At 44.4% G+C, this 144,179-nt stretch overlaps 1 protein-coding gene across 1 annotated transcript; it reads right to left on the bottom strand.

The window, feature by feature from the left end:
* Positions 1-45,013: 45,013 nt before the first annotated feature.
* On the bottom strand, positions 45,014-116,040 carry SLC7A8 (solute carrier family 7 member 8). Its single transcript, XM_077469408.1, has 12 exons — positions 115,784-116,040; positions 110,691-110,891; positions 92,907-93,111; positions 92,657-92,808; positions 67,276-67,401; positions 66,036-66,189; positions 60,009-60,132; positions 59,705-59,808; positions 57,813-57,909; positions 57,504-57,653; positions 56,463-56,640; positions 45,014-46,260 (listed from the first exon to the last, which is right to left on the bottom strand). Exons 2-12 carry the CDS (start codon positions 110,830-110,832, stop codon positions 46,112-46,114), a joined length of 1,581 nt encoding a protein of 526 aa, XP_077325534.1. The 5' UTR covers positions 110,833-110,891; positions 115,784-116,040; the 3' UTR covers positions 45,014-46,111.
* Positions 116,041-144,179: the final 28,139 nt, after the last annotated feature.

Below are 144,179 nucleotides of genomic sequence, written 5' to 3'. Positions count from 1 at the left end.
GGCTGGGCCGGGGGGCAGGGATGCAATTTCCCCCCAGGTTGCTCTCTAAATCCCAGTAAAAAGGCTTATGTGCTGCCAGCTGAGAACTGAGCATGTGCAGTTGGCCGGGTGTTACTGCTCGGGTGACTCTGGAGGGAGGCTGGCAGGGCTGGATAACAGCCCAGAAGTGTGCAGGAACATTAGCGCTGTGAGAGGACATCTGTCATGTCACAGTGCTGTTCCCTGCTTCTGAGCTGACAGTCTGTGTCCATTCCATTCAGACTGAGCACAGCCGAAGAGGGTGAATCTGCTCTGCCTCCTCCAGCCCCCTCTCTCACTGTGCCCGTCCACACTCCGGGCAGCCTGTGTGCTGCGTCTTTGAATAGGACGTGTGGGCGGGAACATTCAAACTGAGATCCGTCGGTGATCTGCATGGGAAGCTCTGCTGGGTCCTTCCTTCCAAGTGAGTGAGCAGTGACCACTGACCAGCCTCTCCCTTCTCTCTCCCAAATTCCTCTCCCCCTCTCTCTGCAGTTAAGAAGCTTTCTTTCAGCAGCATGTGCAGTACCTGCTCCTATGTACTATGTGCTGGGCTCAAACCTGTCTACTGCAGTGTTGGAGATCTCATGGTCTTCCTGCATGTCCCATAGACTTCTATTAGTTTGCACATTTTTGCTGCATTTTCTGAAAGTGCACAAAAACGGCTGCATCTTTGGTTTGCTATAAAAAAAAACTACAGCAAAAACGCACAACCTAAAATAAGCCTATGGGACTGCAGCTAAGGAAAACTGTGTACATAAGCACTGCGGCCAAACTGCAGCACACCAGTGTGCACCCAAAGGCTTGTACACTCTGCTGAAAAGTGATCAATGCTCAGGTCACCTTTGCTCATGCTCAGCAGCTCCAACCAGAGCTGTCAGTTTTTTTTTTTGTTCAACTCACTGGATTGAGGAAAAAAAATAGTGGTGTGTACAAGGCTTTACTGTGTTGATAAAGGAATCAAGCAATTTTCTTGAGGAGTGGTCTCTCTGTGCGGACAATTTGGAGCGATGTCTCTCTCTGTCTGGTGGTTGGTACTCAAAATATTTTTTTTGGGGGGGTGCAAACTAAAAAATACTGAAAAATAACCTCACTCTGCTATTAAATGCAGCCTCGCTGCGCCCCATCAAATGCAGCCTCACTGCGCCCCATCAAATGTAGCCTCACTGCACCCCATCAAATGTAGCCTCACTGTGCCCCATCAAATGCAGCCAATGTTACCCCCCCCCCCTGTTGGCATTTAACCAGCACCCCACCTCTCCCGCTGTCTGACCGGCACTTACCCCATCTGGGTGGCAGGTCAGGCAGCGAGTGATGGCGGGGAGTTGTGGGACAGGCAGCGGCTCCTGTGTTCTCTATGCTTACTCCATGCTTTTCCTCCTGCTAGACATCCAATAGGAGCGCCTGTCCTTTCAGCCAATCAGGTGACGGATATCAGACCCGCTATTCCTGATTGGCAGAGAGGCAGTTCAGTGTTAGAAAAGCAAATATTAATTTGCTTTTCTTACACGCTTGGGTGGGCTCTGAGCACAATGCTCTGCACTCCGAGTCCACCCTATTTTGAAGCCTATTAGACCCTATGGTCATGGGCGTCCGCAGAACTTTTTCCAAGGGGGGGCATCATTTCAAGGCCACTCATGCTCCGCCCCTTTTCAAAAATCTCATGAAAATCTTTCCACTGGTAATACATATGTGTTATATAACAGATAATTCATCTTCACTTTGTATTGGAAGTTGCATTGTATTGTGTTCCATGCCCATATAGCCTAGATAATGTACATCTTTTTACATTGCAATAGATCTGTTGTGGCCATATTTTGATCTCATACTGTCACTGTATAGGCTGTTTTCATCAAAATAAAAATATGGCAACAACAGATGTATTGCAATGTAAAAAGATGTACATTCTCTAGGCTATATGGGCATGGTACACAGCCATCTGAGTAACCCTGTGGACACCCGTGCTTTCAAAAACCAGCCCTGGAAAAAATTTCATACCAGCTTCACAGCATTATTATACCAGCCTAGATATAAAATCACATAGGGCTATATATATTCAAATTCCAGTTAATAGTGGTAAGTGATCAATCATCAAGGGGGACCCCAGAAACTCAGAACGTGGGGGGGGAGGGAACCACCTTCTGCAGAAAGAATACTCTAAGGTAAGGGGGGTGGGTTACTAATGTAAGGAGGAAACCCTTTATATCAGTGCCCCTTACATTATCGTATTCACTCCCCCCTTACATCACTGACCCCCACCAATGCAGCCTCACTGTGCCCACCAAATGCAGCCTCACTGTGCCCATCAAATGCAGCCTGACTGTGCCCATCAAATGCAGCTTTACTGTGCCGTAAATGCAGTCTCACTGTGCCCATCATTGCAGCCCCTCATGTGCCCCATGTCCCAGTCTGCAGTCCCTGTCTGTGGGAAGGTTGTTGATGCTCGGTACAGTACCTTGTATGCCAGCAGGATATCCATGATGGCCAGCAGCAGGCAGGGTCTGTTCTCGTTTTGGATGGGGATGGTGCTCCTTCCAGAGGATCTGTCTGCTGTGAGATGGAGTGGTCCCTGGCCACCTGCACCTTCAGCCGTCCTCATTTTCCGGGCCCCGGTCAGCCTGCCCTCTGGTCCTGGGGAAGTGGAGAGCACTGGGTGGGAGTTGGAGAGAAGGGGGAGCAAAGAGTACTGGCGGGGTTGGAGAACACATGGGTGGGGGCAAAGAGTGAGGGGGAGTGGAGATCACAGGGGTGGGGAGCGGAGAGCGCTGGGGGGGAACTTGAGAGCACTGGGGGGGCCAATAAGAACAGGGGTAGAGCCACGGTAGGCTGAGAGCACTGGGGGGGCTAAGAGTGTGGGATGGTGAAGAGCACTGGGGGGGCAGAAAAACAGGGGTGGAGAGCACGGGGGCTGGAGAGTACTGGGGGGGTATAAAGAGCAGGGGGAGTGGAGAGCAATGGGGGGGAACTTGAGAGCACCAGTGGGGACCAGAAAGAACAGGGGTGGAAAGCACGGGGGACTGGAGAGCACTATGGGTGGGGGAAAAATGCAGGGGGAGAGGAGAGTACAGGAGTGGAGAGTGCTGGGGGGAGCCAAAAAGAACAGGGGTGGAGAGCACACAGGGTAGAGAGCACTGGGGGGGCTGGAGAGCACCAGGGGGGGCAGAAAGAACAGGGGTGGGGAGAATGGGGGGCTGGAGAGCACTGGGGTGGGGGCTGGAGAGTGATGGGGAGAGCTGAAGAGCACTTGGGGGAGAAAGAACAGGGGGAGAGAGGAGAGCACTGGGGGGGGGGGGGGAGGAGAGCATGGTGGGGAGAGCATGGGGGGGAGAGCAGTGGAGGGAGTGGAGAGCACTGGGGGGGAAAGAACAGGGGGGAGAGCACTGGGGGGAGAGCACTGGAGGGAGAGCACTGGGGAGGAGAATGGGGGGAGAGCACAGAGGGGAGAGGACTGGGGGGAATGGAGAGCACTGTGGGAGGGGGGAACAGGGGGGAGCACTGAATGGAGTGGAGAGCACTGGGGGGAACGGGGGGAGAGCACTGGGGGGGAACAGGGGGGAGAGCACTGGGGGGGGAGACCACTGGGATGGTGGCTAGAGAAGGATGGGGAGAGCTGGAGAGCAGAACAGGGGAGGAGAAAACTGGGGGGGGGGGCAGGAGAGTGTGGTGGAGGAGAGCACTGGGGGGGGACAAGGGGGAGAGAACTGGGGGGAGTGGAGAGCACTGTGGGGGGAGAGCACTGGGGGGACAGGGGGGAGAGCACTGGGGGGTAAACGGGGGGAGTGGAAAGCACTGGGATGGTGGCTAGAGAAGGATGGGGAGAGCTGGAGAGCAGGGAGGTCAGCAAGAACAGGGGAGGAGAGAGCTGTGGGAGGGGGCAGGAGAGTGTGGTGGTGGAGGAGAGCACGGGGGAGGGGGGCAGGAGAGTGTTCTGGTGGAGGAGAGCACTGGGGGGGCAGGAGAGTGTGGTGGTGGAGGAGAGCACTATGGGGGGGGCAGGAGAGTGTGGTGGTGGAGGAGAGCACTGGGGGGGGGGGGCAGGAGAGTGTGGTGGTGGAGGAGAGCACTGGGGGGGGCAGGAGAGTGTGGTGGTGGAGGAGAGCACTGTGGGGGGGCAGGAGAGTGTGGTGGTGGAGGAGATTACTGGGGGGACAGGAGAGTGTGGTGGTGGAGGAGAGCACGGGGGGGAGTAGGAGAGTGAGGTGGTGGAGGAGAGTGTGGTGGTGGAGGAGAGCACTGCAGCCCCCCCTCGATCCTCCTATCCAGGCACTGTGGCACACAGGGCAGGCTGCACGGATGGGCATATACTCCTCTGGATCACAGCGATGGATGGCTCTCTGTTCGGCGGCCGCTCTGTAACACAGTCCCGCCCCCCAGACCGGCTCATGTGATAGGCGGAACGTTGATTCTCTCTACTATCACACGAGCAGGTCTGGGGGGGCGGGACTGTGTTACAGAGCGGCCGCCGAACACAGAGCCAGCCAGCGCTGTGATCCAGAGGAGAGAGCGGAGGATGCAGCCACCAGCGGACTCAGAAAAAAAAATGCAGCATGGCGGCGGCTGCAACACCTTGGGGATTCCAGGGGGGGGGGCACTTGACCCCCTTTGCCCCCTACTGCGGACGCCCATGCCTATGGTCAAGCTGCCTGAGGTGAGGTTGGGAGAAGTGAATTAATTAGAACATGAATGTGTCATGGGAGCATGAGCCAGCAGAAGAGGAGGTGATCACATCCTTAAATCTCAGCCAGGGTTCATGCTGGGACTTGTAGTACTTTACTTTTTGGGATGTAACACCCCAAAAGTGAAGGACTAAAGGTCCCAGCATAAACCCCTCAGAGCTCAGGATGTGTCACACACCCCTGCCCCCCCCCAACTAGTGAAGGACTACAGGGCACAGCATGAACCCGTGGGATCTAAGGAGACACATCCTTAGATCTCAGGGGTTAATGCTGGGACTTGTAGTTTGTCTAGTTGCGGGGGGGTCAGGTCCTCAGCTCTGAGGGATTCATACAGGGACTTGCTTGCGGTTTAGTTCTTGGAAGCCATGGTAGTACAAGTCCCCCACATCCTCCCTGCACCCCCCACCTTTGTGATCATGAAAAACCTTAGAGACTGTTTTCCCAATCCACCATTTTGCCACCACTGGTTCTATGGGCCACTTGACTGGACTTGCCCCCAAGGCCTAAGGCTGCCAGCCCTCCCCTGGCAGCGTGACATACAGCAATGACACCTGCACCGTGATAGAGTGATCTGACACCAGCACCGTGATAGAGAGCACTGACATCAGCAGCGTGACATACAGCAATGACACCTGCACCGTGATAGAGTGATCTGACACCAGCACCGTGATAGAGAGCACTGACATTAGCAGCGTGACATACAGCAATGACACCTGCACCGTGATAGAGTGATCTGACACCAGCACCATGATAGAGAGCACTGACATTAGCAGCGTGATATACAGCAATGACACCTGCACCGTGATAGAGTGATCTGACACCAGCACCATGATAGAGAGCACTGACATCAGCAGCGTGACATACAGCAATGACACCTGCACCGTGATAGAGTGATCTGACACCAGCACCGTGATAGAGAGCACTGACATCAGCAGCGTGACATAAAGCACTGACACCAGCACCGTGATATACAGCACTGACACCAGCACCGTGATATACAGCACTGACACCTGCACCGTAAGCAGTAGTGATGGACGAACGTTTCGCCCGGCGGTCGTTTCGCGGCGAATTTCCGACATTCGCGGTCCGCACGTTCGAACGCCTTTTTCCGTCGTTCGCCGCGGCGGACTTACGTGTTTAATGTATACAAGAACTTTAACCTTTGGTGACACGTTTATCATGTGATACAGGACAGCCACTTGAGACATGACAGCACATGGACACTTGTACATTCCCCCTAACCTATAAATACACCCGATCCGGTGGCCATTTTACATTCTTTCTTCTGTTACGATAGGGACAGGTTCCTGTGTGGAGTAGGGAGAGATAAACCACTAGCTATTTGGTACACAAAAGTTCTTTTCAGGACTGGTATAGGTGTTAGGTGTTGATAGGTTTGCTGTGCTGCTGATTCTTGCAGCAGCCTGAGTGTTTTTTGTTAGTTTAGAGAAAGGGAAAGGACGGTGTATGCTACAGGGACAGCCAGATTAGTCTTTCATCATCATCATCATCATCATCATCATTAGCTGTTACTATCAAGGTCCACAAAAGAGCTGTTCCAGTAACCACTAATCGTTCTCTTTTTTTGCCAATTTGTATAGGGACAGGAAGGAAGCAGTGTTGTCAGGCAGTGAGGGTAATTTTAAAGACTTGCTGTTATTATTAGTTCCACAAAGGTTCTTTTCAGGACTGGTATCAGTGGTACAGTAATAGGCTTGTACATGTATAATATTCTTTCTTCCAAATATAGAAAGGATATTATACTTGACTGCTGCCCTTCTGCTGCAGTCTGCTAAACATTCACAACTCACTTGTTCCACAAAAGTTCTTATAAGGACTGGTAACTTGGTATAGGGTGCTACGGTACATAGGCTTGAGTGCGGTACAGTCTGCTGTTCTGTAAGGACCGCTATCGGTCCACAATAGATAGGGTTGACGTGCACCACTGCTGACCGCTGCCCTATACTGCAGCAGTCCTTCAGCGGTATAGGGACTGACGTACAGTCTGCTAAACACTAATACACAACCTGCTTGGTCCACAAAAGTTCTTATAAGGACTGGTAACTTGGTATAGGGTGCTACGGTACATAGGCTTGAGTGCGGTACAGTCTGCTGTTCTGTAAGGACCGCTATCGGTCCACAATAGATAGGGTTGACGTGCACCACTGCTGACCGCTGCCCTATACTGCAGCAGTCCTTCAGCGGTATAGGGACTGACGTACAGTCTGCTAAACACTAATACACAACCTGCTTGGTCCACAAAAGTTCTTATAAGGACTGGTAACTTGGTATAGGGTGCTACGGTACATAGGCTTGAGTGCGGTACAGTCTGCTGTTCTGTAAGGACCGCTATCGGTCCACAATAGATAGGGTTGACGTGCACCACTGCTGACCGCTCACCTATACTGCAGCAGTCCTTCAGCGGTATAGGGACTGACGTACAGTCTGCTAATCACTAACACACAACCTGCTTGTTCCACAAAAGTTCTTATAAGGACTGGTAACTTGGTATAGGGTGCTACGGTACATAGGCTTGAGTGCGGTACAGTCTGCTGTTCTGTAAGGACCGCTATCGGTCCACAATAGATAGGGTTGACGTGCACCACTGCTGACCGCTCACCTATACTGCAGCAGTCCTTCAGCGGTATAGGGACTGACGTACAGTCTGCTAATCACTAACACACAACCTGCTTGTTCCACAAAAGTTCTTATAAGGACTGGTAACTTGGTATAGGGTGCTACGGTACATAGGCTTGAGTGCGGTACAGTCTGCTGTTCTGTAAGGACCGCTATCGGTCCACAATAGATAGGGTTGACGTGCACCACTGCTGACCGCTGCCCTATACTGCAGCAGTCCTTCAGCGGTATAGGGACTGACGTACAGTCTGCTAAACACTAATACACAACCTGCTTGGTCCACAAAAGTTCTTATAAGGACTGGTAACTTGGTATAGGGTGCTACGGTACATAGGCTAGAGTGCGGTACAGTCTGCTGTTCTGTAAGGACCGCTATCGGTCCACAATAGATAGGGTTGACGTGCACCACTGCTGACCGCTCACCTATACTGCAGCAGTCCTTCAGCGGTATAGGGACTGACGTACAGTCTGCTAATCACTAACACACAACCTGCTTGTTCCACAAAAGTTCTTATAAGGACTGGTAACTTGGTATAGGGTGCTACGGTACATAGGCTTGAGTGCGGTACAGTCTGCTGTTCTGTAAGGACCGCTATCGGTCCACAATAGATAGGGTTGACGTGCACCACTGCTGACCGCTGCCCTATACTGCAGCAGTCCTTCATCGGTATAGGGACTAAGAGTTTTGTCACAGGGTCATTTAAAAAATGACAGGCAGAGGAAGAGGCAGGCCCTTCCGCAGGGGTGGTAGGGGTAGGGCAGGAGCAACAGGCTTGAGCCAAAGTGGGAAGTTGCAGAAGGTGCGTTCAATTACTTTAAAGGATGCACCAGACTTGGTTGAGTGGCTCGCTCAGCCTTACTCTTCTGCACCCTCCTCATCCTCTCGATCTGCACCCTCTTCTTCACTCTCTGCTATGTGCACCCCCAAAGACACTACCACCAACAACACGACCACCACCACCACCACCACATACCTTCCGCTTGAGTCACTGGAATTATTTTCCGATCCATATCAAGAGGACATTTCTGATGCGCAGCCACTCTTGGTATTGGATCAGGAAGAGGAGGTAGCAACAAGCGCTACTCAGCAGTCTGACGCCAGTACCCAGATCAGCCCAAGGAGGAGGTTGGTCCCCGGTGTTGCTGCCTACTCCGAGATCTCTACTTATAGCGGTGGGGAAGGTGACGTTGATGATGACGTGTCTAGTGATGTCACGTGGGTGCCCACAAGAGAGGAAGAGGAGGGGAGTTCAGAGGGAGATATGGACCAGCAGATAGGGAGGAGAAGCAGCAATGACTTACATTGCACAGCAGGGACAAAGCAGACTGCAAATGTATCAGGAGCGAGTCATCGACCATGTACGGTCACATCTGGCGCTCCCAGGACACCGGCACATGGCTCCGCAGTGTGGGCTTTTTTTAACGTGTCCGCTGCTGACAATAGCGTTGCCATCTGCAATCTTTGCAGTCAACGCGTTAGTCGCGGTAAGCCCAATACTCACCTAGGGACGACCGCCTTAAGAAGGCACATGAGCAGCCATCACCGAGCCCAGTGGGAGCAACGGAACACACAAAGCCACACTGCAGGCTCTCACCGTCCAGCCTCGTCTTCTACTTCTCCTTCTCCTCTCTCCTCACAATTGTCCTCCACTCCACCTTCCATCACGCCAAGCTCACATTTTTCTGCAAAAAGGCAGGCTTCCGTGGGCCTAATGTTTGAGCGTAAAAAAATGATGACGCCGGATAACCCTCTTGCCCAACGGTTGGCGGCTGGCTTGTCAGAACTCATAGCCCGCCAACTACTGCCATATAAACTGGTGGACTCGGAGGCCTTTCGCAAATTTGTGGCCATTGGAACACCACAATGGAAGGTCCCAGGAAGGAAGTATTTCTCAGAGAAGGGCATCCCAGAGCTATATGGCCATGTTCAGCGGCAAGTGAATGTATCTCTGGCACACAGTGTCGGTGCCAAGATACATCTGACCACAGACACGTGGTCTAGCAAACACGGGCAGGGAAGGTATATCAGTTTTACTGCCCACTGGGTGAACCTTCTGACGGCCGTCAAGCATGTAACCCGTGGCACCCGTGTAGATTTGGTTTTACCGCCACGGATTGCATGCAGGCCTGACTCTTCTTCTCCTCCTCCTACTCCATCCTCCTCCCTCTCCTCCTCAGCTGCCTCCTCCTTTTCCGCTGCTAGCGTCTCTTCCACTGCACCGCCCAAGCTCCCCAGAACCTATTCCACATGCCAGGTGAGACGTTGCCATGCCGTGCTGCGTCTGTTGTGCCTGGAAGCAAAGAGCCACACTGGCCCGGCACTCCTTTCAGCTTTGCGTTCACAGGCAGATGAGTGGCTAACACCGCTCAATTTGACAGTTGGTAAAGTGGTGTGTGACAACGGTGCCAATCTGCTTAGCGCATTGAAACAGGGCAAAATCACGCACGTGCCGTGCATGGCACACGTCTTAAACTTGGTCGTGCAGCGATTCCTTGTCAAATACCCTGGGTTCCAGGACATCTTGCGGCAGGCAAGGAAAATCTCGGCCCATTTCAGAAGATCTTACACGGCCATGGCTCGCCTTGCTGACATTCAGCGGCGACACCATCTGCCGGTCAGACGTCTTATTTGCGATTGCCCGACGCGATGGAACTCAACCTTCTATATGCTTGATAGGCTGCTCCAGCAGAAACGTGCAGTTAACGTCTACCTGTATGAACTCTGCGAAAGAAACGGTTCTGGGGAGCTGGGTTTTTTTTCACCGCGCCAGTGGCTGCTCATGCGCGACACATGCAGACTTCTGCGGCCATTTGAGGAGATCACCAAACTGGTCAGTCGCAGCCATGGCGCCATCAGTGACATGGTACCTTATGCCTTCTTTCTGGAGCGTGCATTGCGTCGTGTCATTGATCAGGCTGTGGAGGAGCAGGAGCGGGAAGATGAGGAAGTCGCAATGCTGGATGAATTCCCAGGGGGGGCTACTCTATCTGAGACAAGTCAACAACAGGAGTCTGATGAGGAGTCAGAGGAGGATGGTGCCGGGGCGGATGAGCAGGAGCAAGAAGAGCATGCTTTAAACCTTTCTGGGATCCCTGTTGTGCGAGGATGGGGAGAGGAGAATGAAGAGGACGACATTATCCTGGATGATGAGCAGGAGCCAGGCCACCACACCGCTTCCACTTTAGTGCAAATGGGGGCCTTCATGCTCCAGTGTTTTAATAGGGACCCCCGTATAAAAAGCATGAGGGTCAAGGACCAGTACTGGGTGGCAACGTACTTAGACCCCCGGTACAAACACAAAATGGCGGAAATGTTACCGCCGTCGCAGAGGGCTGTCAGAATGCAGCACTTCCAGGCCTTGCTTCGAGAAATGCTGCATTCTGCTTTTGCGTGCGCTGGCAGAGGAGCAATTCCCACTCCCAGAGAAGGATTTGCGGGTACCAATCCAACAGCGCCTGCAAGAAGAGGCCGGTTTGAAGATGTGTTGGTGACTTCGGATATGAGGTCATTCTTTCAGCCGACCCATCGACAGGTGTCATCCGGATCCAGCATCAGGGAACGCCTAGACCGTCAGGTGTCCGACTACATTGGGTTAACGGCCGATGTGGACGCTCTGAGGAGTGATGAACCCCTAGACTACTGGGTGGGCAGGCTTGACCTCTGGCCAGAGCTTGCCCAATTTGCAATCGAACTGTTGGCTTGCCCCTCATCCAGTGTCCTGTCCGAAAGGACGTTCAGCGCAGCAGGGGGGATTGTGACCGATAAGCGTACTCGCCTAGCTCACCACAGTGTTAACTACCTCACATTTCTAAAAATGAATGAGGCATGGATCTCGGAGGAATTCAACACATGTGACCAGTAGACCATGTATATGTCTATAAACTATTTTTTTAATCAAGCACACAGACCTTCTTAATTCATTTGGCTCACTTCCTTGACCCAAAAAAGCACACCGTACTATATGCCCCTACCCTCCTCTTTGAAGAGGTTGAGCGGTGTCATATTTCTACTGGGGCTGCTTATGATATCCCTGTGCTGTGCTGACTTCCTCCTGGGGGTTCTTATTATGAAGGGATCACACTATCCCTGTGCTGTGCTGACTTCCTCCTGGGGGTTCTTATTATGAGGGGATCACACCATCCCTGTGCTGTGCTGACTTCCTCCTGGGGGTTCTTATTATGAGGGGATCACACCATCCCTGTGCTGTGCTGACTTCCTCCTGGGGCTGCTTACGGTGCTGCTGTCAGTGCTGTATGTCACGGTGCTGCTGTCAGCGCTGTATGTCACGGTGCTGCTGTCAGCGCTGTATGTCACGGTGCTGCTGTCAGCGCTGTATGTCACGGTGCTGCTGTCAGCGCTGTATGTCACGGTGCTGCTGTCAGCGCTGTATGTCACGGTGCTGCTGTCAGCGCTGTATGTCACGGTGCTGCTGTCAGCGCTGTATGTCACGGTGCTGCTGTCAGCGCTGTATGTCACGGTGCTGCTGTCAGCGCTGTATGTCACGGTGCTGCTGTCAGCGCTGTATGTCACGGTGCTGCTGTCAGCGCTGTATGTCACGGTGCTGCTGTCAGCGCTGTATGTCACGGTGCTGCTGTCAGTGCTCTGTATTACGGTGCTGCTGTCAGATGCCTCTATCACGGTGCATGTGTCATTCCGGTATGTCACGCTGCTGGTGATCATCTCCTGCACCCTCTTCTTTGCCTACCCTGGTCCCTGACCTTCCCTCTCCTCCATTGCCTTCATTAGCTCCATAGTCCTGAATTGTTAGAACAATTTCCCAAATAAAATAAAAATGCTTGTAGTTATCGATCCCAAATTCACCTCATACATGTATTATGTCATTGTCCAGATGGTGGGACTACGTTTTACCCCCTAATAATTACCACGTGGCCGCAAATTCGACATGAAGGTTTGCAAAGTTCGCCTCCCATTGAAGTCAATGGGGCCCGCGGCGAACGTTCGGTTTCGCGAACGTTTGGGTCCGTTCGCATTTCGCGTTCGCGAAACGTCCCGTCGGAAGTTCGTCCATCACTAGTAAGCAGCCCCAGGCTGAAGTCAGCATAGCACAGGGATGGTGGGAGCCCCTCATAATGAGCATAGCACAGGGATGGTGGGAGCCCCTCATAATATGCACAGCAGAGGTACAGCCCCAGGAGTAAGTCAGCATAGCACAGGGATGGTGGGAGCCCCTCATAATAAGCAGCCCCAGGAGGAAGTCAGCACAGCACAGGGATGGTGGGAGACCCTCATAATATGCACAGCAGAGGTACAGCCCCAGGAGTAAGTCAGCATAGCACAGGGATGGTGGGAGCCCCTCATAATAAGCAGCCCCAGGAGGAAGTCAGCACAGCATAGGCATGGTGGTAGCCCCTCATAATGAGCATAGCACAGGGATGGTGGGAGCCTCTCATAATGAGCATAGCACAGGGATGGTGGGAGCCCCTCATAATATGCACAGCAGAGGTACAGCCCCAGGAGGAAGTCAGCACAGCACAGGGATGGTGGGAGCCCCTCATAATAAGCAGCCCCAGGAGGAAGTCAGCACAGGGATGATGGGAGCCCCTCATAATGAGCATAGCACAGGGATGGTGGGAGCCCCTCATAATGAGCATAGCACAGGGATGGTGGGAGCCCCTCATAATGTGCACAGCAGAGGTACAGCCCTAGGAGGAAGTCAGCACAGCACAGAGATGGTGGGAGCCCCTCATAATGAGCATAGCACAGGGATGGTGGGAGCCCCTCATAATATGCACAGCAGAGGTACAGCCCCAGGAGGAAGTCAGCACAGCACAGGGATGGTGGGAGCCCCTCATAATAAGCAGCCCCAGGAGGAAGTCAGCACAGCACAGGGATGGTGCGAGCCCCTCATAATAAGCAGCCCCAGGAGAAATATGACACCGCTCAACCTCTTCAAACAGGAGGGTACGGGCATATAGTACGGTGTGCTTTTTTTGTACAAGGAAGTGAGCCAAATGAAGAAAGAGGGTCTGTGTGCTTGATTAAAAAAATCGTTTCTAGACATATACATGGTCTACTGGTCACATGTGTTGAATTCCTCCGAGATCCATGCCTCATTCATTTTTAGAAATTTGAGGTAGTTAACACTGTCGTGAGCTAGGCGAGTACGCTTATTGGTCACGATCCCCCCAGCTGCGCTGAACGTCCTTTCGGACAGGACACTGGACGAGGGGCAAGCCAACAGTTCGATTGCAAATTGGGCAAGCTTTGGCCAGAGGTCAAGCCTGCCCACCCAGTAGTCCAGGGGTTCATCACTCCTCAGAGCGTCCACATCGGCCGTTAACCCGATGTAGTCGGACACCTCACGGTCTAGGCGTTCCCTGATGCTGGATCCGGATGACACCTGTCGATGGGTCGGCTAAAAGAATGACCTCATATCAAAAGTCACCAACACATTTTAAAACCGGCCTCTTCTTGCAGGCGCTGTTGGATTGGTACCCGCAACTCCTTCTCTGGGAGTGGGAATTGCTCCTCTACAAGCGCACGCAAAAGCAGAATGCAGCATTTCTCGAAGCAAGGCCTGGAAGTGCTCCATTCTGACAGCCCTCTGTGACGGCGGGAACATTTCTGCCATTTTGTGTTTGTACCGGGGGTCTAAGTACGTTGCCACCCAGTACTGGTCCTTGACCCTTAGGCTTTTTATACGGGGGTCCCTATTAAAACACTGGAGCATGAAGGCCCCCATTTGCACTAAACTGGAAGCGGTGTGGTGGCCTGGCTCCTGCTCATCATCCAGGATAATGTCGTCCTCTTCATTCTCCTCTCCCCATCCACGCACAACAACAGGGATCCCAGAAAGGTTTAAAGCATGCTCTTCTTGCTCCTCCTCATCTGCCCCGGCACCATCCTCCTCTGACTCCTCTTCAGACTCCTGTTGTTCACTTGTCTCAGATAGAGTAGCCCCCCTGGGAATTCATCCAGCATTGCGACTTCCTCATCTTCCCGCTCCTGCTCCTCCACAGCTTGATCAATGACACGACGCAATGCACGCTCCATAAAGAAGGCATAAGGTACCATGTCACTGATGGCGCCATGGCTGCGACTGACCAGTTTGGTGATCTCCTCAAATGGCCACAGAAGTCTGCATGCGTCGCGCATGAGCAGCCACTGGCGCGGTGAAAAAAAAACAGCTGCCCAGAACCTGTTCTGCCGCAGAGTTCATACAGGTAGACGTTAACTCCACGTTTCTGCTGGAGCAGCCTATCAAGCATATAGAAGGTTATGTTCCATCGCGTCGGGCAATCGCAAATAAGACGTCTGACCGCAGATTGTGTCGCCGCTGAATGTCAGCAAGGCGAGCCATGGCTATGTAAGGTCTTCTGAAATGGGCCGAGATTTTCCTTGCCTGCCGCAAGATGTCCTGGACCCCAGGGTATTTGACAACGAATCGCTGCACGACCAAGTTTAAGACGTGTGCCATGCATGACACGAGCGTAATTTTGCCCTGTTTCAATGCGCTAAGCAGATTGGCACCGTTGTCACACACCACTTTACCAACTGTCAAATTGAGCGGTGTTAGCCACTGATCTGCTTGTGAACGCAAAGCTGAAAGGAGTGCCGGGCCAGTGTGGCTCTTGGCTTCCAGGCACAACAGACGCAGCACTGCATGGCAACGTCTCACCTGGCATGTCGAATAGGTTCTGGGGAGCTTGGGCGGCGCAGCGGAAGAGACGCTACCAGCGGAAAAGGAGGAGTCAGCCGAGGAGGAGAGGGAGGAGCATTGAGTAGGAGGAGGAGGAGAAGAAGAGCCAGGCCTACATGAAATCCGTGGCGGTAAAACTAAATCTACACGGGTGCCACGGGTTACATGCTTGACTGCCGTCAGAAGGTTCACCCAGTGGGCAGTAAAAGTGATATACCTTCCCTGCCCGTGTTTGCTAGACCACGTGTCTGTGGTCAGATGTATCTTGGCACCGACACTGTGTGCCAGAGATACAGTCACTTGCCGCTGAACATGGCCATATAGCTCTGGGATGCCCTTCTGTGAGAAATACTTCCTTCCTGGGACCTTCCATTGTGGTGTTCCAATGGCCACAAATTTTCGAAATGCCTCCGAGTCCACCAGTTTATATGGCAGTAGTTGGCGGGCTATCAGTTCTGACAAGCCAGCCGTCAACTATTGGGCAAGAGGGTTATCCGGCGTCATCATTTTTTTACGCTCGAACATTAAGCCCACGGAAGACTGCCTTTTTGCAGAAAAACGTGAGCTTGGCGTGATGGAAGGTGGAGTGGAGGACAATTGTGAGGAGAGAGGAGAAGGAGAAGTAGAAGACGAGGCTGGACGGTGAGAGCCTGGAGTGTGGCTTTGTGTGTTCCGTTGCTCCCACTGGGCTCGGTGATGGCTGCTCATGTGCCTTCTTAAGGCGGTTGTCCCTAGGTGAGAGTTGGGCTTACCGAGACTAATGCGTTGACTGCAAAGATTGCAGATGGCAACACTATTGTCAGCAGCGGACACGTTAAAAAAAGCCCACACTGCGGAGCCATCTGCCGGCGTCCTGAGAGCGCCAGATGTGACCGTATATGGTCGATGACTCGCTCCTGATACATTAGCAGTCTGCTTTGTCCCTCGTGTGCAATGTAAGTTATTCCTGCTTCTCCTCCCTATCTGATGGTCCATATCTCCCTCTGAACTCCCCTCCTCTTCCTCTCTTGTGGGCACCCACGTGACATCACTAGACACGTCATCATCGACGTCACCTTCCCCACCGCTATAAGTAGAGATCTCAGAGTAGGCAGCAACACCGGGGACCAACCTCCTCCTTGGGCTGATCTGGGTACTGTCGTCAGACTGCTGAGTGGCGGTTGTTGCTACCTCTTCTTCCTGATCCAATGCCAGGAGTGGCTGCGCATCAGAACTGTCTTTATAATGGAGTCGGAAAATAATTCCTGTGACTCAAGCGGAAGGTATGTGTTGGTGGTGGTGGTGGTGTTGTTGGTGGTAGTGTCTTTGGGGGTGCACATAGCAGAGAGTGAAGAAGAGGGTGCAGATCGAGAGGATGAGGAGGGTGCAGAAGAGTAAGGCTGAGTGAGCCAGTCAACCAATTCTGGTGCTTCCTTTGACGTAATCGCATGCACCTTCTGCAATTTCCCACTTTGGCTCAAGCCTGTTGCTCCTGCCCTACCCCTACCACCCCTGCGGAAGGGCCTGCCTCTTCCTCTACCTGTCATTTTTGAAATGACCCTGTGACAAAACTCTCAGTCCCTATACTGATAAACGACTGCTGCAGAATAGGGCAGCAGTCAGCAGTAGTGCACCTCAACCCTATATATTGTGGACCTATACCAGTCCTTAAGGATTAGCAGACTGTACCTCACTCGACCCTACATACTCTAGTACGCTATACCTTACCAGTCCTTAGGCCGCGTACACACGGGCGGACTGTCCGTCCAACTAAGTCCGTCAGACAATCCGACAGACAGTCCGTCCTTCTTTTGAATGAACGGACTTGACCACACACGATGAACAGACAGTCCACTGAAAGCTTGCGCGATGACGTGTACAGCACGTACGACGGGACTAGAAATACGACGTCCAATACACTGCAATGCAACCTTCGGCCGTGTAAATCCTTTCTGAGCATGCGCCATACTTCGTCCGTCCAACTTGCCTACTCACGAGCGGACTGTCCGCTGAAACCAAAGTTGGACGGACAATATTACGGAAATTCCGAAAGACTTAGTCCGCCAGACTGTCCGCTGAAAAAGTCAGCTAAAGCCCACACACGAGCGGATTGTCCGCTGAAACACGTTTCAGCGGACCAAGTCCGTCAGACAGTCCGCCCGTGTGTACGCGGCCTTAGAAGGACCTTTGTGCAACTAGTAGGTTGTGATTAGCAGACTGTACCTCACTCAACCCTATATACTGTAGTACACTATACCTTACCAGTCCTTAGAAGGACCTTTGTGGAACTAGTAGGTTGTGATTAGCAGACTGTACCTCACTCAACCCTATATACTGTAGTACACTATACCTTACCAGTCCTTAGAAGAACCTTTGTGGAACTAGTAGGTTGTGATTAGCAGACTTTACCTCAGTCCCTATACTGATAAAGGACTGCTGCAGAATAGGGCAGCAGTCAGCAGTAGTGCACCTCAACCCTATATATTGTGGACCTATACCAGTCCTTAAGGATTAGCAGACTGTACCTCACTCAACCCTATATACTCTAGTACACTATACATTACCAGTCCTTAGAAGGACCTTTGTGGAACTAGTAGGTTGTGATTGGCAGACTGTACCTCACTCAACCCTATATACTGTAGTACACTATACCTTACCAGTCCTTATAAGGACCTTTGTGGAACTAGTAGGTTGTGATTAGCAGACTGTACCTCAGTCCCTATACTGATAAAGGACTGCTGCAGAATAGGGCAGCAGTCAGCAGTAGTGCACCTCAATGCTATATATTGTGGACCTATACCAGTCCTTAAGGATTAGCAGACTGTACCTCACTCAACCCTATATACTGTACTACACTATACCTTACCAGTCCTTATAAGGACCTTTGTGGAGCTAGTAGGTTGTGATTAGCAGACTGTACCTCAGTCCCTATATTGATAAAGGACTGCTGCAGAATAGGGCAGCAGTCAGCAGTAGTGCACCTCAACCCTATATATTGTGGACCTATACCAGTCCTTAAGGATTAGCAGACTGTACCTCACTCAAACCTATATACTCTAGTACGCTATACCTTACCAGTCCTTAGAAGGACCTTTGTGGAACTAGTAGGTTGTGATTAGCAAACTGTACCTCAGTCCCTATACTGAGAAAGGACTGCTGCAGAATAGGGCAGCAGTCAGCAGTAGTGCACCTCAACCCTATATATTGTGGACCTATACCAGTCCTTAAAGCGGGAGTCCACCGGGACTCCGCGTTTTTTTTTTTTTTTAAAAGTCAGCAGCTACAAATACTGCAGCTGCTGACTTTTAAAATAGTGACACTTACCTGTCCAGCGCGCCCGCGATGTCGGCACCCGAAGCCGATCTCTAGATCGACACTCGAGTGCTGCCGCCGCCATCTTGGGTATGGGAATCAGGAAATGGAGCCTTTCGGCTTCATTTCCCGGTTCCCTACTGCACATGCGCGAGCCGCGCTGCGCAATGAGGACGGTCCCCGCTGCCTCTGGGATCTGTGTGTTTCCCAGCAGGCAGCGGGGCACTTGCGGAAGGGGGCGGGCACTTGCGGAAAGGGGCGTAATGTACGCCCCTTTCTGCAGAGAGCTAGCCCGGAAGTGGGTGCAGTTACCTGGATTATCCAGGTAACTGCACCCCCCTCCCCCCTGAAAGGTGCCAATTGTGGCGCCGGAGGGGGGGAGGAATCCGATGAGCGGAAGGTCCATTTTAGGGTGGACCTCCGCTTTAAGGATTAGCAGACTGTACCTCACTCAACCCTATATACTGTAGTACACTATACCTTACCAGTCCTTAGAAGGACCTTTATGGAACTAGTAGGTTGTGATTAGCAGACTGTACCTCAGTCCCTATACTGATAAAGGACTGCTGCAGAATAGGGTAGCAGTCAGCAGTAGTGCACCTCAACCCTATATATTGTGGACCTATACCAGTCCTTAAGGATTAGCAGACTGTACCTCACTCATCCCTATGTACTCTAGTACACTATACCTTACCAATCCTTAGAAGGACCTTTGTGCAACTGGTAGGTTGTGATTAGCAGACTGTACCTCACGCAACCCTATATACTGTAGTACACTATACCTTACCAGTCCTTATAAGGACCTTTGTGGGACTAGTAGATTGTGATTAGCAGACTGTACCTCAGTCCCTATACTGATAAAGGACTGCTGCAGAATAGGGCAGCAGTCAGCAGTAGTGCACCTCAACCCTATATATTGTGGACCTATACCAGTCCTTAAGGATTAGCAGACTGTACCTCACTCAACCCTATGTACTCTAGTACGCTATACCTTACCAGTCCTTAGAAGGACCTTTGTGCAACTAGTAGGTTGTGATTAGCAGACTGTACCTCAGTCCCTATACTCATAAAGGACTACTGCAGCAGAAGGGCAGCAGTCAAGTATAATATTCTTTCTATATTTGGAAGAAAGAATATTATATGTGTACAACCCTATTACCATACCAGTCCTGAAAAGGACCTTTGTGGACCTAATAGTAACAGCTACTGATTAAACTGATTGTCCCTCACTGCCACACACAGCTTCCTGTCTGTCCCTATTTAAACTGACAAAACACAGGCTGCTGCAACAATAACTTGAATAGCACTTAAAACTATATCCTGTACTACTACACCATACCAGTCCTGAAAAGGACTTTTGTAGACCTAATAGTAACAGCTAATGATTAAACTGACTGTCCCTCTCTGCAACACACAGTGTCCTATCTGTACCTCTCTCAGCACTGACAAAAGACAACCTGCTGCAACAATGACTTGAATAGCAGTGCCTCAAACCTATATCCTGAACTACACCTATACCATACCAGTCCTTAAAAGAACTTTTGTGGACCTAATAGCTAGCGATTTGGGTCACTGCAGTCTCTCCCTGCTCCACACAGCAACCTCTCCCTATAGTGACATACGAAAGAATGTAAAATGGCCACCGGATCGGGTCTATTTATAAGTTAGGGGGAATGTCCAAGTGTCCATGTGCTGTAATGTCTCAATTGGTTGACCTGTACCACATGATGGATGTGTCATCATAGGTCAAAGTTCTTTTACACAGTAAAAACGTAAGTCCGCCGGGCGAACAGCGGCAATAGTCCGCCGATCGGGCGGACCGCAAACAGCCGAAATTCGCCGCGAACCGACCGCCGGGGAACCGTTCGGCCATCCCTAGTGATCACATATCTTCTGTTCTCAGCTGTATAAGAGCTGGAGGAGGAGAAGCTGCAGCACACTGATCCTCCCAATGAAAGGCTTTATAGGGATGTGTGTCTAATCATTGGGATCAATGGGATCATTGGAGGAGAGCACACAAAGCTGGGCTGGAACAAGGGGAGGGGGGCAAAAGAAAGCCTTGGCAACCACCAAAGCAGACAAGTCTCCACCAGCGCCCAAACCCACCAGCTTACCAGGATCAGGATCGTACAGAGAGGCCAACCCATGTGACATGCCTTTACACATTTTATTTCTTGTGAGTTACCAATCTTTAATTGCATTAAATGATGAACTTTACTAATCATTCTACACTCAAATGAGCGCTGCTTTGTCTCCCTGCTTTCTTGTTCACAGAGCTACTTTCTCGCTGTCAGCTGGCTGAACACACTGAGGGTATAATCAGCAAAGACATATTACATTTGTATTATTGAACTGTATACTGACTTTTTCTCCATATACTTTCTAATCCCTATTGTTTTATGGTTTACATTTTTATGTCCATTTTTTCTTATGCATGAATCATTCATTCTTATGGTCATTGTATTAACCACTTAAGCCCTGGACCATTTGGCTGGCCAAAGACCAGAGCGTTTCTTTTTTGAGATTCGGCACTGTTTCGCTTTAACTAACAATCATGCGACATGGCTCCCAAACAAAATTGATGTCCTTTTTTGCCCACAAATAGAGCTTTCTTTTGGTGGTATTTGATCACCTTTACAGTTTTATATATCTGGGGTTCCATCTTTGTCCATTGCCATTGGCCACATATTTTGATCTATCAAAATTTTTATTTTTTTATCTGCCCACCGCATTTCCTGTCGCTTCCCAAACACCACTGCACACCCCTTTATCAGGGGGGATTTGGAGGGTTGTGCTATAAGGAGGATTTGAGTGGGGGGATGATTTGTGCTAAGAGGTAGGATTTGGGGAGGATGGGAAAGTTAAGGGATGAGGATGTGTTCTAAGAGTCTGTTATTTTTGGTTTTGTTTTTTGGTGGGGGGGGGGGGGGGGGAGTTTGAGCTAGCAGGGGAGATTTGGAGACAGGAAGGACTTGAACTGAGAGGGGGAAGGCTGGGAAAGATTTGTGCTGGGGGATTTGTACTGGGAGGTGGGGGAATTTTAGTTTGGGGAGAATTTTGAGTTGCAAAGGGAATTTATGTCTAGGGATAAGGAAGTCATTTAGGCCGCGTACACACGCGGGGACTGTTCGCCCAACTTTGTCCGCTGAACAGTGTTTCGGCAAACAGTCCGCTCGTGTGTGGGCTTTCAGCGGACAGTTTCAGCGAACAGTCCGCTGAACAAGGTTTTTCGGAAATTCCGAAAAACTGTCCGCTGAAACTTTGTTTCAGCGAACAGTCCCCTCGTGTGTAGGCTTGTTCGACAAACTAAGTTCCGCGCATGCTCAGAAAGGATTTACACGCCGAAAGTTATAATGCAGTGTATAGGACGTCGTATTTTTCGTCCCGTCGTACGTGCCGTTCACGTCATCGCGCACGGTTTCAGCAAACTGTTCGTCCGTCGTGTGTGGCCATGTTCGTCCATGCTAATTTTGAGCGGACTGTTTGCCGAAACTGTTTGACGGACAAAGTTGGGCAAACAGTCCCCGCGTGTGTACGCGGCCTTAGTGCTCTATGTTTTTTTTTTTTGCGGGGTGGAAGGGATTTTTGCAGACACGTGATGCATACATCTTGAAGGGGGGAGGGACACAGTTTAGTATTTTTGCCCTGGGAGCTAGATGATCTTGTCCTGGTAATGAGTTCCTGCTTAGTGTGGTGGGTATTTGATAGGAAAGCAGAGGGACTGAAAGGAACATCATGGATTTTACAAAAAGGCAGCAATACAAAGAGAACAGGATATTTTTTCATACAAGTACATGCAGGCACCTTTCAGGAATATGAAATGTTGTACAAACGCTTTAAGCATTCAAAAATAGTTTTCCAGATGTAGCACCTGATGTTTGGGCAGGGTTGCTATCAGATGTATTTGCCAGGAAATATTGGCCTCAATTGGATCAATTGATTCCTCTCTAAATCTGGACTTGTTGCAGCCGTCTCTTCTGTCGCTAGGTGGCACTATGCTAGTGGCATTAGATAAGACTGGGGCTTTGCAAGCTCAGCCATGAATGGATGGCGTGTCTCAGCTAATGGACAGAGATTTTTTTTTGGTCCCTTGGCCTGCTGGGAGAGCCTATTTATTTGGGTGGAGTCAGGTGATCTGGGTTCTGTGGCACCTGGACGGCTGTCTAGGTAGACATGTGTTATGGTGCCCCAGGCTGCTAGGCCGGAAGCCTAAGGCCTATCCCAGGGACACCTGGCTGCTAGGCTGCCTGAGGCCTATCCAGGAACAGGAGAAGCAGCGTAGGGTTGGGACTAACGCTGCCAAGTTGGTGCATGCATGTATGTCCACAAACTAATATTCCCGAACCAATATACAATAACGAATTGATTCGCAGGAAAGAGCCGATCTGCCGCAATACAATGACGACAGCTGGTCGGCAAGTAGTAAAAATATACAAGGGATCGACGTTAAGGGAAACATAATAGCATGCACTAATAATATATGGGGCATTATGCATTTTGCAGCCTTCAAATAAAATATTTTAATAATAAAATTGTTAATCCCTGCATTTGATTGTGCCCAATCTAGGTCCACAAAAACAGGAGGGATGCAAATATTGTAGGCTGGGAATTGTTCTACTTTTCAGTTAAGTGAAATGCATTTATATAGTACAAGTAGTTCTAAAGAGACAGGAGAAATGCAAGTCAGAGACAAATCAAATGCCAGCGGGTCATGCTCTAAACATTTGTAAACTGTACTAGTTGAATAGTGAATTCCATCTATTCGGTGCATGGTAAATATGCAGTGAGTATTTTTATATTTATATTCTCCTTCCCACACATTTCATCTACAGACTTTAGTTTCACTAAATGGGTGCTCTGACTGTATAGTGGCCTGCCAAGAGGCTTGGCATAGGTAAGTCCTATGCAGTGTGTCTGATGGGTAATAAGATTCAATGTTACTGTTACAGGAAATACTGGGAAGGAGGAGCCACTCAGGGAACACACCCCTGCTTTACAGGTATAAGCGCAAATGCCATCTCACAACAGATCAATGTATATATAAGAACAACCTTGTGCTAAAATAATTTATAACAGACTGCTGCACTTAAAAAATTCCCTGAATACTGGAAAGTAGACAAAAATAAAAAAAAATGTATTAAAGTGCGCTGTCCGTTAAAAGATATCAGACTCTATCAATAGTGACTACAGCGATAGTCAGATCAAAGTAGTGAAATATCTTTCTCAAACTAGCAAATTAGCAAAAGTGAATAAAAAACAAAAAATGAAACAAACGTATCATCCACATAAAATGTGTCACTTAGGCCTGATTTATACCTGTGCATTTTTTGTGCTTTTTGTATTTTGCAGATTTGCACCACAGAACGTGTTCCATAGGAAACCATGTAGAATGAACTGCTGTGCAAATCTGCAAAATGCAAAAAGCACTAAAAATGCATAGGCGTGAATTAGGCCTTAGTCTCCATATTGTTCATTGCTCAAAATCTACTGTGCAATATATCTCAAAAATACCAATGTGATATATCAATAGAAATGTCCAAAAACAAATAAAAAAAAATAAAAAAATGCATGTCCAAAAGCTTTTCAAAAAAGACAAACAGATGAGTAAAGGTGCACTGTTCCCAGTTTTCTTAATTAACCACTTCCCGACCGCCCGCACGACGATGTACGTCGACAGAATGGCACGGGCAGGCATATGGGCGTACCTGTACGTCCCTGCCTTCCCGCGGGTCGGGGGCCCGATCGGGCCCCCGCCTGGTGCCTGCGGCGGTCGGTATTCGTTCGCGAGCGATCCGGGATGAGGGGGCGGCCATTCATTCATGGCCACCCCCTCGCGATCGCTCCCGACGAATAGAAATCCTTCGTGACATCACTTCCTCTCCTGTAATGTAAACACAGGAGAGGAAGTGATGTAATCTCTCCTCCGTGTCGGTATTTTTCGTTCCGACACCGAGGAGAGAGGATCGGTGAGTTGCACCAACATGACACTTCACAGTAGAACATGCCAGGCACACTCACACCCCCCCGATCACCCCCCCAATTACCCCTGCCCCCCAGTCACAGTGACACCAATGTCATTTTTTATTTTTTTTGCATTGGTGTCATTTGTGACTGTAATAACTGTTAGGGCAGTTAGGGTTAGCCCCCTTTAGTTCTAATGTACCCCCCTAACCCCCCCAATAAAGGTTTAACCCCGTGATCACCCCCCGTCGCCAGTGTCACTAAGGCTGGGTTCACATTGCAGCGGTTTATGAGAACGAATGTGATTCGCACCGCACTGCAGTGCAAATCACATCCGATCTCTGTGCGATTCGAGTTCAGCCATACAGATAGTATACAGATAGTATGGCTGAATTCGTGTCGCACCCGCCGCAAACTCGCACGGGACCCTTTTTTTGGTCCGCAGCAGAATCGGATCGCATGGGTGTTCACACCATGCGATCCGAGTTTGCAGATCGCACTGCGATATGCGAACTGATCTGGGGGTGTCATTAACATTTCACTGACACTCCCAGCAGTTCGCATAGGGCAGTGTGAACTGCCGCCGGGAGGCATGTGATGCGGGAACCCGCCGCGGATTCGTGGCGTTCCCTCATCGCTCCAGTGTGAACCCAGCCTAATAAGCGATCGTTTTTCTGATCGCTATATTAGTGTCACAGGTGACGCTAGTTAGGCAGGTAGGTATTTAGGTTCGCCGCAGCTTTTTATAGTGCCAGGGACCCCCATATACTACCGCATAAAGCCCCCTGATTGCCCCCTAGTTAACCCTTTCACCAGTGATCACCATATAACTGTTACAGGTGACGCTGGTTGGTTAGTTATTTTTTTATAGTTTCAGGGCACCCGCCATTTATTACCTAGTCTCACTAGTGTACCCCTAAATTTAGGGGTGTCTACTTTCCAAAATGGGGTCATTTGGGGGGGGGGGTTTGTGCCATCTTGGCATTTTATGGCCTTCAAAACTGTAACGCCCTTAGAAAGCCTGAAGGCGGTGCTTGGTTTTCGGGGGCCCCGTACGCAGCTAGGCTCCCAAAAAGTCCCACATATGTGGTATCCCCGTACTCAGGAGAAGCAGCAGAATTTATTTTGGGGTGTCATTTCACATATGCCCATGGCATGCGTGAGCAATATATCATTTAGTGACAACTTTGTGAAAAAAAAAAAAAATTTGTAATTTTCCCGCAACTTGTGGCAAAATATAAAATATTCCATGGACTCAACATGCCTCTCAGCAAATAGCTTGGGGTGTCTACTTTCTAAAATGGGGTCATTTGTGGGGGTTTTGTGCCATCTTGGCATTTTATGGCCTTCAAAACTGTAATAGGTAGTGAGGAGTGAAGTCAAATATTTACGCCCTTAGAAAACCTGAAGGCGGTTCTTGGTTTTCGGGGCCCCGTACGCAGCTAGGCTCCCAAAAAATCCCACACATGTGGTATCCCCGTACTCAGGAGAAGCAGCATAATTTATTTTGGGGTGTCATTTCACATATGCCCATGGCATGCGTGAGCAATATATCATTTAGTGACAACTTTGTGAAAAAAAAAAAAAAAAAGTTTGTAATTTTCCCGCAACTTGTGGCAAAATATAAAATATTCCATGGACTCAACATGCCTCTCAGCAAATAGCTTGGGGTGTCTACTTTCTAAAATGGGGTCATTTGTGGGGGTTTTGTGCCATCTTGGCATTTTATGGCCTTCAAAACTGTAATAGGTAGTGAGAAGTGAAATCAAAAATTTACGCCCTTAAAAAGCCTGAAGGCGGTGCTTTTTTTCGGGGCCCCGTACGCGGGTAGGCTCCCAAAAAGTCCCACATATGTGGTATCCCCGTACTCAGGAGAAGCAGCAAAATTTATTTTGGGGTGTCATTTCACATATGCCCATAGCATGTGTGAGCAATATATCATTTAGTGACAACTTTGTGTAAAAAAAAAAAAAAATTTTTTTTTTTGTCATTATTCAATCGCTTGAGGCAAAAAAATAAAATATTCAATGGGCTCAACATGCCACTTATCAATTTCCTTAGGGGGTCTACTTTCCAAAATGGGGTCATTTGGGGGGGTTTTGTACTGCCCTGCCATTTTAGCACCTCAAGAAATGAGATAGGCAGTCGTAAACTAAAAGCTGCGTAAATTCCAGAAAACGTACCTTAGTTTGTAGATGTGACAACTTTTGCGCAAACCAATAAATATACAATTATTGACTTTTTTTTTACCAAAGACATGTGGCTGAATACATTTTGGCCTAAATGTATGACTAAAATTGAGTTTATTGGATTTTTCTAATAACAAAAAGTAGAAAATATCATTTTTTTTCAAAATTTGCGGTCTTTTTACGTTTATATCGCAAAAAATAAAAATCGCAGAGGCAATCAAATACCATCAAAAGAAAGCTCTATTTGTGGGAAGAAAAGGACGCAAATTTTGTTTGGGTACAACATTGCATGACCGCGCAATTACCAGTTAAAGCAGCGCAGTGCCAAATTGTAAAAAGACCTCTGGTCATTTACCAGCAAAATGGTCCGGTCTGAAAGTGGTTAATGACATCCATTAAAGTGCTTCTGTGTTTCGCCAGTGCTCAGAAGTAGAAATAATTGCCTCTTAACAAATCTCCATGATCTTCAGATTATAATGCCGCGTACACACGAGCGGACTTTTCAACATCCAAAGTCCGACGGACTGAGTCCGTCGGACTATTCGATCGTGTGTGGGCTGCAACGGACTTTTGACTCGCCAAAGTCCGAAGGACTTTAGAATATGGAACATGCTTCAAATTTTTCCGAAGGAACTCCGCCGGACCCGGTCCCTTCGAAAAATTCGCTCGTGTGTATGCTACTCCGACGGACTAAAACCGACGCTAGGGCAGCTATTGGCTACTGGCTATGAACTTCCTTATTCGAATCCAGTCGTACGTCATCACGTTCGAATCCGTCAGAGTTTAGTGTGATCGTGTGTGGCCAAGTCCGCTCAGCCAAAAAGTCTGTCAGAACTCCGTCGGAATTCCAGCAGAACTCAGACGGAACTCTTTCGGAAGTCTGTCGGACATAAGTCCTCTCGTGTGTACGGGGCTTAAGAGATCACGAACAGTGTGAATTGCAGCGCTTCCTTCCACCTCCCAGGTTCAGGTCTGTATATCGGCACTGTGTGGAAGTGGATCATATGTTCAACCATAGATGCCTCAATCTCCACGCCAGATCTTGTTGTGAGCCTTGAGCCAGCTATTCTTAGTATTGGGCCATGTTGTGTGTATATATAAAAAGAAGGAAGAGTCATTGTGCAGTACGTCCAAAAAAGAAATGAGTTTAATAATATGAATGCATTTACAGCAATTAGATAAAAAATGAGCGGTAGAGAGAGGGGTCCGACTGCGGCTTACACCACCAAGTATGGAGCATGGTAACGTCTCAGCTCCTATATCCTTCCGATGTGTTTCCCCGTATAAGGCTACAATCCCAGATGATCTCTTATAATCTGGAGATCATGGAGATTGGATAAGAGGCCATTATTTCTACTTTTGAGCACTGGGGAAACACAGAAGCACTTTATTGGATGTCATTATTAAGGAAAACTGGGAACAATGCACCTTTACTCAGCTGTTTGTCTTTTTTGAAAATCGTTTGGACACATTTTTGATTTGTTTTTGGACATTTATGTTGATATGTCACATTGGTATTTTTGAGATATATTTCACAGTAGATTTTGAGTAATGAACAATATGGACACGAACTGACACATTTTATGTGGATGACACATGTTTGTTTCATTTTTTGTTTTTATTCACTGTTGATAATTTGCTAGTTTGAGCAAGATATTTTACTATATTGATTTGACTATCACTGTGGTTACATTGATATCTGATATCTTTTAACTGGCAGAGTACTTTTATTTTGTTTTTTTTATGTTCACAACAGTTCAATCAAAACAAGCCTAGTGATTGCTGGAATCATCTTTGGTGTTTTCTTTTTCTAGCAGTGGCATCCCCCAAATCTTAGGTAATGAATTTCTCACTACACATATCACGCGATTATTTTATATATAAGAAAAGCTGTTGTGGTCAGTGAGTAACACACATGTAACCACTTTTCTTGATCATACATCACGGGACACAGGAGCTCATTACATAATGGGTTATATAGGCACCTCTGGTGATTGGACACTGGTTAACCCCAATTAAGGAGAATTCTTCCCCTATATAACCCCTCCCATATGGGAGGCACCTCAGTTTTTTCGCCAGTGTCTATGGTGGTTGGTCACGTAAAACATGTGCTATGAAGAAAGCTCTGTGCAGGTCCCTGTGGGGGCCTAAGGGCTACAACAAACCGGATCCATATCTTGGGCCGATATTTGACTCCCAAGATGGTATGGTACCCGGGCCTCGTCATCCGAAGAAAGGAGGTTTGGCCTGTAAGTCCTCTCCTATTGGAAGACTGGGCTCTGGGAAAACCAGACTTGGTGTATTGTTTACATAGTGGCACGAAAGTTTCTGGCAGAGTCTTTTACAAGGTCCAGGTAGGAGGTTCTTCTGAGAAAGAACCCCAGAAAAACCTGAAGGTTGGCACAACTCTGCCCGCCGTGATGGGTGAAGGCTGGAATCTGTCTGTTTTCAGCAATTCCTGCGGCGAGGACAGGTAAGGGAAGTTAATCCTATATATAATTATATTATGGATTTCTTCATTTGAGTAGTTGTATGTCTTACCTGGTTTCCACCACTAGAGGGAGTAAGAGCAGCCTGATGCATACTTACATGCCTTTCAGTACACACGCTCAGTGAAGCCTGGTTCTCCAGAGGTCTCACGTCTACACTGCAGTCCCTGCCAAAATAAGGTAATACAGGGGTCCCACGTAGTCTGGGGGTCCCACGCAGCTCTGATGAGATTCCTTTTCCCCCTCTGGATTCCAAAGGTCCTCGTGCACGCACGCGAGTGGGCTCCTGGGCTAATGGAGGAGGGGGAGTGTGGTTGTGAGCCGTACACGTTGGTGTGCACTGCGCTGTACTGCGCAGGCGCCAGGCGGCAGTTTTAAAAGCCCAGAGCGTCAGGGGGCTGTAAGTGAGAGACACAGGAGCTGTGGGCAGTAAGCATCCCAGGGGATTGGATCCAGGCAAACCTTAGACACCTACTCAGCATCAGGTTGTGCAGTATTAAGCATATATATTTTATTGTGAGACTTTTAGCACAACAATGATTGCACTTTGTATTAGTACCTCTGCTTTGTAGCTTAGGACTATGTCTCCTCATAAGAGGGTCTCAGGGAGAGGTAACAAGGGCACTGGTAAATCACCGCCTAGGTCCAGGGGTTCTAAAAATGCCTGTAAGTTACCATCCCCCCCTGCAAGACTGGAGCCAGCCTCACAGGATGAGTCAGTGCCCCTGTCAGGTTTTGCAGCCTCTCCTAATGTCTCAGCCCCAGTATACGTCACTGAGGATTCCCTTAGGGCTACATTGGAGGGTTTTGAAGGGAGAATCCAGAATTTTATTTCTGCTTCCCTGAAAGATAGCAGGAAAAGCGGTAGATCCCCTCCCTCTGCTGAGATTCCTCTTTCAGATGATTCTTCTGACTAAGAGGAGAGATCCCTATCTTGGGACAGGGATCTTGAGCAGTCGGAGGAATCAGAGGAAGAAGAGAGAGTCCCCTCCTCCCAGGCGCTCAGAAAACAGGTGCAGTATTATACTGAATTGGTGCGTACCACATTCAGAATGCCTGCTGCTGAAGTCGCTACGTCCTCTGTTTCTTCCCTGGGAGTCAGGAAAATCCCACAGACTGCTTTTTCCTTTCCAATTCATCCCTTAATGGATAAATTGATGTATGAGGATTGGGGACATCCCGATAAACTGTTTGCTCCTCCTAAAAGGTTTTCTATGCATTATCCTCTGGAGGAAAGTTTCACCAAGAAATGGGGGGTCCCATCTGTCGATGCGGCTGTCTCTTGCGTGAATAAAAACCTGACCTGTCCATTGGATAATGCGCAGGTATTTAAAGATCCAACTGATAAGAGGTTGGAAACATTATTAAAAGCCTCCTTTTCCATGAATGGCGCTGTAGTGCAACCTACAGTCGCAGCCGTGGGGTTGTGTCAGTTCCTCAAGGAACAGGTTAAGCAGATGCTTGGCCTCCTTCCCAGTGAGGAATTGGAGAATTATCTCTCCTGTTGGTACACATGCGAAGGGCCCTATGGCTAAAGAATTGGGCAGCTGAGCTATCATGCAAGAAGCATTTGATTGGGTTCCCGTTTAAAGGGGAATGTTTGTTTGGAGAAGAATTAGACAAATTCGTCCAAAAAATTTCAGGGGGTAAATCTACTCTCCTTCCAGTCAAAAGGAACAAACGTCCATCTTTTAGGCATTCTCTCTCTCCCGGAGCATCAAGCTCTAAGCAGTGGCGACGGCCTTCTCAACCCTCCTCTACAGGAAAGGTTCAGGGCCGAGCCCAGGGGCAGAAAAAGACTTGGGGGCGAAAGCCTGCCAAGAAGAGCCCAAAAGCTTCCTTGTGAAGGGGCGCCCCCGCTCGGCCGAGTGGGGGTAAGGCTTCGGCAGTTTGCGGAAGCCTGGCGGGAAGAGATCCGGGACAAGTGGGTTAAATCTTCGGTATCTCTGGGCTACAAGCTAGAGTTTCAGGAGATTCCACCTTCTCGCTTTCTAAGGTCAAGGTTCCCCAGGGACCCAGTAAAGCAAAAAACGCTATTTCTGGCCTTAGATCATTTACTATCCCAGGGGGTGATAGTAGAAGTGGACCCAAAAAAACAGGGTTCAGGGTTTTACTCAAATCTCTTCACCGTTCCAAAGCCAAATGGAAGTGTCAGACCTATCCTGGATCTGAAGGATCTGAACCGGTTTTTACGCATCAGGTCCTTCCGAATGCAGTCAATTCGCACTGTGGTCTCCTCCCTGCAAGGGGGAGAGTTTATGGCATCAATAGACATCAAGGATGCATATCTCCATGTGCCAACTTTTCCCGCACACCAAAAGTATCTAATGCCGCGTACACACGAGCGGATTGTATGGCGTACTTAGTCCGTCATACAATCCGACGGACAATCCGTCGTAGTTTCCACTGAACGGACTTGACCACACACGGATACACAAACAGTCCGTCGAAAGCTTGCGCGATGACGTGTACAGCACGTACGACGGGACTAGAAATAGGAAGTCCAAGACACAGCAAAGCACCCTTCCGCCGTGTAAATCCTTTCTGGGCATGCGTCATTCTTAGTCCGTCGAACTAGCATACTGACGACCGTATTGTCCGCTGAAACCAAAGTACGACGGACAGATTTTTGGAAAATCCGAAATTCTTAGTACTCCGGACTGCACGCTGAAAAAGTCAGCTGAAGCCCACACACGAGCAGATTGTCCGCTGAAATGTGTTTCAACAGACTAAGTACGTCAAACAGTTTGACCGTGTGTAAGCGGCATAAGGTTCGCGGTAGAACGGTGCCATTTTCAATTTGTGGCCTTGCCGTTCGGGCTCGCTACAGCCCCTTGAATCTTCACAAAGATTCTGGACCCTCTCTTGGCAAACCTAAGAGCTCAGGGTATAGCCGTCATGGCTTATCTAGACGACTTGCTTCTCATGGAGAAAACAGTAGCGTTCCTGAACCACAGTGTTTCCAGAACGCTAGAACACCTGCAGCGCCTAGGTTGGATTATAAACCTAGAAAAGTCGTCCCTACAGCCTGCTACCAGGTTGGAATAACTGGGTATGTTTATCGACACCACTCACGGCAAGGTGTTTCTTCCAAGGCCAAAAGCCTTGGCCATCAGGGATCTGGTGCGCCTAATTCTGGGCAGGAGATCTTCCCCCATTCGCTTGTGCATGAGACTGTTAGGGAAAATGGTCGCCTCCTTCGAGGCCGTTCCATTTGCCCAGTTCCACTCAAGGCCTCTGCAAAGAGGCATCCTTGCGGCTTGGAACAGGAAGCCCCAATCCTTGGATCTTCCTATGCATCTATCCCCAGGGACACGCAAGAGTCTCGTCTGGTGGTTACAAACCGAGAATTTGCTGAAAGGCAAAACTTTTCTTCCTCTTCCATGGAAGGTTATTACGACAGATGCCAGCCTGACAGGCTGGGAAGCAGTGTTAGAGGAGACGTGCTCGCAGGGGAGATGGTCTGCGATCGAGAAGCTATTGCCCATAAATGTCTTGGAGATCCGGGCAGTTTACATGGCTCTCATAAAGTGGTCTTCCAGACTACGGGGTCTCCCTGTTCGGGTTCAGTCCGACAATGCCACAGCAGTGGCCTATATCAATCACCAGGGCGGTACCAGGAGTCTGGTTGCGCAAAAAGAGGTGAATCGCATACTTGTCTGGGCAGAAAAGCATGTTCCATGTCTTTCTGCAGTCTTCATTCCAGGACGTGTTTTTGGACATATGTCGCAGGTGGGGTACTCCAGACGTAGATCTGTTTGCGTCCAGGTTCAACAGAAAACTGGACAAATTCGTGTCAAAAACAAGAGATACACTTGCTCAGGGGTCAGATGCTCTGACAGTTCCCTGGGAGCAGTACAATCTGATTTATGCCTTCCCCCCCGTGCCCGCTTCTGTCGCGGTTCCTGGGAAGAGTCAAGAGGGAGACAAAATCGATTCTTTTGGTAGCCCTGGCTTGGCCCAGGCGACTGTGGTATGCAGAGATCATGAAGTTGGCAGTAGGCAGGCCATGGATCCTCCCTCTCTGGCCAGATCTGCTCTCACAGGGTCCGATTTACCATCCTGCTTTAAGCCCCATACACACTATCAGATTATCTGCTGAGTTTTTCCTTCAGATTTACCAAAACCATATAATATGAGGACAAACATTAGGAGTTTCAATGTGTATGCAATCAGGCAGGCCCTTCTACTACATGGTTTTGGTAAATCTGAAGGAAAAACTCAGCAGATAATCTGATAGTGTGTATGGGGCTTTACACAGTCTGAATTTGACGGTTTGGCTGCTGAGACCCACATTCTGAGAGACCGTGAGCTTTCAGGGCCAGTCCTTTCTACTCTGGTTAATGCCAGAAAGCCGGCCTCCAGGCTTATTTACTACAAAATCTGGAGGGCATATTTTTCCTGGTGTGAACTCAGGAAATGGCATCCTAGAAAGTATGTCATTAGCAGTATCTTGGCCTTCCTTCACTTAGGCCTAGAAATGAATTTGGCCATAAGCACTATCAAGGTGCAGATTTCGGCCTTGTCATTGTTTTTTCAGAAGCCACTTGCATCGCATTCCCTGGTGCGGGCTTTCATCCAGGGAGCTATGCAGATAAGGCCGCCAGTCAAACCTCCGATATGCCCATGGGATCTGAATTTGGTTCTCTCGGCTTTGCAGGGGCAACCTTTTGAACCTTTGCATCTGGCTTCATTGGTTCTTTTGACCAAAAAATTTGTTTTCTTGGTAGCCAAATCCACGGCTAGAAGAGTGTCAGAACTAGCAGCTCTCTCCAGCAAAGAGCCATATCTAATTGTTCATAAGGACCGGGTGGTCATGCGCCCCAACAGGTCCTTTCTACCTAAGGTGGTTTCGGGATTCCATTTGAATCAAGATGTAATCCTACCATCCTTTTTTCCGGACCCACAGTCCGCAGAAGAAGAATCTTTGCACACTTTGGATGTGGTTAGGGCAATCAGTATCTATCTTCAAGCAACTGCTCAGATAAGGAAAACTGATTTCTTATTTATTTTGCCGGAAGGCCCTAGGAAGGGCCAGGCGGCATCAAAATCCACTCTCTCAAGGTGGATTAGACAGACTATTTCTCAGGCCTATAGTGTTAAAGGGAAAATCCCTCCTTTTCAAGTGAAGGCGCACTCTACTAGGGCTGTAAGTGCTTCTTGGGCAGTGCATCACCAGGCCTCCCTGGCTCAGATCTGTAAGGCTGCAACTTGGTCATCAGTCCACACATTCACCAGATTCTATCAGGTGGATGTCAGAGGGCAAGAGGATATCGCCTTTGGGCGCAGTGTACTGCAGGCTGCAGTTTAGGTCCTCCGGCCCATGTCGGTCTATAATTATAATCTGTGTCTCCCTCCCCTCAATCTGAGCATTGCTTTGGGACATCCCACTATGTAATGATCTCCTGTGTCCCGTGATGTATGATCAAGAAAATAGGATTTTTATATACAGCTTACCTGTAAAATCCTTTTGTTGAGAGTACATCATGGGACACAGGGCTCCCGCCCCTCTTGGGTTTTACGTGGTTTCCTATTGCTTTGCTACAAAACTGAGGTGCCTCACATATGGGAGGGGTTATATAGGGGAGGTATTCTCCTTAATTGGGGTTAACCAGTGTCCAATCACCAGAGGTGCCATTATAACCCACTATGTAATGAGCTCCTGTGTCCCATGATGTACTCTCAAGAAAAGGATTTTAAAGGTAAGCTGTATATAAAAATCCTATTTTTTAGCCCTTATGCCGCGTACACACGATCAAACAAGCGGGTGAAAAGGTCCGGCAAACTCAAGTCCGCCAAACAATCCCCCCGTGTGTAGCCTCTGGCATACTTTTTTGACCCGAAAGTACGGCGGACTTAGAATGTAGTTTTGCACTCCAATCTTCCCGCCGGACTCGCATTTCGGCGGACAATCCGGCCGTGTGTATGCCAGTCCGCCGTACTTTTGAAATGAACGGACTTTTCCCGCCCGGAGAAAAGTCCGCTCATTTCGAGCGGGTCTCCAGGTAGGCGGGGCCCGCGAAGGAGACATTGCTGGCCCCGCCACCTGGTATGGACTTAAAGGGGAACCCCAACGCCGAAAAAAATCGGCGTGGGGGTCCCCCCAAAGTCCACAACAGACCCTTGTCCAAGCACGCTACCCGGCCGGCCAGGAAAGGAGGGGCGAGCGAGCGCCCCCCCCCCCTCCTGAGCCGTACCAGGCCGTGTGCCCTCAACATGGGGGGTGCCTTGGGGAAGAGGGGGGCCGCGCGCCCCCCCCACCCCAAAGCACCTTGTCCCCATGTTGATGAGGACAAGGGCCTCTTTCCGACAACCCTGGCCGTTGGTTGTCGGGGTCTGCAGGCGAGGGGCTTATCGGAATCCGGGAGCCCCCTTCAATAAGGGGGCCCCCGGATACCGGCCCCCCACCCTATGTGAATGAGTATGGGGTACAATGTACCCCTTCCCATTCACCTGTAAAATAAAGTACAAAAAAACACAACACACAAGATAAAATAATTTATTGCACAGCTCCGGGGGTCTTCCGTCTTCGGGGGTCTTCTCGCCGGACTCCTCCGCTATCTTCTTGTAGCTCTTTTACTAGCGGAGGAGTGCGGCTTTCTTCCTCGCCGCCACCCTCTTCTTCCGACTTCGGGGGTCTTGCCCCCCCTCTTCGGTTCTTCTGTCCTCCGCGTGCGTGGGCGAGTCCGTTCAGTAGGGCGGATAGTACGGCGGACTTAGTACGCCGTATTAGTCCGCTGAAAAAGTGCCGTGTGTGGGCAAGTAGCCCGTTCGGAAAGTCTGATGGACAGTCTGGTGGGAAGTCCGCCAGACTAAGTACGTCGGATAGATGGCTCTAAGTATGTCGGACAGACGGCTACGTGTGTACGCGGCTTTAGAGTCCATTCACACAAGGGCAACTTTGGATCCGACTTGAAGTCGTCCCAAGTTGCCTCAAGTCGGCAACATGATAAAATCAATGTAAGTGAATGAGAGCCATCTTAATGCACACTCTGACTTCAGAAAAGGTTCCTGTACTACTTCAATCCAACTTCTAGGCAACTTGTACCCATTGATTTCAATGGAAGTTGCCTCCAAGTCGGATCTCCTGTCTTAACTGAAGCAACTTTCCAGGAAGTAAAAATAGTTTTCTAGGCAAACCCCTCCCTCCCACAGAGCTGGTTATTATGTGATTGGCCACTGGCAAAGTGCCCTGTCCTGCAGGCAACTTCAAGTTGCCTCAAGTCGTGCTGTGATTCATACTCAAGTCGTGTCCAAGTTGCTTCCCAAAGTCTCCCTGGAAGTTGTGTTGCCACTTTGTGAATGGACTCTTACAAACTTGCATTCAAATACTGGATTACATACACTATATTGTAAAAAGTATTAGGACACGTGCCTTTACACACATGTGAACTTTAATAGCATCCCAGTTTTAGTCCGTAGGGTTCAATATTGAGGTGGCCCACCCTTTTGCAGCTATAACAGCTTCAACTCTTCTGGGATGACTGTCCACAAGGTTTAGGAGTGTGTCTATGGGAATGTTTGACCATTCTTCCAGAAGTGCATTTGTGAGGTCAGGCAGTGATGTGGATGAGAAGACCTGGCTCGCAGTCTCCGCTCTAATTCGCACCAAACGTGTTCTATCAGGTTGAGGTCAGGACTCTGTGCAGACCAGTCAAGTTCCCCCACTCCAAACTCGCTCATCCATGTATTTATGGACCTATTGTACTGGTGTGCAGTCATGTTGGAACAGGAAGGGGCCATCCCCAAACTGTTCTCACAAAGTTGGGAGCATGAAATTGTCCAAAATGTCTTGGTATGCCGGTGCCTTAAGAGTTTGCTTCACTGGAATTAAAGGGCCAAGCCTAACCCATGAAAGCAACCCCACACCCTAATCCCCCCTCCACCAAATGATTTGGACCAGTGCACAAAGCAAGGTTCATAAAGATATGGATGAGTGAGTTTGGGGTGGAGGAACTTGACTAGCCTGCATTGAATTAGAGAGGAGACTGCAAGCCAGGCCTTCTTGGCCAACATCAGTGCCTGACCTCACAAACGCACTTCTGGAAGAATGGTCAAACGTTCCCATAGACACACTCCTAAACCTTCCCAGAAGAGTTGAAGCTGTTATAGCTGCAAAGGGTGTCCCAACTCAAAATTGAATCCTACGGATTAAGACTGGGATGCCATTAAAGTTCACGTGTGTGTAAAGGCATTTACATACTGTACATTATATTGCCAATACTTTTGACAATATAATGTACAGTATGTAATCATTTCAATTTGCAGTTTAGTACTTATTGGTTTCCATGGCCAACAGCCTTCTGAAAACAATAGATGCCTGGCTGTCTCTGGCTTTAATACTTTGTGACAATGTCCTGGAGCAAGCATGCAGATCAGGAAAGTCAGAGCTCCTTACCTTACCTTACCTGTATGCTTTCCCCAAGTCAGTAACTTAAAGCAGAACTTCAGTCCCATCTGGGCAGTGGCTCCACCCCCCCAGGCACCACAATAGTGCATGTGCAGATGTGCCCACAGGCTTTGCATCTGCGCATGCAGAGGTGATTTTTCACACATGCATAAAGACAGGGCAGGTTTAGGACTTCAGTAATAGCATTCTTTGAGCATGGCCAGGGAAACCGGGGAATGCACAGATGTGCCACAGGATTCTATAAGGACCCAATGTTTGTATGACTTCTAGTCAGGGTAGCTGAACTTCAGGTAAATGTTCTTAGGACACCAATATCTTGGATAACCATATCCCATTATTTATTTTCTGGTGCCAAACAGCTTCTAAATTCAGCTTGTTCAATTAAAGGGGTTGTAAAGGTAAAACATTTTTAACCTTAATGCATTCTATGCATTAAGGTGAAAAACCATCTGACAATACTGGACTCCCCAGCCCCCCCGTTATACTTACCTGACCCTTCGAAAGTCCCGCCCTCTCCCCCGACATCCTCTTCGCCGATCAGCCTGGCCGCTGATTGGTTACAGTGGAGGTATTGAAAGCAGCGCAGCCATTGGCTTGCGCTGCTGTCAATCACAGCCAATGATGGGGCGGGCCGAGTGATACAGCGAGCGGCTATAGCCACCGGGAGCACGCCCGCAAGTACTCCACACCATGAGAGGGAGCTTGCATGAAGGTGAGAAGTACTTGCTGGGGGGAGCCGAGACAGCCGCCGAGGGACCCCAGAAGACCAGGTTCGGGGCCACTCTGTGCAAAACAAGCTGCACAGTGGAGGTAAGTATAACATGTTTGTTATTTTAAAAAAATAATTCCTTTACAACCCCTTTAAGCTTTGACAAAAAAACTGGAAGCTGATTGGTTTCTATGCAGAGCTCTATAAAGGTTTTCACTCTCCAGTTTTAGTAAATCAACCTCTCAGTGTTATTAGTACAGGAAATAAGGTTTTAACAGAAACACATCTCAGATGAAATCACATACAGATAAGGTATAACTGGTTTATACCAAATTTTATGCTCCAGACTTCTAATGAAACACAAAGTTGTAAGTCTGCAAATGACAGTTAAAGATATGCTATGGAGATTATTATCTGAAACAGTTCAATCAAGATTAGAAGGCTATGTATACCACAGCATTTAGTGTATAACTCAAGACAGAAGCTTACTTCCACTAACATATGTGCTGCACAATGTGAAATATGTTTCCTGATATCCTAATGTAGACAGGTGCTGGCTAACTTGCTGTGTCATCATGGGACATTCTGTAACATCAGCTGCAGTGAGCAAGTTCCCTCTAGTGTTCAGCCTGGACATTGAGTCATCATTTTACTGAATGCAGAGAGAGAGAGAGAGAGAGAGAGAGAGAGAGAGGGGGGGGGGGGGGGGGAGAGAGGACAGCTGAAAGCAGGGGTTCATGGGATATGTGGTCCGGAGAGCCAGGATTTGCATGGGAGCAGGTTTTGCTGCAGACTACAAGTTTCAGTCAGCTGGGAGAGAGAGGAATGCTGAGTGAGGCCATAAATAAATAGCCCAGCCTGGGGAGGAGCTCTTCCTCTTGGGACCATAGCCTTCAGCTGAAAGCAGGGATCCAGCCGCTTTGGGAAACAAGCACAGACACCACAGCCTGAACAGCGTGGGCAGACTGTCTAAGGTTACACTTGTTGTCACCAGTACAGACCCAGCTGAATCCCAGCGTCACCAGGTGACTTATTGTGATCTTCCCTTGCATTGCATATTCTTTGTATGCTTACTAAGACCAAAGTTTAATACTGAAAGATAACCAACCATCTTAGCAATTCTTGGACTTATATGCCTTAAAGCGGAGTTTCAGGCTGTAAAAAAAAAAAAAAAAAATACTGTAACTGCTAACTTTTAACATAAGAACACTTACCTGTGCAGGGATCCCATGATATTGGCACCCCTAGCCGATTTGTCAATCAGCTTCGGGTGCAGGTGCTGGCATCTGTAGTAAGGAAAACAAGAAGTGAAGCCTTGCCACTTCACAGCCTGTTTCCTACTGCGCATGCATGAGTCATGCTGCGCTTTCTTGTCCAATTTGTTTATTGAAATTTTGTAAGTCAGGGAACAGGTTCAAAAGCAATACAGGAATATACAATAGTAAGATACAGTATAACATTATAATATAACAAAAGATAAAGTTGTCTCTTACTTTAATCAAAAAATTGTCAACTCAGAGAGACATTTCTTATAGTGTTAAGAAAGTAAAAATGTCTAAACATAGACTATGATAGAATAATGAAATCTCAATAAAATTATAATTTGAGAATATCTAAAGTTTTTAATAAAAGAAACGTTAAGGAATTATCGCTCTCATATTTCAAGTAAGAGGAAGTTCCAATGGTTAATAACGTCATAGAAACATGAAATATAATTAAAAGTGATGCTATATGAACCTGATGAAGAGAAAGGAGTATAAGAAAGGTAGGATAGCGAAAGGGTTAGAATAGAAAGGAGAGAGGAGAAAGGAAAGGAAATGAAAGGGAAGGGATCTCCGAGGTAAGGCGTGTTTTCAACCATATGAGAAAATGAAAATGCATGAGAAATTTACCCAGACATCAATAAGGTTGCATCAAAATTAGAAGGCAGGAAATGTGTCATCCAAGGAAGCCATATATTCTTGAATTTAGGAATTTTGGCATGCGTTATAGCCTCTGTTTTGGCATGAACCATGGCTTGATTAATTCTATAATTAATTTCAGTTAATATCAGGGTACATGTTTTCCAGGCTTTAGTGATTGTTTGTTTTGTGGCTGTAGTAATCTGCAGCATTAGCTTGAACTGATTATTAGAGAGAATTGTCGGTTCGAAATTCAAAAGCGCAATCAAGGAATCAGGAAGAATGGACACTGCAAATAATGTCGAGATCATGTAGAATATGTTTTCTCAAAATCTTTTGACAATTGGACAGGTCCACCAAATATAAAAATGTGATCCAGGTTCAGTACAGCCTCGAAAGCATGAGGAGGAGCAATTGGGGGCAAATTTCGCAATTCTGGTAGGATCTAAGTACCAATGTGTAAGTACTTTGTAGTTAGTTTCTAAATCAGCTATATTTTGAGAGGATGATTTTGTAGTAATCCAAATCTTATTCCATATTGTTGTTTCCAATTAGAATCAAAGATCAGATTTCCACTTAGCTACATATGTGGGTGGACTAGAATCCGATTTAGAAATGAGTTGGGCATAAATGTTCGAAATAAGTCCTTTTGTATGGGGGTCATGCTTACATATGTTTTCAAAGTATGATAATTTATTATTAAAAATTATTATTTAGTCCAAGTCTTCCTTGGATATTAGGCATATAAAAAATTGTTATCAGAAAATATCGGAAAATTCCAGAGTTTGGAAGTTCATGACTATTACTTAAGTCTGTGAATGTTTTAAAGGAATGAGAGAAAGTAAGATCATGTAATTGGTTCAATTTAAAGGTGGTTCATGTTTTAAAGGTTTTAGGAAATTTCGAGGCAGGATAAAAAAAGAGGATTTTTAAGGAAGGATAAGATTGGATTATGAGGAGATTGTAAGCCACATAACAATTTAAATCTGTCCCATATTGCGAGGGATTGTTTAACTATCGGATTTGTACGTTTTTTCCGGCAAGAGGGCTGTATCCTCGGGAGATTGGATATTGATAATGGGTCACAATCTATAGACTCCAGAGCTACCCAAAGTGGTATTTCAGTTGTCGCATGGTATTTAGGTATTTGTGCCAAATGAGCCGCATGGTAATAAGTAGATAAATAAGGAAATCCGAGACCACCTTTACGTTTTGAAAGATATAATGTATGTTTAGGTAAGCAGAGTTTTAAAGAGCCCCAAACAAAGGTTGTTATTTTACGCTGCATTATTCTTAAAAAATATGTTGGGACCGAAATAGGTTAAACCGTGAAAAGATAAAGAATTTTAGGTAGTATAGCCATCTTAATAACATTGATTTTACCAATCCAAGATATAGGGAGAGAAGACCACTGAAATAATAAGTTGGTAATTTGTCGTAAGATAGGTGGAAAATTTGTCCTAAATAGTTCAGAGAGATGAGGCGTAAGATTAATTCCTAAATATGGAAGACTGGTAGTAGACTATGTGAAAGGGAGAGATGTTTGTGCCTGTCGTACATCTGAGGGGGATAGGGAGATGTTTAGTGCCATAGATTTTTGAAGATTAATGGCTAAACCATAAATATGAGCAAATTGATCAAGTTTTCGGATAAGATTAGGAGCGGAAATATGTGGGGAGGACATAAAGATTAATATGTTGTCTGCAAAGAGACAGGTTTTCTGATGATGTCCAGCTAACTCAAAGCCTTTAATTGAGGGATCAGAGCGAATTGATTGGGCAAGGGGTTCAATGAGTAAGGCAAATATAAGTGGGGATAGTGGGCAACCTTGTCTAGTACCTCTGCAGATGTCAAATGTGGTTGATTTATACCCTGCATATTTGACATACGCCTTAGGTTTATAATATAAAGAAGAGATCCAACTAAGGAAATAAGGGCCAAATCCCCAGCATTGTAGGACATAGTGTAGGTAGGGCCACAAAACTGTATCAAATGCTTTTCATGCTGCGCTTTCTGAATGGCCCCGCCACCTTCTGTGACCTCTGTGTGCCCCAGAAGGCAGCGGTGGGAAGGAGGAGGAGCCAGAAATGACGGAGATTGCCGTGCTGCAATCTTACCAAGAAGTAGGAGTGAGTACTTGTATAAACCAGGTACCCGTTCCCCCCTTCCTCCCTAAAAAAGTATCAAATGTGGCAGTGGAGAGGGTGCGAACAACCAGAGCTTCCCCTTCAAGTAAAATACTAATTTCCTTTCCTTTGGTATAGTGTCTGTTTACTTGCATTATCACTTTGAAATGTGTCTGAAACCAGGGTGTCAGAGGTGTCAGGTGGCTTGCAGCCTTTGGGGATAGTCATCTTCCAGATTTCCTCACAAGGGTGGTGCTACAGTAATCTGACTACTCTCAATTGAGTCAAGTGACAATTATCTTGTGTCTTTGTGCCTTCTAAAGGCCCGTACTCACGATCTGACTTTTTGACAACAAACATGCAAATTAGCTGTTTTAAGGCAACATCCAACTGTGTGTATGCTCCATCGGACAAACTTTTTCGGTTTTCATCTGACTTTTGTTGGCTGTACGAACGGACAAACTTTTCTACAACGTAAGTCCGATGGAGCAAACTCTGATCGTCTGCACAGAAAACCATCGGACTTTACAAACACGCATGCTCAGAACCAGCGCAAAAGATAAGACAACAATACAGAAGTTGACCAAAAGTGGCAGTAAAGAGCAGAAAAACCATGTGATTTGGTGAAAGTTGGCTGAAAAAGTCAGATCGTGTGTATGCTTAACAAGTTCAGGGCCAATGCCCTTTGCACAAAAGTCCACGGGAAAGTTTGTATAAAGTCCGATCGTGTGTATGAGGCTTTAGAGTCATCCCAGAAACAGTAAAATCCATATCTGTCCTACAATGATTTAACAATTTTGTAACTTTACGTATAATATGAGTAACGTAATTTGCGTTGCCTGTATTGGCAAATGCAGCACCAATGTGATCAGATGTACATGCAAAAATGTGTCTATGGGTCATCACTTTTCATTACACATACAGTATCTCACAAAAGTGAGTACACCCCTCACATTTTTGTAAATATTTTATTATATCTTTTCATGTGACAAGAAGAAATGCACTTTGCTACAATGTAAAGTAGTGAGTGTACAGCTTGTATAACAGTGTAAATTTGCTGTCCCTCAAAATAACTCAGCCATTAATGTCTAAACCGCTGGCAACAAAAGTGAGTACATCCCTAAGTGAAAATGTCAAAATTGGGCCCAATTAGCCATTTTCCCTCCTTGGTGTCATGTGACTCGTTAGTGTTACAAGGTCTCAGGTGTGAATGGAGAGCAGATGTGTTGAATTTGGTGTTATCTCTCTCATTCTCTCATACTGGTCACTGGAAGTTCAACATGGCACCTCATGACCCCAAACACACCTCTAAGCCCTTGTACACACGGTCAGAGATTCCGACAACAAATCCGTCGGATTTTGTCCGTCAAATTTTGTTCAACGGATTTTGTCCGAAACTGTTGCATACACACGGTCGGACAAAGTTGTCGGAAAATCCGACGTGAAGACGTTATTTAGTTATGACGGGACTACGTTCAGGCTAGTAGCCAATAGCTTTGGTGTAGGAATTTGTTCTGAGCATGCGTGGCACTTTGTCCGATCGGAATTCTCTACACATGATTGGAGTATGTCTGATCGGAGCATTTTGTCTGAAAATGTTACCAACAAGTTGGAAAACTTGGTCTGTCGGATACTCAGACGGAAACAGTCCGATGTAGACCACACACAGTCGGAATATCCGACAAAACGGTCCGATCGGACACATTCCGTCGGAATCTCCGACCGTGTGTACAAGGGCTAAGACGACCACTGCCTTGCTAAAGAAGCTGAAGTTAAAGGTGAAGGACTGGCCAAGCATGCCTCCAGAACTAAACCCTATTGAGAGCATCTGTGGGGCATCCTTAAACGGAAGGTGGAGGAGCGCAAGATCTATAACATCCACCAGCTCCGTGATGTTGTCATAAAAGTGTGGAAGAGGACTCCAGTGGCAACCTGTGATGCTCTGGTGAACTCCATGCCAAAGAGGGTTAAGGCAGTGCTGAAAAATAATGGTGGCCACACAAAATATTGACACTTTGCGCCCAATTTGGACATTTTCACTTAGGGGTGTACTCACTTTTGTTGCCAGCGGTTTAGAAATTAATGGCTGTGTTGAGTTATTTTGAGGGGACATCAAATTTACACTGTTATACAAGCTGTACACTCACTACTTTACATTGTAGCAAAGTGTCATTTCTTCAGTGTTGTCACATGAAAAGGTATATCGTATTTATCGGTGTATAACCCACACTTTTTTCCCCTTAAAATCAGGGGACAATCATGAGTGTGTGTTATACGCTGATCCCCCGCTCACTGTGAGCCTCTCGGCGGCTTTCGGCTGTTCTGGGCGGCTTTCAGCCGCTCTCGCAGTCCTGCGTGAGGCGCAGTAAGCCTCTGAGAACGGCTGAGTGTGGCCGAAAGCCGTCGAGAACGGTCGAGCGCTGCTGAGATACACAGGACATCTGCTCTGTATCTCGGCGGCGCCATTTTTAAACGGCAAGGCTGCAATGCAAGTCTGCAAATTACACTGACAAGGCTGCAATGCAAGGCTGCAAATGACACAGACAAGGCTGCAGATGGACACTGATAAGGCTGCAGTGATGGGAATTTAAATGTAATTTTTTTCCTTAAACTTCCCTCCTAAAAGTTTTTTTCCTTGAAATTCCCTCCTAAACTTGAGGAGCGTGTTATACGCTGGCGCGTGTTACCGTATATGCTGATAAATACGGTAATAACAAATTTACAAAAATGTGAGAGGTGTACTCACTTTTGTGAGATACTGTACATCTCAAACACATTTGCTGTATTAATATCTGTATATGGAAACAAAGATATACCATTAGAATAATTTTCTTCAGAAATGTGATTTGCTTGTTTTATCACGAATGTTAAAGGTTGCACTGTGGTGCTTTTCCTACCAATCATATATGTGTATTTGACAACAGAAAACACCTCACACATAAGCATCTCACCAAAAGGCACCAGATCCAATTTTATTACATTCAGAAACAAGAGATCCTAAATAAAAAAATATATAAAACATATAGAGTACTTTGGAGAATGAAAACACCTGGTAGATATTTACCCAAGGCTCTTGGAGTGTATTTGGGTACTGGGAGGCTGGAGTTCCCCCAAGAGGTTATGGATAATCACAGTTTTGGAGTGAAGTAAGGAGAACAATGTTTTGTTACAGTTTGGGGAAAAGAAAAACTTGAGACTGCTTTGGCTGTACACCGCCTTCCTCTGCAGATAGTCACTTTCAGCAGGGCATGTGATCAGAAGTCCTATTGTATTCCACATGTGCGGTGCAGAAAAGGCAAGGGAGTCAGTCCAAGCAGGTCTCTTGATTGTCAGGTGTAAACCCTTGTCTAGTATCATATATTCTGAGCAGCAGAGATTCTCTGTGAATTGATGCAGTCTAAGACACAACGCCAGAAATAGAAAGTTCAGACTGATAATAAATTCAGGTACCTCGTTCTGGCATACAGTGTCCTTTGCAACCATCTTGCGAAGCAGACTATCACCTATAGTACTTATAGTAGGTTTGCCAGGGAATTAAGACTCCGACATACACACACACACACACACACACACCTGGAGGTTAGATTAATTCTTACATAAGGTGCACAGACATTAGATCACATGACAGATCAGGACCACAATTCCCTCTGCTCACAAGGGGAGCTAATACAGCAATAAAGGGCACTGTATGGAGTGGAGGCCAGGAACAGGTCCACAGTACAACGCAGAGACTGAGTTAAAGGGACAATTCACAACTGTCACGACTGTGTCACAAAACACAGACAAATTATAGCACTGACTGAGTAATTATACCCTGGGATACCACTATTACCTGAGGGCGATGGAGAAGGGAAATACAATAGTCGGCACTGTCTATGTGCACAGCAATGTGTGTGCCCATGTACGCACTCTCAAATATACATATACACAGGTGCACATACATACAGGATCCATCTATCTCTCTGCCAATCTGTTCAGTGAGGTCTTGACAGCATGTCTGAACAGTAACAGTGGTGTGAATTTTTCATGTTAACAGAAAGGACTTAAGCACGAGCTCCATCAACAGCTTCAGACTCTGGCTTGTAGATTGGTGCTCTCTGCTCTTTGGTTTCTTCACTGACATCATCATCCTTGCTATCTGTCTGAGGATAAACAACCACACAAAGCTTCTGGCCAGCACGTGTCATTGCATCTAGGGAATAAAAAAACAGAAAAATAATTAATTCATCATCCTGACCATTAAACCAGACAACAATATGTAGAAAATTCTATTCCACAACTCTTGCCATAAGGGTAATTATCCTGCTTTATATAAAGGGATATGGATGCATTTCTACATATTTTGTATATGTAGTGCTGTCATTCTTTACCAGGTAATGTTATATAGCAAGACAATGCTATTAGGTTGGTATTCGGTTCCCTTTAGTGGTATACGCTGTGAAAGAGACTTTTTTTTATATTTCACATAAGAGCATGGAGCAAGGCCTATACAGGAAGTGACTTAATTATTCTGTGAAAGAACTCAATTATCCACAGCGCCTCATTCACCTACCCATGAACCCTGGGGACTGAACTGCATGCTGGGCAGGGTATAAAAAGGGAAGGTGTGGCATTGTTAGCTCTCTTCTCATGGGGATGCCTGGCCTGCCTGCAGGGACCTGTGTGGAACTGTCCTGAAGAGCGCAGAACGGACAAAGTGAGTGCCACCGGAGGGAAGCTGGACGCGGTCTGCTGACGGAGAGCGTGGTTGGGTTGGAGGATCCAGAACACCCGGCGGAGCAAACTGAGGGTTCCGGTTGTCTTGCGGGGTGTGCAGTGTGACTGTGCTGGCTGGTGGCGGGACTGAGATCATCGGATCAGAGGCATCCAATTGTCCGGGCCTGGTGTGGTGAGAGGGATTTGCCCAGAATTTATATAAAGCACCTAACACACAATAGACTAGTCATTACAGTGCTGCTGAGACCTGCAGTCCCACGGAACGTTTTTTTCCAATCAGACCGTGCTAAGCCTATACTTCACTAGGAACTGACTGACGGTCGGGGTGCATTCTCAGGAAAGGAAGCTTTAAGTGCATTGCATAACGGAAGTTGCTGTTGTTCACTGTTTTATGTCACATTATCATCTGCAAACCCTATGAAATACAAATACTGCAGTATAATGGCTAGCTGAAGAAAGAAGATAAGAGACTATACCATTCATTGTAAGGCCTTACAGTGTCGCTGCTACATACAAAGGATTGCATTTCATCACAGGGGGAGCTCTTAAGTAATTACATTGTGTTAAATTGTTTCGCTAGCATTGTATAGTGTATTGCGGGTTCTAGAGTGTCTGCACGGCCGTTGCTGGAAGTGGGAAGGTGCTCAGTGTCAAGGCATTACCACCCTGAGCATTAGTGCCACTTGGAGACGCGTCTGCATACGTCAGTTGTTTAGAGTGTGTTTATATTAACCAATACCTTCACTATACTTATTTGTTGTGTGACTAAATCAGAGAGGTGTTCCTCTGAGCAACTAAATCTTTTCCAGTAAACTTATTACATTATTTAATTACAATAGAGTGTGATCTTTTTACTGTGAGCATGGAACCCGAGGTGTCAGAGGGAAGGGTAGTCCTGAGCGCCCGGGATAGACAGTGGGAAATAGAACTCAGCAGCCCCCTACTTTAAAGTATAACTAAAGGCAAAACTTTTTTTAGTTTTGGATGGAATGGAGATGGATTACGTTTTTATTGCTAACTCTGTTCCTGTTAGGGAGATATTCTCTCTATTTATTTGTTTACCATTGTCATCGAAAGTGAAAGTAAAAGAAAACCCTCATTTTGAGTCTCCAGAAAAGTAATAGAAGGGAAATATTCCAATATGGACACTATTTCTGGTGATCTGGGGGTCCCCAAGGAATTCGCTTAATTTGCAGCGATTTCCTCTCAAAGTGAAAGTAAATCTCCCAATGGGACACAGATGTCAAAAAATAAATTGACACTGGTAGAGGTGCACCGAATGTAAATTCTGGTGACGAAATCAAAACCGAAAATGCAGGAGAAAAATGTATCCCTTTAAATTCTACGTATATCTGCACACTATTACGCTTTCATTGTGGTGGTAAAAATCCAGCTTGCTGCATTTTTGGTCAGTTAAAAAAAAAAGCACAAATAACCCTGCTGAAATGCATCGAAAACGCAGCAAGAACGCATCATTAACGCACCTGTGTTAAGTTTTTGATGCAGTTTTTAAATCACATGACCTATGAAAAACACTACATAAGCACAGTAAAATCGCTGTGAGTTCACAGCAAAATTGTTGCAAATTTGCAGTAAAGTTGTGTGCATTTCAGTGCCATTATCGGCACCTTTTTCTCATATCGGCATTCTGCCGATACCACCATTTTCGGCTGAAATTTCGGTGCATCTCTAGACAGTGGTTATAACCCTCCATTTGTCTATAGTTATACTTTAATGCTACAGTACCCTGTTTTTCTATATTGCTTCTATCTGGCACAATAAGTCCTAGAATTAATAAATCTACCATGTGCAAATGTAGAGCAAAAATAGGTCTCTGTGTTCAGGATATCTCCAATTATTTATGTCACTTTCTCTGTAAATTCTCTATAGACTTTGCTTGATTCCCATATTGTCATTTAATGTTCCCCTCTAAATTCTTTCCAGGCTCAGTCTAACCCCATACCAATAAGGCCTCTTGTACACTGCAGCTTGAAAAAGCTCAGTACAGCTTATTTTTTCACTGAGCTAAAATACAGCCCATTAATTGCAATGTGCCTATGCACACAGGTGTGTAAACAAGCGCTGTGTACTCTTTAGTAAAAAAAAAAAAAGTAATTTACGCCTTATGCGTACAAATGCGCGCTATTGCACACAAGTCTGCACAAATGTCCATTAACATACTGTGAACGCAAAAATAAGTTTGCGCGCATGCGCACACAAATATGCAAACACATATGCTCGAAAACACTTGAAATACATTTTAAAAAATGGCTTGTTTACTTTTCGGCAGATCCCCGTTCTGTCTCTGCAGGGAACGATCGTGGGTTGTCGGTGGACATCGAGTCCACTGGACCTGCTGATTGGCTTCCCCGCTAGTCAATCGGCGCGCGCCCCACCCACAGAACCTCGTCCATTAACCGACGTACACCTACAGCGATTCGCGCAGCTGAGCAAACTTGTCGCAGAATAATTGCGGCGGCTGGCTGGCAAGAGGTTAATAAAGGACTTGTCAAAAACCCTTGTAGTCTTTTTTCTTTATTTTTGACAGTTTTTTGGTGACTGAGTAGGGGTATAATGTACCCCTACTCATTCACAAAGGGGGGGGTGGGATCTTGTTTAGGGGGCTTCAGATTCTGATAAGCACCCTGCCCACATACCTCCACAACCACCGGCCAGGGTTATGGGGAAGAGGAAGTAGCGTAGTAGGAATAGTACTGTGGGGTATTTATGAAATGTATAGGTAGAGCAGGATAAGAGCACTTTTAGTAAGCCATAGGGCAAAGTCAATCTTACATGTATACATTTTAATAACTTAATAAACTTTTTGGATATATTAAATTTCCACCTCCTTATTTGCCCATTAACACTAAAGTAGCCACCTTCGCCACCTTGGGTTGCCCCTTCTCTTAGGCGTACCCTAAGGTGGAAAAAACTCTTCTTTTATATGCTAGTGAATAGGCTACAGTGTTATCCCCCAAAACCAGGAGGAGAGGCATAAAGTTGTTTATTTTGGAGAAAAGAAAGAAAGGGAATTTCTTTATACTCGCACTAAAGATTATCTTGGTGGTGAATATAAAATAAGGTCATTTTGTTTGTTTTGAGAAGTTATGGGGAAGAGGCTCTTGCCCCCATTAATCCGGACAAGGTGCTTTGGGGTGGGGAGCTCCAAAGCACCCACCCCCCATGTTGAGGGCACATGGCCTGGTATGGTTTAGGAGGCCTTTCCTGACATGCCTGGAAAAGGTCTGGTATGGATTTTTGGGGGGACATCATGTTGTTTTTTTTGGGGTGGGGGGTGGGGTTCCCCTTAAAATACATAACAGATCAGAAGGCCCCCGTATGGACCAGTGCCCAATGCACTATATTTAAAGACATTTTTGATTTTCATTGTTTCACTTTAACCACTTGACCACTGGGCACTCAAACCCCCTTCCTAACCAGACCAATTTTCAGCTTTTGGTGCTCGCACACTTTGAATGACAATTACTCAATCATGTAACACTGTACCCAAATGAAATTTTGTCCTTTTTTCACACAAATAGAGCTTTCTTTTGGTGGTATTTAATGTTTTTTTATTGACCGCTGGGTTTTTTATTTTTTGCGCTATTAATCAAAAAAGACTGAAAATTCGGTAAAAAAAATAAAATACAAAATTCTTTGTTTCTTTTCAAATTTACTGCAGAGTATTGGTGAGTATTGGCAGAGTATTGGCGAGTATTGACAGAGTATTGGCAGATTATTGCAGAGTATTGCTGTGTTGCAGAGTATTGCACAGCGTTGCAGAGTATTGCACAGTGTTGCAGAGTATTGCACAGTGTTGCAGAGTATGGGCAGAGTATTGGCAGAGTGTTGCAGAGTATGGGCAGAGTATGGGCAGAGTATGGGCAGAGGATTGTCACTGAGCAGCGCTGTGGGCCCTTCACATCCAGCCCACAGCGCTGCTGCCATCTCTCCCCCTCGCACTGTACCGATCGGTACAGAGAGAGGAGGGAGGAACCGGCGTCATGACATGACGCTGGTTTGTTTACAAATGATCGCTTCGTCATTTGACAGAGTGATCACGTGGTAAACGGCCACAATCAGCGGCCGCTTACCGTGATCCATGATGGTCATGGATGTTCCCGGGTGCGTGCCCCAGGGGGCACGCGGGAGCAAGATTCTGGGAGGACATCCATAGACGCCCTCCCAGAATAAGCCGACCGCACTGTATTCGTCTTTCCGCTATGGCCCGGTCGGCATGTGGTTAAGCATCATTAAAACAAATGTTTCAAAAAAATGTTTTCAATGACTTGCATATAAGCCTTCAAAATGGAGACTTTTGATTTCTCACGTGCAGCTCCCATAAATTTCAATGGAATTTGCAGTTCGGGGCCAAACTTTTCCCTTGCTTGGGAGTTCTGCTACGAACTGAACTGGGGAGTGTTTGGCCCATCTCTAGTCTCTACATTAACACTGAATGGCCAACCTTGGATAGAATCACCCACAAGGAAACCTAGGTGGGCGCCTAATGCTGGTGGGTGTCCAAGGGCCCACAAATATAGAAAAGTGCCTGATGTTATCAGCCAACTTTTTTTATATTTAGCAGATGTAATTTGAATGGCTATGTAACTGCATCACTTGCAATCGTATGCCTGCTTCTTACCTCAGCACTCCACAATCTTCCGTTTGACCTATGAGCACTGGTCACAGGTTTAAGATGGGGAACAAAAGTCCACAATAACCTGGAAAGTGCGATTCCAGGTCAGAGATTTCAGAATAACAGTGCAGCATGCAGGTTTGCTGCAGATCTGGGACTCAGATGTCTAACAGAAAGAACTTTCTTTATCTTTATATTGTCAAACAGTGGGAATATCCCTCTTGTATCAGTAATAAATACAATTATAAAGCATGACAAAAATATAAAATACTTTAAATAAAGAATTGTAAAAAACCCATGATATCAATTAAAAAGCCCTTTTTTTACACATGGTGATTTCTTTTGATACTCAATTTAAAAAGTAGTTCTCATGTGCAATCTTGCCCCCGGCAACAACTCGCTAGTGACAGGATAGCTAAAAAAAGGGAGTTTTTATGGAGTAAAGTCCATGCTGGGTAGGATAGCTAAGTGTTATACTCTTGATATCAAGGAAAATCTGCAATGTTTCTGCCAGTGAGACAGCAACACCATGGTTTCCCTGCATCCAATTTGCGCAGCAGCAGAATGTGACTGGCTCTCTATGGAGCCGGTTCACAAATCTCCGCTGCAGGTCAGGTGCATTTTGCAGGAAAACCGTGTGCTTTTTTGGTCCGTTTCAGGCCCAAATTCAGTCCAAAATTTGGGCTGAAATCAGACCTGAGAAGATGAACCAGGGTACACCGGACCCCTGTTGTGCGACGGATCTGTCTTAAGCCCCGTACACACGAGCGGACTTTTCGACATCCAAACTCCGACGGACTGAGTCCGTCAGACTATCCGATCGTGTGTGGGCTGCAACGGACTTTTGATTCGCCAAAGTCTGACGGACTTTAGAAATGAAGCATGCTTCAAATTTTCCCGACGGAACTCCGCCGGACCCGGTCCCCGTCGAAAAATCCGCTCGTGTGTATGCTACTCCGACGGACTAAAACCGACGCTAGGGCAGCTATTGGCTACTGGCTATGAACTTCCTTATTCGAATCCAGTCGTACGTCATCACGTTCGACTCCGTCGGAGTTTGGTGTGATGGTGTGTGTCCAAGTCCGTTCGGTCGAAAAGTCCGCCAGAACTCCGTCGGAATTCCGGCGGAACTCCTTTGGAGGTCTGTCGGAGATAAGTCCTCTCGTGTGTACGGGGCTTTAGGTGTGAACCCAGCCTAAAGGAGCTGCAGAAATATCTGGCAAGTACTAGCTGTGTGAAGTGACAACAATCTCCCGTATTCTTCATATGTGCGGGCTATGGGGGAGAGTGGCAAGACGGAAACCTTTTCTTACGAAGAAAAACATGCAAGCCGACTACATTTTTTCCTCTCATGGGGGCTTACTTGTCTATAGGGGCTGTGCTGATAATCAATGTGCTGATTGTCAATGTGCTGATTGTCAGCGCAGACCCCAACCCCCCCCCGACAGTGAGTGCTACTGAATGGCTCTCCCTGTCAGCACAAACCGAGGAAAGCCATTTACCAGTACTTTCTGGTTCAGGCTGTGATCGGCTGTGATTGGTCACAGCTGATCACATGGTAAGGAGCCTCCGTCAGAGGGTACTCACTTTTGTTGCCAGCGGTTTAGACATTAATGGCTGTGTGTTGAGTTATTTTGGGTGGACAGCAAATTTACAAAGTTATACAAGCTGTACACTCACTACTTTACATTGTAGCAAAGTGTAAAGTCTTAAGTGTTGTCACATGAAAAGATATAATAAAATATTTACACAAATATGTAGGGTGTATGCACTTTTGTGAGATATGGTATATATAAATAAATAAATATATATATATATATATATATATATATATATATATATATTAGGCTAGGTTTAGGCAAGTGTGAAGAAATGCTGTAAGGTAAGAGTGCTTTCAATATATATATATATATATATATATATATATATATATATATACACACACACAAACTGTATTACTATAAGTATTGGAATGCCAGTTTTAGTCTGAAGGGTTCAATATTGAGTTGCCCCACCCTTTGCAGCTATAACAGCTTCAACTCTTCTGGGATGGCTGTGCACAAGGTTTAGAAGTGCGTCTATGAGAATGTCTGACCATTCTTCCAGAAGAGCATTTGTGAAGTCAGGCACTGATGTGGACGAGAGAAAGACTGCCTCACAGTCTCTGCTCTAATTCACCCCAAAGGCGTTCTATCAGTTTGAAGTCAGGACTCTGTGCAGGCCAGTCAAGTTTCTCCACCCCAAACTTGCTCACCCATCCTTACTTTGTGGAGAACTAACCACATATCTTCTGTAGATATCTCAAATTCTTTTGTCTGTGATGGTTTGGTCTCCACTGCAATGAGCAAATACTGAGCAAATACTTATCCATCATGCCATATCAGGGCAGCGTGTGATTGGCCCCAAATTTATCCCGTAGCAGGACAACAACCCCAAATATACAGCCAATGTCACTAATGCCGCATACACACGGCCGGTTTTCCCGTCGGAATAAACTCCGAAAGTTTTTCCGGCAGAGTTCCGATGGAGTTCTGCTGAAGCTGTCTTGCGTACACACGATCACACCAAAGTCTGATCGTTAAGAACGCGGTGACGTACAACACATACGACAGGACTAGAAAAAGGAAGTTCAATAGCCAGTAGCCAATAGCCTCCGTCTCGTACTTGCTTCAGAGCATGCATCGTTTTTGGTCCGTCGGAACAGCATACAGACGAGCAGTTTTCCCAATAGGAATTGGTTCCGTCAGAAATATTGAAAGCATGTTCTATTTCTAGGTCCGTCAGAATTAAAAAAAAAAAAAGTTAGATGAGGCATACACATGATCGGAATATACGACGAAAAGCTTCCATCTGACTTTTTCTGTCAGACATTCCGCTCGTGTGTACGTGGAATTAGAAATATCTTCAGCATAAAGAAGAACAAGGAGTCCTGTAAGTGATGGTTGACCCCCACAGGGCCCTCATCTCAACATCAAGTCTGTCTGGAATTACATGAAGAGACAGAAGGATTTAAGGCAGCCTATGTTCACAGAAGATCTGTGGTTTGTTCTCCAAGATATCTGGAACAACCTACCTGCCGAGTTCCGCCAAAAACTGTGTGCAAGTGTACCTAGAATAATTGATGCTGTTTTGAAGGCAAACAGGGTGGTCACAACCAGAATTGATTTGATTTGGATTTCTCTTCTGTTCATTTACTTTCCATTTTGTTAACTGATAAAAAATAAACTATTAATACTTCTATTTCTGAAAGGATTCTTCATTTACAGCCTTTTTTCACACCTGCCTTTTGCACATTATTGTATGTCCAGCAACAAAGATAAAGGCTGTGACTCATTGGTGGCCTCAAATCTAGTGACCAGAAGTGAATCCCCAATTTACCACTTTTCTCTATAGTCTAGGCTTTTTGTCACTGCCTCACTCCGACAGACAAAGCAGTGAAAATAGAGCACAGTGTGCATCTGGCGATCAACACATCATCACCTTCACACCACTGTCCTCTACTGTTACCACTTTGGCCTATCAAAGTACAGGTGAGAAGGCGACTGTAGGTGGAGGATACAATGGAGCTTACAATAATATAGGGTAACTATGTAAGGTTATAAGGAAGCAGGAAAAGTTTAAACCTATAAGGGTAATACTTTACTGTCCTTTAGAGAATTTATTTAAGGTGAAAACATCTGTGGGGTATTTTTCTTATACTATTGTAATATGCATTAATGGGATATGTATATGGAACGTGGCTTACGATAAGTAGGAGCCCAAAGCTAATAGCTAACCTAGGGCCCTGTTTCATCTTAATCCAGCTCTGTTCCAACCTGACAAGTCCCAGATAAGAACTCATTTTGAAAATGAAAAGTAAGACGAACCTAGAGGAAATCTTATACAACTCAGACCAGGAAGATCTTTATGATGGATAACTAGTTTCAGAGGTAAGATTGCAGTGCAACGGTAGCTAATAGTTGTTAGGAATTAGGCTAAGATCAAACAGCAGGTAGTTAAGGAGCAGGGTTATATGATACAAAAAACATTAAGTGTTAGCCCTTGTACACACGGTTAGAGATTCCAACGGAATGTGTCCGATCGGACCGTTTTGTCGGATAATCCGACTGTGTGTGGTCTCCATCGGACTGTTTCCGTCGGAGTATCCGACCGACCAAGTTTTCCAACTTGTCCGTAAAATTTTCCGGCAAAATGCTCCGATCGGACATACTCCGATCATGTGTAGCCTACTCCGACGGACAAAGTGCCACGCATGCTCAGATCAAATTCCTAGAACAAAGCTATTGGCTACTAGCCTGAACGTATTCCCGTCGTAACGAAATAACGTCATCCCGTTATGTACAATCGGATTTTCCGACAACTTTGTCCGACCGTGTGTATGCAACAGTTTCGGACAAAATCCATCAGACAAAATCCAACGGATTTGGTTGTCAGAATGTCCGACCGTGTTTATAAGGGCTTAGCGTTAGGTTAACTAATGCAAAGTAATGGTGAATTTTAAGGATAAAGTTGATAGGATTCTGGCGATGTCAGGTCGGTTAAACCAATTAGGCACATCTTTGCACACACTTCATTTTTTGCTTGTTTTAAACACTGACAATCAAATCAATAGCATTTAAAGTGTTTGTAAAGGCTGAAGGTTTTTCCCTTTATGCACACTATACATTAAGGTAAAACACGCCCCCCCCCCCCTTATCTGAGCCCTATCTTGATCCACCGATGTGCACAAGAGCAGCGGCTCTCTCAACTACCTCCCTCCTCAGTGGTTTAGACACAAATGGCTTGCTATGAAGGTTCTTGGTATAGAGCAGGAGCTGGCATAGGACCTGAGAAGAGGAGGATCGGGGTGCTCTGTGCAAAACCATTGCACAAAGCAGGTAAGTATATAATGTTTATTAAAAAAAAATATGCCTTTACAATCACTTTAAGGTACAAGAAAAATACTAAAATCAACCCTACTAAGAAAAAAATGAATCGTACCCAAAGTGGCTAAAAGTAAGCTGTTGTATGAAGAGGAAGAACAAACTGAAATGACAACTCACCAACAAAGTTATTGAAGCACTGGGGCTTGTTTTGCCAATGGACTCCCAAGAAGTAGACAGGGACTCCAGTAAGCATGATGGCCAAACCAATGCCACAGACAATAGGCTCAGACCATAAGCTGAATACAAGCAGGAAGGCCCAGAAGAGGAGGTAGATAACTGGGAAAATTAGGTTAATCTGTTGAAATAAGAGGATAATTATGGCACACAAATTTATTGAAAAAGAGGACTTTTCTTCTTTTACGCATGTCTTATAAATGCATCATACAATTAACACAGAAGTTCTTTATGATTTCCAAGACTCTAATGTTTACCTTAGTTCCTGCCAATTCTTACAACCTTTCCTACCTAATATCTGCACATATAGTTTTTTTTTAACCAAAAAGAATACAAAGGAATGAAAAGTGTACTTAATTCGTTTTTTGTTTATGCTTTACAAATGAATGCCCCAGAAGAGGATGGGCCACTTCTAGCACTGAAAACATCTAATTCAAAATGCCAGTACTCGATGCTTGAACAACACAAAATGCCCATATGATTCATTCATCTATCCATGTTTGGGATCCGTGTCTATCGTCTATCCGTGTTTGGGACACTTAAAGTGAACCTGTAGCTACCATGCAGGCAAAACAACAGGCTAACATTAATGGGCACCCAACCAGCTGTATATTCATCTTTTATTCACTCCTCCATATGTCTACCAGGAGCACAGTGAAATACCTGAAACTTCTAAATATGAGGGAGCATATGACTGCACTGGTGTTTGGCACTGGCTGATTGGGCTCTCAGTTCTGTCACATGGAGGCAGGGATAGAATCCTTAACGTTGTGTATGCTATGGATAACTTCCCCTCGCTTTTGATCAGAAAGTGGAACAAAAAAGGAGTGAGAGGTAGGCAAGTACAATATGTGCATCCAGAAAGAGCAACAGTCAAATGAAATTGTTCTTTATCCCTGAATTGGTCAATCACAGGTTACCTTTAAAAAATTTTATTTATTTTTTTGCCTTTTAGGAATTCTACTTTTATTATGTCCCACTCACCTTGATGGGTCGAGGAATGTCTGGCTGCTTCCATCTTAAGACAATCTGACCAGCCACGGTAACCCCATAAAACAGGTAATTGATGAAACCAACGTAATTAATCAGAGTATACATGTCACTGGTTACCAGCATCAGCAGAGTAGAGAGGCACTGTGGGAGAAAATAAGTATTAGAAAAGGTGGTTATTAACTCTTTGTCTTTGATCTGTACAGCACTGAGCACACAAGAAAAGCAAAAGCAGAGATGTGGAGGCTGACTGGAAGGGCAGATGTTATGCAAATAGTAGTGATGAAAAGTCAAAGGAATTACCGTAAAAAGCAGCGCTGGGATTGGAGTGCACCGTTTGATGTGGATCATGGCCAAAACACTTGGAAGATGACCTTCTCTTGCACCCGCAAAAAACAGTCTATGAGAAGAGTAAGCTTGATTGAGGTAATTCAAGTATGAGATTTCAACATGTTCAAACATAGCAATTATACTCATATCATCAAAGTACAATTAAATAAAAAAACAAGCCATAGTCACGTGACCTATACAAAGCTTTTTTTGTGCTTTAAATAATATATGGAGCCTCACTAGTACAAAATTAAAAATGTGATATTTTGTCAGGATGTGACTTTTACGAGTACTGTTTACATTTTCCTGGTGACCCCTCTGTCTAAAATATGGTTTCCTTCTTTCAGGAATCAGCTTATAGTGGAATGGCTTATCACCTCTCTTCATATAATATTTTTATCTGCATCCTTGTAAGAGAAATGCCCTTGTTACCTGTACCTACAACAGCCATTGGGAGGGGTAGTCTCTGCAATAGGGACAGCCAAAAAAATAAATAAAAAAGAACTAGTTTCTACTTTAACAAGCCATCAGGAAAGGGTGACTGAGTTGTTGTCTATTTCCTGCTGACATCTAAGTGTCATTAATGTCGTTAGGTCTATATTCACAGTATTCTTGCTTGCTTGCAAGCTATCATTCCTGAAACTTGTATAGGTTACCATCAATCTGTGAAATTCGACATTGTGTAGAATGCCGAAAATGGGATGTGAAAGTATGAAACACCTAATATTTCGCACATTGCCTTGGCATTCTATGCAATGGCAAAAGGCAAAACGGCAAAGTAGAAATACTAGCCTTCCACGCGTCAACAAGTAGGTCAATACTGGTCTTTTTCTGTTGTTTTTTCAAACAAGAAAGTCCCATGCTTTATTTTGTATTTCTTCTTTCATTTTCATATATGTTTTTTGCACCTGTCATTCTTCATAATGCATAGGTATTATATACAATGCTTAGGGAAAATATCTCTCGTAGTAAAATAAGAGCCATTTCATGCTTTGCCTAGAAACGTCACATATTCTATAGATTGCCTAGGCATTCTATGCAATGGGGGTTATTTACTGTAAATGGAGAGTGCGAAATCTGGTGCAGCTCTGCATAGAAACCAATCAGCTTTCACGTTTTATTTTCAAAGCTTAACTTGAACAAGCTGAAGTTAGAACCTGATTGGCTACTATGCACAGCTGCACCAGATTCTGAGTGCTCCAGTTTTAGTAAATATCCACCAATGATTCCTTTTTACACATTGCCGTTAACATATATAATAATGAGGAGAATTTTATTGATAATTGCTGCATGTCACATTTTTCTTTAGAAAGTTTTCCAAAGTAGAATGGATAAAGTTTGGTTAATGTAAGTAACTTTGCATAGTCACCCCATACAATCCACTTTGGCAAAATTATACTTCTAGATAGCAAGATAAAATGATCAAATATAAATTAAAAAGACATCAGAGATTTTCATAGGGTCCCATCATCTGAGACTGTGAGCATTTATATTTTTATGTCCATGAGCAGTGGCAGCTGGTGTTCCATTTTTTTGGGGGGGGGGGGGGACGAACCACAAACCACCACCCCTCCCCGTTTGGTTGGTCGGTCCATCAGTCAAACCCATCCCCCCGCCCCACCCTGTCACTCGGTCGATTGGCAAATCACCCAGTTTGAATCAAATTAGAGCCTCAGGCTCTAATCATGTGCTTAAAAAAAAAAAGCCCCATTGAAATCCATGTGTCTGGCACCCTGCATGGATTAGGGGTGCAGCACCCCAAATGGACCGGCCGCCACTGTGCATGAGTCTGCTCTGCTATTTGTAAGAGCCCCCCATTTACAGTGTCAAAAATCCAGACACTTATAACATCTATGGTCTCTTACCTGGAAGAGGTAAACAGAGATCCATTGACTCCTCCAAATGTGGACAAAGCCACGGATATTGGCATGATCCAGGCCATGACACCTAACAACTTCTCCCCAAATGTCTGAAAAAAATATAGATACAGGTTAATGGCATCTTTAAAATTCATAAAGATACATAAAAGCAAAGTACATTTGTTGTGCCGAAAGATCCTTTTAACTAAAAGGATGACATATACTGTATGAGTTTGTGTAAATATTGACATCAAAACAAGAAATTACCTTCCCATACTTAAAAAAATTGGAGTGGTTTACAGATACTCACCACTGCTACTGCATTGGAAGCCAGTAGCTCCTGTGGGGACATGGCTGTGACATAGGCAATGTTTGCAAAAACGTATACAAAGGTGACAAGTGGGATAGATATGAAGATGGCACGTGGAAGGTTCCTGTTAAAAGACATAATCATTAACTGAGTTTTGCCACTAGAGGGAGATATGAATACATATATGGATGGTAAAGCGAGGGTAGTGATCATTTATAGAACAGGTACTGTAATATTAAAGGATGTGCAATGCATATGTGAGTCCATTCAAAATGAAGGCATGGTTATGATATGTTATTTTTGTGTCCTTAGTTTTTGTTAAAACAAAAAACTCGGACAAAAATATGTTGAGTTTCATCAGTCCATATAAATCATCAACAGGGCAGCAACACTCAGACAGTGCAGCCTTCTTCCCCAAACATAAACCGAACCTGTAGACAGGCCAGCAGTTAATCCTCAAAGTTCACAGCAGAAGCACTGAAATCATTTTCTATGGCAGCCCAACCTGCTCCCCCTTCCAGCGGTGACTCTGCAGCCTTCCAGTCTTCTAGTCTAACACAGAGCAGGTAGTGTTGCAGTGGGGAGCATGGGGAGTGTGGCTGTTAAAATGAATGACTTCAGTGACTTCAGTGCTTCTACTGTGAATGTCCAGGATGAATTACTCCAAAGTGCCTGTACCTACAAATGTGACAGCTCCTTTCTGCTTGTTAAGAACATGTTGTAAACGCTTTTCACGAAAAACTGATTTTACCTTTGGGGAAATATCAGTAAAATTTTCCTCCTTTTGACTCCAATGCATTTTGCTGAAAACATTTTGAGCAAAATTTCTCATCCCTAGAAAGATGAGTGAAACTGAGATTTTTCCTTAGGTAAAATATTGGGAAAATGCATTGAAGTCAATTGGAAGCAATATTTTCCATCTCATCCCTAGTACATAGCGTGGCCACAAGTTCACTATAAAAATGAAAACAGTAGCTAATACTAGCAAGCGTGGTAAGAAATGCTAGTGCGATGGGAGTTATAAATGAAGGATAATGAGCACTTCAGTGTGGCAAAACTCTGCAGTCACAAAGATTTCCCAGCATGCTGGAAAACCCTGCAACAGTTTGAAGAAGAACTTCAATGTAATGTAAAGAATATTTTATAATGAAGAGCTAGCTGCTGACATGAATAAATAAAATTAATTCATTCCTGTATGTAATTTCCTATTAGTGGGACAAACGATATTATGGTGCAAATTCACTAAACTACTCATTATTTTTTTTATTTTTTTTTTACACAAATTTTTATTGAAAAGTAACAGAGCATTACAATCAAAATTGAATCGCACAATGACGTTTAAATTTTAGCACGTTATCGTACATATAAGCAAGGATACATAAGAAATTGCTAAATTCACAGGGATTGAGTAGTTACAACATGTGATGTTTTAATCAAAATGAAAAATTGTACGTATCAGTTAAGGCGAAAAGAGAGTCAAAGCGTATATGAAGATAGAATAAGAATGTTCTTGTGGAGGAAGGGGGAGGGAGGGGTGAGGAGAGAAAGAAAGAAGGAAAAAAAAAAAGGGGGGAATTTATATTTAGGCGTAGTAGCAGGAGGGAAGATTAGGCAGAGAGGTAGAGTGGACAGCGGCCTGCGCTGTTCGAACATCTTAAGTAAGAGAACATAAATCACTGACAGAGAATCGACAACAAATAATACTTAAATGGACGATTTGTATTCCTGAGTATCTTTAAATGCTAGCCATTTTGACCAGGTTGAGGTGAATTGTAACATTCTTTCTTGCGAAATACTGATAAGCTCTTCAATAGTTTCAATAGAGGTGATCCTTCTGAACCATTCCTTTTTCGTTGGGATTGAAGTTGACCTCCAATGGGAGGGGATGCAGTGTCTAGCAGCATTTGTCATTATCATAATTAGGGATTTCAAATAGTTTTTTGAGGGGATTGTGTTGTGGTGCAGTAGAAAGTGGGCTGGATCAAATTCTAACGGTTCTGAGGTTATGAATGTAATGGTTTCATGAACCATTTTCCAAAATGGTTGAATATGCGGGCAAGACCACCATAGTTGGAATAATGATCCCACTTCACCACTGCACCTCCAACACTTGTTGGAGATCTGGGGGTTGAATTTCTGTATGGTGCTGGGTGTTCTATACCATCTAGTTAGAATCTTAAACCCACACTCCTGAGTAGCGGCGTTGAGTGAGCCTTTATGAGCGTACATGAAAATAGTTTCCCAGTTTTTATTAGTGAATGATAGATTGAGGTCGTTTTCCCAAGCTAGACAGGATGGGGAGGAGAACTCTAAACCCTCGTCAAATAGTGAATTATAGATAATTGAAATATTGTGTCTTTGAGGGTGCGTTCCTGAGCATAGGGTTTCAAGGGTCTTGGGAGATTTGGAACTCAGAGTTGCCAATACTACTGTGTAGAGAAAATGCCTTATTTGGAAGTACGTCCAGTGTGAGATTAGTCTAGGGTCATTGTCTTTATTGATTTCCTCGAGGGGTAGATGTTTCCCATTGCGTAAGAAATGTTTAATCAGTACTGCTTTGTGGGGCCAGCTTGCTAAGAAAGATTTTTGTTTGTTTCCTGGGGGGAAGTCGGGGTTGTCTCTAAGAGGCGTTAGGGAACTGATCCAAGGGGTGGGGTCACTTTTCTTATATGTGTCATGAAATATTGCTAACGTGGGACCAATAAGAGGATGAGATTTGATCTCTTTTGAGTGGTATTTGGGGTTTATCCATGGAAGATGGTTGATTGGGAAGGGAAATTGGGCTTGCTCTAGTGATACCCAATCCTTGATAGGTTGGTGTAAATTCCAGTCAACTATTCGTGTGAGTATAGTTGCTTGGTGGTACTTTTTCAGGTCCGGGAGGGCTATTCCACCTTTATTTTTTGGGAGAATTAATCTTGTATATTTGATTCTAGGAGGTTTACTCCTCCATATAAAGGCGGAACACGCTTTGCGGAAGGCGGCAAAGAAGCAAGATGGTAATCTGATGGGGATCGTTTGCATAGCGTAAAGGAATCTGGGCAGAATAGTCATTTTTATCAATGAGGCCCTACCAAACCACGAAATATTGAGGGAGTTCCATCTTTTAAGGTCTTCCTGTGAGTCTTTTAGTAAGGGTAGAAATTAAGTTTGAAGAGGTCGGTTAAATTTGAGGGTATTTCTATCCCAAGATAGGTAATTTGTTTAGGAGACCACGTGAATGGGAAATTTTGCTTACATAGTTCAACATCTTTGGAGGGTAAGGATATGTTCAGTGCTACTGATTTGGAGTGGTTAATTTTTAAATTGGATATTAATTGGAACGTTTCAAGTTCTTGAATTATATTAGGCAGTGAGACAAGGGGTTGCGATAGAAAGAGTAGCATGTCATCTGCGAAAGCAGCGATTTTATAGGAATGGTCTTTTATTTCAATGCCTTTTATGTCCGGGTTGGATCTGATTTTATTAAGAAGCGGTTCCAGGGTAAGAACAAATAGTAGCGGGGACAAGGGACATCCTTGTCGCGTCCCATTTTTAAGGGTGAAGGCATTCGACAGGTGGCCATTGGTGCGAACACGAGCAGTTGGATTTGAGTATAGTGCGGCGATGTAGGCTCTCATCTGAGGCAATATGCCGATGTTTTTAAGGACTGCATCGATAAAGTCCCAGGCCACTCTGTCGAATGCCTTCTCTGCGTCGAGAGAGAGGAAGAATCCCTGTTTCTTTTTGGAAGTCAGCCAATTGTTTATGTTCAGGGCCTTAATGGTATTGTCCCGACCCTCCCTGCCCGGGATGAATCCCACTTGGTCAAGGGAAATTAGAGATGGAAGTAGGGGTAATAATCTATTGGCGAGGATTTTGGCATAAATTTTAATGTCTATTATTTTATTACATGATCATACATTAGATTCCCAAACAAGAATATTCCATATGGATCGACATTTAAGGGAGAATTAAAATTCCTCACAAATATTTATTTTATTTTAATAATTTTTTTTTTTTGATCTCCCCCTCATATGGCTTCTTTTTATTTTTCCTAAATCAACATCCCATAGGACTGCATAGTGTTTACCCCAGCCTTGCAGTATTTTGGACGTGCAAGTCCAAATGGTAAATTTTGTCTTTTGAACTAAACAGTATACAGTAAAAATACCAAAATATCATAAAATGCATTTAGCAGACTTAGCTGATCAATGCAATAAATATTTAGCGGCCTGCATATTTTATAACTTATAGTATAAGTTATAATTTTCCAATCCCCCAGATAATACTACTTACAATAGTAAATGACTGAATAATACTTTGTACATACATGGGGAAAACTAGCAGCAAGCTGGGGTTTGTGTCCATCATTTTAATGGCAAGTGTAACTTGCATTTGGCACAACTCACTAGTCTTTAACACCAGTTTAGGGCACTCTGTTTTTAGCCATGTGACTGTAATTTCAAATTTTATTGGACTCAACTCTAAATAACTGGCACATTTTTGTAAGTATACATAGGCTGGCTTGTGAGCTTTGTGAATTGAGTCAACTGCCAGTTAAAATATACAGAGATCTATCTGGTTACAACTCGCCTTAAGTTATGCAAAAATGATCAGTATATGGAATAAAGTTTGTTCCTACAAACATATTCCACAGCTATAGCCATTGTTAACATGCAATGCAAAGTGATTATATGCTTAAGGGTAGCAGTTTGTATTCCTAAAGGATAACTACTACAAAAGGGATTGGGGGTTATTTACTAAAGGCAAATCCACTTTGCACTATAAGTGCAAACTACAAGTGCAAAGTGCACTTGGAAGTGCAGTTGCTGTAGATCTGAGGGGGACATGCAAGAAACATGATTGGATAATAAAATCAGCAGAGCTTCCCCTCATTTCAGAGCTACCCCTCAGATTTACAGTGACTGCACTTGCAAGTGCACTTTCAGTGCAATTTCAAGAGCACTTTGCACTTGTAGTGCAAAGTGGATTTGCCTTCAGAAAATTTCTACATACAATATCACATTTAACATTCAAAGGAGCACAGGGTATTGCTCTTCTTCATGGCCCGGCTGTTAAAGACGATGCTGGATTCTGTCACATTGCTTTTATTTATTAGGCTGGATATGACCATCATAAGGTTGGCCATATAATTGACAATTTTGTTTTTTAACTGAAAAAAAATGGTCACTTGAAATGGAACAGTCCACAGCAATCAGCCACCACCACTGTTTCAATATTTTCCTGGTTTCACATAAGCAACTAATTGACACTACAGTGGAAACCTTTTGAACTGCCACAGTGCAGATAGATAGACAATTTCCACCCCAATTTAATTTGACTTCACTAAACTGAGAAATAATAGAAAAAGGCTTCCAAAACTGCCAAATGGTACCCACCACCTGAAACATAAAAAAAAGCAATTCATCAATGGTCAACCTTGGTGACCGTTTTTACTATGGAAAGCTGGTGGAAAGTTTTCCATGATATCAAACTGTATTAACTCAACTGCTAAATGCAGACATCTGGGGTTTGAGGAAGGTAAAACACACTGCTGCCTAGAGTACAAAAAAGTTAGGAATTGACTTTAACTTTAGGAATGGTAAATATAAATAAGTACTAGAAAGTTTTCTATTACAATGGTCCTCAACATTGGGGTCTCCTTTTCGTAATAGCCATTGCACTGTATTTTGCATAAAGTAATCAATTTTTCATTCCTGACAAATTCTCATTTCTATTATAAAATAAATCAGTATCTGAATTTTTAAAGGGCATTTGAGTGGATTTTTCAATGCACCAACGAAATAAGAATGTTGTCAGCTAGTATATTGTATACCGTATATGAAGACTTTCACTAGAGTCTTTGTTATAATAATGGTATACAGTATGTATTATTATAAGAATTGTATTCCATATCAGATTTATATAAACTCTGAAAAATATTATGTTGGTCATTTGATAACACATGTACTACCATCACATTTTATTTTTGTTTGGACTATCCATTAAATCATCAGCCATCTAGTATCTGTAAATTATACATACTTGTAGGGATTCACTAGCTCTTCTGTGACGTAGTTCAAAAAGTTCCAACCACCATAAGCAAATGATCCCTGCAGAAATGCTAAGGCAATGAGACCAATATCTGGCTCCTGGAAATTCTCAAAGGCATTCTTAGGCTCCAGCCAGAAATACTCCCCTGGGAGAGAATAAGGATTAGAATATGAACCTCTAAACAAATAATATATCTTTATATAAAGCTACTCTTCCACTTAAATGACTCTGCATAAAGTGCTTGTCTTATTGGCAAAAATATCACAATTTTGCCTTTAAAAGGGTACCTGATTTGAAAGCAACATGAGGGCTGCATTGCAGACCTTTCATAAAAATGCTAATTGCTTGGTAGTCATATTGACCTTCTGTCTTCAACGATTTCTAAGTCACTGACCCAAAACATGTATTCAGGTTTTAGTTCAATGTGACTAACGCCAAACCCCTCCCGCCCGGATGGATGAACGGCAGACCGCTGCAAGAACGCCAATGACCCCCCCTCCAGGCGTTAGATGGACGAGAATGCAGCGACAGAGAATAACCTTAACATATGAGGCAGGAGGAATAAAAAGCTGGGCCATTCTCCTCTCCGTTCTCTTCTGGGCTGAACAGGAATTGTGTCTTGAGACACAATTGGCCAGTGTGTCCTGAGACACGATTGGGAGTCCTAAGACTCCCTGGCCAATCAGGTCTCAGGAACTGTCTCCTGATTGGCCAGGAGTAGAATCAAGAATATTAATTTGCTATTGTCACACAAATGGGTGGGCTTGGGGTGCCTCAGGCTTTAATCATGTGCTTAAAAAAAAAGCCCCTTTGGAATCCATGCGTCCAGTGCCCTGCATGTAGATTAGGGGCTGGGTGCATGGATTAGGGGACGACACACCTCTGCCCCGTATTGATGGGCCGCCACTGGATTTCAGAGCCATTAGGAATAATATTTGAAAGAACCAGCTGCATTGTACGCTTAGCATTGGCACCCATGTCTGATTCGCAAAATAGTACATCATTTCTTAAAACCCTCAGCATCTTTTGATTCTGCAGGTGTACCAGCCCTGCTTATATCAGCGATATTCCAATCACATGCATCAAATGATGGTAAAATTTGTGTCCAGGGTTACATCTCCATTTTTACATGTGAGTTTAGAACATATTCTTAATAACTAAGTGGCTACATTAATGGTGTCTATGAAAGATAAGATACTTTCATATGGCCCTACAATCAAAGTACACATACCTTTGCAGATCTGTACTAGTCCCATGATTATGATCAAGCCCAGGGCCAGCAGCTTTCCAGCTGTAAATACATCTTGAACTCGAGTGGCCCAACGCACACTGGAACAGTTTATCCAGGTAAGCAGCACTAAGAGGGGAAAACAAAACCGTTAGTGTTATGTTCAATGCACACTAATACATAGTCCAAACCATAATTCAGTTATTATATGCTACAACAAGAGGGAGCTGTGTTCCAACGATCTGGATTATTAAAAGAGTGCTGTAGTCTTTTATGGTTTCTTTTAGATAAAAGTATATAGGGCCTAAACTCTAGTCTAAACATAACCTCTGTCCTATTGCTGTAGCTACTAAGAAATGCTGCATAATAACTACCTATCAGCAACTTCAGGCTCCCTTTGAATTCTGGAATTCAAACTCAGCCACGGCAACAGCAGTTCATGCGCTGTCAACGGGCAGGAAATATGTTTCAGCAGAGCCAAAGATTTTGAATGATTTTCTCCTGAAATAAGTGACCATATGACTCAATGCCACAAGGGTGATTGGGTGTCAAGACAATGATGGGGGCATGGAACTGCTGACAGGTGACTATTCTTAGCAGCTTAGTAGCTAGGACTGCAAGGGGTAATTAAATAGGGTTAGATTACTATTTACATCTGATTTGGTGAAAACATTTTTACAATTCAGCATAGTTCACTTAGCTATAACTAATATTTTTCACAATAAAACCTAAAAAATAATTCATATTACAAAGTTACGCTATGCTCATATTTGAAACAGCATCCCTTGAGAGTGATGGAGCGCTGGGAAAATTATGTTGGCCAGTTAACAGGTGAACAATGGGAGGAGGCTTTTCAGTTGGTTGACCCAATTGTATACACTGTTAAGGGTGTGTGTGTTATTCCTCCCCCCCCCCATAGACTTCACATAATGGGTCTGCAAACAGAGTCCACAGGTTCTAGATGTAGGAGTGACTATGTTGAACGAATTCATCTTTTGCGGAGGTGTCCAAGTCTCCACCCTTATTGAGCAGGAGTCCCGCATAAATTAAACTCAATATTCCAAGTGTCTCTTCCAGATGACCCAAAGTTCTGCCTACTAGGTTATACTGGAGGAATTTGACTGGGCTAATCAAACTAGAGAGGCCAAAGGAAGAGCCCTGTTTCAGGCACGTAAATTAATAATGCTGCACTGGAAGTCTGAGTATCCTCCTATGGTTGGGGAATGGATTAAGACTGTAGGTGACATGCTGAGGATGAAGAAATTTATATACCACCACCAGGGCTGCAAGCTTAAATATCAAAAATTGTGGGCTCCCTAGTTGGATGTTTCTGGGCATGTCTGAGTGGATCTGATCATGGACAGATTACATAGACTTGATGCCAGCTGAGGTTGTATTTTCAATGCCTGCTGGTGCTGTATTTGTTATTTCCTTGTCTTTGTGACAGCTCTGGCCAAATCTTAGGTGTTTGGGGTTAATGTCTAAAAGGATAAACGCTTTGTTTTGCTTAAATGTCTATATCCCCCCATTGAATGTATTCATAATGGGTATTGTGTCGTATGGTAATGTCTGGCAACGTAATGTTGTGCAATTCTTTAATAAAGTTCTTTTTGGATTTAAGAAAAGAAAATAAGTATTATGGCAAATAGCACAAATTATCCTAATATTTGTTAACCTTCTAGAATCCTTTGTGTATACTTTGTATATGAGCAGCCATTTAAAAAAAAAACATTTTTTAATATATAGTATTGATATAAGAGAACAGAACACTTGAATTTGAAAATAGTATGGCTGCCAATGACTGCAATCTGTACTGTTCAGCGAGAATTACTGGCCTGTAAGCCATGCTGCTTATACATCATAAATATAGTATGCCTTAATCACTGAGCACTGCAGTTTTCCAATGAACAATGCAAAAGGGGTTATTTACAAAAGGCAAATCCACTTTGCACTGAAAGTGCACTTGGAAGTGCAGCTGCTCTAAATCTAAGGGGTAGATCTGAAATGAGGGGAAGCTCTGCTGATTTTATTATCCAATCATGTGCAAGATAAATGCTGTTTTTTTATTTTCCTCGCATGTCTCCCTCGGATCTACAGCGACTGCACTTCCAAGTGTACTTGTAGTACAAAGTGGATTTTCCTTTAGTAAATAACCCCCAAAGTCTTTTTATCAGAAAGATGCAAATAGGCTGTCCTATTCACATGCAGTGCTTTCTGTACTGTCACTGATGTACAAAAAGAATGGCTGTCTTTGGAGATTCCCAGGTATGTACTGAGTAGTCCGAAAGCAGTGTGATTGAACACAGCATTGATCTAAATAGCTTTATTCATCTGGGTTTTATGACAACCCAATTGTAATGCCTAATACATAGCTACACATGAACTATTCCTGCTTAGATTACACATACTTAATGCTTTCCGATCAGCTGCAAAGAGGTGGCACCTCTCTGTCTCACAAAATCAGCTATGGCCTCTTTCCAATGCCCAAGTCGATGCAGCTCAGAAACACCATGTATGACGCAAGGGGAATTTTATGGAAAACCAACAAGCTCACTTCCTAAATATCAAGTCTGTACAAGACACAGGAAAGACAAGACAGGAGGCACCCACTGGTAGTATGAAAAAGATCCGTCGTGCCTACACCCAGTAGTTTGTCCCTGACACATAAGATAATGGTGTCTGCCCAAAGACCCAATGCAGATAACCAGTACAGCCTGAACTGGAATAGAACAGTCTGCGATAACATGTATAATGGGTGTGTGGAAAACACTATGTAGAGGTGCATGATAAACAGGGCAGAGGGAGGCAACTGCACAACCCATCATCCATAAGCACACACAGCGTTGCTGGATACAGGAGACATCCTGTTATTTATTGTCCAAACACCCACAGCTCTTATACGGCTTAATCACACACTGCTTTTTCTTGTGATGTACGTACAACATATTCCGTTTTTGAATATACTTCTTCAAACATATCGCTACATCAATCCAATGCAAAGGCAAATGGACTTTTTGAATGTGTTAGAATGATATGCGGCTCTTAAAGCACTATTCTGTGCTAATAAGCAAGGATGAGCTCAGGTGTGTTCGCAAGTCCACATGCCCGCACCTGCCAGAAAGCTGACACTCCGCAGAGCTAATCACATGCAGTGAAACATTTCCCAATCCGCAGCTACACAGATCCGGAAATGTCTAACTACCTGTGATTAGCTCTGCAGAGTGTCAGCCTCCTGGTGGGCGCGTGCATGTGGACTTGCAAACACACCTGAGCTCATCCTTACCAATAAGACATGTTCAAATTAAGCACCTGCCAACTCATATCAGGACTTGCACGCTCCAATCCTCCCCAACTAGCCAGAACTGACAGCGCTTAAGCTGAGCATACACAAGTAGTAATTCATCCAAACATTTTCATTTTTGGAACGTTCATTTGATTTTCTTTTTTTTATGGTTTTCAAAGACATTTATTCATACAGAGTTCAAGAAGGGCAGTAGGGGGAGAAGAAAACAGTGATTGTATCCAACATTGATATGAGGCATTCAAGTGAGGCATATAAATAAGCAATAAGGTGTCACAAGGAGGAAGTAATCAATGGTCAAGATGGTACCGTAGGCAAGCAGCAGGCTATACATCTTGTCCAAGGTCAGTACATGAGAACGTTAGGCCTGGTTCACACTGGTGCGACTTCTGATGCAACTTGCGTCACACAGAATTGCACGACAAGGGAAATCTCATTGTTTGCAATTGTGCCATAATCGAGACTCAGAACGGTGAAATTTTGAAAAAGGTTCCTGCACTTCTTTGGTGTGATTTACAGTGCCACTTGGGCCCAAAGAATATGAAAAGTCACATCAAGTTCGTACCACATAATTGCACTGCAATTCGCATCAAAGTCATATCGTAAGTGAACCAGTTCTTAAGCCCTTAAACGGACGTTTAGGAACAGTTGGGCATTTTTTTCAACTGCTCCTGAACTCTCCTCTATGTTATCTTATCTGTCCATGTACACAGGGTCGTTTATAGTCGTTTCTAGGCAGTTGACTTTTTTAGAAAGCAAAAAAATTTGTTCAGGCGCTGAGTTTAGAGGCATTTCAAGTGCCAACCGCTTCAAAATGCGATAACTCGGGTTTACCCGTGTTTCGTTTACAGGCGTTTTTCATTTTTGGCTATTTAAAAAAAAATACATAGCAACATTGGCTATTGAACTTCAATTTTCTCGGCTCGTCGTACATCACCGCGTTCTTGACGTTCGGAATTTCTGACAAGATTTGTGTGATTGTGTGTATGCAAGACAAGTTTGAACCAACATCCGCTGGAAAAACTGAGGGATGGCCCCGAACCAGAACACTCTGATCAGCGATCTCAGCCAATGGCGATCGGCCAAATGGGAGTCGACTGGCTGCTGGATTTCCAGCATGCATGTCCGACATACACACAGGCCGAATGTAGGGCATTCTTTTTTGGAACCTGCAAACTCCTCCCGGAGATTTGACCCGTATGTACCCTGCTTTAGAGAAGTAAAGGCCAGACTTTCTAATGGTTAATGGGTCAAATTACCGGGGTAAAATCGACAATTGCTTTCAATCACAGTGGCAAGAAAATTCATAGGATGAAAATTTGAACCAACAAAATTCTAACCGTAAATGTGATCATAACTATTGTAATGTGCTAGGCACAAAAGAACCCCTTTTAATACATCTAAGATTATATTGAAGAAATTTTAAGGGCTTTTAAATTAAAATAGTGGATTCGATATTGGCAGGGTTGAATCCATGACAAATGATCTTCTGATTTTTAATTTGAACAAAATACTACCAGTGTATAGCCAGCTTTATGCTACTGCTCCTCGCTCCTGCCCTCAAATAAACCAGTGTGTTTATGAACAGTGCTGAAGGCTACCAGACCATGCTTGGGTATCCAGCTGCTCTCTAAGTCTACAGGCAGTGTATAACTGAGAGTCATTTGGACAGAGAAAAGTTTTCCCACATTCTTAGTATTAAAGTAGGTCAACCCTTTAAAATGTAGTCCACCTGAGGATTATTATAAGAAGTAGATTAGTCTTACAATTACATTTTTCATTGCTTATGTTTACCATGTGACTGAACAAAGCTACATTTATTTTACAAATGCATGATTTCCTTCCTTCCTTTCATATATGAAATCCTTTTTAACGGAAGTTCTGTTCAATGATGTTGAATTGATTACTATAGCATGGTGGCTCAGTGGTTAGCCCTTTAGCCCTTTAGCCTTACATACCTCAGATAAATAATCCACTTGGGGCATTATCTGTAGATATCAGTGAGACTGGTATACAGATCACAGTCAAAGTTTATGAATAGCAAACACATTTAATTTTGATAATGTAGGGAAGGGTTAAAACCTGTGCCAGGTTTTTTCATTTTTTTTTGCTATCTGTTTACCATTGGGGAAATTTCCCTTCACATATCATCCCAGAGATGCAACAGCTATTTAGAGGTGATCTCCAAAAACAAGGTGAATTCCTCTTAGACGGTTGTCTCCAGATAGTTGCCTATATTGGAATTTTGCATTTCATCTCACTTTAAGTGACCAATGGGCACAGAGGTTCTATTCCAAAAGTTTTGCCTACAGATATATTTTAAGCCAATATAGGCAAAAGCTGAACCGACAGTACATTTTTGGGCAATGGGAGGGAACCAATGTACTCTGACAGAAACCAATGCAATCACAAGTAGAGCATCCTCTATATGGATAAGGTCTTACTGAGATTTTAGCACAGGACCCTACTGATGCCAATCATGATTGACAGCCACTAAACCACAGTACTGCCTACATTTTCATGTGTTGAATGCACTTTAGATTAAAAGAATGTAAAGAAAAAAAAATACGCCCATGCTGGCCTTTTTCCTAAGTTATATGTCATCAATATGTATAAACTTGCATGAACTCTGATGCCCATCATCTAAACTACACGTTTAATGCTCAAACCAATATTTAAAGCATTACTGTAACAAAACAAGAAATGATGGATAAAAGACACAATGTGCCAATTAATTATATTAATAGTAGAGCTCCAGATGTGTTAGGTGCAAATAGAATCCTTTAAAGTGGTTGTAAACCCTTACAACACACTTTGACCTACAGGCAAGCCTAGATTAAGGCTTACCTGTACGTCCATGAAATATCTCCTAAACCTATACGGTTTAGGAGATATTTGCCCGAAGACAGGCACCGCGGTCTACGGCACATGCACCGTAGACAGTGGTGCGCAGGCGCACTTAACGCGGCATTTTCAATGATGGACCTGCTGCACGTATCGGCTCCCATGCGCATGCGCGGGAGTGACGTCATCGTGGCTTCACCGAATGACAGCGGTGGAGCTGCGAGACCCCACCGAGAAGATGGATGCGCCGGACTACAGGGGACAGCGGTGACTTTGCTGGCTCCTGTGTCAGGTAAGTGACACATAATGAACTACTATGTGATGCATAGTAGCCCATTATGCTTTGCCTTTGCAGGGAATGAAAGAGGAAATAAACTCATCAGGGTTTACTTCCTCTTTAATTTCCCAGCATTTACCTTTCATTTATTTAATGAGCAGTGCTCCCAAAACCATCTTTAGCTTGATAGGAAGCCAAAGTGTCCAATAAAGAGTTTAGGGAGGGGTGACCAGCACCCAACCTTTTCAAAGCAAGGTAACCATGGATTTTTAAGCTGCTGGTCAGATGCTGGTTTTCCAGTATGCACATTCAACACGTCTTACAAATGGCTTCTGTAGAACAGAGCTCTACACACAAGGCCGAAAATCTTCTAAAAACAGTCGGTCCGGGAGCCAATGGCTTTGAGTTATGATCAATGTGATCTGGCGGGGAACACAAAGATTTTTCAGCTCTTTGGCGCCACCCTTTGGGCTCCTTCTGCTAATTTCGTGTTAGTAGAAGTTTGGTGAGTGTTGATTTGCACTTTTCTTTTTGCGTTTTTCATTTAGCGCTTTTCAGTTTGTTTCTGAACGTCCATTCACCAACCAGCCATGTTGCGGAATCGGAGCGTGTTTTATATTATTGGCCTTGGAGTTATTGCTTCGACATTCTTTTTTTGGTTGAATAATGATTTGATTTGGTATATTTTCTCTATTTTTGGATGCATAGAATGCATTTTTTGGTTAAGTTCTATTGGCAGATAGCATGTCTAATTTAATTTTTTATTTTTTTTGAATGCACAATAAAAAAAAATGTGTAGAATAATACTTGGCTATCTGTTTTACTTCAAATGACAGTTTGGGAGTAGGCAGTTACATTTGAAAAAATACAATGTAAATTGACAAGGGACACCAACATAGTTGTATCTTTGATTTTAATTCTATGGGATAATGGTGTTGGGGTAACTTGCACAAATTAAAAAAAAACAAAAAACATAATAATATTATTCTTGATCTCACTAGCAAAAAAAAAGCCTTTGAAAATTTGTTTCCAATAACTCGGTATCACCAGCAAAGCAGCTTCATTATTATCCAATTAAATAAGAAGAGAATGTGCGCTGCATTTGGAGATTTCATACTTTGCCACGTCATGAAAATTAATTCTCCATTACAAACGCTAGTTTACAAGACCGACCACTTCTGCTTCCGAGCATGCGTGTTTGTACTTTGGACTTTTGTTCGACGGACTTGTGTACACGTCCGACAACACACATTTGTTGGTGGAAAATTTGAAGACATGCTAGCCAACATTTGTTGGTGGGAAGTCCGACAACAATTGCCCGATAGAGCATACACACGGTTAGATTTTACACCAACAACCTGACATCCAACAAAATCTGATCGTGTGTACGGGGCTTTACAATTAAAATGAACCCTTTCATCTGTTATCCAAATGGATAACATTTGAACCCCATCATGTGAAACTTTGTCTAGTGTACATGCACTTTATAAAGGCTAGCACACATTTGACATTCATGCACAGTGCCTTGTATGGATATATAAATAAACTGTGACATATTCATGCATACTTGGAACACTCAAACGTACTTGTTTATCAAATGAAAAAAGTGTAACCATTCCAAAAATATCCATGGCCACTGACTATTTTTACTATGACTGATTGGCTGAGGGCTGAATGCCCAATCCAGCTGAAATCTGTTTCTTCTGAAGAGTGTGATATCCAAACAGCATCTGTTTTACGGTAGTAACAAAAGCTTCAAATATGTGCTTTCTTCTGATTAGTCATAATGCTGCCTTGTAATATGCTGAAATACAACATTTTTTCTTCGTATGTGACAAACAAATAGAGCTTGCTACAGGCTGCACTATATCACTGGCTCATTCAGTGCAGGTATGTCCCTTCCTTACACCAATACTTGGAAATCAGTCATGTTCGTATACAATGTCATGCGGATCAGGGTGTTCTGCCAGGCCGGACAATTTGTTTTCAAGCTCAGTAAGAAATTGGAAGACAGAGGGGAGGAGATATAAGCTAACTAGCTAGAGAGAAATACTAGAAATAGTAGGAGGGAGAGGAAAGCAGAAAACTTAGCACTCACTTGTAAATAACAAAGTATAACAAGAGAGAGAGAAATAAGGAAAGGTCAGAGGGGTAATGAAGGTCTCACGGTTTGCTGCAGATGCATTTTAGCAGACACACATGAAAACAAGGACATAAATGAAATAAGAGTGACACCTACTCTTGTCTAAACCACTTGTCTGCAAGGGCAATGTGTTTTTTTTATTGTTCACGCACATATTAATATCTGCATTTTCTGGTGGAAATGACCTTAAACCCCCAAATACTTAAACATTTTCAGAAAGCAGAGGCCCTGTAAAATGAAATGATGGTAGTTGCAATTTTTTATGTTGCACGATACTTCCCTAACTGTTCGAATCACTATGTTCAAGAAAAAAAATTCACTAAAATGAATTTAAAGCGGGAGTCCGCCGGGACTCCGTGTTTTTTTTTTTTTTTTAAAGCCAGCAGCTACAAATACTGCAGCTGCTGACTTTTAAAATAGTGACACTTACCTGTCCAGCGTGCCCGCGATGTCGGCACCCGAAGCCGATCTCTAGATCGTCTGTCGGGTGCTGCCGCCGCCATCTTGGGTATGGGAATTAGGAAATGGAGCCTTTCGGCTTCATTTCCTGGTTCCCTACTGCGCATGCGCGAGCCGCGCTGCGCAATAAGGACAGTCCCCGCTGCCTCTGGGAACTGTGTGTTTCCCAGCAGGCAGCGGGGCACTTGCGGAAAGGGGCGTAATCTATGCCCCTTTCCGCAGAGAGCTATCCCGGAAGTGGGTGCAGAATACCTGTACTGTACAGGTATCTGCACCCCCCTCCCCCCTGAAAGGTGCCAATTGTGGCGCCGGAGGGGGGGAGGGTTCCGATGAGGGAAGGTCCACTTTAGGGTGGACCTCCGCTTTAAGTACAAACACAATATAATACCCAGTTTTTGGTAAAATATAAAAGGAGAGTTGTCGATGTGATAGGGCAGTGCGCATATCAAAGCGAGTTTCCCCACAGAAGTCAATCGAAACTAAGATAATTTTTTCCACATTGACTTCTATTACATGCAATACCGCATGTGGCCAGAGGTGGGGGGCCCCGGAGATCCTTGGAAATACTCAGGGACAGTCCGGCTGAATTTGGAAAGGCTTGGGAACAAAGAATTTCCGAGTGTTTCCGAGTATTTCCAGGTGAATCCGAGTATTTCCGAACGGCTCCAAGCCGTTCTGAGTGTCCCTGGTGGCCAAATGTGGTACTGCGCACCCCTTAGCTTGAATTTTGCTCGTTTTGCGAGGCAGCACTCGCAAACCAAGTCAGAATTTAAAAAAAAGTTGCTCGTCTTTCAAAACGCTCGTTAACCGCACTACTTATAAACCAAGATTCCACTGTATAATGTATTCCCCTTTACTTTTCCCCCAGCTGCTCCAAAAGGGGTTTGTAGAGAGGTGAGAGGAAGGGCAGAAGAGCTGGGCCAGCAGAGACAGTAACTTGCACTCCAAGGAGAGGTGAACTCTGTTGAAGAGAATTGACTGATTTTCCTAGCCAGTTCAAACTCACATATTTTATTTATTTGTACTTTTACCTGGTGACAGAGTTCCTTTAAGAGCTTGCCTTTTCGGGTGCTTAGAGAAAGGCTATACCTGATCTTTAGTGCTTTTGTGTTCACCACAAAGTGTATTGAGTGGAGGTTGCACCACATGGGCGGGCACACGAGTCATTATATAGGTAATCGGAGACCGTGAAAGACACAACCCTATCAGAAATTGTCTTAGTAATATATCGGACTTGGTTTCAAAGTGTCTGTCTTTACCAGTCTTTCTCAACTTCTTTTTGTGGTCAAGAAAGAATGCTCCCCCTGATCAGAATAGTCATCCTGCTGCTTTGGCTGAGTAGTGATGGACATTGGACCTATGTAGTCAGGGCCGGACTTACTATTGGGCTTGACTGGGCTCAAGCCCAGGGGCCCCGCCCAATAGGGGGCCCCGCTGCCCTGCCAAGATACAGAGCAGAACCTGTCACTCAGAGGGACACTGTCAGCTGCTAGCCTAGGAGATTTGGAACAGCGAGAGAAGCGGGGGCGGGGCTGTGCTGTGAACAGGAGGCGGAGCTGAGGAAATGTGTAACAGTGAGGGCTGGTGGAGCAAGTCAGTGTATTGTGAAGCAGAGTGTAACTCCCCTCCCCCTCTCCAGCCCGCCACATTGGACTACACAGGTGGTGAATGGGGGAGCTGGGAGGGAGATGCACAGTACCTGAAGCCCCAGGAGGACATAGCAAAGGAAGGTATGACTATGGGAAGATCCTGCAGCACTGAGCACACACATCATTCTGGCTGAATGGGAAGAAGATGGTGGGGAGTGCTGCACAGTCACATGTAGTTCTGGCTGGTCAGTGTCCACAAATGTGTCTTTAGACAGTGCAAAGTTACTGATCAGCCTCCCCCCCCCCTCCCTCTGTAATCTTTGTTTTTTCTTTATAGCTGCACACTGATCAGATCTCTGGAAGATCCTGCAGCCCCCCAGCGTAGTGTGTCCAGTGACAGGTCACACTTGGTTGATTGTTAACCATTTCAGCTCAGCTATTTAGCCAGAGCTCTCTATGTGCTGCACATGTTTTTGTGAAGGATTTCCTGCTGATTCAGGCTAGAAGTGTCACAGACCCATTAACTGTTTACTGCCCTCCACTAATCCTGACGAGATCACTGTTTGTAATAAAAATGTTATTTTGGAAATTAAATGTGCTGCTGCCTTGTCCCTTGGTTGCACTTTTCAAAGAAGGATTACTGACTTGATCTTGCAGAACCAGTTTAAATAGAGTGTCACAGTCCTGCAATACTATATATATATGTACACTGAGTTCAACCATATCAGCAGTCTCTGACCATCTCTTGTACCATGTCTGCAGTCTCTGACCATCTCTTGTACCATGTCTGCAGTCTCTGACCATCCCATGTACCGTATTCTGCAGTCTCTGACCATCCCATGTACCGTATTCTGCAGTCTCTGACCATCCCATGTACCGTATTCTGCAGTCTCTGACCATCCCATGTACCGTGTCTGCAGTCTCTGACCATCCCTTGTACCGTGTCTGCAGTCTGTGACCATCCCATGTACCGTGTTTGCAGTCTGTGACCATCCCATGTACCGTGTCTGCAGTCTGTGACCATCCCATGTACCGTGTTTGCAGTCTGTGACCATCCCATGTACCGTGTCTGCAGTCTGTGACCATCCCATGTACCGTGTCTGCAGTCTCTGACCATCTCTTGTACCGTGTCTGCAGTCTCTGACCATCCCATGTACCCTGTCTGCAGTCTGTGACCATCCCATGTACCGTGTCTGCAGTCTGTGACCATCCCATGTACCGTGTCTGCAGTCTGTGACCATCCCATGTACCGTGTCCGCAGTCTGTGACCATCCCATGTACCGTGTCCGCAGTCTGTGACCATCCCATGTACCGTGTCTGCAGTCTCTGACCATCCCATGTACCCTGTCTGCAGTCTCTGACCCTCCCTTGTACCCTGTCTGCAGTCTCTGACCCTCCCTTGTACCCTGTCTGCAGTCTCTGTTTCTCCCTTGTACCCTGTCTGCAGTCTCTGATCCTCCCTTGTACCCTGTCTGCAGTCTCTGACCCTCCCTTGTACCCTGTCTGCAGTCTCTGACCCTCCCTTGTACCCTGTCTGCAGTCTCTGATCCTCCCTTGTACCCTGTCTGCAGTCTCTGACCCTCCCTTGTACCCTGTCTGCAGTCTCTGACCCTCCCTTGTACCCTGTCTGCAGTCTCTGATCCTCCCTTGTACCCTGTCTGCAGTCTCTGATCCTCCCTTGTACCCTGTCTGCAGTCTCTGATCCTCCCTTGTACCCTGTCTGCAGTCTCTGATCCTCCCTTGTACCCTGTCTGCAGTCTCTGATCCTCCCTTGTACCCTGTCTGCAGTCTCTGATCCTCCCTTGTACCCTGTCTGCAGTCTCTGATTCTCTTGTACCGTGACTTACACATATACAACTCACACACACAGCCTACTTAGGCTGTATGTGAGTGATATGAGGTGTGTATATATGTGATATAGGCTGCATATGAATGACATTATACACACATACACAGAAAATGTTCACACATATATTAATGTGTCATGTGGGGGGTCTTGTTGCGTCACCTCCCTGAAATTAGTTTTTGCAGGTTGGGATTAGGGATGAGCTCCGGCTTGTTCACACACTCTATGTGCAGAGCCCGCCAGGAAGTCAGCGCAACGCAGCACACATCGAGGCAATGTCTCACTGCCTGTGAGTCGCGCAGCGCTGCATCGACTTCCTGACAGGCTCTGCACGTGGAGTGTGCGAATACGCTGGAGCTCATCCCTAGTTGGGATGTCTGTGACTGTGAGCCGAGCCAAGTATACTCGGCTACTCTGGGCTCCGCTCGGGACTGCGAGCAGACCCGAGAGCCGCAAAGATACACAGGACTCTGTATCTCTGCGGCACCATTTTTAAGCTTCAAGACTGCAATGACAACAAGGCTGCAAATGACACTGACAAGGCTGCATTGATGGGCATTTAAATGTAAAGTTTTTTTCTCCTCAAACTTCCCTCCTAAACTTTGGATGCGTGTTATACGCTGACGCGTATTATACGGTAATGTATAGCAGGTAGGGCCCGAAAGTGACTCAAGCCCAGGGGCCCCAACCACCCTAAGTCCTGCCCTGTATGTAGTCATTGACATAAAATGGAAATTTGAAGATATTATAAGTGTTCATCTCTTAGCGTGCCTTAAGAAATCACTGTATGATCAAGAAAAGCCTGTTGGCCACTTTGGATTATTGTTCCTGAAATACACGTGCACATGAACCTTTGTTTACATCAAATCATTTTTCTGGAAAACAAACATGCACCAAAAAATAAAGATTTTTAAAAAAAATATTTTAAAGCATATGTGTGCAAGTTAAAAAAAAAAAAAACTTAACATATTTAGCCTAGTTCGCCAAAACATATACCGTATATACTCGAGTATAGGCCGACCCGAATATAAGCCGAGGCCCCCAATTTACCCCCAAAAAAACTGGCAAACTTATTGACTCGTGTATAAGCCGAGGGTGAGACATGCCTGTCCATCCCTGTGTGTGTGTCCGTCCATCCCTGTGTGTCCGTCCATCCCTGTGTGTCCGTCCATCCCTGTGTGTCCGTCCATCCATCCCTGTGTGTGTGTGTGTCCATCCATCCCTGTGTGTGTGTGTCTCCATCCATCCATCCATCCATCCCTGTGTGTGTGTGTCTCCATCCATCCATCCATCCATCCCTGTGTGTGTGTGTGTCTCCATCCATCCATCCATCCGTGTGTGTGTGTCTCCATCCGTGTGTGTGTGTGTGTGTGTGTGTGTGTGTGTGTGTGTGTCCAGCCTACCTGTGTCCCGAGCCTTTGTCCCGAGCCTCCGTCCCGTGTCGTGCCTTGCCTTCGTCCCGTCCCGTCCCGTCCTGTCCTGTCCCGTGCCGTGCCTTGCCTTGCCTCCGTCCCGTGCCCTCTTCGTCGGCGGCCATTGTAAAATTCAAAAGCCGCGCCTCCTCCTTCGCCTGTGATAGGCGGAACACTGAATTTCCCAGCAGCCTGTGTTCCGCCTATCACGGACGTCGTATCATCCTCGTCCGTAGTACGAGGATGAGACGACGCCCGTGATAGGCGGAACACAGGCTGCTGGGAAATTCAGTGTTCCGCCTATCACAGGCGAAGGCGGAGCCGGAGGCGCGGCTTTTGAATCATAGAATGGCCGCTGTCTGTCTGCTCGACACGCTGATCGAGCGGGCAGACAGCGATGACTCGAGTATAAGCCGAGGGGGGCACTTTCAGCCTCAAAAAAGAGGCTGAAAATCTCGGCTTATACTCGAGTATATACGGTACATTCCATTTTGTAAGCCGGCCATACATTGATCAATTTTGGGCCAGTTCAGCAGGAACCAGCCAAATTTCAATCTACGTATGGGGGGGGGGGGTTAGATAGTTGTACAGAAGTTGATCAACTAGACTGTCAGTTTTTTCCCTAATGTGTGAATGCGGGAATTGGTTAATTTTTTTTTGGTCAAAATGCCAAACGCTCCTAAACATTGCATTTAGGTGCGTTTAGCGTTTTTTTCTGAATGAAAACACTTCTCAAAAATGGAATTGTGATATGTTTTTCTCTGCCTCTAAACAAGCTCTGGAAATATGCCTCTAAACTCCCCGATGCACATGGACACATAAGATAACATTGAGCTGCTTCTACAGGCAGGAGAAGAAAAAAACCCCAGCAAAACTCCTGTAGAAACAGAGTTTTTTTAAGCCCAGTGCGCATGGATCCTAATTCAGCCTAATTAGCTGGATAGCAAATGATTTCACTAGACAAAAGCAAGAAAAAGATGATTTCACTAGACAAAAGCAAGAAAAAGATGAATTCACTAGACAAAAGCAATCGTGTATAAAAGGATGCTTCCAGAATAGATGCAATAAATATTGTAACTACAATTCTTGTCTAATAGGTCAGAAAATGTGCAGCTCAAGCTAATTTAATTACATTGTCTTAATATGGGTGTCAGAGGTGAGAGGAGTACATTCCTACAAACTTCCCTGTACTTAACTAAATGCTGATGTGGCGTGTATAAGTAATCTATTAATACTGAAGTCTGAAGCTTTTAATTTAAGTGGTTGTGGTGTTCCAAGTACCCGTGCCATCTAAAAGCTGCATGGCTGGATGAGACAATTGTACATTACAAATAAATCATTATCTAATACATCTGTGGAGAGACGAGTTCTATTCTTGTCTCAGCATCCTTTCATAAAGCAGATACAATTAAAGGTACCCAGAGGTTTTACAGACCAATGGTTGGATTGGCAGAACTAGATTTCCATCACTGGAGCCTGTGCATACACAATCTTTGGCTTTGTTGGAGCTACCTCTTTTAAATATAAAATTTTCTTGTTTTACTGCTCCTAAGCTGGCCTTCAATGTCACAATGAGAAAATAAGATTAAATGACATGACTATAGTTTAACTGTTCATGGGGAAAAAAATGCCCCTTTGCCTCTGCGGCCTACTGTGCCTAATCATAAATCAGGCCCTGCTGATGGGTACAATCACTTTAGGCACCAAAAGCTTGATGCGACTGTTCTTGGCTTGCACATCTGCACTTGTAAATTTTTATTAAGCACGCTGACAGATGTATACCTCTATTTGTGGCATGTATATATTTGAAACATAACCGAGAAATTCTGCATCCAGGATTCCAACCCTTCAAACTAACAAATGCAGCTAGTACAGAAGTTTATTAATATCAAACATATGCATATAATAAACATAAATTGCATCACTTAATAATAGAATATATTAACAAAAATAAATGTAAAACAGATTGTAAGGGGGGCTTCTGATTGGCCGGTTGTTGGTACACAATCACTCCCACCCCGCTTCTTCTTGGATAGGACTACAACCCTCTGCTGGTAGTTCCTAACTTTCGCCATGTGATGCCTACTCCTTGCCAAAGGTCTTCCACGGCATCCCTGGCCTTTAGCATTTATATTCACAAGAAAGGTTTGTCTACACAAAGATATAATTTCTGCACTGTATTGTTGACTTTGCAATCACATATAGTGGATGAATTGTGAAAGTCGCCTACTGCAAATCACTGATAAGCTACTTTCTCTTAGACCCCTTTCACAAGAATGGACCGTCTATCCGTGGATTCCTATGGGCAAACGGATGACCATCCATTACCATCCCTTAACCTCTGCTTCCTGTTTTTAATCAGTTTTTTTCATGTACAAAGCTACGTCCAGATCCGTCAAAACAGATATTAACTGACGTTAACAGACAATGTCCATCAACTTCCAATCAGTTAGGAAGATTTTGAAGAAATCATTTATTTTGATTATCTGTATGGGAGGAGCAATGCTTTCTGGGTAATTTCCTTAAAGGCACAAAAACTGCTGTAAACCGATCAAAACAGATACAAAAACGGATGAAAAAATGGATGTAAACTTAACGGAAGATGGATGAAGCAACGGATAATAACTGATACGTTTTTAACGTGGCTAAACTGATGGTGCCCATGTAAAAGGGGCCTCAATTTCTCTACTCTCTTCGGGAGCCCCATAGTGTTGAGACCCATCTACCTGTATACTACACCCAGGGCCGCTGATAGGGGGGACCACCGGTCCTCCTGTAGGGGGCCCCAGACAGCAGGAGGATTAGTGGAGCAGAGAAGAATCAATGACAGAACAATGCCCTCTGTGTCTCTCACGCAGCAACTGAAAGCTGGTTTGCTGGGTGAGAAACACGGGGGCCCAGGCTGTCCCTTCTTTGGATGATGAGCTGGCACCACTGAGCTCCTTCCTCCCACTCCGCTTGTACTCACAGCTGGGGATGGGAGACGGGAGGCCGGAGCAGAGAGCAGAGAAGAGACAGATAGGAAACATCTAGCAGGAGGTGCACTGTGTTGTGCTCTCCTTCCTGTCAGAAGAGCGTTCCTCTGCACTCAGTATACAGCTCATGAGGCCACGGATCGCTGTTACTGTAGATCGCATTGCACTGTATACACACAATGCCCCCTATCCCCATTTCCTGCTGCCGGGAGAAGAAAAGTCTTTTGGATGAGCTAGGGGGCCGTGTCAATGTGTGTATACAGTGCAATGCGATATACAGTAAGATCCGGTCTCATGTGCTGTCAGGGGTCAAGTCCTGGGGAAAAAAGTGTGGGAACTCCCACCCAAGATCCACTCGCCCCCGCCAAAAAAAAAAAAAAATGATACGCTCATATGCACGAACGCTTCAAAAGTGGTATTTTTCATCCAATTTTCGTATTGTGTGTATGAAGCTTAACGCTTTGGGCGTTTTTGGACACGCGTTTTTACCGCGATTTTGCCGCGTTTTGAGTTTTTTTTTTTTTTTTTATACACTGTGGTTGCTTAGCAACCCGATATATAGAGTGAAAAAAAAATGCAAAATGCAAATCGCGGTAAAAAAGTGGTACTTGCATTTTTGATGCAGGTCCATTGACTTCTATTACATGCAAAATGCTGCATTTTGCATGAAAAAAAGTCCCCGGCCCTTTCCAAAAACGCAGAGGCACAAAAATGCATTGATGTGAACATGTTCCATAGGAACCCATGTTAAAAAATTTCCCTGCATTTCTGCAAAATGCATCAAAAAACGCGTTAGTGTGAATCAAGCCTAATAGTGAGTTTCAAGGCCCAGACTTTAGTAGAATGCCAGATAGTACCCTCATGTGTTTTATGCTTGGCGTCACTCTTATTATCAGTGACCCTGAGGTTCAAGGAGAGCTGGAGGACAGCAAGAAGCCACATCCTCCAGGACAAGGTGCACAGACAGACCGCAAAACCTATTTGTGTAAAGAACAAAGGCAAACCAAAAGCCCTTGTGATTTTAGCTGCTGCACAAAAAGCCAACAAATAAGCAAATACATAATCTGCCGCGCACAATAGTTCTGCGTTTTAATGCTGCCGTCTCACATTTCTCACACAAACACACATGACTTCTGTTGACACACTTATATACACAGACAGGCTCGTATTTTTTTTAGGTTCAATCTTGCATTAATCTCACCCATGCAAACAGAGGATTTATCCTATCACTTCCCCTACACTATATCTTCTTGCTGACTCAGCTCTGAGTAATCAGCCTGTCTGAATAATGACATTTGAGGCCCAGCTGTGCTTGCATAATCCAGACATCCCCCCCCCCTTCCTCTATGTTTTGAGCTTTCAGGGAACCAGTTTGAGCAGGATCTTCTCCTCCCGTCAACCAGGCACCGGTGTCCCAAGAGCACCGTCCAAAACAACCCATCCCCCATATCCGCAGAGATGAGAGTCAGGGTCAGAACCAAGATCCAATCATCACTTATTAACTGCTTAGTGACAGTTTCCACAGGAACTTCGGGCTTGTTGCATCTTTTGTTTTGTTTTTTTATGGTGACCTACAATGACCGATTCATTTGCTAGTCATCAATCCTTTGTAGTGGATGAAGGGCACTGTGTACACCATTTAACTCTGTCAGAGGGAGACATCGTTCTCATTTATTCTACCTAGCATATAAAAAGGTAGCACTGTATCACATTCCTCCTGCATAACAACAGCAGTGCCCTTTATTCTACAGTCTGCCTGGTTATCTAGCATTAGATAACTTTTATTTTAATCTGTGTAATTGCATAATGTGCACTGTGGTGTGCATTGCAAACAAGAGCTGCTGCTCGCTCTAGTGTGTTAAAATGCATTGCAGTGCTTGCCTTTTTTTTTTTTTTTTTCAATACATAAGCATAGGTGTGTGCACAGGGTGTGCTGGGTGTGCCCGGGCGCACCCTGATCACCCTATGCGGTGCCGATTCCCCCTGCTTCCTCGCACCCCCGTCTCCTCCTTGCAGTGCTGCCAGCTCCCTCCTCTCCTCTTTCACCTGCTGCTGTGGGTGCTTTTTCAGGATGGAGAGCGAGGGAAGGGGCCGGTAAATATTTAACTTACCGGCCCCTTCCTTTCTTGTTCTAAATGAACACAGTATTTTTTATTCTTTATTACTCTTTTACAGTTTTTTAGGAGCCCTGTTCAGGGGCTTTGGTGAAATATCAAGGGTCATAGTTTATTATTCTTCAGTTAAGAATGAACCCAGGAGTGATCGGTACAGATCACAGATCACTCACTGGGGGTTATTTACTAAAGGAAAATGCACTTGGAATTAAAGTCCCTGTAGATCCGAGGGGGACATGCAGGGAAAATAAAAAAACAGCATTTTAGCTTGCACATGATTGGATGATAAAATCAGCAGAGCTTTCACTCATTTCAGATCTACCCCTTAGATTTAGAGTGACTGCACTTCAAAGTGCACTTGCAGTGCAAAGTGGATTTGCTTTTCGTAAATAACCCCCAGTGAGTGACCTGTACCGATCACTCCTGGGTTCATTCTTAACTTAAGAATAATAAACTATGACCCTTGATATTTCACCAAAGCCCCTGAACAGGGCTCCTAAAAAAACTGTAAAAGAGTAATAAAGAATAAAAAATAATCTTGTAAAAAAATAAAATAGTAAAAAATAATGCAAAAAATAATAAAAATAACAACTACTGACACCAATCTCTGCTTTACTGACATCGTCCACTGCTCTGCTCATATATATATACGCAAGTGTGTTTGTGCTCTGGGGTGCACACCCTAATGCAATAGGCTGCGCACACCAATGTACATAAGTCATTTTTTTATGGGCATTAGGGCATAGCACAAGAGTGTAACATCACCTACTTTTTTTTTAGCACATATCATTACAATGTTTTGGTGTAAACTGAAGCCAAAGGACATGGGGAAAATTGCCCTGTTGCTGCATTTGGACTGCATTGGCCAGTCTAATGTAGCCTAAAGCTGCTAGTGTGAACAAGCCCTAAAGGGGCCTAAGGACATTAAAGTCTAACTCCAGCCAAAACCATTTAATTTAGTTTGCATGAGGATGGGTAATAATCTCGGGCAGGTTTTTTGTTACTGTAGCTATTGGGGAGATTTTTCCTCACTTCCTGTAAGGTCACTAGGGAAGGAAGCGAGTAAAATCTTTCCTTCACAGGCACATACAGTAAAAAAAATATCTTCTTAAGCTGGCCATAGACTGTTTGAATCTCAGCCAGTTCAGCAGGGACCGGTGGAGATTCGAATCATGTATGGGCATGCTGATTGTGCCCAAGTTGATTGATCAATCAACTTGGGTACAACCAGCCTGTTGGATTTTTCATGTGATTATTGCCAATGGCTATAGCACCTAGCAATAATCACTGTGTGTTCTCCTGGCCAGGACAGCTCCCCCCACCAGGAGAACGCGATAGCCCCACAGGAGGGATTTTCCCATCAGCACTGATTGTGTTGATGGGGGAATGGCTCCATCTATGGATGTCTTCAGAATCAGGAAGGGTAAGGACCTCTGTCAGACATTTATTGCCATCTCTGTACCTGTTGGTTAAATCTTTTTATTATTTTTGTAGTTCTCAAGACAGGAAAAAATCATCCCAAGAGAAACCCAGACAGCAATGAAAACTTGACAGAGGTTATAGCCTTTTACAACTCAAACATATGTTTTAGCTGGAGTTGGGCTTTATGGCCAAACCTGCTTCGGGTAATGTTGATGACATGGGATAATTTTTCTGACCAATCACAATTGTTTCTCCAAAATAAGCAGATACCCACAATGCATCAACCTCATCTCTCTTCCAAAGGTATAAACTAGTATGGATGTTCCTTTGGGTATCATAGGCCTGTGCCTACAGACAGAAGAGGCAAAGAGTGTTTTCCCTGAACAGTTATTGGCCACACCTTTTTTTTTTTTACAATCATCACTACAAATACAACCCATATTAATGTATTTCCACACTGTCACAATGTTGAAAACCAGGTTAGGCCCGATTCACATCTATGCGGCTCTATGAGCCATGTTGCACTTTTCATTTGAATGTGCTGCTGTGCCTGCATTTCATGCAGGAAAAAGGTTCCTGCACCATTTTTAAGATGCAGCCAGAGGGAAATCACCACTTTTGCACCATGCCATTTCCCGTAACTGAAAACCTGCTGGGGTTTCACATGCATGGGGGTGCCATTAAGAATGAATGGCAGCCCCAATGCATCTGCAAAGGAGCAGCACAGTTTAGTTGTGGGTGCAGGAACAGGTGCAAATTACCCACGGTCCTTTACCTGCAACCACTCACACAAGTGTGAACCTAGCCTTAGACACTATTCTTTTTAAAAGAGGTGAACAAAGCAGGGTAATGCTGATTTTGGCACCAAAGTTTGTGTGATGGAAATTCATCCCTTCGCTTAATGGGAGCTTACATCAACTTTGTAAAAACATCTTTTGTTTTAAAAAATGTTCAACGTCAGGGTTCAACATTCATGGCTGTCCACCATCTAATTTTTCTGACCAATCAAAATTGTTTCTCCACGGACAGTTGATTCGCACAACGTGCCCACCTCCTCGCTCCTCTATAGGTATAAACGAGAATGGATGTACATTTGAGTACCATAGGCCTGTGCCTATAGACAGAAGAGGCAAAGAGCCTTTTCCCTTTACAGTTTTTTGGCCATACATTATTTACAATCATCATTAGAGACACAACCCATATACATATATTTACACATTGTCACAATGTTGAACACCAGATTAGAACCTATTCTTTGTAAAAGAGGTGGTCACAGCAGGGTGGTGCTGGTTTTGGCACCAAACTTTGTATGGGAACTTACATCAAATTTGTAGAAAGGTTTTTTTTGGTAAAAAAAAAAAGTTCAACGTCAGAGTTCAACATTCATGGCTGTCTAATCTCTGTAGGCAGCTATACTGAGAAAAGCAAGGTGGAGCAGCTTAGATAAAAGTAATGTACTCTATCTACAAATGTGGTGAAACAAATGTCAATGTAAAAAAGAGACAAATAATTCCACAGTAGTGCAGTAATTAATCTAGAAATCTCCTTATATTAGCATTGTGAAATGATCAAAATAGTTACATAGTTAAATAGTCCATCCAGTTCAACCAAAAAAACAAAACATACAATCCCATTTACACAATCCTTCACCCACAGTTGATCCAGAGGGAGGAAGGCAGAAAAGCCCAGGAAAGCATGATCCAATTTTCTACAGCAGGGGAAAAATTCCTTCCTGATCCCCCGAGATTCAATCGGATTTTCCCTGGATCAACTTTACCTATAAATGTTAGTACGCAGTTATATTATGTAAGTTAAGGAAAGAATCCAGACCTCTTTTAAAGCAATATACCGTGCTGGCCAGAACCACCTCTGGAGCGAGTCTATTCCACATTTTCCTATTTTGGGTAAAAGACCAGTACCCTATCAGCTCTTTCTCCCTACAATGTTGTACTTAATATTTGTTGAACTTATGGTCTGGACATTCACACTAATCACTAGTCATATTGTACTTGTGTTTTGTCTATAATTGATTATGTTGGGTAAAAGCAGCTTTTTAAAGTGGATGTAAACCCAATTAATTAAATATGAGCTGGTCACATATATCTGCAGTGTTTTCTTATCTCTTTTCAAAGCACTGTGTCCTGTGGTTTTCTCCTGCTCCATTCTTCTGTTATCAGTCTGATAACTCCTGACAAGTCCTCCGTCACATATAATAAAAGCAGCCTGAGTTTTGTGCTGGGGAGGATGCTATGAATAGATTAGCAGAGCCCTGAACTATTCAACGATTAGCTCCGAAAATCTCTACCTATGAGGAGAGGGGGTGTGTACCTTTCCTCCAATCAGCTGTCTTGGCTGTATGCCCAAAATTCACTACAGTGTTGAACAGGAAGAGAAAATATCCCAACACATCTGAACTTTCTAAACAGTATATAAAGCTGAAGACAGCAGATATACATGTAAAACTTATGTAGGGAGATTTGTTTCATCCCTGTGAATCATCTGAGGCTGTTCACTTCACTGGGTATATGTGAGTGTTTACATCCACTTTAACAAAAAAACACAAGATGTGGGCACTTTAGGATACTACAGATTATATTATTTATTATTTATAAGACCCCTTTCACACCAGGGCGTTTTGCAGGCTCTATAGCGTTAGAAATGGGCCCGAGGGCTTTCACACTACAGCGGTACGCTGGCAGGACGTCAGAAAAAAGTCCTGCCAGCAGCTTCTTTGGAGCGGTGAAGGAGCGGTGTGTTTACCGCTCCTCCACCACTGCTCACGATTGAAATCAATGGGGCAGCGCTGTAATACCGCCGGCAAAACGCTGCTATTGCGGCGTATTGCCGGCGGTTTTAACCCTTTCCCGGCCGCTAGCTCCCCGCTAGCGGCCGAAATGCACCGCAAATCCGCTGCAATTCCGGCGGTAAAACGCCGCTAAAAATAGCTGCGTTTTACCGCTCACGCTATCGGCGTTGTGGTGTGAAAGGGGTCTAAGTGAAACAAGGAAAAGTTCTATGAAATGCTATAAATGCATCATATATGAGGTAGTCATACCCTGAGTCAAAATACAGTATATTTGGAACAGAACATGTTTGTTAAATCATTTTTATATTTAGTTGACTAGTCTCAAAGAAAAATGTAAAAATCTTTCCTAGGCAATTGCACGTCTATGACCAATTTTCAACTGTGCACTGTGTATGTGTATATTTCTTAGAGAAGGGAAGTGTTTTTTCACTTAGCATTAAAGCGGGAGTAAACCCAGTTTCAAAAAACACTTACATTCCCGGCATGCCGGAAATGCTAACTTTCACGTTGGTTGTGCTCTCAACCAAACTTTCAAACCATCCAATGGCTGGTTTCATAACTGATCACATGTGCAGCATTATGGCAGTTGAAGAATTATTAGAGGCTAAGATGGCAGCTTCCTTGACTGAAAATGATAGGAGGGTTTACTTCCACTTTAAACACAGTCAGATTCTTTATATATTTTCTTATGGTAGTTGTGACCTTGCATATGACAAGAATTCTTAAGTTTAGTGATTTTTTTTTTAAATCAGCACCAGGGATGGTACTTACAATGAATGAAAAGGGTCCCTTGTGCTAGTGGCTCTTGTGTTGCTCGAAATCTTACATTCTTTGTCCCCCCGGATACCCCTGCAGCACCAGAATATCACAGCTGCAGTGGTATCCAAGGAGCAGAGGATGAAAGATTTCAAGCAACACAGAAAAGAAAAATAAATGCGCTAAATCTAAGCTTTAAGCTGGTAGTTACCTGCAACAAAATAACTGCCTGGAAGTATGAAAATGCAACAAATGTATGCTTACAGTACTCCTGAGAACCCTTTGACAGTAATTAAAGTAATGGCAACATCATTATTGTATGAAGCAAGAGATAGTTATGCAGTCTCCAACTTTAGCAAAAGCTTTCCTACTACTATATACTGTATAGCTCAGTGTATAAAGCGGAACTAATCTGTATCTGAGCACCACAAACTGAAAATGCTATTTAATTCATTTTTAATATTCAAAGCAAACTCATCCATCCATGTCTCCATGATTTATTTTGTTTAGAAATCATTTTAAAAAACACCCACTAGCATTTCTAGCCGTGGCCCTCTTGAGTAAGGGCAGATGATTAATGTAGTATTTACTTCCTGGAATCCCTTTGCCCTTAGCTTAAGCGCCCATGCAACTGTCCAAGAACCATGTTTGGACAGGCTGAATGTAGCCAAGTTGATTGATCGATCACCTTAGGTACAATCAGCCTGCCGGATTTCACATGCGATTATTGCTAGCAGCTGAGAATACAATATCTCCATGAGAGGTATTCCCCTGTCAACACCGTCTGTGTTGATGGGAGAATCAAGCAAATTTCTTTCCTGCAACTCGTAGCTGCAGGGAATTAATTTTGCTCCCTCTATGGCTGGTTTTAGCTGAGAAAGACCCTCCACCCCTACTTTAGATGAATGAAAAAATAAAATAAAGACTACTGAGATGTATGACTTGCATTTGGTCTAGGTCAGAAACCAGGAAGCAACTGATCAAATGTAAAAAAAAAAACACTAAAATATATAATTTACTAATGCTAGCAGTATAAACATCATAAATAACGTTGATTGAGTGAGGTAAGTTCTGCTTTAACAAGGATGGCTTGCAGTGCCGAGGTTCTGAGTTCCCACACTTTTGCAGAATATGGACAATCTTCCCATGATTAATGGGATTTCACTGATTGTGTTGGATTACATTACACAATCGACAACAGAGTACATCAACTGCCTTATGTTACAGTTTGTATGACTGCTGTAGAGAAATGTAAATAAAAGATTTAGCGATGAAGGGCTGATTTATATGACTGTGTTTTACCTTAAGTAGTATATGCAATGCAGTATATACTGTATATTCTCTAGAATTACAGATAAGCTTCAGTAAATATCACACAAGGATAAAATATCTTTGAATGACATACCACTTAAAATCGGTAATACAGTATATGTTACTCACACAAACAGACAGCTGCTAAGAGGCGAAGTCCAGACTCAGGGGCAAAACATGTTGGGAAAAGAGGTTGTAGTACATAGTTGGAAAATGTCAGTGCAATGACTGCTTGATTTGTGGGATAAATCACTAACACAGCAATCCAAAGCCGAAGGAATCTGAAATGAAATAGACAAACTGTGATATATCCACCAGCATCATCTCAGTACAATGTAATGTTTAGGTTTCCCCCCTTGTTATCAGATTCAACACCTACCCTGCAAGTCCTCCAAAGATATCTTTAACATAAGAATAGTCTCCTCCAGACTTTGGAATGGTGACTCCAAGCTCTGCATAACACAGAGCTCCTACTGCAGTGATAATGCCTGTAACAATCCAGACAATGAGGGCCATTCCCACTGAACCAGCATTTTCCAGTACTCCCTTAGGTGAAACAAATATACCAGAACCAATGATGTTACCTGCAAAAGAAGAAACAATTAATTTGTTGATTGTTGTATAAAGTACAGCTTAGATACACATAAATGAGTAACACATGGTTATATTTCAGAAAGCAGTTTAAAACATATTGGGGGTTGTAGTGCAAATCCACTTTGCACTACAAGTGCAAAATTCAAGCGCAAAGTGCACTTGAAATTGCACTGAAAGTGCACTTGGAAGTGCAGTTGCTCTAAATCTAAGGGGGAGATCTGAAATGAGGGGAAGCTCTGCTGATTTTATTATCCAATCATGTGCAAGTTAAAATTCTGTTTTTTATTTTACTTGCATGTCCCCCTCGGATCTACAGCGACTGCACTTCCAAGTGCACTTTCAGTAGAATTTCAAGTGCACTTTGCACTTGTAGTGCAAAGTGGATTTGCCTTTAATAAATAACCCCCGATAAGTGGTTGCAGTTTTCTTTCCTGAAACCCGTCGTAAACTAATTCATCAGAGGACAGTGGGAAAAATGCCCCTTACATTGGTGGTTAGTGAGAAGAGTGCCCCCTTACATTGATGGTTAGCAGGAAGAGTGTCTCCCTTTCTTTGGTGTTCAATGGCAGAATGCCACTTGGAATGCTAGTCTTAAGCTGGCCATATATTTTCTTTCCATTCACCATGGGTGGAAGGAAAGACAATTGCTTGATTCCCCTGCCAGCACAGTCAGTGTTGAGGGGGGAATCCCTCCCATGGATACCCATACATGGTTCAAATCTCGGTTGGTCCCTTTTGAACCGACGGAGATTCAAACCATCTATGGCTGGCTTTAGTATAGCGTAGGGGCAGTATCTCTGTGTTGACTAGGCTCAATCTTTGGATAAGGCCAGTAGACCTGTGTTAACTAAACAATATAGTATAAGGGCCAATAGGCCTGTGTAGACTATACTCAATCTAGATTAAAAGCAGAACTATATCAGAACTATAGGCAAAAAGGCCATCTATGGCCAAAACAGTAATTGAGAGGAAATCCCTGCAAATTAAGTGAATCCTTTTTTTTTGGGGGGGGGGGGATGGGTACTTAGGTTTAGTAGGTACCCGCTCCCAGTTCCATTCCTAGGCAATTGGAGTGAAAGTTTTCCCCCATGCTCTTCTTGCCCACAACCCTCTGGGACACGTCACAGGTCCAAAAAAGTTGTGGGTTCGCACATGTACAGTGGGAAGGTAGCTGGTGCCAAGAACACAAACACTGGCAAAGAAATGGCCCAGGTGAGGGCGGCACTGCTGACTTTCATTTTTGTAGCTGCTAATAAATTTTTTTTTTTTGTTAAGACTGAAGAACTGCTTCATCTACTGATTAAATAAAAAGTGAAGGACAAACTGTAACAATCAAAAATCCACATCTTTACTGAAACAATACATTTACAAGATAGATTCTGGTCAGTTGCTCTGGGCACTGCCTTTTGTTCCATGTTCCTTGTTCTGTTTTATTGACTGAGCCCATAAATATAAAAGGAGAATTCCAGTTAAATGCATTCCATGCATGGAGTCAGGAGTCAAACGTGTACATCTTTTTCAAAGCTTGAAGCTGAAGATCCTTCAACAATCCCATTTCTAGTTTACTAAGGTTTACTATACATGCAGGAACACAAACAGTGTGCTTGGAAGATAGGGTGGTCCTCAGTTTAAAAATGTGCTTTGCAGGCCAAGAAACAGAAGGGAGATTTAATATACTGTCTCGCTGCCTCCTCCACTAAATATTTTGTGAATTTTGTCAATTAAATGCAATTATTGTCAATAATAATACTGTACAAAACATTTTTTTACGCCAGTTTATCAAAAGCTTTCATAATTTAGAAGTGCCAGGCTATATGTAGACAAATTTACGTTCAAAACTAGTCCCACCAGTTTGATCATTCACGCACAAAGGACAGTGTGATTTCTGCATGGTCGGTTGTGTCTCAAAGCTCCACTGGTGACTACAAATCCTCTGCCGACTACCTCCTAGTTTAATGTGGCTCATGTAGGTTAAGGCGTTGAATGGCTTCAATGCAAACGTGTGTGTGGTCTAAGGTGCTGTATCATGGCGGAATGTTCCTATTCATTGCGTGGGCCCACCAGGAAAGACATTTGAAAGCAGACTGAATGCTGCCCCAACAATATTGGTGCAAATAATTTTCTGCATCCAGAGCCCATGAACGTGTCGCCTAAAAGGAATCTGCCATCTAGAAATTAAGATACAGCAGTTCACTAATAAGATAAAAAAATGTTCCTGCCAAGGCTATCACTATCCAGATAAATTTAAGTTCCGCAGTGTCCAGGCACAGAACAACATCAAGCTCTCTCAACCCTGTGCCAATTACTGCTGACAAAGATTTAATTCACTCTAATTAAAGGTGCCAAAAGAGCTGATTTAGCAACAGTAGCTTTACCGAATAGCAGATTGCTACACTGACTCATTCAACACTGATTGCTTTATATGTAGCTAACTTTCTTTAATACAACCTTCATGAGTGAAACAAGGAAGATACCCTTGCTGATATGCAAATAGGCAAAATGCTAGTTTTCTAACTGGTATCCTGACTCACTTAATTGGAAAATAGTATGCACAGAAGGACTTTTGGCTTTACTGTGATTTTCCTGATCTGAATAATTGTCTCAGTTCAGTGACTCAGAAAGTATTGAAGCCAGAGAGTCTGCATAACAGCCATTCAACTAGCATTTTCCAAGGTAGGCAGCCCACCGGTGAGCTGTGCTGGATCTGTTTGACTTTTTTTTTTGTTTCCCAAATTTGTATTGGGTAAAAATGAGAATACATTACATCGTAATACAAGAATAAACAATTGAACGTGTTTACTCTAAGCCCTTGTACACACGGTCGGACATTCCGACAACAAAATCCGTCGGATTTTGTCTGACGGATTTTGTCCGAAACTGGTGTTGCATACACACGGTCGGACAAAGTTGTTGGGAAATCCGATCGTTCGTAATGTGATGACGTTATTTCGTTAGGACGGGACTACATTCAGGCTAGTAGCCAATAGCTTTGGTCTAGGAATTTGATCTGAGCATGCATGGCCCTTTGTCCGATTGGAATTCTCTACAAACAATCGGACAAAGTCCGATCGGATCATGTTGTCGGAAAATTTTATAGCCCAGCTCTAAAACTTGGTCCGTCTGATATTTTTCCGACGGGAAACAGTCCGATGGAGCCCACACACTGTTGGATTATCCCACAAGACGGTAGGGTGGGACATTTTCCATCGGAATATCTGACCGTGTATACAAGGGCTAACAGTTGAGATGAATTACACTTTACATTATAATGAATTGTCAGTATGGCTGCAAATAGAACTATTAGTCCAAGTTAATATTTAACAAGTATTTCACGATTTTAATTTGGATGAGATAATTATTAAATTGACTATTTTCCTTATGGGTAATGAGGGAAACCAGGGAAAAAGGGATAAGAAAAATGGGTATACACAATTAAAGAGAGAGGGGATTGTATAATTATTGGACCAGGACTCTTATTTTTTAGTTATTGTATGATGGTTATTTTATATGTGTGCTGGGGTTGTTTGGACCATCTAGTGTTGTTCCTGTTTATGAATTGTCTTTGTGATTCCTTGCCTATGGAAATCTATGGCAGGGTAAAAGAAAAATGTACCTTTTTCTTAGCTATCTGTTTGCAATGAACAATTGGACAATTAAAATGCCCTTTGTCTGATCCCTACTTAACATGACCATCAAAAGTCACTATGTCATGACTCTACACATATAATTTGTGAATTGCTAGACAAGATTTTCCAAATGCTATGCCGAGGTTATCTTGGCACTGAAACAACCTGACAGGAAAAAGTCCAAGAACAATGAAAAGGATTTCTCAGTGCTGGGAGAGAGTACTGAATCCTATTACAGGTTCAGCGTGTTATAGGATCTAAACCCAGACAGTCTTGTGATCAGAATTAACTGCATCACGGCTCTGGATATCATGAGACTGAACCTTTCCACCTGAGGACAGGATTAAGCTTTAAGCACATGCCATGCAAAGCAAACCATTGAAATGCCCTCACCCTCATTTCAAAATGCACTTTATGCATTCGTAAAGCTAAAGATTAAATGGTAAAATAGTCAAAAAAGATGGAATTATCCCTGATTTTTTTTTTCAGCTAAGTAGGCAGTCAACTTCTGTGAACCAAAAAGCGTGGCATAAAATTTAAGTAAGTGCAACACATTTCCTATAAAATTCCATGCCACATGAAGTCCAACGAGATATACAAACTGACATTCAATCAGAAAGGCATAAGGATGGATAGCTGGACAGAACGATATACTGTAGTCTTAATTTACACTTAGGGTTAGGATTTTCCCAGATGTTACCACTATGGTACAGATATTTTAAAACTTTTTGGGCAAGGCAAGTTTCATGATCTACCACTGGGCACCACTGATTGACCTTGTACCAAAAAAACTTGCAGATCGGAAAGCTACACACCAGGGGTTTGTCATAAATACTAACTAACCCCATTTAAACTGGAAAAAAAAATATTTTGGCTGGAGTTAGATGTCCAAACATTCTTACTATGAATGGATTGAAATGTATAAATGTGCTAGTCTGGCTTAATGCCTAATAGATCACCCCATGCATGTATTATAGCATGCACTATGCATACATGTATGCATATCTGAGTTTTGAAAACAACAATAGGTAAAGATGTTGATGTTCACAATGTGGGATAATGATCAGACATGCGTATCTCTTGTGCGATAACGCAAAGACCCCTTTCGCACCGGAGACATTTTTCAGGCGATTTAGCGCTAAAAATAGCACCTGTAAAGCACCTAAAAAAAGCCTCAGCTGCAATCCCAGTGTGAAAGCCAGAGTGCTTTCAAACTGGGGCGCTGCGCTGGCAGGGAATCACAAAAAGTCCTGCCAGCGGCTTCTTTGCATATGTGGAGGAGCAGTGAATACACCGCTCCTGCCCATTGAAATCAATAGGCAACGCTGCCAAACCTCCGGCAAAGCACTGCTGCTGTGTCGTTTTGCGGGAGGATTTAACTTGATTTAACGACGGTAAAGCATTGCGTAAAATTGTGCCTATTTACCGCCGACGCCCGGGCGCTTTCAGTGTGAAAGGGCTCAAATAGTAAACAAGTGAAAAGCATTTTACACATGGTGTGTCAAAAAATACATGTGTATCTCTTATGCAAAAATGCAAATAATAAGCAAGTGATTAATATTTTATACATCGTGTGTCAAAAATCAGGGCTTGCACCCTTCCACTCTAATGATCCCTCCTTCCTGAAGATATCAAGTATGGCGAAACGTACGTCGGAGCGGGGATTCGTCATTTCCGAGTCCCCGATGTGACTACCCTCCCAGGCTCATCATCGAGAGCAAGGTGTGTATCGCACTCCAGCTCCAGTTTAACAGGCTCTATCCACACATGCTGTAGACACCTAGTGTCAGGTTAGGCACTGATACATGTGAGTGCAACTTTTATCTACCTACTTTTAAACCTTAAATAACAACATACTACACTATAAAGTCCTTCTTTGTTTCTTTGGTGGAGTTCATCCCTATATCTCCAGCCTTATCATTAGAGTGAAGGGGTGCAAGCCCAGGAACCAGTCTGGTTTTCCAAGCATGCATTTTGACCTTCTGTGAAAAGAGGTCAAACATCTCTGTTGAGTTGCCATCTACCTCATGATCACTTGTGGTGAAGCCATTTGAAGACACATCTATCTAGAAGAACATTTTTTATATATTTTTTTTATATATTTTTTGTGTTGGGTATAGTCACACTGAAGTTTTTGCATTTTTATTAATATTAATATCCTCATTTTTTCACACACTATGTGTAAAATATTCATCACTTATTTATTATTTGCATTTTTGCACAAGAGATACGCAATGTATTTTTTGACACATCATGTGTAAAATACTTTTGACTTGTTTACTATTTTACTATAATGCCGTGTACACGCGAGTGGACTTTCCGGCAGACTAGGTCCGACGGTCTTCCCGACGGACTTTCAGCGGACTTCCGACAGACGTTCTGAACGAACGGACTTGGCCACACACAATCACAACAAAGTCTGACAGATTCGACCGTGATGACGTACGACCAGACTAGAATAAGAAAGTTCATAGCCAGTAGCCAATAGTCCGGTTTTCATCCGTCGGACTAGCATACAGACGAATGGATTTTTCGACAGGACTCGAGTCCGTTGGGAAGATTTGAAACATGTTCTAAATCTAAAGTTCGTCTGATTTTTCAACAGCAAAGGTCCGATGAAGCCAACACATGGTCGAATTGTCCAACGTTCTGTCGGACCTTTGCTGTCGAAAAGTCCGGCCATGTGTACACGGCATAAGACAGGGATATGCAACTAGCGATCCCATGAGGCATAGCAAGACTCTGACAGCCACCAGCATGAAACCCAGAGGCAGAGGCATGATGGGACTTGTAGTTTTGCAACAGCTGGAGGTCCGCTAATTGCATATGCCTGGCATAAGAGATACATGTGTCTGATCATTATCCCACATTGTGAGCGCCAACACCTTTACCTATTGTTTTTTTCAATTTAGAAGTGATTTCATTGCTTTTTAAAGGACACACACAGCTTTTTCATTTATATTCAGGGCATCATCATCAGTTACTATGCTAATATTTGAGTTTTGGAGAAAGAACATTGAGACAAGCAGCTATTTTATTGTAGAGTGCGTTTTTCTGTAGCATGAAGCGAACAGCGGCATTTCTTACTGACATTGTGCTATTACATTCCTCCCAGGGAATGTTTTTTTTTGATTACTGATGAAATGCAATAACATAGCTAAAAGATTATCACATCCGATAACAGTTTAATAAAATACAGTGATCTGCAATAAAATAAGTAACCCTTACACTGCTAGCATAGCTCGCATGCTTAGATGTACTGGGACTAGTATTCCACCACCACCCACACTTGTAGGGGTTATATTACCAGAAGAGTTCCATGGAAATCATTAGCCTCACTCAGCATTTACAGAGTTAACAATTACAACTGGTGACTTTGCCCCTAGTATTAAGTGGTTGTATTCAAGACTTGCTTGGCATTGCATTTTGTCAACCTTTGGTCTGTCTATATCTATCTATAAAGTATATTATACCTGGATAGGGTCAGGGCTGAAAGTCTCTTGTATGTAATTAGGTCAATTATAATGTTATCAGGCCCAAGAAGATCATGCAATGTGCGTTAACTTTTGACTTTTGACTGCGTGATCATTCATTTAATATGCCTGTTTACCATCATTTGCGATTATTACAGTTAGAATGTGGGCGATATGCATCAGATCACTTTTTGCAACTCAACTGCAAAAAGTCGCAGAGAGAAATGACAATATGCACTGTGCTATGACTGTGAATGCGTGCATGGTCGTGACTTAAAATAGCTCATATGCGTTAGAAAATAAAAAGCAATGTGTTCAAAAGACACAACTGCAGCACATTAATATTCATGAAATGTGTAGTGCACTGATTAGGTGCACAGATAATACAAGCAGTGTGCAAACAATGAGAAAAACCTTGACTAGTACACAGGTAATGGGAGTAATGCTTCATGGGTAATGTTGACTGCGGCTGTCATATTAGGAAACCAATCAATACAATTTCATCTTAATTATAAGATCACTGCAATCTTTTAGCTTTATACCACAATTGCCAGAATTCTCTATATACATCCAGTGTCATAAAACAAATTATTAGAGTATCTTTAATCCCTTCAGCCCCGGAAGGATTTACCCCCTTCCTGACCAGAGCATTTTTTTGCGATTCCACACTGCGTCGCTTTAGCTGACAATTGGGTGGTCGTGCGACGTTGTACCCAAACAAAATTGACGTCCTTTTTTCCCCACAAATAGAGCTTTCTTTTGGTGGTGGGCTACCACCGACATTTATTTTTTATTTTATTTATTTCAGGTACTTATATAGCGCCGTCAATTTAAGCAGCGCTTTACATATACATTGTACATTCTCATCAGTCCCTACCCTCAAGGAGCTTACACTCTAAGGTCCCTAACTCACATTAATACATACTAGGGACAATTTAGACAGGATCCGATTAATCTACAAGCATGTCTTTAGAGTGTGGGAGGAAACCAGAGTACCCGGAGGAAACCCATGCAGGCACAGGGAGAACATGCAAACTCCAGGCAGGTAGTGTTGTGGTCAGGATTTGAACCAGCGACCCTTATTCCTGCTAGGTGATAGTGCTACACCACTGTGCCGCCCCTGACATGACAGCGATTACTGCTCCCGCTGACAGGGAGCCGTAGTTCCCTGTCATGTCACAAGGCAAAACAGGGAAAAGCATCTCCCCATTCTGCTTCTCCGCCTCATGATCGCGGGCCGCCAGCAAACATAGAGTTCATGGGACCCACGGGCACACTGTGGTGTGCGGCAGGCACGTGCGCCTGCAAGGCGGCAAATTCAAAGGGACATACAGGTACACCCATTTGCCTGTATGAGCCATTCTGCTGACGTATATGTGTGTGTGACAGACAGCAAGCGGTTAACTGACCAATTAGAAATCAGATTAGTCTAAAACCTAGTACACATAAAGAGATTATCGGACAAATTGCTTTTTTTTTTAGATGCTAATCTCTATATCCAAAATAAATAGGTTACTAAAGCACAAAAAATTTCATATGACAGAATAAAAATTTTCGAAGTGATGCAATGTGTTGTAGTGTATTGTATTCTTGGACAAACACTATATTGGTTAAATGAAAATCGTATGATCTGGTATCGTACGAAAATTTTTTTTGTGTTTGTCCCGTGTGAAAATTTTGGGCAACAGCTATGTACTAACGATCAGATTATTGTACGATCGCTTTGAAAGCGGTATTTTTTTACGATATTCTGATCGTGCATACGGGGCTTAATGTGCAGCATCCCTGTGCATAGTCATACGGCTGCGGGAATATGAGTCATGCAATATACCCAATATCATATGCTGACAAATCTCACCTCTAATAACCCTTTACTAATGAATCACAATACTAGAGCTGGCAATATACCGAGCAGTGTGCACTTGTTCAAGAACAGTGAATCCCTGGGGCCTTCAAATTGTAAAATCGGTATGCATACATAACCAGGCACAACTACAGCGTGCTGCATGGGGATAGATACTAACATCACAAAATACAAAGGCAAGACCTAACCAAAGCGTTCTGTCACCCACAACTCTGCCTACGTCTACCATTGTCAGTGGTCTCTATAAATAGAACTTCACACGTCACCCGCTCATCTATTATTCAGAGAAAAAAACGAGGAGAATAGGGCTATAAGGATGTTGCAGGCTATTGGGCACATGGTATAAGGGGATAAGGACAAGTGGAGGGTTGGGGGAAGGGAGTCGCAGAATGTAAAACAAGAGTGCAATATGCCTTGTGATGTTTTTCACAAGAGCAAACATCAGGTGACTATTGTCCAAAGAGTCCAACAACCTACTTTTACATTTAGCTTTAAGAGACAATTTATACCTCTGCACTTAAAACATATTTGTATTTATAATGTTTTCTAAGCTCAGTTTATAATGTATTGCTGTGTTTTTACGTGTTTTTTGTGCCTTTTACTATGTCTGTTTTTACATATCCCAACATTCATTTACATAGTTAGTCAGGTTAAAAAAAAGACACCAAAAAAGTCCACCTAGTTTAAAAAATACAATGCCATATACACAATCCTATATCCACAGTTGATCAGTTGAGGAAGGTGGAAAACCCCAGCAGAGCATGATCCATTTGCTATAGGAGGGGAAAGAATTCCTTCCTGATCTGATTTTGCTCGGATCAACTTTACCTAGAAATGTGAATACCCAGTTATATTATGTACATTTAGGAAAGAATCCAGATCTTTTTTAAAGCAATCTACTGAGCTGGCCAGAACCACCTCTGGAGGGAGTCTATTCCACAGCTTTTACGGTAAAGAAACCTTTCCGTATTTGGAGATGAAATCTTTCTTCCTCTAGGCGTAAAGTGTGCCCTCTTTTCCTCTGTGATGACCTTAATGTGAATAACTCAACACCAAGTTCACTATATGGACCCCTTATGTATTTGCACATGTTGACCATATCCCCCGTAATCTCCTCTTCTATGAAAGGTATGCTTCCTAGAACCTAGCCGGAAGCAGTAGTCACACCAAGAAGAAACTACAGCAGTAACATTTTAACAAATATTTCAGTATATATATATATATATATATATATATATATATATATATATATATATATATATATATATATATACATATATATATATATATGAAATGTTGTGAATCCATATTCAGTGTCCTCCATATGAACCATCTGGCAGAGCTCTATTCTCAGCTTTGCACAAAGAAGCCCATTGTTTATTTTTACACAATTGTGTCGATTTACTAAAGAATCAGAAAACATTTTATTTTGTAAAGGGAATAAGGTGAAGGTAAGTAAAAATTTACTTTGCAAACTATACCTAGTAGTAATGTGCAAAGGATAAAAATAGATTTTTGCCTACATGTGATTGTATAATTTAAGTTTTAGTAAATCTCCTCCACGGGGGGAAGATTTACTAAAACTGGTGCACACGGAATCTGGTGCAGCTGTGCATAGTAACCAATCAGATTCTAACATCAACTTGTCCAATTAAAGTGGAGCTCCACCCAAAAGGGGAAGCTTCGCTTGTTCACTCCCCCCCCCCCCCTTCCACTCACATATTTGGCACTTTTTGGGAGGGAGGGGGGAGTGGGTACCTGGTTTGGATAGGTATCTGCTACCACTTCTGGGTAAGATCGCCAATCACGATCTATGACATTTCTGGCCCCTCCTTCTCCCCCCCCCGCTGCCTTCTGGGACACACACAGGTCCCAGAAGACAGCAGGACCATTCATAAAGTGCATTGCAACTCACGCATGTGCAATAGAAAATCGGCTGTCATGCCTAAAGGCTTCACTACCGGTTTCCCTTACTTACATTGCCAGGGCCAGCAGGGTGCTGACATTGTGGGATCCCTGGACAGGTAAGTGTCCTTATATTTGTATTTGTAGCTGCTGACCTTAATTTTTTTTTATTTATTTTTTTTACAGACTGGAGCTCCTGTTTAAGCTTTGACCATAAGGTCCCTTGCACAGGGGGTGGACTGTGGCTGCAATCTGCTTGCTCAGCAGGGCAACTGTTTGCTGATCCCCGCTGAGTGGTTGGATGACAGGTTCGTGTCCGCTCTTCTTATGCAGAGCGGATATGGACACAACCCACTATCCTCTATGGGCAGCCGGATGTAAACATACTATCTGTCCATTTATACCGGACTGCCATCCAATCTCATCCACCAGACAGAGGGGGAACGGATCTCCATCTGTCTCATTTTGGTAGATTGGATTGGATGTAGGCAGGTGTAAATGGATGCATGTCCAGTAACACCTGCTGCTCCATGGAGGAGAATGGATGTTCTGATCAGGTCCAAATGAAAAACAGACAAGTGGAGCCCAATTGAACATCCACATGAAAGGGGTCTAAAACCTAGAAGTTTATTTTTTACTATGCACAGCTGCACCAGATTTTGTATGCACTAGTTTTAGTAAATCCTCCCCATAGATGTGACATCATCACCCAAGACTAATGCCGCATACACACGACCGGACTTTTCAACGGACTTGGTCCGGCGGACAATCCGACGGACTTTGCAGCTGAGGTCCGCCGGACTTTCAAACGAACGGACTTGGCCACACACAATCACTCCAAAAGTCAGACGGATTCGAACGTGATGACGTAGAATATGGAAGTTCATAGCCAGTAGCCAATAGCTGCCCTAGCGTCGGTTTTAGTCCGTCGGACTAGCACACAGACGACCAGATTTTTCAACCGGACTCGAGTCCGTTGGAAAGATTGGAAGCCAGTTTTGTTTCTAGGTCTGCTGGACTTTTGGGAGGAAAAAGTACGCTGAAACCCACACACGATCGAATTGTCCGACGGACTATGGTCCACCAGAAAGTCCGATCGTGTGTATGCAACATAAGGTATTTTAAATGAAGCCTGTGCTAAGAGAGATATACAGCATAATCTCCCACTGCCATTTTCCTTATAAAAATACTATTTGTCTGGTTAATCCATTTTAAAACAACTAGCCCTAAAAAAGCATGCAGATCAGTAACTTTTTCAGATCGCATTTCTCCCAGTCCAGGTTTTCCTTAGGAATTTTCATCAATAAACATACTCATCTATCTGATTTATGGACATATGCATCATTATTCACACCTTGTTTTTACTGCGTGTGAGTTCAGTAAAATCAATCGTATCACATAATGAACTCTGTACACCACATCACTACTCCACTGCACTGCATGCTGTTCACGTGGCAGGCCTGCTTGTTCTCTGCTCAGCCATTCATAAAAGCAGAGTCAGCAATACAGTGAAAACGTTTTGGTCATGCGACTTCCTTCCCCTGTCTTACCACCTTCTGCATCCACTGATAAGGAACACAAGAGGGTATGGTAGGGTGGGTGCTTGTCATAGAGAATCCCTAGAAATAGGCGTCTTCGTCTTTCTAATAACACTTTAGGCCCATCGTGCAAAAAACTGTCTTGATGAAGAGGTTTACTTCTCAAAGGGGGTTATTCACGAAAGGCAAATCCAATTTGCACTACAAGTGCAAACTACAAGTGCAAAGTAAACTTGAAATGAAATTGCACTGAAAGTGCACTTGGATGTAAAGTCGCTGTAGATCCGAAGGGGACATGCAAGGTAAAAAAAAACAGCATTTTAGCTTGTATGTGATTGGATAATAAAATCAGCAGATCTACCCCTCAGATTTACAGCGACTGCACTTCCAAGTGCACTTTCAGTGCAATTTCAAGTGCACTTTGCACTTGTAGCTTGCACTTGTAGGGCAAAGTGGATTTGCCTTTCGTAAATAACCCCCATAGTGTTAACACCGAAGCCTGCGATGGCCAATCAGAATTCAATGTGCCAACATCAAACCACTACAAGTTGGAATCTGATCAGTGGCTATGGATTACACTAACTTGAATAGGGTCAAAAGTTTAATTTGTCATGCATTTGGGGCCTTCTTTAAAGAATAGCTGATATTTGAAAGCAAGTATGATGCAGCAGACAACAAGGACATTTTCCATCAGCATATCTTAAACATGTGTCAATAACACGTTATGCAGATATACAGCAGTTTACACTGGAGACCAGTGATGGCAATTGGGAATTAAGGCAAAGGACCAAACATACGACGTTCCCACCAGGAACCTGCTAACAAGAAGAGCTGTCTGTGCCTTTATCATTAATATGTGGAAGAACACAAGACTTCCACCTTTGTAACCCATGGGTTTTGTTTTTTCTGCGTTTGATGTGCATTTGAAGTGCCTATTAATCGCATGTCTGCATATTTCCATTAACCTTTTAATTTTGTAGTGCAGATGACCATGCTGGGGCTATATTTGACCTGCTATGTGATTCTTTGGACACAGCAGGTCCTTGGCTTTGCAGGCAAAGCAGGCCAAACACAGACCCTGCTGAATTTGAATGCACAATGCAGAATTATAAAACAAATCCCCACCAACTCTGAGTAAGCTCTATAAACCAGTGTCTTTACACCTGAAAGTTTCACAGAGATGTTTGTCATGGTATGTCCACATGGATTTTTAAGAGCTGTGATGAAACGGATCATTGATTCCAGGAACAATGTCTTCATTCTGCCCCACATGCCCGTGACAATGTCTGACACTGCTAATGATAGCAGAAAGCAGATTAGAAATAACTGTAAGAAGAGAAGCACACGTCTGCAAGCGTTGTACACAAACATATGCTAACAAACTGCAAACAATTTTTTTCCTGTATACTATATACTGTGTATGTCTAAGTGTGACACAGTGTGCTAGTCGGGTGTATGCCATTTCTGTGCGGCAAACAATGCACCTTGTGTTTAGATCTCCATTGTACAGCAGACTATGGTCCATCCTGTAGCTGACTGTAGTAATTTGAATCTTGAAGCCCTCTCATTTTCGAGTACGCTACAAAGAAAAGTGCTCTGACCCAGTTGGGATAGGAGATACAGTTTACAGTTTGATATCTGCTGCACCCATAGTCTCAAGCATTTAATTCACATAGATGAGTTCATTACTTTATCACAGGATAATTTTCTCCTAAAATGTACTATAAACATTATTTTTATCAGTTTGGTTATAAAAAAAAAAAAAAAACAGTAGAACTACTGATACAGATAATATTAACATGGTTGTAAGCCTCAGTCATGAAATATGAACAAAGCATATCCCTCTATAGAGTGTATTTGTCTCACTCCAGAGCACTAAGGGAGTTATTTACTAAAGGCAACTCCACTTTGTACTACAAGTGTACTGCAAGTGCACTTGGAAGTAAAGTCACTGTAGATCCGAGGGGGACATGCAAGGAAAATTAAAAAAACTGCATTTTAGCTTGCACATGATTGGATGATAAAATCAGCAGAGCTTACCCTCATTTCAGCTCTACCCCTTAGATTTAGAGAGACTGCACTTCCAAGTGCATTTGCAGTGCACTTGTAGTGAAAAGTGGATTTGCCTTTCATAAATAACCTTCTAAGTGTAATTTCTGTCCGCTGCCTTGTTCATCTGCTATCTGCATGAGTCAGGGCCAGTTTTCCTGACAACAAGAAAAAAATGGTGACAGGAGCGAGCTCCAGCTGATTGAAAGCCTCAGCTCTGTTCCTGTGAGCTGTGTGAAGGGGGTGTGTCTCTTCCCTCCAATCAGCTCTCAGAGCTCTCCTCACTTATGTAACTTCAGCTCTCCGCCCCCTGCTTTTCAGAGCTGAGGGATCCTGTGTAAATTCTGCACTCTGAATGGATGTTGGGAAAAGACGGCTGTAGATAAAACAGGTACAACTTTTGTAGGTGGGTTTGTTTAATCTCTGTGTAATACCTGAGGCCAGTCATTTCACTGGGTATATGTAAGGGTTTACAACCACTTTAAGGATCCCCCTGCACACATGGGTTAATTTAAACTTGTTACAAAGCTTGACAATTCATACTAGGAACGTGAAACTAAAACACAGGGGTTACCTTCAGTGCTTGTCAAAATCACTAACAGATCAGGAAATGTAGATAAAATGATATACAAATCTTGAGTTGGCTAAGTCATGCTTGGTCATTTTCTTTTGCCTTCTGAGCCGCTCGATTAGTCAGTAAAGCCTGGTACACACTAACAGTCAGCTGTATGTCACCATGTGAGGTTAGTCCAGTGATTTCCCCCACATAGATATTATGTTCTGACAGGGGGGCAGCCCCTCGCCAGAACACTCCGAGCAGCGGTCTCTGCCATTGGCTGAGAGCGCTGATCAGGAGTCGGTCAGCTGCTGGTTTTCCAGCATGCACGTCCAACAGAAGCTTGCCAAATTTCTATTGGATAGACCGACATACACACGGATCGAATGTTGGCCATTTTCATTTTAACCGGCCGTGGTCGCCCGATATTCGGCCCATGTGTACAGGGGGCTTAAGACTGTCCATCATATTAAAGGATTCAAGGGCAATGTAAAACTTATAAAAGTCACACTTGGTCATCCTCTTCTCCCCTTCGAGCCCCTTTAATGGTCAGTGACACTGTCCATCACATTAACAGATTATTTGGCAGTGTTAAAAGACAGGGCGGGCGACAGGTCCAAGCTTGACATTTGGTAGAAAAGTAAAGACTTCCACATAACTTAAAAAATGCATGCATTTTGCAGAGCGTCATTTCCTGTTCTGTCACTTCCCTTATCATGAACATTAAAGATGCATGTAGAGCTATTGTAGGCACTAGCATGCATTTATGTGTGCAAGCACTTTTGTGCATTTTATAAGTGTTTTAATACATTTCTATTCAAAATGCTTGTAAAATTGCAGCAAGTAGCATTTTCTCACTGCTTGTGAGAATAGAACCAGATGAGCACAGTGGCTTAGTGGTTGGCACGTCTGCCTTGCAGCAAGGGGATTCCTGGTTTGAATTCTGATCAGGACACTATATGCATGGAGTTTGCATGGTCTCCCTGTGTTTATGTGGGTCCACTCTGGTTTGCACCAACATCCAAGGGCATGTTGATAGAAAATGTGGCTCCTGTATAAACTGGCCCTAATATATATGAGCATGTATGCATGTGAGATAGTGATCTTAGATTGTAAGCACCAGGAGGGCAGGGGCTGAAACAAATGTACAGTAAGTAAATTGTTGGGGCTATATAAATCCCTGTAATAAGTAAAACACTACCTTCCTGCCTGGAGTTTGTATGTTCTGCCTTAGGGTACTCTAGTTTCCAACCACACTCCAAGGGCATGCTGGTAGGTTGTCTCCTATCTAAATTAGCCCTAGTATGCGTTTGTATGAATGTAAGTTAGAGACCTTAGATCAGCCTTTCTCAATCTTTTCAACATAGAGGAAGCCTTGAAATAGCTCTTGCGGTCTCAGAGAACCCCTGCTAAAAATGAGAACTCTACAACTCATGATACATTAGTGTGATGGTCAGTGGGAAGAACGGTCCTTACACTTGTGATCATTGGGAAGAATTACCTCCTTACAGATAGTTAAAAAGATCAATGGTGTCTGTGGGAACTTATCTGAGAGGCAGAAATTGTCCAATGCTGAAGGAACCCGTAGCAACCTCTGGAGGAACCCTGCGGTTTCGCAGAAACCTGGTTGAGAATCACTGCCTTAGATTGCAAGTTCCTTGGGGGCGGGGACTGATGTGAATGTACAATATATGTAAAGTGATGTGTAAATTAATGGCACTTTATAAGTACCTGTAATAAATAAATAAATGCAGGGCTTTCATTGTCCATGTGAAAGGCAGGATTCCATGGAAAAGGGGGCAATGTTAATAGGACCTAAATGTAACCACTTCTTAAAGTGAATTTGTGCTTTGCCCATGTAGGGCAGCATAACAGCTTTACTTTAATGCCAGCTTTACCTACAGCCTTTCCTGTGCTCTTCCTCTTTGACTTGGAAAATACACAGGGTTCTGCATACCTCATTGTAAAAGCACTGGGTATCTTAACAGCCAATCACCGCATTGTCACAAAAGGTAGGGGAGTGAGTCACATGCTCCCCATAAAATGAGGTACTTAATGTATTTTATGTAAGTATAAGCTTTTGTAGAGCTGCAAATAAAGTGAACATGTTGCTTTGCCCTGCATGGGCAAAGAAAAGGTTGGTGTCATGCATTTATTTCAACGTATATTTACAATAAATTTCACCAACATTTGACAGATTTAATTTGTTAGAGATGGAGGAAATTAGGACATGTCAGAAGTTTGAGTAGAATCTTCATAAACCTATTATTTCTTTTACAACACTGGACAACAATAGAGTGAGGGTCCATCCTCAAGATAAACCCAGTACAACCATTACTGACAAAGCTGGAGGTGGTAGGAAACATGGGCCCATCTACTTATATTGGTACAGTGCCTAGACAAAGGTATGTATATAAAATGTCTATTCATGTTTCTAACTTTCCCATTAAAAAGTTAGGTAATTAGGAAGCAACTTTTAAAAGCCTTTTAAATAAAGTCATTTGACCTATAAGAGTGTTCAGTAGCAGCTGAGATGGAAATAGGATATGACAACTTACCCACAATAATGCCACATGCGCTCACTAGCCCAATCTCCTTCTTTAGGGCCACCCCTCCTCCTCCTCCTCCGGAGCTTGATCCAGAGCCAGTATCCTCCGGGAGCTTCTCAGCACTGGTTCGCAACCGGGCACCTTCCGCCATCCTTTTTAGCCAAAGTGACTACCGAATACCAAAAGGCAAGAGATCTTTAACCACCAGACCTGAGTGTGAAACAGAATAAAAATGATCAGCATTTAAAAAAATAATAATAATTAGACAGCCTTTTCTATTTTTTTACTTTTTTACCCCAAAGGAACCCTTGACAGTGGGAAAAAGGCCCCTTACTTTGGTTGTCAGTGAGAATATCCCAAAATCAGTGAGAAAATCCCAATCAGTCCACCCCTGTGAAATGGGCCTTAGGGTACTTTGACACTGCTCTGCATCAAAACTGCATAAAAAACCCACCTCCCCATTGAAATGAATGAAAACGCATCAAAAATGCATCTAAAACACATCATGCGTTGCTTTTAATTTAACACAATGCATCAAAACATATTTCTCATGCAGTGTGAAAGTTCCCTAAGGTCCCTTTCACAGGGGTGGACCGATTAGGTCCACCTGTCAGTTGCTTAAATGGACCTATTTGGACCATCTATTGCTCTCTATGAAGCAGCAGATGTCAACGGACATGTGTCCATTGACACCTGCCAACATCCGATTCTATTCGCTAAAAACAGAGGATCTGTTCCCCATCCATCTGGTGGATCGGATGACAGCCGTCTGTAGATGGACAGGCAGTCCGCTTACATCTGACCCCCCCCATAGTGGAACACGGGCTGTGTGCATGTGCGCTCTGCATCAGTGGAGCGGACATGGACCTGTCATCCGCCCGCTAAGCGGGGATCAGCCAAGAGATCCCCCGCTGAGCAGGAGGGTCCGCTGACCGGTCTGCCAGTGTGAAAGAGTCCTTAGTTCACCTTTTAAGTTGTAACATTTGTGTTAACCTGAAAGTAAGTTTTGATGTGATGTTAACATCGTATATACTTTTGCTTCACAGTTTCAGATGTGTATGGCGTGTAATATTTATGGATTTTCCCTGTCTTTCATGTACATATACCATTTCAGACTAGACAGAGAAATAATGTTTTAAAACATGTACAAACTCTGATAAGGTTATCTATAATAAACAATTATATTCACATTTGCACATGTATCTAAAAAAGGATTTGAAGAGACTGCAGATCCTTTTAAAGTAATTCTTTCCTAGTAACTTGTATCCATTTCATCTTCCAGCAGCTGGGACTTCCATTATGTTATTGTTTGCTTTATGTGCTCCATTGATAGGCTTCAGGCACTGTGCACTAACAATACACACTGCTATCAGCCAGTTAATACAAGTGATAATGCTTTTGTTTTGTAAGAGTGACAAGCTGTTGGAGAAAAGTTAGACATTTTGTTCGCCAGAAAAATGATGTGCCAGCCATTGTCACCCTTTAAAATGCCTTCCTCTGGATCAACTGTGGGTGAAGGATTGAGTATATGGGATTGTATTTTGTTATTTTATTTTTGGTTGAACTAGATGGACTTGTGTCTTTTTTTCAACCTGACTAACTATGGGGGTTATTTACGAAAGGCAAATCCACTTTGCACTGCAGTCGCTGTAAATCTAAGGGGTAGATCTGAAATGAGGGGAAGCTCTGCTGATTTTATCATCCAATCATGTGCAAGCTAAAATGCTGTTTTTTATTTTCCTTGCATGTCCTCCTCGGATCTACAGCGACTTTACTTCCAAGTGCACTTGCAGTACAAAGTGGATTTTCCTTTCGTAAATAACCCCCTATGTAAATATGTAAAGGAACCTTTGAAAACGTTTTCAAATCTCTGGGAACCCCTGCTTATTATTATTAGCACTACAATTCATAGTGAAATTTACATACTCAGTTGTAGCTACATTCATAAATCTTTGAATAAACAATGTACCCGTATTTGACACCCAAAGCAGATCCTTTCAATTCTCAGTAAAAAGGACAAGAAAAAAAAAATAAGCTGGCTGTAAACATTGTAAGGTCACCTCAGTAGAGAAGGCCCTTCTTTTATTTTGGTGGCCAGTAAAAAAGTACTCCCTATTATTATTAATTTTTATTATTATACAGGGTTTATATAGTGCCAACAGTTTGCACAGCACTTTACAATATGAGGGCAGACAGTAGAGTTACAATACAGTTCAATATAGGAGGGATCAGAGGGCCCTGCTCATTAGAGCTTACAATCTAGGAGGGAGGGAACCTATATTGATGGTTGGTGGAGGAGGGACTTTTTTTATGGGCAGTGGGACAAGGGGCCACATTGTTGGACATTTGTAGAAAGAATGTCCTTCACATTGGTGATTACCTCCGTGGTTAGTCAAGGAACCCCTTAAGCCCCTTACACACGATCAGAATATCGTACAATAATCTGATCGTTAGTACACAGCTTTTGTCTGAAATTTGCCGAAGGGACAAACACATTTTTTTTTTTTGTATGATACCAGATTTTCGTTTAATCGGTACAATTTTCATCCGAAAATGCAATACAAATACATTACATCACTTCCGAATTTTCATTCTGTCGTAAAAGAGAATTTTTATACTTTAGTAACCTATTCGTTTTTGATATGAGACTAGCATGCAAAAAAAAAAAAAACGGATGATCATTCATCCGATGATCTCATCTTGTGTACTAAGCTTTAGTAGCTCCTGGTTGATAGGCTGACAGGGACATAAGATAGCTGGGACTATGCCAGACAATAATTGAATGATGGACCACAAAAAGATAAGTGTTCCAGATAGGGGATGCCTTCCAGCCTGTTATACACTAAACTGTGCATATATGAGTGAGAGAAACAGTATTTACTAAAACTGTTAATATATATATATATATATATATATATATATATATATATATATATATATATATATATATATATATATGTATGTATATATATATCTCAAGGTATGGTGGCCTGAATTTATGGGAGAGTATTTAAGCAGACCAGTACACTATACCCTCCCTCCCTTTCCCCTTTTTCATGGCACAAACATCCTCAAAACATTTCTCGCCACAATTATTATTTGTGGTACTTATATAGCGCCGTCAATTTACAAAGCGCTTTACATACATATATTACATTTACATCAGTCCCTAACCTCAGGGAGCTTACCATACAATCTAAGATCCCTAACTCACATCCATACATACTATGGTCAATTTAGCCAGGATCCAATTAACCTACCAACATGTCTTTGACGCGTGGGAGGAAACCAGAGTACCCGAAGGAAGCCCACGCAGGCACAGGGAGAACATGCAAACTCCAGGCAGGTAGTGTCATGGTTGGGATTCAAACCAGCGAACGTTTCTAGGCGAAAGTGCTAACCACTACACCACTGTGCGGCACAATTATCCATTACTTATCCTTTCTTGGCATACCGACCAGCAGACCAGGGCATACCTCAGGTCTATGTTATGTTGTAAGTCTTGTTGAATGTTTATGTGGTTCATATCTGTCTCGGTCGAAGGGCTCCGACTATATATATATCCAAAAAAGGCATTGATGTGTTTTAATTACCAATCCTAGTGGATATCATTCACACAATAGACTCTTTATTATTATGTTTTTATTTTTAGCCTCACCCTTACCGCTATGCATGCCAGCTCTAGATGCAAAAAGCAGGTATTTGGGACAAAGCCTTAGTCAATATATATATATGTGTGTGTATGCATATGTATATATATATATATATATATATATATATATATATATATATATATATACACATATACTTTGTAGCATATGCAGCCAAAAACCTATTTATTTATTTTTATTAAAAAATATTTATATTTCAGTATTTGGTCTAAGCATTTATATCTAGATTGTAAGCTCTAATGAGCAGGGCCCTCTGATCCCTCCTGTATTGATTTGTATTGTAAGTATACTGTCTGTTCTCATGTTGTAAAGTGCTGCACAAACGGTTGGCACTATATAAATCCTGTGTAATAATAATAATATATCCTCTTTCTTTTGGCTTATTTTATACCCTTTTCCCTTTGTGTGTGCTAACTCTAAACATAAAAAGCAGGTGTTTGGGACAAAGCCTAGATTAACATTTATTAACAGTGTTTTTCTTTTAAGCATATGCAGCCTAAGTTCAGCAGATCAGCAATCTTAGACCCCCATACACACTATTAGATTTTCTGCAGATTTTTGTCTTCGGATTTACCAAAACCATAAGAGTTTCAATTTGGATGCAATCAGGCAGGCCCTTGCACTACATGGTTTTGGTAAATCTGAAGACAAAAACCTGCTGCAAATCTTATACAGGCATACCCCACTTTTAAGTACACAATGGGGTTTATTTACTAAAGCTGGAAAGTGCAAAATCAGGCTCACGTCTGCATAGAAACCAATGATCTTCTTACCCCAGCTTGTTCAATTAAGCTTTGGTAATAAAACCTGGAAGCTCATTGGTTTCTATGCAGAAGTGAGCCTGATTTTCCACTTCCCAGCTTTAGTAAATAAACCCCATTGTGTATTTATAAGTGGGGTATGCCTGTGGTGTGTATGGGGCAGTAAACACAAATCAGATTGCTGGAAACCCTCAATATAGCCCCCATTTCAGCATGTGATCTATTAAACTAGGTAACTGTGATTTAGCTCTTATGTCTTTAAATAAGTGAGTCATGCTGGGATATATGGGCTGCTCATGCATTAAGCTGTAACATAAATGACAGATTAGCCGAATCTGCTACAATAACAACAATGACTTAGTGACTTGTGAAGATGGGAGCTGTATCCATGGTACCCATAGTGGACTGTCCCTTGTTTATTTCCCCAAAGTTGTAGAAGAAAAGATCGCTAATTGTCCTAGCCTTGGGGATTGTATGAGTGTGGCTTGTCATCCTATGACAGCTCTATCTTTTACATGTTGTGACAGATCGCTGTGTGGATGAAATATGAATAATGCCATCATCAGTATTGGCTCAGTACACAGCAATCCAAGTATTAGGACATGTGCAGCTTTTCCGATCACACCAAGAAAACCCACAAAAACAACCCCCAGCATAGCAGATCGCTCACCAGATTCTGGTCTCCGCCGGTTCTTTCAGTGTGTCCTGCGCATTGTCTTCCCGATCGGATCTTGTGAGCCGCTCTTTGATGTCAGGGATGTGTCATCGTAGGCGATCTAATATTCGGGACCGTGTGTGTGTTTATGTGCTGGGATCGGTTACCATGTATATGTGTGCCGTCACAGGCGAGGAGGACTGCGCCTCCTGTGCACACCTGCACCGTGCGTCCTCCTCTCCTCTCCCAGCTCTTTACTAAGCTCGCTGCCTGGCAGCCCTTTTATACTCGGGAAGGCTCCTCCCCCTTCTCACTCTACACCATCACCCACCACCAGATGTTCCTCTTCAGGGGTGGCAGCACCCTGCCTGTCCTGTTTAGTTATGCCATGTATTACCCACCCTCACTGTGGTATGTAGTAGTGGATTGGCTGAGAAAGGACCACTTAACATCCATTTTTCATAGTGACAGGTGTATGAGAAAACACAATCAGTTCATTGTCCAGGACAGTCTTTGTACTTTCCACAGATTTAGAAAAATAAATCTATCTATATATATATATATATATATATATATATATATATATATATATATATATATATATATATATGGAATCCTAGATTGTAAGCTCTAACGAGCAGGGCCCTCTGATTCCCCGTCTTGAATTGTATTGTAATGTCTGCCCTAATGTTGTAAAGCGCTGTGTAAACTGTCGGCGCTATATAAATCCTGTATAATAATTATATATATATATATATATATATATATATATATATAGATATATATCTATATATATATAGATATATATCTATATAGAGAGAGAGATATCTCTCTCTCTCTCTATATATATATAGATATATCTATATATATAGATATATCTATAGATCTATCTATCTATCTATAGATCTATCTATCTATCTATAGATCTATCTATCTATCTATAGATCTATCGATCTATCTATCTATCTATCTATCTATCGATCGATCTATCTATCTATCTATAGATCTATCTATCTATCTATCTATCTATCTATCTATCTATCTATCTATCTATCTATCTATCTATCTATAGATCTATCTATCTATAGATCTATCTATCTATAGATCTATCTATCTATCTATCTATCTATCTATCTATCTATCTATAGATCTATCTATCTATCTATATATATATATATATTCTCGCTGACCACTTTATTAAGTACACCTTGCTAGTTCCAGCTTGGACCCCCTTTTGCCTTCAGAACTGCCATAATTCTTCATGGCAATACAGTGGGAAAAATAATTATTTGATCCCCTGCTGATTTTGTATGTTTGGCCATTTACAAAGAAATTAAGGTTCTATAGTTGTTATCATAGGTGTATTTTAAATGATAGAAGCAGAAAATCAACCAAAAATCCAGAAAAAAACACAATACAAATGTTATAAATGTTATAAATTCAGTGAGTAAAATAAGCATTTGATAACAAAGCAAAATGAAGGGTCCATAATTTTTATCATAGGTGTATTTTAAATGATAGAGACAAAATATCAACCAAAAATCCAGAAAAAAAAAAACATGATACAAATGTTATACATGGAGTTGCAATTCAGTGAATAAAATAAGTATTTGATAACAAAGCAAAATGAAGGGTCCATAATTGTTATCATAGGTATATAAATGATAGAGACAAAATATCAACCAAAAATCCTGAAAAAAAATCACATGATACCAATGTTATTAGTATTATTATTATTATACCGGATTTATATAGCGTCAACAGTTTGCTCAGCACTTTACAACATAAGGGCAGGTACACTTAAAATACAAATCAATACATGAGTGATCAGAGCGCCCTGTTCATTAGAGATTATAAATGGGGTTCCAATTCCGTGAGTAAAATAAGAAGACAAGGGAACAAAAAGGAAGCACCACCTAAATTGCACTTAGGTGGCGCTTCCTTTTTGTACCCTTGTCTTCCTATTACAGAGCTGGCTTCTCTCTAAGGATAGCTGCCGCCCACCACCATTTCTTTCAGGACTCGCTATCTGTTCAGTCTCTCATATGGACTAATGAACTGTGACTGTGGGGTTGATTTACTAAAGGTAAATCCACTTTGCACTACAAGTGCAAACTACAAGTGCAAAGTGCACTTGAAATTGCACTGAAAGTGCACTTGGAAGTGCAGTCCCTGTAGATCTGACGGGAACACGCAAGGAAGATAAAAAACAGCATTTTAGCTTGCACATGATTGGATGATAAAATCAGCAGAGCTTCCCCTCATTTTAGATCTACCCCTTAGATTTAGAGCGACTGCACTTCCAAGTGCACTTGTAGTGCAAAGTGGATTTGCCTTTGGTAAATAACCCCCTTTGTTCTTTACAGACATTGGGGGTTATTTACAAAAGGCAAATCCACTTTGCACTACAAGTGCACTTGGAAGTGCAGTCACTCTAAATCTAAGGGGTAGATCTGAAATGAGTGGAAGCTGATTTTATCATATGTGCAAGCTAAAATGCTGTTTTTTATTTTCCTTGCATGTCCCTCTCAGATCTACAGCGACTTTAACTCCAAGTGCACTTTCAGTGCAAAGTGGATTTTCCTTTAGTAAATAACCCCCATTCCCTGTTTCATGTATAGAGGTACACATATCTTTGCGCTCACAGTTTTCTTTTTTCAGTGAGTAAAATAAGTATTTGATCCGCAAGCAAAACATGACTTAGTGCCTGGTGGAGAAACCCTTGCTGGCAAGCAAAGAGAAACAATGTTTTTCTTGTACAGTATTTAGTTACCAGGTTTGCACACATCTCAGGAGGGATTTTGGTCCACACTTCTTTACAGATCTTACAAATTTTCTATATGATTAAGGTCTGGAGACGGGCTAGGCCACTACAGAACCTTAATGAGCTTTTTCTTGAGCCACTTCTTTGTTGCTTTGGCAGTATGTTTTGGGTCATGCTGGAAGACCCAATCCACAACCCATCTTAAGTGTTCTGGCTGAGGGATGAAGGTTCTCATCCAAGATTTTACAATGCATGGCCCCGTCCATTGGCCCCTCATTTAGGTTTTGTGCTGCCCTAGGACTGACTAAACTTGTGCACCCCCTAATTTAAATATGACCCACCCTTTCCTGTCATGGCCACACCCCTTGCTGTTTAAGACCCTTTCCTGAAATTTTTGAGTGGGGACACTAGTTCTGAGGGGGGGGGGGGGGGTGCAATGGATTCCCTTAATTTGCATTGATTTCCTCTCACTATCTGTGGGGCAGGAAGTGAAGGAAAATCTCTGCAATGGGACAGGGATGGTAAAAAATAAACCATCAGGGGTTATAACCCTCCCTTACTCTATCCAAAATGAAAAAAAATAAGTGTTGACTATAGTTCTACTTTAAGCACACATTTCTGATAATTTTATGGAGAGAAGTAAGAAGATATAACCATGCCAATGGTGCAGCAGAAAACATATAGCATGGCGAGGAAGGTTTGTGGTCCAGGATGAGAGGACAGTCAAAATTAGAAGCAGCGCCCCCCTCCCCCCCACAGTTGCAGAATGCCAGCTGCTTGCATACTGGCAGCAGTGCGGCTGCTTTATGGGGGCGCTAGACTAATTTGACTCTCAGCCCAGTCTGCCCCATAAGACTGGTGCTACACCGTGTAGCGCAAGCCAGCAGGGACTCTTTCTGTGCTGCCCCCTGCAAAGTGCTGTCCTAGGCCTGGGCCTTGTCGGCCTAGGCCAGGATACAGCGTTGCCTTTAGCAGAGAAACAGCCCCAAAGAATAATGTATCCACCTCTGTGCTTGACGGTAGGGATGGTGTACTTAGGGTCATAGGACATTTTTCTTACTCCAAACACGGCGAGTTGAGTTAATGCCAAAGAGCTCGATATGACCACAACACTTTCTCCCAATCCTTCTCTCTCCCAGTCCTGCTTTTATTATTTTTTTAGCAGCCCTGTTGGGGGGCTTTGGTGAAATGTGAGGGGTCTAAACAGACCACTGATCTCTCCCTTTTGAAACCGAAAAAGAAGATTGAGGACACAGCTCTCAGTCTCTATCTCCGCAGCCTCAGCTGCTCAGAATGAATGAATAGGAATTGCTCTCTACAGAGCTTCCCGTTCATTCAGAAACTGAAGCATAGTAAACACCATTGACTATAGATCAGTTATGAATGAACACAGTGAGTGATCGGTACTGATCACTTCAGAAAAGGAAGGGGCCAGTAAATTACATATTTACCAGCCCCTTCCCCCACTCTCCATCCTGAAACATCCCCCTCAATAGCTGGCGGGAGAGAAGAGGAGGCGAAGTCAGCAGTGCTTCAAGGGCATGGAAGCTCACAGGAGGTTCGGGCAGCAGAAATAATAGTAACATGGTCAGGAGGGGTGGCATATACAAGAACTGATCCCCTTTATTTTCCTCCTGTAACTGCTGAATGCTGGCAAGAGAGAGAGAAGGAGAAGCAGGCTTTCAGGGCCTGCATGTGGAAAATGGAGGGGATCAGTTCCAGTCCATGCTGCCCCCCCCCCCCAGTCCTGGTGTAAAACCACATGTGACAAAGAGGCCACACAGGCCCCCTGGAGCATGGGCGGGGTCGCCATTGTGACCCCTGAAGCTACGCCATTGTATATACAGTACATATAGAATAGAAATAAGGGATGCACAGTCCAACACTGTATCAAATGCCATTTTTACTTGTAATATCCAAGTGTTAAACTTACAAGTAACATCTGAGCTAAACAACAATGTAGATATCCATCAAGATAGATAGATAGATAGATAGATAGATAGATAGATAGATAGATAGATAGATAGATAGATAGATAGATAGATAGATAGTTTGGATGTAGTTGGCCAGCTTGAACCCGTATTGCAATACAGTATATGTGAACTAAGAATCCCTGTTTTTTAAGCAAGGATTTTTAGGCAAGAGTTTGCTATGAATATGTAAGGATTAATGTATTGAATATGTAAGGATTACTGTGAGTATGTAAGGACTAAAGTCCTCTTCAGTATCTCATGTGTTGTATGTATGGAAGTAGTTTAGGACCTGAACACAAACAAATACGTTTTTATTGAATATTTCACAGAACATAAGTGAAAAAACAAGTAGAAAAATATTTGCTTAGACATGCATTTCCTCAGTTTATGATACAGTCTTGAGGATTATTCCATAATAAAGTCTGTATACAATAGACATGTTAACCAAGGTAAAAAGTGTGATATATATTATATAACTTGCTGGATCAAGAGCGAGGAACACTGCCCCCCTACCCAGGAACCCCAAACGGGAACACTCTGCGCTCAGGAGGAGAGCGGCATCCCCCATCCCTCTTTTGGGGGTTATTTCACTGTTTTCAAACATATCTTTTTTTCCACTGCATAGTGCAGGTCAGTAATTAAAGTAGTATTAAACCCAAAAGCAAACATGTATTATACTGCAGCTTACCAATTCTTAGATGTGATGACATTGACATTTTGGATGCATAGAATGCGCTTTTTGGTAACCACTTCAGACCCAGGCCAATTCTGACATTTCTCTCCTACATGTAAAATTCCAAATTTTTTTGCTAGAAAATTACATAGAACCCCCAAACATTATATATGTTTTTTTTAGCAAAGACCCTAGAGAATACAATGGCGGTCATTGCAACTTTTTATCTCGCACGGTATTTGCGCAGCAATTTTTCGAACGCGTTTTTTTCAGAAAAAAAAACAGTTTCATGCAAAAAAAAAAAAAAACAGTAAAGTTAGCCCAATTTTTTTGCATAATGTGAAAGAGGAGGATACGCCGAGTAAATAGATACCCAACATGTCACGCTTCAAAATTGCACGCGCTCGTGGAATGGCGCCAAACTTTGGTATTTAAAAATCCCCATAGGCGACGCTTTAACATTTTTTACTGGTTACATGTTTTGGGTTACAGAGGAGGTCTAGGGCTAGGATTATTGCTCTCACTCTAACGTTCGCGGCGATACCTCACGTGTGTGGTTTGAACACCGTTTTCATATGTGGGCGGGACTTACGTATGCGTTCGCTTCTGTGCGCGAGCTCACAGGGACAGGGGCGCTTAAAATTTTTTTTTTTTTTATTGTTAATTTTATTTTATTGTTAATTTTATTTTTATTTTTTTAGTTTTACACTTAAAAAAAAAAAAAAAAAAAAAGACTTTTATTCCTATTACAAGGAATGTAAACATCCCTTGTAATAGGAATATGGCACGATCGGACCTATTTACAGTGAAATATGGGGTCAATAAGACCCCATATCTCACCTCTAGGCTGGGAAGAATAAAAAAAAAAATGATCCTGGCTTCCTAGCCAGATTGGCGCCGTTAATTTGAATACCGAGGCCGGGCGTGACGTCATAACATCGTGCCCGGCCTCCGAACGATCATAGAGACTCCGGGGACAATCTAGTCCGCTGGAAATCTCTATGATCACATGCTGGGGCCGGCGGATCCTGTGACCGACTCACCGATGGAAACGGTGAGTCGGTAGAAGCACCGGAGGGCGGCGGGAGGGGGGGCGTCCCCTCCCGCCGCCCGTAAGAACGATCAAGCGGCGGAACAGCCGCTATGATCGTTCTTATGGTGTAGGGAATCGCCGGCTGAAAACGGCAATATCTGAATGATGTCTGTGGGCTCAGGCATCATTTAGATATAACCAGTGAAACCCCATGACGTCAATAGACGTATTGCGGGTCTCAAGTGGCAGATAGCATGTCTACTTTTATTTGTTTTCTTTTTTTAATGCACAATAAAAAAATGTGGAGAATAATACTTGGCTATGTGTTTTACTTCAAATGACAGTTTGGGAGTAGGCAGTTACATTTAAAGAGGAAGTAAACCCTGATGGGTTTACTTCCTCTTTCATTCCCTGCAAAGGCAAAGCATAATGGACTACTATGCATTGCATAGTAGTCCATTATGTGTCACTTACCTGACACAGGAGCCAGCGAAGTCACCGCTGTCCCCTGTAGTCCGGCGCATCCATCTTCTCGGTGGGGTCTCGCAGCTCAGCCACTGTCATTCGGCGAAGCCACGATGACGTCACTCCCGCGCATGCGCACGGGAGCCGACATGCGCAGCATCTTCGCCGTTGATGATGCCGCGCTCAGTGCGCCTGCATGCCGTTGTCTACGGCGCATGTGCCATAGACAGCGGTGCCTATCTTCGGGCAAATATCTTCTAAACTGTATAGGTTTAGGAGATATTTCTTGGACCTACAGGTAAGCCTTAATCTAGGCTTACCTGTAGGTCAAAGTGTGTTGTAAGGGTTTACAACCACTTTAAGTTTTATATATACAGTATGTTTTGCACTTTATTTGATTATTAGCACTTTAAATAAGGATCCTTATGTGAAGTCTGCCTAGCAGAGAGGTACTTTATAGATGCATGCATTTATAGGTAGTGTTGCTTTTTGTTCTCTTAAAGATATTAAAATATGTCTGTATTGGTGGAGATAGCAGGAGAGCTGTCATCGGAGTCAGTACACTACTAGAGACCAGAGCATTTTTTGTGCATTTTCAGGTGTAAGCAGTTTGGTTTATGCCAGTAGAAAACAGGTTACTAGAAGCAGAAGACTATCTGTTAGGCGTGAAAATATGCAAAAAAAAGGCATGTTATACATGTTTTACAGGCTATCCATATTCCATTCTGTCCCGGGGAAACTCAGATGTAAATGGGCTCCATAGAATGAAATGAAAATTTTATTGCCCGGCATTATCGCACTTCTGGAAACTGGTGAAAAATTGCTCAGGTATGAACGGGGGTCTTGAAGTCAACCTCCACCATATGTTTGCTACATGTTCCCATTCACAGCACACATGTAAAAAATATTTCTTATCGTTCTACTTGTTTCTTTGGCACATGCTTTTATAGAGGAATCTGTAGCCAGCTTGTGACAGTTATCATTCACGGCATTGCCTTGAATGTAGCTGTTTGGAGGGAAAAGTTAGATTGATGGATTTAGTTCCACTTTCAGATCTTTAACCTTTTGTCAGGACAGACAGGGTGCAAAAAAAGTTTTCAACTGATAATTAACTACCAGCACAGTACAGGTAGGATTCCTTATAGTATACATAACTTCCCAGCCCCTCCTTACCATTACATGGAAGGGAGAAGCTAGGTAGAATTTTTAAATAAGTAACAAGTAGACAGCAATTTTTTTTAATTTTTTTTAAATGAAGAGATGTGACCTACCTAGTATACTTGACACCCACAGCTGATCTTTTTTTTCACTGCACCAGTAATTCACAATAACAATGCAATGTAATGAATAATAACATTATAGTAGTCAGGAAAAAGAAATCCAGGCAATGGAAACTGTAGTGTTCTTTTGCATTGGTTGTTAGTAGTGATGGACGAACTTCCGACGGGACGTTTCGCGAACGCGAAACGCGAACGGACACAAACGTTCGCGAAAACGACCGTTCGCCGCGGGCTCCATTGACTTCAATGGGAGGCGAATTTCGCAAACCTTTAGGTCGAATTTGCGGCCACGGGGTAATTATTAGGGGGTAGCACGTAGTCCCACCACCTGGACAATAGCATAATACATGTATGAGGTGAATTTGGGATCGATAACTACAAGCATTTTTTTTTTATTTGGGAAATTGTTCTGACAATTCAGGACTATGGAGCTAATGAAGGCAATGGAGGAGAGGGAAGGTCAGGGACCAGGGTAGGCAAACAAGAGGGTGCAGGAGATACAGAGCACTGACAGCAGCACCGTAATACAGAGCACTGACATCAGCACCGTGACATACAGCGCTGACAGCAGCTCCGTGACATACAGCGCTGACAGCAGCTCCGTGACATACAGCGCTGACAGCAGCTCCGTGACATACAGCGCTGACAGCAGCTCCGTGACATACAGCGCTGACAGCAGCTCCGTGACATACAGCGCTGACAGCAGCACCGTGACATACAGCGCTGACAGCAGCTCCGTGACATACAGCGCTGACAGCAGCTCCGTGACATACAGCGCTGACAGCAGCTCCGTGACATACAGCACTGACAGCAGCTCCGTGACATACAGCGCTGACAGCAGCTCCGTGACATACAGCGCTGACAGCAGCACCGTGACATACAGCGCTGACAGCAGCTCCGTGACATACAGCGCTGACAGCAGCTCCGTGACATACAGCGCTGACAGCAGCTCCGTGACATACAGCGCTGACAGCAGCTCCGTGACATACAGCGCTGACAGCAGCTCCGTGACATACAGCGCTGACAGCAGCACCGTGACATACAGCGCTGACAGCAGCTCCGTGACATACAGCGCTGACAGCAGCTCCGTGACATACAGCGCTGACAGCAGCTCCGTGACATACAGCACTGACAGCAGCTCCGTGACATACAGCGCTGACAGCAGCTCCGTGACATACAGCGCTGACAGCAGCACCGTGACATACAGCGCTGACAGCAGCTCCGTGACATACAGCGCTGACAGCAGCTCCGTGACATACAGCGCTGACAGCAGCTCCGTGACATACAGCGCTGACAGCAGCTCCGTGACATACAGCGCTGACAGCAGCTCCGTGACATACAGCGCTGACAGCAGCTCCGTGACATACAGCGCTGACAGCAGCTCCGTGACATACAGCGCTGACAGCAGCTCCGTGACATACAGCGCTGACAGCAGCTCCGTGACATACAGCGCTGACAGCAGCTCCGTGACATACAGCGCTGACAGCAGCTCCGTGACATACAGCGCTGACAGCAGCTCCGTGACATACAGCGCTGACAGCAGCACCGTAAGCAGCCCCAGGAGGAAGTCAGCACAGCACAGGGATGGTGTGATCCCCTCATAATAAGAACCCCCAGGAGGAAGTCAGCACAGCACAGGGATGGTGGGAGCCCCTCATAATAAGAACACCCAGGAGGAAGTCAGCACAGCACAGGGATGGTGGGAACCCCTCATAATAAGCAGCCCCAGTAGAAATATGACACCGCTCAACCTCTTCAAAGAGGAGGGTAGGGGCATATAGTACGGTGTGCTTTTTTGGGTCAGGGAAGTGAGCCAAATGAATTAAGAAGGTCTGTGTGCTTGATTCCAAAAATTGTTTATAGACATATACATGGTCTACTGATCACATGTGTTGAATTCCTCCGAGATCCATGCCTCATTCATTTTTAGAAATGTGAGGTAGTTAACACTGTGGTGAGCTAGGCGAGTACGCTTATCGGTCACAATCCCCCCTGCTGCGCTGAACGTCCTTTCGGACAGGACACTGGATGAGGGGCAAGCCAACAGTTCGATTGCAAATTGGGCAAGCTCTGGCCAGAGGTCAAGCCTGCCCACCCAGTAGTCTAGGGGTTCATCACTCCTCAGAGCGTCCACATCGGCCGTTAACCCAATGTAGTCGGACACCTGACGGTCTAGGCGTTCCCTGATGCTGGATCCGGATGACACCTGTCGATGGGTCGGCTGAAAGAATGACCTCATATCCGAAGTCACCAACACATCTTCAAACCGGCCTCTTCTTGCAGGCGCTGTTGGATTGGTACCCGCAAATCCTTCTCTGGGAGTGGGAATTGCTCCTCTGCCAGCGCACGCAAAAGCAGAATGCAGCATTTCTCGAAGCAAGGCCTGGAAGTGCTGCATTCTGACAGCCCTCTGCGACGGCGGTAACATTTCCGCCATTTTGTGTTTGTACCGGGGGTCTAAGTACGTTGCCACCCAGTACTGGTCCTTGACCCTCATGCTTTTTATACGGGGGTCCCTATTAAAACACTGGAGCATGAAGGCCCCCATTTGCACTAAAGTGGAAGCGGTGTGGTGGCCTGGCTCCTGCTCATCATCCAGGATAATGTCGTCCTCTTCATTCTCCTCTCCCCATCCTCGCACAACAGGGATCCCAGAAAGGTTTAAAGCATGCTCTTCTTGCTCCTGCTCATCCGCCCCGGCACCATCCTCCTCTGACTCCTCATCAGACTCCTGTTGTTGACTTGTCTCAGATAGAGTAGCCCCCCCTGGGAATTCATCCAGCATTGCGACTTCCTCATCTTCCCGCTCCTGCTCCTCCACAGCCTGATCAATGACACGACGCAATGCACGCTCCAGAAAGAAGGCATAAGGTACCATGTCACTGATGGCGCCATGGCTGCGACTGACCAGTTTGGTGATCTCCTCAAATGGCCGCAGAAGTCTGCATGTGTCGCGCATGAGCAGCCACTGGCGCGGTGAAAAAAAACCCAGCTCCCCAGAACCGTTTCTTTCGCAGAGTTCATACAGGTAGACGTTAACTGCACGTTTCTGCTGGAGCAGCCTATCAAGCATATAGAAGGTTGAGTTCCATCGCGTCGGGCAATCGCAAATAAGACGTCTGACCGGCAGATGGTGTCGCCGCTGAATGTCAGCAAGGCGAGCCATGGCCGTGTAAGATCTTCTGAAATGGGCCGAGATTTTCCTTGCCTGCCGCAAGATGTCCTGGACCCCAGGGTATTTGACAAGGAATCGCTGCACGACCAAGTTTAAGACGTGTGCCATGCACGGCACGTGCGTGATTTTGCCCTGTTTCAATGCGCTAAGCAGATTGGCACCGTTGTCACACACCACTTTACCAACTGTCAAATTGAGCGGTGTTAGCCACTCATCTGCCTGTGAACGCAAAGCTGAAAGGAGTGCCGGGCCAGTGTGGCTCTTTGCTTCCAGGCACAACAGACGCAGCACGGCATGGCAACGTCTCACCTGGCATGTGGAATAGGTTCTGGGGAGCTTGGGCGGTGCAGTGGAAGAGACGCTAGCAGCGGAAAAGGAGGAGGCAGCTGAGGAGGAGAGGGAGGAGGATGGAGTAGGAGGAGGAGAAGAAGAGTCAGGCCTGCATGCAATCCGTGGCGGTAAAACCAAATCTACACGGGTGCCACGGGTTACATGCTTGACGGCCGTCAGAAGGTTCACCCAGTGGGCAGTAAAACTGATATACCTTCCCTGCCCGTGTTTGCTAGACCACGTGTCTGTGGTCAGATGTATCTTGGCACCGACACTGTGTGCCAGAGATACATTCACTTGCCGCTGAACATGGCCATATAGCTCTGGGATGCCCTTCTCTGAGAAATACTTCCTTCCTGGGACCTTCCATTGTGGTGTTCCAATGGCCACAAATTTGCGAAAGGCCTCCGAGTCCACCAGTTTATATGGCAGTAGTTGGCGGGCTATGAGTTCTGACAAGCCAGCCGCCAACCGTTGGGCAAGAGGGTTATCCGGCGTCATCATTTTTTTACGCTCAAACATTAGGCCCACGGAAGCCTGCCTTTTTGCAGAAAAATGTGAGCTTGGCGTGATGGAAGGTGGAGTGGAGGACAATTGTGAGGAGAGAGGAGAAGGAGAAGTAGAAGACGAGGCTGGACGGTGAGAGCCTGCAGTGTGGCTTTGTGTGTTCCGTTGCTCCCACTGGGCTCGGTGATGGCTGCTCATGTGCCTTCTTAAGGCGGTCGTCCCTAGGTGAGTATTGGGCTTACCGCGACTAACGCGTTGACTGCAAAGATTGCAGATGGCAACGCTATTGTCAGCAGCGGACACGTTAAAAAAAGCCCACACTGCGGAGCCATGTGCCGGTGTCCTGGGAGCGCCAGATGTGACCGTACATGGTCGATGACTCGCTCCTGATACATTTGCAGTCTGCTTTGTCCCTGCTGTGCAATGTAAGTCATTGCTGCTTCTCCTCCCTATCTGCTGGTCCATATCTCCCTCTGAACTCCCCTCCTCTTCCTCTCTTGTGGGCACCCACGTGACATCACTAGACACGTCATCATCAACGTCACCTTCCCCACCGCTATAAGTAGAGTAGGCAGCAACACCGGGGACCAACCTCCTCCTTGGGCTGATCTGGGTACTGGCGTCAGACTGCTGAGTAGCGCTTGTTGCTACCTCCTCTTCCTGATCCAATACCAAGAGTGGCTGCGCATCAGAAATGTCCTCTTGATATGGATCGGAAAATAATTCCAGTGACTCAAGCGGAAGGTATGTGGTGGTGGTGGTGGTGGTCGTGTTGTTGGTGGTAGTGTCTTTGGGGGTGCACATAGCAGAGAGTGAAGAAGAGGGTGCAGATCGAGAGGATGAGGAGGGTGCAGAAGAGTAAGGCTGAGCGAGCCACTCAACCAAGTCTGGTGCATCCTTTAAAGTAATTGAACGCACCTTCTGCAACTTCCCACTTTGGCTCAAGCCTGTTGCTCCTGCCCTACCCCTACCACCCCTGCGGAAGGGCCTGCCTCTTCCTCTGCATGTCATTTTTTAAATGACCCTGTGACAAAACTCTTAGTCCCTATACCGCTGAAGGACTGCTGCAGTATAGGTGAGCGGTCAGCAGTGGTGCACGTCAACCCTATCTATTGTGGACCTATAGCGGTCCTTACAGAACAGCAGACTGTACCGCACTCAAGCCTATGTACCGTAGCACCCTATACCAAGTTACCAGTCCTTATAAGAACTTTTGTGGACCAAGCAGGTTGTGTATTAGTGTTTAGCAGACTGTACGTCAGTCCCTATACCGCTGAAGGACTGCTGCAGTATAGGGCAGCGGTCAGCAGTGGTGCACGTCAACCCTATCTATTGTGGACCGATAGCGGTCCTTACAGAACAGCAGACTGTACCGCACTCAAGCCTATGTACCGTAGCACCCTATACCAAGTTACCAGTCCTTATAAGAACTTTTGTGGACCAAGCAGGTTGTGTATTAGTGTTTAGCAGACTGTACGTCAGTCCCTATACCGCTGAAGGACTGCTGCAGTATAGGGCAGCGGTCAGCAGTGGTGCACGTCAACCCTATCTATTGTGGACCGATAGCGGTCCTTACAGAACAGCAGACTGTACCGCACTCAAGCCTATGTACCGTAGCACCCTATACCAAGTTACCAGTCCTTATAAGAACTTTTGTGGAACAAGCAGGTTGTGTGTTAGTGATTAGCAGACTGTACGTCAGTCCCTATACCAATGAAGGACTGCTGCAGTATAGGGCAGCGGTCAGCAGTAGTGCACGGCAACCCTATGTATTGTGGACCGATAGCGGTCCTTACAGAACAGCAGACTGTACCGCACTCAAGCCTATGTACCGTAGCACCCTATACCAAGTTACCAGTCCTTATAAGAACTTTTGTGGACCAAGCAGGTTGTGTATTAGTGTTTAGCAGACTGTACGTCAGTCCCTATACCGCTGAAGGACTGCTGCAGTATAGGGCAGCGGTCAGCAGTGGTGCACGTCAACCCTATCTATTGTGGACCGATAGCGGTCCTTACAGAACAGCAGACTGTACCGCACTCAAGCCTATGTACCGTAGCACCCTATACCAAGTTACCAGTCCTTATAAGAACTTTTGTGGACCAAGCAGGTTGTGTATTAGTGTTTAGCAGACTGTACGTCAGTCCCTATACCGCTGAAGGACTGCTGCAGTATAGGGCAGCGGTCAGCAGTGGTGCACGTCAACCCTATCTATTGTGGACCGATAGCGGTCCTTACAGAACAGCAGACTGTACCGCACTCAAGCCTATGTACCGTAGCACCCTATACCAAGTTACCAGTCCTTATAAGAACTTTTGTGGAACAAGCAGGTTGTGTGTTAGTGATTAGCAGACTGTACGTCAGTCCCTATACCAATGAAGGACTGCTGCAGTATAGGGCAGCGGTCAGCAGTAGTGCACGGCAACCCTATGTATTGTGGACCGATAGCGGTCCTTACAGAACAGCAGACTGTACCGCACTCAAGCCTATGTACCGTAGCACCCTATACCAAGTTACCAGTCCTTATAAGAACTTTTGTGGACCAAGCAGGTTGTGTATTAGTGTTTAGCAGACTGTACGTCAGTCCCTATACCGCTGAAGGACTGCTGCAGTATAGGGCAGCGGTCAGCAGTGGTGCACGTCAACCCTATCTATTGTGGACCGATAGCGGTCCTTACAGAACAGCAGACTGTACCGCACTCAAGCCTATGTACCGTAGCACCCTATACCAAGTTACCAGTCCTTATAAGAACTTTTGTGGACCAAGCAGGTTGTGTATTAGTGTTTAGCAGACTGTACGTCAGTCCCTATACCGCTGAAGGACTGCTGCAGTATAGGGCAGCGGTCAGCAGTGGTGCACGTCAACCCTATCTATTGTGGACCGATAGCGGTCCTTACAGAACAGCAGACTGTACCGCACTCAAGCCTATGTACCGTAGCACCCTATACCAAGTTACCAGTCCTTATAAGAACTTTTGTGGAACAAGCAGGTTGTGTGTTAGTGATTAGCAGACTGTACGTCAGTCCCTATACCAATGAAGGACTGCTGCAGTATAGGGCAGCGGTCAGCAGTAGTGCACGGCAACCCTATGTATTGTGGACCGATAGCGGTCCTTACAGAACAGCAGACTGTACCGCACTCAAGCCTATGTACCGTAGCACCCTATACCAAGTTACCAGTCCTTATAAGAACTTTTGTGGACCAAGCAGGTTGTGTATTAGTGTTTAGCAGACTGTACGTCAGTCCCTATACCGCTGAAGGACTGCTGCAGTATAGGGCAGCGGTCAGCAGTGGTGCACGTCAACCCTATGTATTGTGGACCGATAGCGGTCCTTACAGAACAGCAGACTGTAACGCACTCAGGCCTATGTACCGTAGCACCCTATACCAAGTTACCAGTCCTTATAAGAACTTTTGTGGACCAAGCAGGTTGTGTGTTAGTGATTAGCAGACTGTACGTCAGTCCCTATACCAATGAAGGACTGCTGCAGTATAGGGCAGCGGTCAGCAGTAGTGCACGGCAACCCTATGTATTGTGGACCGATAGCGGTCCTTACAGAACAGCAGACTGTAACGCACTCAGGCCTATGTACCGTAGCACCCTATACCAAGTTACCAGTCCTTATAAAAACTTTTGTGGACCAAGCAGGTTGTGTGTTAGTGTTTAGCAGACTGTGCGTCAGTCCCTATACCGCTGAAGGACTGCTGCAGTATAGGGCAGCGGTCAGCAGTGGTGCACGTCAACCCTATCTATTGTGGACCGATAGCGGTCCTTACAGAACAGCAGACTGTACCGCACTCAAGCCTATGTACCGTAGCACCCTATACCAAGTTACCAGTCCTTATAAGAACTTTTGTGGACCAAGCAGGTTGTGTATTAGTGTTTAGCAGACTGTACGTCAGTCCCTATACCGCTGAAGGACTGCTGCAGTATAGGGCAGCGGTCAGCAGTGGTGCACGTCAACCCTATGTATTGTGGACCGATAGCGGTCCTTACAGAACAGCAGACTGTAACGCACTCAGGCCTATGTACCGTAGCACCCTATACCAAGTTACCAGTCCTTATAAGAACTTTTGTGGACCAAGCAGGTTGTGTGTTAGTGATTAGCAGACTGTACGTCAGTCCCTATACCAATGAAGGACTGCTGCAGTATAGGGCAGCGGTCAGCAGTAGTGCACGGCAACCCTATGTATTGTGGACCGATAGCGGTCCTTACAGAACAGCAGACTGTACTGCACTCAGGCCTATGTACCGTAGCACCCTATACCAAGTTACCAGTCCTTATAAAAACTTTTGTGGACCAAGCAGGTTGTGTGTTAGTGTTTAGCAGACTGTGCGTCAGTCCCTATACCGCTGAAGGACTGCTGCAGTATAGGGCAGCGGTCAGCAGTAGTGCACGGCAACCCTATGTATTGTGGACCGATAGCGGTCCTTACAGAACAGCAGACTGTAACGCACTCAGGCCTATGTACCGTAGCACCCTATACCAAGTTACCAGTCCTTATAAGAACTTTTGTGGACCAAGCAGGTTGTGTGTTAGTGATTAGCAGACTGTACGTCAGTCCCTATACCAATGAAGGACTGCTGCAGTATAGGGCAGCGGTCAGCAGTAGTGCACGGCAACCCTATGTATTGTGGACCGATAGCGGTCCTTACAGAACAGCAGACTGTACCGCACCCAAGCCTATGTACCGTAGCACCCTAGACAGACCAAGTTACCAGTCCTGATAAAGAGCTTTGTGGAACAAGTGAGTTGTGAATGATTAGCAGACTGCAGCAGAAGGGCAGCAGTCAAGTATAATATTCTTTCTATATTTGGAAGAAAGAATATTATACGTGTACAAGCCTATTACCGTACCACTGATACCAGTCCTGAAAAGAACCTTTGTGGAACTAATAGTAACAGCAAGTCTTTAAAATTATCCTCACTGCCTGACACACTGCTTCCTGCCTGTCCCTATACAAATTGGCAAAAAAGAGTAGGCTGGAACGATTAGCTGGAACAGCTCTTTTGTGGACCTGATAGTAACAGCTAATGATGATGATGATGATGATGATGAAGAAAGACTAATCTGGCTGAGCTGTCCCTAAAATAGCAGCATACAGCGCTCTGTCCCTTTATCTAAACTGACAAAAGAAACTCAGGCTGCTGACCTAACACCTATACCAGTCCTGAAAAGAACTTTTGTGTACCAAATAGCTAGCGTTTTCTCTGTCCCTACTCCACACAGGATCCTTTCCCTACAGTGACAGAAGAAAGAATGTAAAATGGCCACCGGATCGGGTGTATTTATAGGTTAGGGGGAATGTCCAAGTGTCCATGAGCTGTCATGTCTCAATTGGTTGTCCTGTAACACATGATAAACGTGTCACGAAAGGTTAAAGTTCTTGTATACATTAAACACGTAAGTCCGCCGGGGCGAACGACGGAAAAAGGCGTTCGAACCCGCGGACGGCGAAAGTCGGAAATTCGCCGCGAAACGACCGCCGGGCGAACCGTTCGGCCATCACTAGTTGTTAGTAGTGTACCCCCTTACATTTGTGGTAAGAAGCGAAAGGTACCCTTGGAAGCAGTGCCATTGGAAGACAGTGGAGAGGGTCCCTGTTATATTTGGGATCAGTGTAGTGTCCTTTTATATTGAAGTTCAGTAGAAAAGTGTCTCTTAACATTGGAGGTTAGTAGAAAAGTATGCCCTTACATTGGAGCTGTGTAATGTAGATGTGATGTAATGCTCATACCTTACCAGTGGTGGGTATGTCTGTGGTGGCACAACTTGTGGAAGGTCCCTCTCTTAGAGAGAGTCAATTCAGGTGCATTAAGGTTGTAGAGGTAGGTGAGGAGTGCCATGGAAAGTCTTGGAAACTCCATAACACAAAATTAATTTTACTGACGTATAACATAAAACTATCCAACATGTTTTAGACGATTGGGTCTCTGAGGGTTCAACAAACATATCATCATTAGGGCACAGAGTGCAGTCCCCATGAACAACAGATCTAATAATACCAAAGCTCCAAAGAAGAAGCCACAATCTCACTAAAACATGTTGGATAGTTTTATTGTTATACGCCAATAAAGTCACCAGTTTACAGTCACTTAGGCTGGGTTCACACTTGTACGACAAATGTTTTCACATTGAGAGCTCATGTCGCATGACGTGTGAAAATCAATGTTTCCCTAAGAGAGCCCTCTTAATTGGTCCGACACAAGTTGGTCCAACTTTGAAAATGCTCCCTGCATTACTTTGGTCTGACTTTGATCCTGCTTCAGCCCACTGAATATCATTGTCAGATCGCCGTCTTAACAGATTCAATACTGGCATGTGACTTGTGCTCTGATGATCTTGAAGGGGAACATGCCAAAATAAAAAAAAAAAACGGCATGGGTCTCCCCCCCCCCCCCCCCCATACCAGGCCCTTCAGTCTGGCATGGATTTTAAGAGGAATCCCCAAACCAAAAAAAACGGCATGGGGTTGCCCCCTAATCCATACCAAAACCTTATCCGAGCACGCAGCCCAGCAGGTAAGGAAAGGGGGTGGGGACCACCGAACACTGCCCCCCCTCCTGAACCATACCAGGCCACATGCCCTCAACATGGAGAGGTGAGTGCTTTGGGGCAGGGGGGCTCTGTGCCCCACCCCAAAGCATCTTGTCCCTATGTTGATGAGGACAAGGGCCTCTTCCCAATAACCCTCGGGAAGAGGCCCTTGTCCTCAGCAACATGGGGGTGCAAATTTGGCGTGGAGTTTTCCCTAAAGATTCATACCAGACACAGTGCCTGGTATTGTTGGGGATTAAAGTCGGATCTCTGTTCACTGAAGTCGGATGGATGTTGGACTTCAAGTTGCAGGGCAAAGTCGGATCCACAGTCGTATGACTGTCGTATGGTACCGGTGTGAACCTGGCCTTATAGTGATATTAGCACACACTTGATGCACTTATATTCATCCATTAAAAAGGTGTGCAAAACAGCTGACAGATGTCAAATACCACCAAAAGCATGTTAGAAAACCCCATTTTTATTTTAGATTAGATGGAGAACATTCTGGTGCCTGAGAATGTGCTGCTGAGTAAACTTTTTTGTGAATTTGCATTATGAATGCCATAAGGTAATATGTAATGTATGCGTCCCTGTGCATAGTAAATAGAGTGCAATTGGGATTTTTGGCTTGATTCAGAGCCAGAGTATTTGCAGTAGTTCAGGGAAGTCAAATGACCACTAAATCCTTCACCCACACATAATAGCAGACAACTCAGGATATTCAACAAGAGATACTGTATATTATAAAACTGACCCTTCTCTATTTTTTTCATTGTGTGGGGGTAGGCAAAAAATAATTATCATTAAGTAGTACAGAGGAGCATAACTGAAAACGCAACCATGCCCAGTTCTGTCTTGCTGGACTACAGAACATGTCCTTTCATCCTCATTTCTCTAGCATATGTGGAGGATTCAGAGTGCTGATAACATTGTTTGGGAGTTCAGTTCATCGTTATTTTACCCAGCCATATTCATTAACGGTGTATACTTCATCATGAAGTTGTAGTTTTTGAAATGACTCATCTTCTGGCATTGTATTTAACATGTGTGTCTGGGAAAAAGTAAAAAATGACATATGCAAATACCATTGATCTTCCCAGAAACCTAATGTGCTCCTAACTTCCTGCAGTGAGCTGACAAAGCCATACCTCCCAACATTTTGAGATGGGAATGAGGGAAACCTACTAACAAATGTATGCAGGCATAGGACACACACCCTGCCACACCCCCTTAAAGGATAATTAACCCAAAAAAAGTTTAATTAAATCCAGAAGGGCTTTTTTTTAACCACTTCTATTCCTTTATAGTGGCTTTCAAAATGTGCAAATGCAGCAATTTAGAAATCGGATGGAAGGTTTAGCACTGGGAAACACTTTTTGAAAGATAAAAAGTGCATTGTATATACAACTATATAGATAAGACCAAAACGAGGGACAAATGAGGAGGAAAGAAGGACAGAGGGACATTGCTCCAAATTGGGGACAGTCCCTCGAAATCAATCAATCACAGTTGGGAGCTATGCAATGCTGCCTTTGCTGAATCCCAAGAAGTGTTGTCAGCCCTGCATATTTCCCTCCCTGCTAGTCAACAGAAGTCTAACATTTGGAGATGAGCAAAGGGGGGAGCTCTGTAGTACAGTGAGTGAGGACTAAGGCAGGACTGATAACACTGCTTGTAATTTTATAAGTAAAGGTATTGTTGTCAGCGCACAATAGAAAGCTTGTAGCTCACTGAATTTCTGTTAGGACCAACAGCTACAGTATTTCTCTGTACTTGCACTTTATTATAGAGATAACACATTAGGAAATATTCATGCATTGCAGAGACATTCTGAAGGTTTTTTTTACACTTTTCAATTTTTCAATATTTAGTATTTGAAGTGGCTTGGGATTGGCAATACTAAACTGCAAAATTCATCCCAAAGTGACTCCAATAAGAAAAGTAGATACCCCATTGTACTCAAAAGGGGCAATATTTCTTTACTGTAACTACTGTTTTTCTTTCCAAACTTTTACTGGAAGATTAAGAATAATGAAAAAAAGCATTTACCTTGAAAGTTTGCAAATTGATGGCTTTTTTCAGGGATTATAGCCACACACAGGACTTAGCAGCTGAGAAAAGTACAGGAGCACGCCCAGCTTAGACTACATCTTCTGCACCATATTGCCTGCTGCTGATCAAGTGTATAAGTCGGTATGAGAAACTGAGGCTTAGATGATTTTAAAGTATTAATTAATTAAGTTACAGAGCATTACAGATTTGTTTAACATTTGTACAGCTATCATTGCATGAACAAAATTAAATTTACTCTTTAGTTTTATAGTTGCTTTCAGACAATTAGAAACAAATTAAGGCGAGATAGGGCCCTAAGCAGGGTAGCAGATGTTTGCCTCCTTCATTTGGATCATGGCCACCGATGAGGGGGAAGCCAGTAATACCACACTAGGTCCTATCCCCATTAGGTTAGCACAGGGACATGGGAGGGACTGCCTGCGAGCTAGTGTTGGGCACCTGGGGTACATGTCGCGTATTTGATGATTAAGGTCCTGATGCTGCAAACTACCCACAATTTAATTTATTCACTTTTTACTGTGTATACTGCATAGCCTGTACTGCTGTCCCCATGATTGTCATAATAGTTGTGGCCAATTTCCCAGGCAGACCTGGGTTCTTGGAGAGGGTGGTTGACCTTTCAACTGCAAGTCATTTGTCATCAGGAAGAATAGGCGCTCAGCATATAGGCACCTCCACCAGCCTCAAAATGAAAGCCACTGCCAGCTGGAGAATCATTGCCATCATGTGACCATCAGCTTGTCTGCCTACTCTTTCCCAACCTGCCCACCTAAAAGAGGATGCTGCTGCTTGTTTGTGAGGAGGGGCTTAGCCAAAGTACCTGAGCATTGACCACAAATGTAAGGGGACACACTGACCACCAATATAAGGGGGACAATGACAATTAGTTTAAAGGGGCACAATTAGCAATGACAACCAATGCACTACCTGCCTGTAGTTTGAATGTTCTCCTTGTGCCTGTGTGGGTTTCCTCCGGGTACTCCAGTTTCCTTTCACACTCCAAAAACACGCTGGTAGGTTAATTGGCTCCTGTCTAAATTGGCCCTAGTATGCATATGTGTGAAAGTGAGTCAGGAACCCTAGCCTGTAAGCACCTTGAGGGCAGGGACTGGTGTGAAGGTACAATATATATATATTTATATATATATATATGTAAAGCACTGCGTAAATTGACAGCGCTATACAGGAACTACAGCTGCAAGATTCTGGCCAAAATGAGAATCATGATTTTTTTGCTTAGGCTAAAAAGATCACGATTCTGGCGACATCTTTCACATTATACAAAAAAAATGGGCTAACGTTACTGTTTTTTTTTTAATTGCATTTGAAAGACTGCTGCGCAAATACAGTGTGACATAAAATATTGCAACAACCACCATTTTATTCTCTAGGGTCTCTACTAAAATATATATACCCTGTTTCCCCTAAAATAAGACCTAGCGTGATTGTCGACGATGGCTGCAATATAAGCCCTACCCCCCAAATAAGCCCTAGTTAAAGTCCTTCTATGTCTTATTCTCAGGGAAGGGCTTATTTTTGGGGAAAGAGGGTGGGGTTTATTTGGGGGTAGGGCTTATATTGCAGCCATCACCGACACTCATGCTAGGTCTTATTTTAGAGGAAACAGGGTATGTATATATATATATATATATATATATATATTGTTTGGGGGTTTTAAGTAAAAAAGAAAAAAGATTTTAACTTGAAACCAACAAATGTCAGATAAAGGTTTAGTGTTTAAGTGATTAAACTCTTTTCACTTACACACAGTAAGGCCTCATGCACACGAGACGCAGATGAAACCTCTGTTAAAAAAAAGCTGAAACGCGCGTTTAGAAACGCGCGTTTTGCCGCGTTTGCATGTCGCGTTTAGACGCGTTTAGACGCGTTTGCGTTTAGACGCGTTTATAAAGATAACATCATGTAGACCCTCCCCAAGCTCTCAAAGCATTTTTTTTAACTATTTCTGCTATTTTGATCAGAGTGAGCAGCAGCAGCATAGAGAGCAGTTGTACACTTGCATTTGCCGTGTCACTTGCCACGGCACCTGCCACAAGTTGTGGATTGTCCACTTGCCACGTCACTTGCCACAAGTTGGGGATTGTCCACTTGCCACATCACCTGCCACGTCACCTGCCACAAATTGTGGATTGTCCACTTGCCACGTCACTTGCCACATCACCTGCCACGTCACTTGCCACGAGATGTGGATTGTCCACTTTCCACGTCATCTGCCATGCCACCTGCCACAAGTTGTGGATTGTCTACTTGCCGCGTCACTTGCCACATCACCTGCCACATCACCTGCCACGTCACTTGCCACGTCACCTGCCACAAGTTGTGGATTGTTCACTTGCCACGTCACCTGCCACGTCACCTGCCACAAGTTGTGGATTGTCCACTTGCCACGTCACTTGCCACAAGCTGTGGATTGTCCACTTGCCACATCACTTGCCACGTCACCTGCCACGTCACTTGCCACGTCACCTGCCACGTCACCTGCCACAAGTTTTGGATTGTCCACTTGCCACGTCACTTGCCACGTCAGCTGCCACGTCACTTGCCACGAGATGTGGATTGTCCACTTTCCACGTCATCTGCCATGCCACCTGCCACAAGCTGTGGATTGTCCACTTGCCACGTGACTTGCCACATCACCTGCCACGTCACTTGCCACATCACCTGCCACAAGTTGTGGATTGTCTACTTGCCGCGTCACTTGCCACTTCACCTGCCACGTCACCTGCCACGTCACCTGCCACAAGCTGTGGATTGTCCACTTGCCACATCACTTGCCACGTCACCTGCCACAAGTTTTGGATTGTCCACTTGCCACGTCAGCTGCCACGTCACTTGCCACATCACCTGCCACGTCACCTGCCACGAGATGTGGATTGTCCACTTGCCATGTCACTTGCCACGTCACCTGCCACGTCACTTGCCACGTCACTTGCCACAAGATGTGGATTGTCCACTTGTCACATCACCTGCCACATCACTTGCCACATTACCTGCCACAAGTTGTGGATTGTCCACTTGCCACGTCACTTGCCACATCACCTGCCACGTCACTTGCCACAAGATGTGGATTGTCCACTTTCCACGTCACCTGCCATGCCATCTGCCACAAGTTGTGGATTGTCCACTTACCACGTCACCAGCCACATCACCTGCCACAAGTTGTGGATTGTCCACTTGCCACACCACTTTCCACGTCACCTGCCACAAGATGTGGATTGTCCACTTGCCACGTCACCAGCCACAAGTTGTGGATTGTCCACTTGCCACGTCCCTTGCCACGTCCCCTGCCACGTCACCTGCCACAAGTGGATTGTCCACTTGCCACATCACTTGCCACATCACCTGCCACAAGTTGTGGATTGTCCACTTGCCACGTCACCTGACACAAGTTGTGGATTGTCCACTCGCCACGTCACTTGCCACATCACCTTCCACAAGTGGATTGTCCACTTGCCACGTCACTTGCCACGTCCCCTGCCACAAGTGGATTGTCCACTTGCCACGTCACTTGCCACGTCACCTGCCACAAGTTATGGATTGTCCACTTGCCACGTCACATGCCAGTCACCTGCCACAAGTTGTTGATTTTCCACTTGCCACGTCACCTGCCAAGTCACGTGCCGCGTCACCTGCCAGGTCACTTGCCACGTCACCTGCCACAAGTTGTCTATTGTCCACTTGCCACGTCACATGCCAGTCACCTGCCACAAGTTGTTGATTTTCCACTTGCCACGTCACCTGCCAAGTCACTTGCCGCGTCACCTGCCAGGTCACTTGCCACGTCACCTGCCACAAGTTGTCTATTGTCCACTTTCCACGTCACTTGCCACTTCACCTGCCACGTCACTTGCCACAAGTTGTGGATTGTCCACTTGCCACATCACTTGCCACCTGCCATGTCACTTGCCACAAGTTGTGGATTGTCCACTTGCCACGTCACTTGCCACAAGTTGTGGATTGTCCACTTGCAATTGCAATTGTTTAAAATATTTTTCTAATGGTTTTTCATCATTTGCAATCATTTTTGAGATTTTTAATGTAAAAAAAAAGGTCACCTTTAAAAACGCATATAAACGCAAACGCGGCTAAACGCGGTAGCGGCGTTTTGCCGCGTTTTGCCGCGTTTTGCGTCTGAAACGCAGAAATTTTTGTTTCTGAACGCATTTTTTTGCTTCTGGAAAAACGAGATTAAACGCAACTGCATATAAACGGAAAAAAACGAGACTGTGTGCATGGACACATAGGATAACATTGAATGAGTTCAGGTGCAGTTGAAAAAACTGTCCAACTGCATCTGAACGCGCGTTTAACTGCGTCTCGTGTGCATGAGGCTTAAGGCCTCATGCACACGAGACGCAGTTAAACGCGCGTTCAGATGCAGTTGGACAGTTTTTTCAACTGCACCTGAACTCATTCAATGTTATCCTATGTGTCCATGCACACAGTCTCGTTTTTTTGCGTTTATATGCAGTTGCGTTTAATATCGTTTTTCCAGAAGCAAAAAAATGCGTTCAGAAACAAAAATTTCTGCGTTTCAGACGCAAAACGCGGCTAAACGCGGCTAAACGCGGCTAAACGCGGCACCCGCGTTTAGCCGCGTTTGCGTTTATATGCGTTTTTAAAGGTGACCTTTTTTTTTACATTAAAAATCTCAAAAATGATTGCAAATGATGAAAAACCATTAGAAAAATATTTTAAACAATTGCAATTGCAAGTGGACAATCCACAACTTGTGGCAAGTGACGTGGCAAGTGGACAATCCACAACTTGTGGCAAGTGACATGGCAGGTGGCAAGTGATGTGGCAAGTGGACAATCCACAACTTGTGGCAAGTGACGTGGCAGGTGAAGTGGCAAGTGACGTGGAAAGTGGACAATCCACAACTTGTGGCAAGTGATGTGGCAAGTGACCTGGCAGGTGACGCGGCAAGTGACTTGGCAGGTGACGTGGCAAGTGGAAAATCAACAACTTGTGGCAGGTGACTGGCATGTGACGTGGCAAGTGGACAATCCATAACTTGTGGCAGGTGACGTGGCAAGTGACGTGGCAAGTGGACAATCCACTTGTGGCAGGGGACGTGGCAAGTGACGTGGCAAGTGGACAATCCACTTGTGGCAGGTGATGTGCCAAGTGACGTGGCGAGTGGACAATCCACAACTTGTGGCAGGTGATGTGGCAAGTGATGTGGCAAGTGGACAATACACTTGTGGCAGGTGACGTGGCAGGGGACGTGGCAAGGGACGTGGCAAGTGGACAATCCACAACTTGTGGCAGGTGATGTGGCTGGTGACGTGGCAAGTGGACAATCCACATCTTGTGTCAGGTGACGTGGCAGGTGACGTGGAAAGTGGTGTGGCAAGTGGACAATCCACAACTTGTGGCAGGTGATGTGGCTGGTGACGTGGTAAGTGGACAATCCACAACTTGTGGCAGATGGCATGGCAGGTGACGTGGAAAGTGGACAATCCACATCTTGTGGCAAGTGACGTGGCAGGTGATGTGGCAAGTGACGTGGCAAGTGGACAATCCACAACTTGTGGCAGGTGACGTGGCAGGTGATGTGGCAAGTGATGTGGCAGGTGATGTGACAAGTGGACAATCCACATCTTGTGGCAAGTGACGTGGCAGGTGACGTGGCAAGTGACGTGGCAGGTGACGTGGCAAGTGACATGGCAAGTGGACAATCCACATCTCGTGGCAAGTGACGTGGCAGGTGATGTGGCAAGTGACGTGGCAAGTGGACAATCCACAACTTGTGGCAGGTGACGTGGCAGGTTATGTGGCAAGTGACGTGGCAGCTGACGTGGCAAGTGACATGGCAAGTGGACAATCCAAAACTTGTGGCAGGTGACGTGGCAAGTGACGTGGCAGGTGACGTGGCAGGTGACGTGGCAAGTGATGTGGCAAGTGGACAATCCACAGCTTGTGGCAAGTGACGTGGCAAGTGGACAATCTACAACTTGTGGCAGGTGACGTGGCAGGTGACGTGGCAAGTGAACAATCCACAACTTGTGGCAGGTGACGTGGCAAGTGACGTGGCAGGTGACGTGGCAGGTGACGTGGCAAGTGATGTGGCAAGTGGACAATCCACAGCTTGTGGCAAGTGACGTGGCAAGTGGACAATCTACAACTTGTGGCAGGTGACGTGGCAGGTGACGTGGCAAGTGGACAATCCACAACTTGTGGCAAGTGACATGGCAGGTGGCAAGTGATGTGGCAAGTGGACAATCCACAACTTGTGGCAAGTGACGTGGCAGGTGAAGTGGCAAGTGACGTGGAAAGTGGACAATCCACAACTTGTGGCAAGTGACGTGGCAAGTGACCTGGCAGGTGACGCGGCAAGTGACTTGGCAGGTGACGTGGCAAGTGGAAAATCAACAACTTGTGGCAGGTGACTGGCATGTGACGTGGCAAGTGGACAATCCATAACTTGTGGCAGGTGACGTGGCAAGTGACGTGGCAAGTGGACAATCCACTTGTGGCAGGGGACGTGGCAAGTGATGTGGCAAGTGGACAATCCACTTGTGGCAGGTGATGTGGCAAGTGACGTGGCGAGTGGACAATCCACAACTTGTGGCAGGTGATGTGGCAAGTGACGCGGCAAGTAGACAATCCACAACTTGTGGCAGGTGATGTGGCAAGTGACGTGGCAGGTGATGTGGCAAGTCACGTGGCAAGTGGACAATCCACAACTTGTGGCAGGTGATGTGGCTGGTGACGTGGCAAGTGGACAATCCACAGCTTGTGGCAGGTGGCATGGCAGATGACGTGGAAAGTGGACAATCCACATCTCGTGGCAAGTGACGTGGCAGCTGACGTGGCAAGTGACGTGGCAAGTGGACAATCCAAAACTTGTGGCAGGTGACGTGGCAAGTGACGTGGCAGGTGACGTGGCAAGTGATGTGGCAAGTGGACAATCCACAGCTTGTGGCAAGTGACGTGGCAAGTGGACAATCCACAACTTGTGGCAGGTGACGTGGCAAGTGACGTGGCAGGTGACGTGGCAAGTGATGTGGCAAGTGGACAATCCACAGCTTGTGGCAAGTGACGTGGCAAGTGGACAATCCACAACTTGTGGCAGGTGACGTGGCAGGTGACGTGGCAAGTGACGTGGCAAGTGGACAATCCACAACTTGTGGCAGGTGACGTGGCAAGTGACGTGGCAGGTGACGTGGCAAGTGATGTGGCAAGTGGACAATCCACAGCTTGTGGCAAGTGACGTGGCAAGTGGACAATCCAAAACTTGTGGCAGGTGACGTGGCAAGTGACGTGGCAGGTGACGTGGCAAGTGATGTGGCAAGTGGACAATCCACAGCTTGTGGCAAGTGGACAATCCACAGCTTGTGGCAGGTGGCATGGCAGATGACATGGAAAGTGGACAATCCACATCTCGTGGCAAGTGACGTGGCAGCTGACGTGGCAAGTGACGTGGCAAGTGGACAATCCAAAACTTGTGGCAGGTGACGTGGCAAGTGACGTGGCAGGTGACGTGGCAAGTGATGTGGCAAGTGGACAATCCACAGCTTGTGGCAAGTGACGTGGCAAGTGGACAATCCACAACTTGTGGCAGGTGAC

Source organism: Lithobates pipiens, unplaced genomic scaffold, assembly GCF_037356315.1.
Source record: "Lithobates pipiens isolate NorthernLeopardFrog02 unplaced genomic scaffold, aLitPip1_a1.2 Scaffold_11, whole genome shotgun sequence".
Lineage (NCBI taxonomy): Eukaryota > Metazoa > Chordata > Amphibia > Anura > Ranidae > Lithobates > Lithobates pipiens.
The sequence above is the reverse complement of the archived record's forward strand: the minus strand, read 5'-3'. Positions and strand labels throughout refer to the sequence as shown.

Coding starts and splice junctions, on each gene's coding strand:
- SLC7A8 (XM_077469408.1), bottom strand. CDS start 110,832: ATGGCGGAAGGTGCCCGGTTGCGAACCAGTGCTGAGAAGCTCCCGGAG. Junction 66,190..67,275: donor ACTAGTACAGATCTGCAAAG/GTATGTGTACTT, acceptor ATTCTCTCCCAG/GGGAGTATTTCTGGCTGGAG. Junction 56,641..57,503: donor ACATTCCTCGACCCATCAAG/GTGAGTGGGACA, acceptor TTATTTCAACAG/ATTAACCTAATTTTCCCAGT.